Source organism: Clupea harengus, chromosome 8 (genome assembly GCF_900700415.2).
Source record: "Clupea harengus chromosome 8, Ch_v2.0.2, whole genome shotgun sequence".
In the NCBI taxonomy this organism is placed as follows: Eukaryota; Metazoa; Chordata; class Actinopteri; order Clupeiformes; family Clupeidae; genus Clupea; species Clupea harengus.
The window spans coordinates 27,785,261-27,927,760 of record NC_045159.1 but is presented as its reverse complement, the minus strand read 5'-3'; the positions used below and the strand labels follow the sequence as shown (position 1 = coordinate 27,927,760).

The following is a 142,500-nucleotide window of genomic DNA, read 5'->3' as shown; positions in this document are numbered from 1 at the left end:
CAAGCAATCCATCCATTCATCCACCATCAGTGTTAAATCACTGTCCACATGAAACTAAGTAACAGTGAAATGATGGTAACAACACATTTCACATTCGACAGGGGTGCAGGCTGTGCTTCAGGCCATTGTGATTGCTCCAACCAAATCTTTCGTTGCCTACATCTTCACCTCTGATGAGTGAGTTGTCATGTGTATTTTCATACGGGGATGGTGCCATATGTAAAAAGTACTGAGAGAGCTGTTACATTTTGGCAATGGAAGCTGACTTTCTCTTATTTTTTACCAGGAGCATTGTGGAGATCGTCTCCATGAATCTGACTGTTTTCATATTCCTGCAGTTCGTCGACGGTCTTCTGGTTAGTTGTTTTCCCTCTACTACAAAGCATATATTGTAGAAAAGTCTTGTTAAATCATTCACCAACTGTTTGTTTTCGTTTGTTTTTGTTTTCATGTAAAAAAAAAATTATAAAAAAAAACAAACAGGCATGACAGCAATGGAGGTTTTCTGTCTATAGCGTCATATAATGAAAAAAAAAAAAATGTAATCCAAATGTTGGTTTCAGGTCTGCTGTACAATTGCCTCGCCTCACCATGACCACTGCTCCACTGTCAAATGGTCGCCTGATTTAATCTCCATTTTCTCTTCCTCCCTTGTGCTGTGCACTGCAGTGCGTGAGCACTGGGATCCTGGTGGGCTCGGGGAAGCAGAAGATTGCTGCCGTGTCCAATCTCATTTGTTACTACTGCATTGGTCTGCCAGTGAGCATAGCACTCATGTTCAAAGCTGACCTCCGAGTATTAGGTATTCCAGCTGAAAGATTGTCACATAGACTGTGGTTACACATTGCACTCCTCGTCTTCATCTTCATCTTCGAGTCACAAAGTTCATCTTCATGTCCCACAATATCAATCCATAATACTGTAGATATTTTATATAAAGTGGGTGAATTTCTCTTTTTTTTCTCTTTTGCTATCCCCCCCATTCCTTGGTTTCTATCCCCAGGTCTGTGGCTCGGCATGTTTATTTGTATCATTCTGCAAACCTGCTTCTTTCTCACGGTCATCTTCAAACTCGACTGGAGGAAGGTGGCTGAGGAGGCGAGTATTCCATCGTCTCTATGGAGACTGATAGCAGGAACTGTTTCAAGGGATTAGTTTCTTCTTTGGCACACCGTTGTTACATGTTCAGAAACAGTTCTATCCTCTGATGCACAAACCTGTAAACACATTAGTCATCTATGGTGTTATAGACCCATTTGTATCAAGCCAGTCAGATAAAACCACCCATGTCCTTTGCCAATAACATTCAAATGTATAGACATTATTCTGATTTTTTTGTGTTTTGTGTTTGACTATGCCTTAAAACCACAGGAATATCATTTTAACATCAAAGACATTTAAACCTCCGTTCACCTCCCCCAGGCTCAGAAGCGTGCTGGGATGATTGGGAAGGTGACGTGTGTGGGGCCGATGCCCCCCATCGACCAGGCTGTGGTGGACGCGCTGGTGCCCGAGGCCTCGGAGTCCCCGCAGAAGAGCCCTGACACTGGGGCGACGGTGAGAGCTATGGTAGCCCTGATGGTCTATCCCAGTCAACCCACACACCCACACACAACACTCCTTAGAGTAGTTCTGTTATTTGGGATGTCTCTTGAGGCTAATTTATACTTCAATCATGAATGTAATTCTTTTAGTTTATCGTCAAAGTATTATATGTTTTGATTATTTTGTGCACACTCGACGGAGGCAAATTAGGCTTGTTAGGCAATCCCTGTTGCTAAGCTACAATGAAAGCTCATCGGGGCTACACGCTATACCCTAACGATGTCTCCCTTGTTGTCTTCGATCCCTCCCTCTGTCCCCAGGCTGCCACTGCGAGCTCCTGCTCTAAGGAGAACGGCTACACGGCGGTGAGCACTGAGGACCAGGGCCGGTTAGAGAGCGGGAAGGGTGGAGGGGAGGTGCAGACGCCACCACAACTCTCCATCAAACAGCTTGTGCTGCGCAGAGGACTGGCTCTGCTGGCAGCCATTTTGGCTCTGGCCGTCGGGGTGGTGATCCACCTGGAATACCCGCCGGAGCGGTTTCACATCCAGCCGGCTAACTGGACACTGGAGTGGGGCAACAGCACAGCTATCCCAACCGTCCACCCCGACCCCACTTCACCCTTCTGAGATACATGGATGAGCCTCATCTGAGTAACCTCTGATCCTGACCATAAAGGATCTTTTTTAGGGGGCATGTATTTCAGTTGGTTTTTTTTTGGACCTGGTACTGGATAGAAAACCAGCAGATTTTTTGATACAGAGGGTTCCATTGTAAAGCAGAGGTGAAGGTTCCACATATACCTCTACACTCCAATCCCTGTGGGCACACAACTCTTCAATGCAGGGAAGGTACAGTGCCCTCCACAATTATTGGCACCCTTAGTGAATATGAGCAAAACAGGCTATGAAAAAATATGTCTTTGCTGTTTATCTTCTTGGTCTTTCACTCAAAATATTCACAAAAGTCTTACCTTTTCATTGAAGTAAAATTATTGAAAGAAAAAAAAACTGTTGACATTAAATAAATATTTTTCTCCAAAACATGTGTGCCACAATTATTGGCACCCCTAGAAAATGTTCTAATTAAAATCTAACTGAAATATATTTCCAATCATGTTTTACATTTTTAAGTTCACCTGTTTGATTAGGAACTCTTAAGTGGTCAACCATGACTTCCTATTTCACTGGGGTATAAATATGAGTGTCACACAGGCCAAAATCCCTTAGTCACTCATCACTATGGGAAAGACCCAAGGACACAGTGACAATGTGCAACGAAAAGTTGTTGAGCTGCACAAATCAGGAAATCAGATATCAGAAAACCTCTAAACAGTTGAAAATACCCATTTCCACTATCATGGCAATAAGTAAGAAGTTTAAAGCGACAGGAGATGTAAGGAATCAGCCTGGAAGAGGACCAGTCTGTAAATTGACCCCACGCACCGTGAGGTGGATGGTTCGACTGGCAAAAGAATCTCCAAGGATCACAGCTGGAGAATTGCAGAGGTTAGTTGAGTCTTGGGGTCAGAAAGTCTCCAAAACTACCATCAGACGCCACCTACATCACCACAAGTTGTTTTTGAGGGTTGCCAGAAAAAAAAGCCTCTGCTGTCAATCAACAACAAACTAAAGCGCCTACAGTTTGCCAAATGTAAGTCAGACTTTCAATGGACCGAGTTATATGGTCAGATGAGACCAAATAAAGCTTTTTGGCAACAAAAATTAAACGTGGGTTTGGCGTAGACAGAAAGATAGCCATACAGAAGAGACCCCCATACCCAATGTGAAGTATGGTGGCGGATCTTTGATCTTTGATCTTTTACTTCAATGAAAAGGTAAGATTTTTGTGAATATTTTAAGTGAAAGACCAAGAGGATGAACAGCAAAGACATATTTTTTCATAGCCTGTTTTGCTCATATTCACTAAGGGTGCCAATAATTGTGGAGGGCACTGTACATGTGCTTCCACTACAATCCTCAAGAGGGCGCGCTGTTGACTGCTTCTTCAATTGAGTCCACAAATGTGGCGAAAGGTTGTTGATATTTGAGCTCAACAGCCAATGAAATGACACCCCTCCATTCCATGTTCCTGAAGCAGTGTGTTGATTGACTTGTTTATGGCTCGTCTGAGCCTCTATGTTTGTCTCCCATTCACAGCGCCAGGACTGTGTACGGACATCAACAAGCGCATACACACTAAACAGACAGCTAGAGCAGTGGTTCTCAACCTTTTTTTCAGTAATGTACCCCCTGTGAAATATTTTTTCAGCCAAGTACCCCCTAACCAGCGCAGAGCATTTTTGATTGAAAAAAAGATGTAATACACAGCGCTATGCCATCATTGTCTGATTTATTAAACTATCAACACTGAACATTGAACATTGTTGCATTGAACTGAGTTTTAGTGAGATTTAGTGTGAGTTTTAGTGTGCTTGTGCTTCACTGAGAAGCTTTGTCAGTCTTGGTGGCAGGGAGGCAACTGCTGTGATCAAGCTCTTCTCCAGGCACAGTCTGTATCTCTGCTTTGTTTTGATCAGTCATTGCAGAGAAGGAGGCCTCACATAAATATGTGGAGGCAAAGGTTAGCAGCTGCTCCAAAGCTTTCTGTCCCAGGTCAGGGTGCTCCTGCTTCACACACACCCAAAACTGTGTGAGTGTGGATGTGGCAAACTTCATCTGGAGGCCACGGTCAGATGACACTTCCAGGAGTGTTTCCTGATTAGTGACAGGTAGCTTGCTTCCGTTTGTTTCGGACAAGTGAAATGGGTATCTCACCCAATCCAGCTGTTTAGATTTCTCCTCCATGTCAGGAAAGTAGGAATGGAAATTTTCAATCAAGTTAGTCAAATGTCCCACGATGAGCAACTTGACTGAAGAGCCGTATAATAACTATTTTTAAAGGATTTTTGAATGGATGCTTATTTTAAATATATCTTTAAAAAATCTCACGTACCCCCTGGACTGCCTTCACGTACCCTCAGGGGAACGCGTACCCCCGGATGAAAACCACTGAGCTAGAGGATCATGAGGAGCATTTAGCTGAATTTGACAAAAAGTGCACTGGATTAGAATTGCGTACTGCACCTTTAAATATTCCTACACTCTCTCATCTCCACGCAGCTGTTCCTCTTAAAGTTCCTCACCTTAGACTTCTATGGTTTCAGGAGCACAGAGCGCCTCTCCTGACTCTCTAGATGTACGCCAGCTGAACTCCCTGACTCAGGGAAAAGCAGGAAGGATTGAAGGATTGTGTGACTAGTGTGAAAAGACACTGTTTCCTTGTTTTACTGCTCATTATTCAACCCTGATTTGGTGTGCGTGTATTTTGTTTTCATTTTTTAACAACTGCCGTTTGTAAGTTCAGACATATCAATCACCCTGTTGTGAAAAGAAAAGACTGACTTTGCTATACGAAAGTACTTTTATTTTGAGAGGGTACACTGATCACCATCATATTTTGCACATTTATTGATAATGTTAATATACTGTAAAAAATCGAATGTTTACTATTTTCACTGCCTCAACTCAACCTGACTTACTCATACATGCCTTCTATAATCCCTGTTTAGTGTATCTATTGCATGACATCAAAACTATAGTTCAATGCGAAGGACAAGTCATTTTCTTGTCAAATGTTAATATAGCTTTCTAAGTGAATGGAGGGGTGAGCCTCAGTATGCTAGACATCTCGCCTTGTGTTGTATGCACGCTCATAGGTTTGACAGTATTTCTGGATCAGACTTTTGTGCAAAGGAAACACTTGAACTGTCTCTGAGGGTAGTGGATACTGAATCAAGTGACAGTAATTGTATATTCTGAATAATCTAAAAGAACTCGGAGGAAATTCTGATTTTTTTTATAGAATAAATGATTGAGGGGAATATGAATATGAGTCCTCATATGATATTCTATTGAGAGTGGATTATTTGTTGTGAACCTGGAATGCTCTTCTCTCAGCACATAACCACTGAACCCACCCAGCTCAACTCTCCAGACCAGATCATATAATCTGGATGTCCAGAGTCTACGGCTAGTTGGGATACCTTGCATGTTACCATAGAATTACACACAAATACATAATACAACCAATTCACTTTAATGAATGATTGTCGTTAAGGCTTTGAAGGGGTATAAAGAGCATGCTTGCCACATGGTTGTTTGAGGTCAAAAATAGAAAAAAATACAAACAGCAGTGAATCAAGTGGGGTCAGTAACATTCAGTGGCGGTATCTGTTCGTAGACAGCAACACTAAAACCACGTCCCTTTGAAAAGGCATCTCCTTAAAAGGGACAACACAGTTTTCATGACTTTGGTCACAGGGTCAACTTAAGGTTCAATTTGGAAGTTGACCAAAAGCTTTTACATAAGTTGTCTTTTCCTCTTGTTCCTGAGTGCACATAGGTTTTGCACGTTTCTTTTTTTTTTGGCTTGATATTCATATTGCACAGAGTAGGCACAGTGTCAAGTACAGTGACTTCATAGGCACATATATATAGATATAGAGTCTTTGATCTCTCTCATTCTCTCTCAAAAGGAAATTAAGATGGACCTTTGGTTGAGTCAATGGTTTCCACAGCATAAACGATCCTCACAGTATACAAGTATGTTGAGGGATTTGTGTGTGTGTGTGTGTGTGTGTGTGTGTGTGTGTGAGGGTATATGATCTATGTAGGAGAGACTCAGGCTTGCAGCGTGCATGTAGCGCCATGTCCACACAGAGATTAGCTAACACAGATCATTCCAGTAGCGTTTTCAACCATTGCGCGTTAACAGGCAACACCAGTGTACTGGATATGAACATACCACACACATCTACAAAATGTAACTGGCTAAAAACAAAGTTTCTTCTACGAGGTCCTAAAATAACAGCTAGCATGTTAATGTTAACTATTACAGAAGAATGTTTCATAAACCAACTCTTTCCTCTTCGCTAAATGGTTTCCCTGTCTGATCTGCAAGGCTGTTACCATGGAACTACATTCAGTTTAGAAGCCCAGTTTTCCTCGAAGGACAGTCCAGGTGTGGGTGTGTGTGTGTGGTGTTTGTATCCGTGTGTTGCATTGTTGCCTCTCTCCTGTCTCTGTCAGTGCATGCACGTGTGTGTGTGTGTGTGTGTGTGTGTGTGTAGAGTAAACATGTCCCCATCAGATTCAGTTTCCCCTGAGGAGGCCCGTGAGAATCTCATTGATCAGGATCCCTGCAGCGAGGACGAGGAGCATGACGAAGATGGCCCCGCCACGTCTGAGGACCAGCTGTGTGTTGGAGAGCACGTCACCCACAATGACCACCTGCACTTCAGCCTCCTTTCCGCTTTCTGCCTTGCTAATGCCCTCCACATCTGTAGGGGTCTCCACCTGGGTCTGGGTTTGGTCTGGCAAGTCCTCCTCATTCTCATCTGTGTGGAGTGCACACAAGGATATTTACACTTACGTATACATTCTTTTATGTTTACATTATACATTTACTATTATTCATAAGACACTTTTATGGATCATTATGTGTGCTCCATGGCCATCACCCCTGTGACCTTTATGCTTAGTTGTGCCCCATCAGTAGAGCTACATGAAAACTACGCTCAACTACGTACAATCTATTCAAATGTTCTCAACGGCTTCTCCTTAATCTGCAGTTGCTTGGGTTGTGATCTCCCTCGCTTGTAAGTTGTATGGGATAAAAGCATCTGCCGAATGAATAAATGTGAGAGTAAATGTCCAAGAGCTTGCTGGAATTTCCAATAATGTTGCTTGGTTTGCTGCATCGTCCCCATGTAGCCTATCCAAGGGTGTAGCCTATCCAAGGGTGTAGCCTATCCAAGGGTGTAGCCTATCCAAGGGTGTAGCCTATCCAAGGGTGTAGCCTATCCAAGGGTGTAGCCTACCCAAAGGTGTAGCCTATCCAAGGGTGTAGCCTACCCAAGGGTGTAGCCTAACCTGGACACTTGGACCATACAACATACCAACCAGACCATTTCTGTTCTCAAAGAAACATAAAACATCCTGGGTTCTAGGCAATAGAATTGAGAATTGGAGAAACACTGAGGCCACTAACTAACCTCTTTGAAATACACAACTACAGAATCATGCATCGAGTTACATTCTTTGACATATGGTCCGTCAGTGGTATAATTCATGAAACTGATGTGCCCTTTAATAAACTTTTACACTTCAGAAAGAAACACATGAATAAACTCAGCAGAAATCATCTCAGCTTGCTTCAGGATGCTGCTTTGTCTTTTTGTGGGGCAACTTTATTCACTGAACAAAAATGTCATTTTGGTCACATGTTTCATGAAGTAGAATAAAAGATCCTGTAATTTCTCCAGTCTTACAAAAAGTTTATTTCTATCAACTTTCTTGCACAAATTAATACCTAGTCATAGTCATGTGGTATCCATGGTTACTGCCTAATGCACTGACTGATTTACTTACATGAACTGTAGGTCAGTAAAATCTTTGAGATGGTTCCATATTGTATTTATATTTTTGTTCAGTATCTACAGTATTATTTCATTTTCAACTGTTTGAAAACTTAAAAGGATTATAAAGAAGACCGCCAGACTGTTCAGAATGCTGTGGCAGACACTGGCCGTGTGACAAGGTGACATTTCTTTGAGGTCAGGTTGGAGACTTACTGGTATCAGAGACTGCCTTATTTTCCAGCACAACATCTTGGATCTCAACTCCTGCTCTCTCCTGGGCCTGTATATCAGAGGAAGCCCAAACATTAGCATACATTAGCCTACAAGTCAAATCTTTTTAATGACCTTTTCTTATTGAATTCATATCAAAGCGTGACACATTAGGACATTTAATTAGTCAGTGGATGGTAAAGCTTATGGAAATACAGGAAGAAATCATCAGACTCTTTAGTTGAGACTGCAGATAATTGATAAAATGTAGTACATAGCACAAATATCCCACACACACACACACATCTGCTGACTGGCTGTAGAAGCAAACCAGACAACTTGTTAGATGTGGTTATCAGATCATTCAGCATGTTGTGTAAGCCATGTAAGAAGGGAGTAGATTTGACCTCAATGGTGATTTTCTTCCAGTCTAGCTTCACCAACAGGATGATGAAGACCAGCGATGACAACAAACCACACACAAAGAGGCCTGTCCACAAGCCTGAGATGGGGTGGAAAGGGAGAGAGAAGGAGAAGGGGAGGGGAGGGGGAGAGCTGTAGGTCATGATATGAAGACAGAACTCAAAATAGGAAACGACTACTTGAATCATGATCTCCAGCACTATTTGAACCTCTATGCTCATATCTCTGCTCCACTCAAGAAAAGAAATACATCAATGCAGCTGCTCAGGACTGACAGGTGATATAATTATTACTTTTTTATTTATTTATTTTATGAAAGGTTTTTTTATGAGGTAAATGTAACCGGCAATCTGGTTTAATTATTTTTTCAAAACTGTTCCATCTCCTGTCCCACTTCCTGGTTAAGGGCAAATGAGCTTGCTTCAGATCATGACGACACCTTGACTATTAACACGGCGCAGTACCTTGCATAAAAAAAAAACACTTCAAACCCCTACTGCTAAAGAGCTCCCTGAAGCAACAAATAAAAATACACAGTAAAGAACAGGACAGTCCACCGGGGCCAAGACACCTGTTCCTTTCCGGTCCCTTCCGGAGGGTAACGCAGGGTAATGAGCACCCAATGTACAGTGACTCAGCAGTTTAGAGGCAACATCAGTTAAGCCGCAGAAAAACAATGTTTAGCTTGCTGAGGGATGTCAGTTTGTGAGTTTCATTCTCAACACCATTGTGTGGTACTTATGTTTTGGGGAGTGTCATTTTCCTGTATTTCAAAACTGGACAGGACTGCTTCTGCCACTGCTGCATCGCCGAGTGTAATTCCAACATGCAAATCGTGTGTGCTATGTAGTGCTGTCACTACGGTACAGTATGTGCTCTGACTGCCATACCGTCAAGCCTGACAAGCTGATCCACCCCAGACAGGTGCCAGACAGGTGCCAGACCTGTGCCAGACCTGTGCCACCGTCAGTTGCTCTCTGCGTCAGTTATTAAACGTCCACCATATCTGTGGGGGCACTCACCTATGATTCCCATTTTAGCAGCGAACATCAGGGAGACTCCAATGGGGAATCCCACGAAGTAGTAGCTCAGGATTATACCCAGAGCTCCAAACAACTGCTTCCCCGCGCCCCTCAAAATACCCCCACATACACCCTATGGAGAGATACGGTAGAGATTTTACACATTATTTTTTGCTGTTCAAATTCTATCAAGTAGCTTATCTATTTCAAAATGCAAAAAATGCAGTACATGTTTGCCTTGATGCATCCATGCTTACTTGCACTTACCGCCATGGCATCGAAGAGGTGGAAAAAGCCATACATGACCATTATGTCTGACACCCGATTGACGATCTCTCTGTGGTGGAGTGGGCAAGAGCACGGGGCAGAGAAATAACAGGGACATGAGGAATTAGAAGTAATAACTCAGTTTCATTGATGCCTATGGCCCCAACAGAAGTACTTTATAGTAATGTGCAAGCAATAAACTCAAGGCAAATCTGATTCCCAAGCTCTTAGAAAATGGTTCTGTGGTTTTTGTCCAATGGGTCAAATGTGGCCACAAAATCACACCCAATATTACTGAGCATTTTGTTCCTTTCCTGAAAAGTTCTATGAGAGATAAACTGACATTTACAATTTCCATTGTGCTTCTGTGAATGCAGAACAACGCTTTGGTTTAACATTGGAGAATCACTTTCACTTGAGCTCATCTTCGCCGACAAAGCCTCTGTGCTTTCTGCATTATGCAAACGTGGTGTGGCCAAACATAAGTGTGGATGGCAGGCCGGATAGTCTATTCTATTCAGTTCCCTCTTTCTCAGAACATTCCAGAACCTGTACCTTTGAGTTACTGGCTCCTAGCACCCTGCCTTTGTAGTGAAACATTGATCAGTGAAAACACTTGTCAAAAAGACATCCTGAAAAATCACACAGACATAATGACTGTGCTTTACCTTTGTGACCTCTTTGTGACCTCTTTGTGACCTCATTGTGACCTCATTGTGACCTCATTGTGACGTGTTCTAAACGTCCTGCGTGGTTCGACAGCTACAGAGTCCCCAACCTTCCCAGTCTTTGCCAGGCTTGTTAATGCATGACAAGCGTGTGTTAGTTTGGTAATCACACTGGGTGAAAGTGACTTGTGCACAAGGGGTGATGGTTCACTGTGTAGGTGAGGGTTCAGAATCTCTGCCTCGCTTTATGTGGACGAGCTGGGCATGTAAAACCTACATTAATGAACAAACGCGAGTAGCTCATGCGTGGCACTTATTACCATACGTACTGGTCTGTGGTGAACACGTAGCCAATCACGTCTTTGGAGGCCCCAATCAGAACAGCGATCACACAAGAGACAGACACTGCCTCAAAAACACAACCAAGAAAACAATACAATCATCTTAATAACTTCACACTGTAGAAATCATAAAACACAGGCAGGTAATGTCTAGACTTGAGGTTTATCATGTTTTGTTTTTTGGACAGTTTCTAGCTACAGTACTTACGTGCAGACACAACAGCCACCTTCCCCGACATGATAGCCTGCTCAGTGTTCCCGGCCCCGAGGGCAGTGCCGACCCGAACACTGGCGGCCACAGAGAAGCCCAGGGGACTCTGGAGAAGACCAAAGGGAACATGGAACAATTAGGCGTAGGGTCGCTCATAAGATGTACAGTACCAGCCAAAAGTTTGGACACACCTTTAATTTTTTTGAGAAGTTTTTTCTTTACTTTTATCATTTTCTACATTGTAGATTAATACTGAAGACATTTAAACTACGAAAGAACACATATGGAATGACGTACTAAACAAAAAAAAGTGTTATCTATCATTATCATTATTGATGACCAACTGACTTTCACGGACCACATTGCCTCTGTCTCTAGGTCCTGCCGCTTTGCGCTATTCAACATCCGCAAAATCAGGCCGTACCTAACCCAGTATGCCACCCAGCTGCTGGTGCAAACCTTGGTGAATTCACACCTTGATTACTGCAACGCCCTCCTAACGGGCCTGCCGGCTTGCGTGGTGAAACCACTACAAATGATCCAGAACGCGGCGGCGCGTCTGGTGTTCAACCAACCGAAGAGGGCACACGTCACCCCGCTACTCATTGAGCTCCACTGGCTGCCGGTAGCTGCTCGCATTAAGTTCAAGTCACTTATGCTTGCCTACAGAGTGCTCGATGGTTCTGCTCCCACCTACCTAAATGCTCTTGTAAGGGCAAATGTTACACCCAGGATGCTGCGCTCTTCTAGTGAGCGTCGTTTGGCACTGCCGTCTGTGCAAGTACGGCAGTCCAGACTATTCTCATTTGTAGTTCCACGTTGGTGGAATGAACTACCCAGCACTACCAGAGCAGGGGCGTCCCTCTCTACCTTTAAGAAGCTTTTGAAGACCCAACTCTTCAGAGAGCACTTCCCGTCCTAACTGGCACTTCGACTAGTGCGTAACTTGCAATTACAGCAGTTACACTTCTGCACTCCTTCCTTCTTTTTATTTCATTTTGTTATATTTCTAATGTAAAGTAGTATTTATTTATTGTTACACCAGGTTCTATTGCTCGTAGCTTGAATATTCTCTCCCTTGTACGTCGCTTTGGACAAAAGCGTCTGCTAAATGACTAAATGTAAATGTAAATGTAAATGTAGAAAATAATAAAAGTAAAAGAAAAAAACTTCTCAAAAAATGAGAAGGCGTGTCCAAACGTTTGACTGGTACTGTATATATGCTAGGGGGCAAACGTTTGTGGTGTAACAGTTTACCATGTATGCAATGGTTGCCACCTCATACACAATGGACTGGGCTCCGAGCTCCACCTCACTGATCAGACCTGTGGGGAACACACGAGAGATCTTTAGAGGACATTTAAAATGGCTGGACAAAGGGAATGTTTATATACGCATATACAACAAGAGCACAAAATGGGCGACATGTGAACAAGTAAAACAGCAAAACATGGGAGATGATGTTTACAGAGATATGAACATCTTCCCCAAACTGGAAAACTTGAAAAAAAAAGCTCTCTGCTTTTTCAGTGCTTACGGCCTCTGTTAAACATTAGTGTTCAAGCTCATTCTGATGACATGGCCCCACTGTAGCCAATGCAACAAGGCACTTGTCACTTCAACATTATATTCACATTAGCCATCTCACCCAGAACACTGTGTCACTTCGACAGCATAGTCACATTAGGCATCTCACCCAGAACACTGTGTGACTTCAACAGCATATTCACATTAGGCATCTCACTCAGAACACTGTGCAATGAAGACATTTCGCAAGATGATGAAAAACAAATTGGAGATTTTGTTTCTGTCAGTTTCGTCATCATGTCTTTAAAATACAGCACAGAATTGTCTTATAATCCCAAAGTCCTAAACTGAACTGAATTACAGGCGGTGGACGATGCCCTGTTATGGCCAGCCTGTACGAAGCGTAACGTAAATGGGTAGATGCACACAGGTCGGCTGTTGTTGAACACTAGGGGGTATGTTTCTTGAACAAATGGGTCAGAATAAAGAATTAGGGGTAAACGCAGGAAGACATGAAGCGGTGAAACTCTAAAGCTGGGTGGACAGGTATTCACAAAGACAGGTATTCACAAAGACTCCTATGCCTAGGAGTGTCTTGGCTGTGTGTGCCCCCCCTGTGGGATTGGACCTCATTTCATTGACGGGCAACAAGCAATGATTAAAGTCCGTCGTGCATGAACTAAAGCTATCGTGTGCCGTGTGAGAGTATTGCACTGACCCACCCACCCACCCACGCATCTTGCTCATGGTATTAAATTAGCAAAATAATGTTGCCAAGTTATTAGATTAATGTTAGTTCATGTGTGGCACACTTGGCTCGTTGCCCATCGCCCGTTGCCCATCGCCCGTTGCCCGTTGCCCGTTGCCCGTCCATGGAATTAAGACTCATTATGTCTGAATGGCCGCCAGAGCTGTGGGCCGTAACATGCCCCTTGCCCACCTGCGAGGAATCCACCGATCTCATAGGTCCACCACTCCACACACAGCATCAGCATACTGGGCAGGGCCAAGTTGATGTAGCCTCCCCACTCCTGCAAGCAGTCCTTGGACCAGCCTGGTTGGTCCACACAAGTTGCCAGGTAGATGGACAACAGATGGAAAAAAACAGGAGATGATGCAGAAGAGAGTTTTATTAATGTCCTCAAAGAAATATAACTTAAACATTGTTTATGAGTATATCAGAGTGGGGTGCCTATCTGTATTTTGATATATTCGAGTGGTTAATAATATACTCTAGAATAGTTTCAGTCCCACTATATGCTATGTACCAAATGATTAATTACAGGATAAGTACAATATACTTCCTATAAGTATTTGTCTTCCTTCGTCTGATGTATTTTGGTTAAGTATAAGGGAAGGATTAGGATTAGTAACATAGAATAATGCATACTTACATGAGAAGTATAAAGTATCATTAATTACTACCTAAGGACACTTCATATGAAGTAGGACTTTTATGTATGAATAGGGTGTCACATCCAGGTTAAACAAAGGACATATTCATGCATATATTGTCTGACTACAAACTGTCTGTACCTGACTCTCATGTAAGTTTTCTCTCAGAGATGAACTCTCCTCCACTCTGGCTTTGTTAAAGGATTACTATTTAAACTGTAGTTCTGGTCAAACATTACAGGGACAACAATTACACTGTAAAGGAGTCTTAAGTCCAGTGAACAACCAAAAAGAACAACATGATTACACATTACTCTCTCAGATGGCCGTGGGCTTACTCACCATCCCAGGTGGCTTTATGAAGGCCCTTCCAGACAATGTAGATGTACAGGAACACAGCCAAGGCATACTGGGAAATGGAGTTTGCTGCTGCTGATCCACTGTGATGAGACACATTTTCAATACCTTACTACATTAAATATCATCAGGTCTCCTTACACATCTCACTAACTGAAGCCGAAGCAAAAAAAACTGCTACAGTAAGTTGCTATATCACATTGTGTTTTGTTCCCCAAACAATAAAGAAACAAACCCTTCATCAATAACATTAATACATAAAGAGCATTTATTACTTTTTGCATACACACTTGTCATGTCATACATGAAATACATATCTGAAGCACCACAAGGAACAGACACATTAGTAGAGTAGTCATACTCACGCTACACCCAGGTCCAGCACATACAGGAAGACGTAATTTATCACAGCGTTCAAAATGTTCCCTGCTATCCCGACTCCTACTAGAGGCCATATGATTCCCTGATGGACACCATATCAAATACATTTAAGTAATGTGTCTAATTCCCTGATGGACAGCACATCAAATACATTTAAGGAATGTGTCTAATTCCCTGATGGACAGCACATCAAATACATTCAAGTAATGTGTATATAACTCCAACATCTCTGCTAATAAACATTACATAATAAGTTAGCATTTCACAAGACAAAGTTGTCGTTATGCTGTATGTAGAACATAAAGTGCAAGTGTGTGAAACTCTAACCCTAAACGTAACGGTAAACCTAGTTTTATGAACTTACAAAAATCTCTATTTTACTATTCTTTGTAACTGAATACATTACACTGCTTGTAATAATATATTTACTCTGTAACAACAGATATGTTATGTAGTGTGGGTAATAATGAAATCCCACAACTAGCCCTCCTACACATTTCATTGTATGACTGAAAAGCGTGGCTGTTGGGTTGTGTCGTGTTATGCTATGCTATCTTGTGCTTTATATCGGGTTTGTAGTGTTGTACTGTGACATGATGCCTTGCGCTGTGCAGTGTTGTGCTGCGTTGTGCTATGTCGTGCTGTGCTGCGTTGTGCTATGTCGTGCTGTGCTGCGTTGTGCTATGTCGTGCTGTGCTGCGTTGTGCTATGTCGTGCTGCGCTGCGTTGTGCTATGTCGTGCTGCGCTGCGTTGTGCTATGTCGTGCTGTGCTGCGTTGTGCTATGTCGTGCTGTGCTGCGTTGTGCTATGTCGTGCTGTGCTGCGTTGTGCTATGTCGTGCTCTGCTGCGTTGTGCTATGTCGTGTTGTGTCGTGACATGATTTGATGGAATAAATAATGCTGTTCCCCCTCACTCACCTGATTCTGGAGGTATCGGCCCAGCAGCTGATACATGAACGCTGCCTGTGTGAACCATGAAGGACAGTTAGTGAGAGGCGGACTACACAGTAAACACAAAGCCATTAAATACAGTCTCATAACATTCCAACTCACAGGCAGGGCAGGCATGAAGATCTTCACATACATCTGGGATAGGCTATGACACAGAGAAGGAGCTTTGTCAGCATGGCAAACCTCTATCAGTCATATACAGTACAACAGTAAAACATGACTGGAAATATACTTCAGTTAGATTTTAATTATAAGATTTGTCTAGGGGTGCCATTAATTGTGGCACACATGTTTTGGGGAAAAATATTTATTCAATGTCAACAGTTTTTTTTTTCTTTCAATAATTTTACTCCAATGAAAAGGTAAGATTTTTGTGAATATTTTGAGTGAAAGACCAAGAGGATAAACAGCAAAGACATATTTTTTTATAGCCTGTTTTGCTCGTATTCACTAGGGGTGCCAATAATTGTGGAGGGCACTGTATATATTTACATTTACATTTAGTCATTTAGCAGACGCTTTTATCCAAAGCGACTTACAATGTATACACATTTTACATTTACACTGATGGCACACTGCACATCAGGAGCAATTAGGGGTTCAGTGCCTTGCTCAAGGACGCTTCGACAGGGAATCGAACTAACAACCTTCTGATTACTAACCGACTTCTTTACCTTCTGTACCACTGTCGCCCAATATATCTGTCCACATGACCGGACAATTGACCAGTCCCACTCATGTTCATTTAGCAGAGAAGGGAGTTACTATAACTACACGTCCTCTTTCCTTATGGCCCATAAAATACATTTTCTACATTGGTTCTTTTTACTCGGTTAGTCTCTGCTTTCCCTTCAAGGTGTAATGAGAACAGTTGATTAGGCAGTCCCATATTATGCACCACAGACTATATACTGTCAGCTTTCTGCGTCGTCAAATAATCGAATCACCACAGTTTAACCTGATGTGTCTTGCTAGCACATGACTTATTAAAAACTAGGTGGTTAAATGAATCACAAGACACAGATATGTTACCATGCTCTGTCTATAACTTCTCTGGGAAATATATAAAAGGCCACGAAACAAAGACTCATTGTTAGTTCTGGGGCTATAATTAAACTGCACCATCTGGGCTGATGGTACCTTGTTCAGGATAGTTCGAACTAACCATGGGACACCCTGGGAAGAACACTGCATTGCAACTGAACTGGTCACTGTATGACTGGGCAGTATCACCCTAGTGACGTTATATGCCATGTTTGTCTCCCCATGAGAAAAAACAGGAGAGAAGGGAGTGAAGGGGCAGAGGTGCGCTTGTGAAGCTATGGAACTGACTGACTGTCTGTCTGTCTGTCTGTCTGTGTCTCTCTCTCTCTCTCTCTCCTCACCTGGCCACCTGTGGGCTCTGCCTGACCAGCAGCAGTATGGGCTCTGTGTTGATAAGGAGGGCCCAGCATGGGCAGCACGCCAGCAGCTGGATCAGCACGCTCCTCTGCACGATCACCCCCACTCTCTTCAGGTTATTACTGCCAAACGTCTGGAAGAGAGGAGACACACACACACACACACACACACACACACACACACACACACACACACACACACACACACACACACACACACACACACACAGAGAGAGAGAGAGAGAGAGACGCACGCACGCACACACACAGACAGAGAGAGAGTTCTGAGTTTGGGGTATTTCTACAGAGTAGAATTTATCATTCATTTATACTACACTGTTGATGATATATTTTGTAATATAAACTACCGGTACGTTAATATTTAAAAAATAATAATGGTAATGATATGGAGATGGCCATGGGGAGTTTGAGAGTTTGAGGTGTTTTCCGATAGCCTGTGTGTTTATCCTGAACCAGCCCAATGTTTACGGATCAGCCCACAGAGCTGCACGGCGGGACGCTGGTGGGTGGCTGTGAAGACTAAGCAGGGAGTAAGACTGGCTTGTTTTGCTCCAGCTGTAATAGGAAGTCTGCAATTGATATCTAATTCCACAGCTAAAGGGCAAGAATCCTCACTCACAGTCCCGCCACAGGGGAGAACACGCAGAGAGGCACAATACAGACAGTGTGGTGCAAGACGGGAGCCCCACTGAAGATGCGCTTTGGGATACGGAGCTGGGGATGACAAAAGTGTTCACACAAAACACCACCCCGCTGTGAGAGAAGCACACACCAGTAGTGACAGAGGCAATCGGATACAGAGACGCTGACGGGAAGATGAAAACAAAAAAGAAAGAAAGCAAGCTTGCAAGGTGTTCCATCCCTGATCACATTCAGTGTCGATACTAAACAAGAGATCCAATAGCACCAGTTTTCATGTTACTCACAGTCCCCATGTAACCCTAACTGTAGATTCACTCCCAGGTCGGACACAACTACATTAGATATGTACATCAGAACTTCAGGGTGCCCCTCTCTGTGACCGTACCTGTGATATAAGTGTGTCACATGCGGATGCCAGTCCGGAGCCAATGGAAATACCTGTGACGTTGATCACCTGGTAAATGATACACAGAGTTTTTGTCTTGGGAATTTTATGGAGACACCAGCAAAACATTATTTTTCAAATACTGTGTGTCATTTTTTGCACCAAAGATTTTCAGAAAAGAATGATTGCTCCCTGTGCCCTTGTGGGGAAGACATACTAATGTATAAAGAATAGATAAACAGTGAACTAGAACAGTGCTTCAGTAAAACTCATTCATAATGTGAATTTCATACACTACACAATGTGTTCTTATTGAGAATTATTAGTGTGTGTGTGTGTGTTTTACTCACAGCAATGGCCAGGGCAACTCCAGCCAGTTCTGTCTTTCCCAGGTGCCCACAAAATACTGTGCTGACGAAACTTATCAAAAAGATCATCAACTGTGAAATGACCTACACAAGCACAAGGGATTAACAGACCTATAAAGTGCACATGGTAAGGTAGTAAATGCAGCAATAAAAGGAGGCTGCTACTGTGGTAAGGCTGCGGGCATACATCTATTTTCAGGTTAAAATTTCTATTTAGAGTCATGTTTCTATCCCCATCCAATGTGAAGCCAAATTACCCAGCTAAATTAAACACTTGTTTCTCTAACCGCAAGTCCAGACTTAGTACTTACCTATAGACTACGTTATATATACCGCCTATGAGACTAATATATTATCTACATACTTCCAATTTCATGTGAGAATCTTTACAATAGGCTAAGCAGAATGACAATTACATCGTACTACTGACAAAACTGGGGGCAATCATTGTGTGAGCAACAGAGGGTCGGAAAACTCGAAGTTGTAGCCTAAATCAAACAAAGGTCATACCAAACCTCAAATGACATAATCCACCAATATCAAACCCCTCCGGTAATAACTTGACAATACAATACATAAAATGAGGCTATGACCTAACTATTCGATCATTTCTCTGGGGAAACAATCTCATGCTGTTCATTGAGAAGTGACTTTGCGTGAATATACAACGTCTGTGGTGTGACGGTCCTGCTGATCTTACCACTGGTCCAGCTAACTTCAAGAGTTGACCAAGCTCGTCCTTAAAACCTGGGGGTATCCAACTTCGTAATCGTCTCCGACAACTTCCACAAACAATCTGTGAGCTTGTGGATCCGGCGTCTGATTGTTTGTCCTCGCTTTTGGAGTCTCCATTCGCGTAAGGACTTGTTTTTGAGACCTCCATTCTCGGAGAAAAACGTAAGTGGTTAAATTCTGTCGCACTGCGCTGATCTCTGCCCACACTTCAACAGAATAAGTGCTGTCACGCTAGTGTATACACGTGGACCTGGTTGTGGCAGCGTACATAGGAAAACCGGCAACAGCTGTGACTTAGTCCTGCCCCCTCTGTCCACGAGGTTGCCTGCTAATATAATCGGAATTTTCGTTAAAACGGGTTGTTCTCAGCTCAGCCGCGGTACGGAAATGGGATAGGCTAGATGCCAAATAACGGTCCTCAGTGTAACGGTTCCATGCAAAAACAGCCCGTCAACATTTTACCCACCCTGATGTCACTTGATTGTTGTATATGGTAAGTTGACGCAATAAGACGCAGCTGGGAGTAACATATTTATCATCCAACTGCTTGTCTGTCTCTTCTTGCAATCAAGGTCAGCCTTTACAATAGCACCATCTAATTTAATCAGAAAAGCTGTGTTAGTTGGCCTTCGTCATTCTAAATATTACTACTTTAATAAAAAGAAGAAGACACGTCAAATTTACTCGGGAACAGAGCGTGGACAAAATATGTGCTCTCTTGGTCTTTCACTCTTCATGAAAGGTGAAAATTCACCCTAGTTACTGTTGTGGCTTTATGCTCTATGTATAATTACTGTAATAGTTATATACTATTCGTGGGTTATCTAAATCACTGTTAAATACAAATGCACGGAGACGAGGATGCTGGATGCAGCACAAGTTAAATATTTTACTGGCGGGCAAATCTCTCAACTGGCAGGCCTGAACAAACTATCACAGAACTCCGTAGTAGTGACAGTCAAACACAGTCGAGCACCGAGTGCTCGATCCAATATACCACAGTATCTAAGATCACCATTCAATTGGCAGCTTTCACATTGACTACTGGTTGTTTTTCATATCAGCATTCTTTACACACACATAGGTAAGGTGCATACAGTAGGCAGCTGCTAGCTTGTGATGTACTCATGTGTAAATATTATGCACTCATGAATATGAACTCCTGAATATGAACTCTTTCTTACGAAGTTGCCCAAGCACCCTGAGGGTTTCTACCTTTTCCCATTATAATTTTAAGAGTTAAATCGAGGAGACTATAACATCAGCTAGATAACCAGCTATCATGTCATGCAAATTTAGGGTGACCAGACGTCCTCTTTTACCCGGACATGTCCTCTTTTCGAGACCTAAAAAATGCGTCCGGCAGGGATTCCAAAAACGTCCGGGATTTTGCCTCGTCGGATATTTGTGTTTCTGTCTTTCACAAACTAGTTATTACCTCATTAATGGAAAGGGTATCTCCCTTACGTTCCACCTTCTTGCGCGAGCTCTGACTGTAGAGAGAACTGTCATTGGTCGACCGCCTTCCCAGTGTTGCTAGATAGGAAAATTATCCTCCAAATGCGATCATTTTGTGCCTTTGATACTGTGATGAATGTAGCGTCAATTACGTGATGGCTTGCATTTGGTTGGTGACGTGATTGAGGATGTGAGACTCCTGGACAGAAATTTTAAGAATGGCATGGTGCGTAACCAGTGGCGTATCTATCCCTAGATCAGGGGTCGGCAAGTAACTTGGGCCGCGGGCCAGTATTTTTCCTCGCCACTAGGTGGCGGGCCAAAGTCTGGGTTACTGCATATTAAGACAAGATAGATAGGTGCACTCGCAACAACTAGGCCTACATGGAGAATGGATAGGTCTACTACAAATAACTAATGATAATAAACCATGTGAATGAGCCCATTGGTTGTCTGTTTGAATAATTTAATTATTTTAACGAACTCTGTCTTATCCCCCTGTCAATATAGCCTTGCCTATTGTGAATAATAGCAATGACGAATTTTTTTCAACATTGAGCCTCCTAATTAGACCTAGGCTACCACTTAGAGTTTATCTTAGACTACTTTTATTTCGAAATAGTTGGTTGACGCACCTCCTTAAGATGTTTATTGTTTGGGAAAATAGCGTGCAGAGAGAAATTAGCATACAATGTCTTTGTCAAAAGGTCTGAAGAGGAAAGTTGACAACGACAACAGAGCCTATTAAACTTTGCCTTTATCTTACCCGGCTTCATTAATGGAAAGCCCATGTGTCTCATCTGCAACAAAGTTGTTGTGGTTTGCAAAGGGTACAATGTCAATGATCTAGCTATGTCTCTTCAATTTAAGGAGTGATGAGGCTGGTGCACTCAATAGCTCGCTGTCGACTAACATTACCTCAGACAAGGTAGCTAGCTAGCAGGTTAGCTGGCAAAATAGTCTAACAAAACGAGATGACGATACAAATTTTAAAAGACGTTTTTTCTGACTTCCACAAACAGAAAACACAGCCGATTACCCACGTTGTCATTATTGGTGCACAAAAACAGCTCTCACTGACTGACACTGGTGCTTGCTTTGTAGTAACAAAGTGACTTGTCATTTCTATGAGTGAGGTAACGTTAAAATTAGCTTTATTGAACGTCCTACAAAAGTCCCCCAATAAAAGTGTCATGGGTTTACGATCCATTTAAATTTCATTGATCTAACGATGTCAATTCAGAGATGCTAGTTATAAACCAACCGACACTTCTCTGTGACAGCCATTCGAAGACGTTACGAGAGGGTTGCCTTGCCAGAACAAACAGGAGGATGCTAGATAATATTACTATTTCTAATACGTTTTTGAAATTTGACATCAACATGGTCTGTCATCCAAACGTGGTGGCTCGTCATCGTTGGTGCACATAAATACTGTCTCATCCAGTGAGAATAGATGCGGGCGTTTAGGATTACTAGCCATAACTGTAAAACACACTGTTTCTCCTCAGGCGATCTGTCAGTAGTGAGATGTAGCGATAAAAAACTTCAGAAAAGTCAATGACAGGAAACTCAGTTTCCGGTTTCAAAATAAAAGTAAAATGTTAATCTAACCATTAGCGGTGTATTATTTCATGAATTAATGTTGTAATATAAAAACTGTCTCTTTAAAAAAAAACTGCTACGATCGGAATAATTTGACGGGCTCCAAAAATGTACTGGCGGGCCACAATTTGCCCGCGGGCCGCCTGTTGCCGACCCATGCCCTAGATAGAGCTGGAGCTGTAGCCCCCCCCCCCCCCCCCAAAAGTTTCCTTAGCCCCTTCAAAAAGAATATATATTTTTTTATTTGTATTTTGATATCGTCAAATTAAAACACCTAACAACCTATTTAGTGAACTTATTTTGTTTAATTTTTAGAGTTAGAAATAAAATAGACTCGAGTAGCACAGGAATCCCGCCTGTTTGAGACTGTGGTGGCAAGTGCACGGCTCTGTTTGGTCGTGAGTGAGCCTCGCGAGCGTGCAGACAGACGGGGTTAACGTCTAGTCAACAGACTTGGAGCGACTGTTCGACCCAAGCTGGTGAAAGCTGCCATAATCAGCTGCTGGATATAAAGGTATAGCACATGAAGTTTTAAATAGTAAAAGAAACGAAATGGTTAAATCACGAGTTAATTATAGATGTCGTGGCTCTCTTTTATCATGCCGGTTCATTGATCCTGTGGGTATGCTACCCTACTATAACTAGCTGGGGAACTCTAGCCTACAACGTTTACCTACTCACTTGAGCTGCAAATCCCTACCATGCTACAGTATAATTAGCACCTATCTCAGCAGATGTCTTCAATATGTTTATTGTTGTGCCATATTTTAAATCTAAATTGGTTAATTTCTCTTCCTAAAACCCACTAGAGGACACTATTTAAAAGGATATTTTCAAAAATGTCTTATGGGGGAGCACGCCTCCAGACCCCCCTAGTTTTACTGGGTCACAGGAAAAATCCCAAAAGTGGGAACCTAGATTTGCCCCTGTGCGTAACCTCGCTGTTACATTACAATACGCCCTTTCCAATCTGGCCATACTGAGCACCTTGCCGCCTCCACTAGTTGCATCGTTTACAATAGTACATCTGCATGTAAAAAAGATGTCAAAACTTCGTCCCGGGGAGGGAGCGGGGTCATCTGCATGTGAAAAATATGTCCAAAAACTCCATGGAGGGGGAGGGGGCGGGGTCCGCGATGAAGTGTCCTCTTTTTCACAAACTCAAATCTGGTCACCCTATATAAAGCCCGCCCTGACAATTTGATTGGTCTATCTATCTCCTCACAGATTTTTGTGAGGAGATAGTTTCTCCCCAACGGAGCGACTGTCGCTACACGATGGTTAGTGATGGGCAAATGAAGCTTTGGTGAAGCATTGAACCATTAGGCACATTGTTTCAAAAATCGGTTCATTACTTGAAGCTTCAGGAATAGTGACCTCTCCTGGTGATGTGCCAAGGCTGCAACTAAATTAGCCCAGCTAGACAGTGGCACGAAGCTTTAAAACAATGACAATCTAGTGTGCACGCACCCCCCCCCACACACACACACACACACACTCACACACACACATGCACCCGTATACAAAGATTGTGATATATTTTTTTTTTACAAATAAAGATTAATTCTTTTTTGTATATTGTGTTATTGAAGAGAGAGTGCTTGGGGAAAGGATGTGCTGGACAAATATGGCACAAGTTGGGTGTGCTTGTGTAACCATGTTGGATAGGGAACAGTCAAAGATTTTTTTAAAAACATTATTTGTTCTACACTTTTTGGACTGAGGCTGTTGATATAGTCTACATTTCCTATAGCCTAAATATTTAACAGCCAGCGCACCTTATCATGAGCGATCAGAATAAAGTGTTCCCACATGTCAGAACGACCTCTCTTCCTAGATGCTTTCATAATGATGATAAATCAATACGAACGTAATGACTGTCACAGAATGAGATAGGCTACTACGAACCAAACGCAATGTTGTGCGCGGAAGTTTTTATGCTTTGAAGGCGCTACAATTCAGACTCAAAACGAGGCAACTGACTGTTTCGTGCGTGGCGCTGTGAACCACTCAGCTGGTTCATTCAGAGAAAGAAGCAGTTGCTGTTTCGCACGTAATATGTCACGTGATTTTTCCGTACCAAAGCAACCTTCGAAGCAGTGGTTTTATGGTTGGTGTAGTTTAAGGTATGAAGCACGTTCCGGCGCTTCAGTGTCAGGCTGCCATCACTAACGATGGTAGTGTCGCTACACAATGGTAGTCCTTTGGGGGATCGTAGTCCCTCACATTGCGCATGCTCAGACACAAACGGTTTACGGCATAAGGATCAACATCAACATATCTGGCTTGTCTTATAGCATAATGTAGGTTTATTTAACGTAATATTTAATAATGTTGTAAACGGTTTAAACGTCAACATATGGGGCTTGTCTTAACGCATAATGTGGGTATATTTAATGTTATATTTAATTATGTTGTAAACGGCTAACAGCATAAGGCTCTACGTCAAAAAAAAAAACCGAATCTGTCGTTGTGACGCATGCGCGCGCGGCTTCGCTGTCGACAGCAGTCGACAGTGTCGCAAAATGACGCATGCGCAATGTGAGGGACTACGATCCCCCAAAGGACTACCGTTGTGTAGCGACAGGTAGTCCTTTGGGGGATCGTAGTCCCTCACATTGCGCATGCGTCATTTTGCGACACTGTCAACTGCTGTCGACAGCGAACCCGCGCGCGCATGCGTCACAACGACAGATCCGTTTTCAATCATGGAGAAAAGCAACGAAAGCCAGTTTTTTGAAAACATGACCATTTATTGAAAAACAAAGAAGATGTCACAGTGGACAAAACAGATGAGGTGGAGGATCAAAAAGTCTCTCCCCAGTTTCGTTTCATATATTGACGTAGAGCCTTATGCTGTTAGCCGTTTACAACATAATTAAATATACCCACATTATGCGTTAAGACAAGCCAGATATGTTGATGTTGATGTTGAGCCTTATGCCGTAAACCGTTTGTGTCTGAGCATGCGCAATGTGAGGGACTACTATCCCCCAAAGGACTACCATCGTGTAGCGACAGCGACACCAGACCGAACTTCCCAACCTAAAATTTTGTGGGCGGGGCTAAGTTCGTCTGGCATCCAGGCTAGTTCAGTGCTTCACCAAAGCTTAATTTGCCCATCACTAGTTCTCGGCCAATCACGTTTCAGTATACATGTGTTACAAACCAGGTGCTCTGATATGCAACAAATGAAGCACAAGACAGAATGGGCTCGTGTCTAGGGGGTTTTAATAAACAAAAAGGCGATATAGAACAGAGAATTTAGTTAACGAAGTAGAACGACGAGGGAGGCCCGAATAGCGTGGCAGCACGCAGTTGAAGGAGAGACCTTCTGGTCGGCGATCCCGGCCTTAAAACATATCGGGCTCCGCCCACGGCTGACAGGCAACACCTGCACACAATTAAAGTATAGGCAAAGTAACAGACACAGAAATAAGGTCAAACAGCGACCCCTAAGGCAGGAGAACGTAACAACATGATACGTTTAATTGATTGGCGCTTTGGTTGAAGAGCATTATTTTAAACAGCTGTCTGCTGTTTGTGCTTAGTTAAACGGTTTTCTTTTGCGGAAGCGAACAAATACGGCGCTTGGATACAGTTAATCAGAACTTCTTTAAAGATCCCCAATGAACTGCACCTCAGTCCAGTAGATGGCGGTAATACACGTAGCTTGTAAACCGCCATAAAACTCTACAGAAGAAGAAGAAGAAGTTAATCAGAACACTATTTTAAACAGCTGTCTGCTGTTTGTGCTTAGTTGAACGTTATCTTTTTGCGGAAGCGAACAAATACGGCGCTTGGATACAGTTGATCAGCATTCCTCCGTAAATTAACGGGACCGGGAAGCATCTGTCAGTCATCTATTTACACCACTAATTTGGGCGTACTTAGGTACCTTACAATTCCGGTGCAAGTACCGGTCTCACGAATTCACTTTTTTGTTCATTTGACACGTGAAACTGGATAATACTAGGCGCTCTTTAACAATGAGTTCGCTAGTGGGTTGTAGCAAACGGGCCGAAAAGGGCAAAAACAACCAAGTGGTTGTACGATGCAGGTAAGTTTCTCAGACTATTTATTTGGTCAAAATTATATGGGTAGCAATGCATCTACATTACCATGTTTTTACAGGCCTTTCAACGCATCGGAGCGCAAGACTGGCTCACATGGAGTTATCGATTGCGACCATAACAGAAAAGAAGTAGCTGTTCGAACTGGAGGTTTTGCAGACAAAAGTGCCAGGAAGACCTACACATTTGACATGGTAACAGTTTTAGAATACGAATGCTGAAAGACAATTTGCACATGCATATATATTTTTCTCATTTTAACCTGTTGTTCCATGTTGGTGTTTAGGTGTTTGGACCGTCGGCAAAGCAGATTGATGTTTACAGAAGTGTCGTGTGTCCTATTTTAGACGAAGTGATATTGGGCTACAATTGTACCGTTTTCGCGTAAGTCGCATTATGTTTTTTATGTCATATCTCGGTACAGACTTCCACATAGAACACTTAAGTTTCCCATGTGATTCAACCTACTTGAGTCCCCGTTTTCATTAGTCAAACCTAATAACTTGTTAATCAGACAACCCCCTCAGCAGTGAGTTGCACTCTATCTCTACATGACTGAACAGTTTGTCCATTCATTCTCAGCTATGGTCAAAAAACTGGTACAGGAAAAACCTTCACGATGGAGGGGGAGAGATCTCCTGATGAAGAGTTCACATGGGAGGAGGTAGAGAAACCTCAAACTCCGTCTGAAGACTGAAGCCAGTTCAAAGTTGTTAATACTGGAGCAAGAAGCCGATTTACAACTGACATCTTGTGATGTGTCCTTCTCTGTCAGGATCCTCTTCCTGGGATTATTCCACGTACTCTGCATCAGATCTTCGAGAAGCTGACTGCTAGTGGGATTGAGTTTTCCGTCAAGGTGTCCTTGCTCGAGATCTACAATGAAGAACTGTTTGACCTGCTCAGTTGCTCTGACATGTCGGCGCGCCTTCAGCTCTTTGACGATCCTCGAAACAAGGTCTGCTAGCGCGTTTGCCCTGTTGCTTTCCTTAAAGCATCGGTTCCCAAACTGGGGTTTGCGAGGGGTACGCAAAGTCGTTCAGGGGGTACGCGGCGAGAAATTTTGATTTGCTTTTTTTAAAGTAAAAAAAATAAATAAATAAATAAAATATATCTATATATATAATTAAAAGAAATTAAATTGACACACACAAATTGACACGGTGGTTAGCTCCCTCATCAGAATTTTACTTTGATGATGACCTGTGTAGGGAAGGGGGAGCTCGTTCCGATTGCTGCAAGATCATTGTTGTTCAAAAGGGCTGCTTCTACCAGCGACGTCCAGCTGAGCTGTGAACCCCGTTGCGCAGGCCACTCACACCTCGGGACCATATAGAGGTCACCCTATCAGTTGATCCCAGGGTTCATTGGGGGTCGTGCACAGTGGAAACTCACTGACCATTTGGCCACCCCAAGCCGGTTTCCCGGTTGCCCTATATAAGTCTGATCCACATCTGGCCAGTCGAGGGTTAAGAGAAGCTGGAGAGAAGCGTTAAGAAGTACATCGGACAATTCACATTCAGAGGAGCCATTCACTTTTGTCCTTGCCGTGCGGCATTAATGTGAGTGTGTGTGTATATATGTGTGATTTAGCGATTTAGTATCTCTGTATCATTGTAGAAAGTATCTGTTAGTTACATTTATCATTATCATCTGTAGCATTTCTGTTTCACTCTGTTACTGCTACAGTCACTGTTGATGACGGAATGTTCACCGTTACACGGCACGGTATTAAAGGGACAGATTATTCAAATCATAGCCGTAATATTCATCGTGTATATACTATATCCATTATTGTTAATATCTGTATGTCTTGTTATTCATATCATTTCACTCAGATATCCCCCTATTTTACAATGGACAAGTGGTTGAAAAGAGCTAGGCCTAATCCCCCGTCCAGAGAGACACCATCGGCTTCTACCAGTAGGCCAACAACCGAGGATGAGCCTGCCGGTGACAGCAACCCAGGTTGCTCTTACGAGTTCATGGATCAGGGTGCAAGCAGCAGTGCATCTGTTGCTAGCCAATCTACTAGTATGGCCACTGACAGTGACAGTGAGTCTGATGCAGAGATTCGACCTCCTGACATGAGAAAGCACAGAGAAACATCATCAAAAAGACGCAAATACGATGAGAACTACATTGCTTTGGGGTTCACTTGAATCGGTACTGGTTCGTCAACTCAGCCACAGTGTGTTATATGTGCAAAAGTACTATCTCACAACTCGATGAAACCTTCACTTTTGCGCAGACATTTGGAAACCAACCATTCTCACTTGAAAAATAAACCACGGGAGTTTTTTGAACAGGAATTGAGAGGACTTTCGACCAGTAAAAGTTGTTTAAGGGAAACAGATACTGTTAATAGGAAGGGGCTAGAAGCGTCCTATATGGTGAGCTACCGAGTGGCTAAGACTGGCAAGCCCCACACTATTGTGGAGGACTTAATTCTCCCTGCTGCCGCGAATATGGTTGGAGCAATGCTGGGGGAAAAGGCAAAAAATACGACACAGACAATGCCTTCATCTAACAACACGGTTTCACGGCGTATCAGTGACATGGCAGAGGACGTTTCAAAACAACTACTACTTCACACACGAGCCAGTGACGTTTATGCACTACGGCTGGATGAGTCAACAGACGTAGCCGTCCTGGCACAGCTCCTGGTATATGTCCGGTACATTCACGAAGGGTCAATTAAGGAGGACATGCTCTTCTGTAAACCACTGGAAACAAGGTCAACTGGGGAGGACATTTTCAGAATGCTGGACACCTTCGTAAGATCGAATGGACTAATTTGGTCAAACTGCGTTGGCATCTGTACAGATGGCGCAAAGGCCATGACGGGGAGACATAGTGGAGTGGTAACGCGCCTGCAAGCAGTTGCACCCAACGCCACTTGGGTACACTGCAGCATCCACCGAGAAGCTCTTGCTGCCAAGGGAAGGCCTGTCAGCTTAAAGGAAGTTTTGGACACGACAGTAAAATTGGTGAACTTTGTTAAAGCCAGGCCCCTGAACTCTCGCATATTTACTGCATTATGCAGTGAAATGGGCAGCGACCATACGACGCTCTTACTGCACACGGACGTGCGCTGGTTGTCAAGGGGCAAAGTATTGACACGTTTCTTTGAATTGAAAGATGAGCTTAAAATGTTCTTTATTGACCACAATTTTCACCTTTCACATTATTCGACTAGCTTATCTGGGTGATATTTTTTCTCGTCTGAATGATCTTAATTTCGGATTACAGGGGCTCTCCGCAACCGTATTCAATGTACGAGACAAAATTGAAGCCATGATAAAGAAGTCGAAGCTCTGGGAAGACTGCATGAACAAAAACCAAACAGAGGTCTTTCCGTCGTTGCATGATTTTTTGTCTGAAAATCACCTCGGTGTGACAGACAGTGTCAAACGCGACATTACAATGCACCTCAGTGAGCTGGCTGCACAACTACGCAGGTACTTCCCCGAAACTGACGACTCGGACAGTTGGATTCGTTATCCCTTTTCTGCTGTGCCTGCTTCCTTACCGACATCTGAACAGGAGAGCCTCAGTGAAGTGGCAACAAGTGGATCCCTTAAAATTGAATTCAACCAGAAGCCTCTGCCAGATTTCTGGATAGGATTGTGCACAGAGTAACCTGCACTTGGCCAAACGCGCTGTCAAGACTTTAATGCCCTTTGCCACGACATATTTATGTGAGTGTGGGTTCTCAGCTCTGACGAGCATGAAAACCAAATACAGGCATAGACTGTCTGTAGAAGACGATTTGAGATTAAAGCTTTCTCCAATTCAGCCAGACATTGCAAAATTATGTGCATCCTGTCAGACACACCCGTCTCATTAACCTGTGGTGATTATTTCTGGCTGAACTCCGCTCCGGCCATGCCCCCCTTTTCAAATTCAACGCACACACTTCTGCACACTGAATTTTATTTATGTTTATGTTATTTAAGTTCGTTTGTGTTCTTCCGGCGTTTGACGCTGAGTATCTTGGTTTTCATCTGTTTTGCCTGTTTTTGCCTTGTTATAGTTATTCCCGTTAAACCCCTGAGTGAGTTAGTTCGACCTCCTTGTTTGTTTATCATTTCCCTTTACCTGGTTGTATTGTTAATAAAACAGTTTGATTTGATTTAAACTTCCATCCGAGTCCTGAAATCCCTGATAATTTCACAGTTTCAAGTGTTATAGGCTGTATATGCGCGGGGGAAGGGGGCGGCGGCGGTTACAAACATGAAAAAAAAAACGAGGGGGTACGCAGATGGAGATTGAATGTCTGAAGGGGTACGCGACTGTAAAAAGTTTGGGAACCACTACCTTAAAGCATCTACTGAGGTGTCTTGGACAACCTGTGACGTCTGCATCGCTTGTATTTGTGACTTAACGAGCTCTGCTGATCTGCATGTGTCCATGGCTCTGCGCAAAGTGAGCGCATTATCACGCAACAGTTTCTCTTTCAGACAAATATCGTTTATGCTAAACACTAATTTATCCCTAATCATGTCATCTTCATTTCTGCCAAACTCACAGTCTTTGCTCTTCTGGCGTAGCTCTGTGATGAATCTGTCCACCGATATTCCTGCTAACATCGCGTGTGACCAGAATTGATGGCGTTCGAAAACCACGTTCTTTTGAGGGCTGCAGTAGTCCGTGAAGGCTTGGAGAACTTCCTCCATTGTTTCTTCATCTCCATCTGGGATGATGGTGAGTGTGTTATACACTTCTAGCGCTAGTCTATATAGTCTGGGCAGCACGGTGGCTCAGTGGTTAGCACTGTCGCCTCACAGCAAGAAGGCACTGGGTTCGCATCCCGGTCCTTCCAGGTCGTTCCAGGTCCTTTCTGTGTGGAGTTTGCATGTTCTCCCCGTGCCTGCGTGGGTTTACTCCGGGTACTCCGGTTTCCCCCACCATCATAAAGACATGCATTGCATTGTGTGAATATGAATGAATGTTGGTGGTGGTCGGAGGGGCCGTTGGCGCTGATTGGCAGCCACGCTTCTGTCAGTCTGCCCCAGGGCAGCTGTGGCTACTGAGGTAGCTTACCACCACCGGTATGACTGTGTGTGTATGACTACTGGACTCTGGACTCTGTAAAGCGACTTCGGGTATATAGAGAAGCGCTATATAAAATTGAATTGATTGATTGATAGCGCCTCCTCGCCGACAGTGTGGAGCAGAATGGCTATTTTAACCGTCTCTTCCTTATCCAACGCACCTGAAGCGGTCATATACAGCTGGAAACGCTGTTCCCATCTTCTCCAGTTTTCAGCTATATTCCCGGTAAGTATCAACGGTGGTGGTGGCTTGAACTGCTCCATGTTCGCACGTGCTAGCACTTTTTTTTTTTTTTTAACTTTTAAAATACCGTCCTCGAATTATTCCGTAACTCCGTCTTCTGACACCATGTTGTGGCTTTATGCTCTATGTATAATTACTGTTATAGTTATATACTATTCGTGGGTTATCTAAATCACTGTTAGATACAAATGCACGGAGACGAGAATGCAGCACAAGTTAAATATTTTACTGGCGGGCGAATCTCTCAACTGCCAGGCCTGACCAAACTATCACAGAACTCCGTAGTAGTGACAGTCAAACACAATCGAGCACCGAGTGCTCGATCCAATATACCACAGTTACCTCAGGACTCCGGAGCTGCATATAAGTATATTTATTAGACAGACAACAATTGCAATCGGGCTCACTCCCAGCACAAGGCTGAAAGTGAAGCAATGATAAACACATCGCACAAGGTTTATATAGACAGAAGTTGAGCGTTCAACAGGGATAACCACGTGGTGGATTTCTGACGTCCGAGGCAAGGATGGAAGTTTTGCAAGGTTGGAAGAAGCACAGTTCGACCCTTCTTATCACTTCTGGTCTAAACATGCTCTTGTACATATACAGACTAAGTGGCACCTAATATTCTAAGTTACACACACACACACAGAAAAGCCATTTCATAAGCACATGATTCATACATTCTTAAGTAATTAACAGTGTTTGCAAATTATCTCCATCACTTCATGTGACAACTTTACCAAACCCTTTTTTTCCCTTCTGCACATTTCATTGCATAGGCCACATTCTGTAATGTTTTGTCTTTTATGTTGTCAAATCTGAACTGCAATTAAAAGTGAACTGCATGTTGTTGCTACTATTGAGTATAATGTCATTCCATCTCACCTGATGAAAGTGGAATTTACAAAGTTCCTACAACTAGTCTATAATAACACACACATTAAATGTCAAACATGTTCAATTGCATATAGAAATAATATGCTGTAAAGCGTCTACAGAAGGCTGTTTTAACATAAGGTTTTCATTAGTGATTTAATGTAACTAATGAAGCAATAAACTCATTTTCTTATCCTAAATACCTATGTTCAGAAGACTAATATATTCTGAACTATCATTATGTTGATCACAACCAGATCCCCAACAACTTATTTGTGTATAGTTTTTAAACAGTGCTGCTCTAGAGATCAGCAAAAGACTGTTTTATATTAGAATTGAAGTTCCAGAGAATCAACATAGGTTGATGTCTTAAAATGTCTTCCTCACTAGTACACCAAGACCATCCTGACAGGATATACAGGTGCATCTCAATAAATTAGAATATCATCAAAAAGTTGATTTATTTCAGTAATTCGATAAAAAAAGTGAAACTCATATATTATATAGATTCATTACACACAGACTGATATATTTCAAGTGTTTATTTATTTTAATGGTTCTAAGTGACAGCTAAAGAAAACTCAAAATTCAGTATCTCAGACAATTAGAATATTACTTAAGACCAATAAAAAAAAGGATTTTTGACGCAGAAATGTTGGTCTACTGAAAAGTATGAACATGTACAGCACTCAATACTTGGTCTGGGCTCCTTTTGCATGAATTACTGCAGCAATGCGGCGTGGCATGGAGGCGATCAGTCTGTGGCACTGCTGAGGTGTTATGGAAGCCCAGGTTGCTCTGATAGCGGCCTTCAGCTCTTCTGCGTTGTTGGGTCTGGTGTCTCGCATCTTCCTCTTCACAATACCCCATAGATTCTCTATGGGTTTTAGGCCAGGCGAGTTTGCTGGCCAATCAAGCACAGGGATACCATGGTCCTTAAACCAGGTACTGGTACCTTTGGCAGTGTGTGCAGGTGCCAAGTCCTGGTGGTAAATTAAATCCGCATCTCCATAAAGCTGGTCAGCAGAGGGAAGCATGAAGTGCTCTAAAACTTCCTGGTAGACCGCTGCGCTGACCTTGGACCTGAGAAAACACAGTTGACCAACACCAGCAGATGACATGGCACCCCAAACCATCACTGACTGTGGAAACTTTACACTGGACCTCAAGCAACTTGGATTCTGTGCCTCTCCTCTCTTCCTCCAGACTCGGGGACCTTGATTTTCAAAGGAAATGCAAAATGTACTTTCATCTGAGAAGAGAACTTTGGACCACTGAGCAACAGTCCAGTCCTTTTTGTCCTTATCCCAGGTAAGATGCCTCTGATGTTGTCTCTGGTTCAAGAATGGCTTGACACAAGGAATGCGACCGTTGGGGGGCACTGTGGCGCAAGCAGTAGCCCCGACCACATTCGGGCTTGGAGGACACGGGTTCGAATCCAGCCCGATGTCATTTCTCCTGTCCACTCCCCAGCTCTTCTCCCTCTCATTTCCTGTCCCACTCTTCACTGCAATATCGATTAAAAGCACAAAAAGCCCAAAAATAAATCTAAAAAAAAAAAAAAAAAGGAATGCGACAGTTGAAGCCCGTGTCCTGGACACGTCTGTGTGTGGTGGCTCTGAAGCACTGACTCCAGCTGCAGTCCACTCCTTGTGAATCTCCCCCAAATTCTTGAATGGGCTTCGTTTCACAATCCTCTCAAGGCTGCGGTTATCCCTGTTGCTTGTGCACCTTTTTCTACCACATTTTTTCCTTCCATTCAACTTTCCAAAAGTTCTGCTTGGATACAGCACTCTGTGAACAGCCAGCTTCTTTAGCAATGACCTTTTGTGTCTTACCCTCCTTGTGCATGGTGTCAATGATCGTCTTCTGGACAACTGTCAAGTCAGCAGTCATCCCCAAGTTTGTGTAGCCTACTGAACCAGACTGAGAGACCATTTAAAGGCTCAGGACACCTTTGAAGGTGTTTTGAGTTAATTAGCTGATTAGAGTGAGACACCATGAGTCTTCAATATTGAACTTTTTCACAATATTCTAATTTTCTGAGATACTGAATTTGGGGGTTTCATTAGCTGTCAGTTATAATCATTAAAATTAAAAGAAATAAACAGTTGAAATATATCAGTCTGTGTGTAATGAATCTATATAATATATGTTTCACTTTTTTAATCAAATTACTGAAATAAATCAACTTTTTGATGATATTCTAATTTATTGAGATGCACCTGTATATGCAGTTCAATTTGGAAATGAACTAATTACAGCCCTCTATCTATACAGATGAGAATCATCTACAGTCAGCAGAGGGAGCCGTTTTTAGAGGACCCAACCGCTGAATGCCCACACCAGAGGGCAAAGACAGAACTAGCAAACCAAAATCCAACCAAGCCTACTAAAGCTAGGTATGCTAAGCTAAGTCTTCTCTCAGTGCCAGTGTAGCTCACCAGCCAGTCACTGCAGAAGTAACTCTTTGTTCCCCCTTGTATTTTTGTTCCTATCAATTGCTGTTTGTCCGTTTATGTCTCTATATACCGTCAATGGTTCCTATTTCCCTGCTGTTTTTTATCAGTGGTGAGGTTAATTAGATAGCCCAAAGAATCTGAACTAGCTGCCAAGGATCAACAAGATGAGCTGAGAGATTCCTCAGTTACATACAGTAGTTAACCCATCAGCTACGGTGATATCACTTGTTTACGTATGTTCCATTAGCATCCAGCATTTTAAGATTTTTAAAAATGTAAATTATTCAATAACAGGAGCAGTTTAAGGCACATTGATCTGATGAAAATATATTACGCTAATGGCAGGAACTGTGTTTGATTTCTAACACTATGCCAAGCTTAATGCATGTAACAATGCCACTATTGCTACATTTATTTGTTCACTTTGTTTTCAGAAATAATAAAATCTTGGAATAACATCCTGACTTATTAGGGGTTTTCTATAACATGAAAAAAAGAAAACATTCATTTGATATGCAAAATATTTTTAATAAGTTGACAAAAGTTGTTACCCCATATACTAATCATCATTAGTCAGGACATTTACACAATTACTAAAAACCTGAGGAGGGCAAACAAAATGGTGATGAAAAAAAACTACCGCCAACTGATGACTGCTTTGTTCCACGTTGGCAGACATCTTGCATACCACAAATTAACTCATCGGAGCACTTATTTCCGGGATGGGCTCTCCCATCTGGGACAAATTCCAAGATTCATCCGGAATCGGTGCACTTCACCCAGACTCTCATATTTTTAAAAGTATTTTGGTGTTGGTTGTGTACAAGATCTCATGTGGAAGAAAAAATGCACTGTGAACAATGCCACGGAAACATCTATCCACAGCGTAAGCCTCCATCCACTGTCGGAACATCCCTCGCTCTTCCGTTCTTTCCCCTTCTCTCCATTCTCTCCTTCCATGCTGGCGTTGGGGAGACTTCACATGAACATTAAGGCTAGCAAATACCATCCCGCTTGCACTGAATTTGTTTTCTCCAGGGAGTGTGTCTTCAGGAGACTGTTAGTAAGTCTGTATATCTCTTTCTCTCCCTCCCTCATTCTTCCTGTCTCTATCCCTCCATCCCCTTGCCCTGCTGGAGTAAAGGTGGGCTGTTTATCTATCTATCTATCTATCTATCGCTCTCTCTCTCTCTCTCTCATTCTTCTCTCCATCCTCCCAGGTCTTTACCACTCCCTATCCTGCTGCTGGAGTAAGGGCTGTCTCTCTCTCTCTCCTCACTTGGCCACGGCGTTGCTGTGTGGGAGCTGCTGCTGCTGGGCCTGATGCTGCTGCTCCACCAGGGCCTGCTGGAGCCGTGTGCGCTTGCGAGCGTAGTGCTGCCAGTGGAGGAGTTGCTGCTCGTCGATGAACTTGGTGCACTGTGCGTTCACCAGCTCCTTGCGGAAGTGCTCGTACTGAAGCAGCTCCAGCGTGTGCAGGCAGTGGGGGTATCTGCAGGGGGTCATGAAAAAATAAAGAAGCTTCATCAATGCAGCAATCAATTCACTAATACATTCATTTTTTTTTGCAATACAGGTGAACATAAGCCATCAAATCTGTGCACAATTTACAACAATACAGTGACCTAACCCCATCTCTGGTCCTTACTCTCTGCACTAACCTCCAAACATTCCAAATATTAACCTCATCGAAGTAAAGAAACTCCACCAAGGAAAGCATTAGTACAGTAGTCGAATCACAACACACAGCTGAATAAATGCCATCGCAGGCTTTAAATACCAATGTATCACAGAGGTTAGGCTCTCTACAAGTGTGTTGGTTGGAAACTTGATTTCAGTAATCCACAGATCTCAATTTTAAATATCTCTTAACAATAAATGACTTACTTCAGAAATTTGGCATATTCAGGTTCCTTCCAGTAGAGCAGGTACTTTAAGTAGTTCACAAAGGGTTTTTCCCTGAAGTAACCTCTCTGAGCGAGAACTGTGGCAAGAACATTCAGACAATGAGTCAGTATACAGGTCACATACAAAAACACATTGACCCAATATTATTGTGTACGTTAATTTGCTGAATTTGACAAAAGGTATATGGGATTAGAATTGCAGATAGTTCCTTTAATGATAGTAATTGATAGTGAACTGACAGTAGCTTGCTAAATGAATGACCATACCATGTCAGTCTGGCAGTAAGCCCCAAGTTGCTGACAAGTCAAGTCATCTCACAGACATAGATAAGTGCCATTTAGTTACTTACAATTAAGATAATTTGGATTTGCCAAACACTGAACGAATTCCAACTCCAACTGGAAACGGTTCCTCGCTTGCTCCTCTGTTGACCGAAAGGAAACAAGTCATCAACAACTGATTACTGCTGAAGTAGCCTTCGCTAAATCTAACAACAATAAGCAACTGTGTTTGTGATTACTACCATCACACTGATCATGATCTCCCAACATTGCAAGATGTTGGTGTCTGCTACAATAAAGTATGAACCTATTGCCTTGCCTTAAATTGAGCTTTATGCCTACTGTAAGATGGTAATGTAACTTAATAGAACTAACGTTAGCTGGCTAGAAATAGCTTTCTTATCTAAATCATCTAGCTAGATCACTTAGATAACATAACGTCACAACAGTGTCTTTCCAACAAAGGTTAACGTTACTTAGTATAGCTAAGATAATCAAGATAATGTTAGTTCAGTTCACTTTAATGTAGAGCTAACACAGGCAAGCTAGTACTATAACGTTAGCGTAGGTAATGTTAGCTTCTTCAATATTTACCTGTTTCCATCACGCCAGTTCCACTATAAACGTCAGCCAAGTAAGTTTACAATGCTTGGCATGTAGTGCTGTAACCTTTTAAGTCTAGTAAAACTATCGAGGTAACAGTAGAGCCAAAATTATGAATCCACGCGATTATCTAAACGTACTTTGTCTTCACAATAGCATGGACACTGCATTTTGTGTTTGCCGTATTTCAGTTTACATTGACGTATCCATCGACGTTAGCGTGCTCTAAGCTTGATTCAGGATCAGTTTCTACATTTTGTTCAGAGTGGCATAAAGGCCAGGACAACTTTTGTAACTGTTTCAGGATCTGCAAGGAAAAATCGAATCCCGTCAGTAGCGTGAAGCCAGCGACGATACCGAACATTTCAATATGGCCGCCATTCGTCATTTTTTCTAAATAAAAGTCAAAAGTTATTGATTAGTTTCAAATTATACACGGACGAAAAATGAAAACATGCTCATTTAACGAACTGTATGTGCTAGCAAATGTACAATAAACGTAACGGTGGGAAAATACAAACCTAAATGGAAAAAAGTTTGGAATGCCTTTTTAAGAAAACCAGTGTTGTTTAGCTGAGAAAAAAATGCCTTTCTCCTCTGGGAAATAACAAATCTAAAATGTATCTACAACAAGAGAAAAGGTGTTTGAACATCTACATGAGTCACTCCACCTGCCTGAGACTGAGAATGCATTGAATACATAGAACTGGTCTGCAATAATTGCGCTGATGAACTTCAAATTGTGTGACTGAGAAAACAACAAAGTGTGCATCCTTGATATGGGGGTGGAATGAAAAAATGGTGACAAGTACTTTAGGGAAATATATAGATATTGACACCTGAATCGCCTTTGTAGAAACCAGGGCATGGTAAGCCCCAGCCAGGTCGTTGCACTAGGCCTCCACAAATCGTTTACTGATGAACTTCAAATTGTTTGGCTGAGAAAACTAAATATTGCGCATCCTTGATTTTGGGGTGAAATTAAATCCTTATAACAAGTACTTTAAGGAAATATATTTAGGCCTGCATCTCTTTGTAGGTACCAGGGCATGGTAAGTCCCAGCATGAATTGCCTTTGTAGACAAACAAAATGATCAGGTTTTTTTTCTCTCTGACTCTTTCAGCATTACTTTATTTGTCTTTTTTACAGATACTGCCACCAATTGAGCCCAACAAAGAAGGCTTAGCAGAGTATGAATACAAAATATGACTGTCTTGTCCCCCTTTGTACATGTAACCTATTTGTACCACGCAACCAAGACAAATTCTTTGAATGTGTAAACCTACTTGGCAATAATTGTATTTATGATTCAGATTTTGAATCCCTTTTGTAGGTACAAGGGCATGTACAGTGCCCTCCCCTATGTGTTCCTAACTGATATGGAGGCAAAGGTCTCAAAGTCAAAGAGTGTTTGCTTCTATTTAATACCACGTGTGGTGCTGTATCCTGAAAAAAGGAATGTATGTATGTAATGTAATTTTAGCTTATTCATGTGTTCACCATCCGCCACTGTTGTAAATAAACATTGCACGTATGCATTTCTGTATACTATTCCGTATAATAGATTTAATGGAGAATGAATGATAAATAAGTAACGAAAAACTAAATGTTGTATCTACCATCTCATTCCAGGGTTATTTGCAAGATGAATCTGCTAAAATGACAAAATTCGCAAATGCAATATGCAGTATGTTTATGTATCTACAGTAATTTGCAGAACAACAGGCATATGCCATGTAAAACTTTGAAGCGGACTTTGACGCTTTCCGCCGAGTACTGTTGCTCATTGTCGGTATTTTCACAAAACTTCTAGAGTAAACGGGTTCTTCCTTTGTGGTTGTAACATTTATGTCTATGGTCCCAGTCGTATCCAGGTTACTTTATAACATTGCCCCCTGTTGGAGAGGAGTGCTACTGCAAAAGAGTGAGCAAATGTGGTCACGTCACATCACCAATAATTATGTTTCTTTCCATATAGCCCAGATCAGTGATTCGTATTCGGTCGGAAATCAGACTAGTAACCCTAGTCACCAAAGCATATGTGTAGGTGTTTTATTTGATATTGATAATGATGATATTTTAATCTAAGACCAGGTGCACGTTCTGCCATGACAAAAAGCAGCAAAACGTTTAACAAGCCGTAAAACAGTGGTGCATTGAACCACGCGTTGAACACCCTGCTGTGTGGCAGCTGAGAATGCTATGCTTGGCGTTCTTTTCGAATAACTTTTGGAGACTGATGAAATCGATTTATACGCGTTTAATTTTTGTAAAACTTTGTATTCTTATCCTGCATTTGTAAATTACTTTAGCTGGATCCATTGAGCACACTGCCTTTTTAATATTGTGGGGCTTTCCAAGTCTCAGAATTCCAGGGGCCTCAGAATTTTTCATATTCATAGTCACATTGGCATAACACATTTTTTTCATTCCACTAATGATAGTGATGAACGCACTGAAGGCTGCTTTACTGCAAGGAATGTTTGACATGTTTGAAAGCTCAGATAGAATGTTTAGAGAAACCTTACAAACATTAAAGATACCTTAAAAGAGTTTTTTAATTAGCATATTACTTAGATGTATTAGAGATTGGTAGCTAAAAGTCCATTCTGTAAAAGGAAAACTTTCAGTAAAGTAAAGGTATTTTAAATGAAGTCTTTCTTTTGTGTCTTATTAGTCTTACAACTGACAACACAACTTTTCACCATTCTTGCTAGGAATCTCCTGATACTTGGCTAAACTTCCATTTTTGCTGCGCTAATGTTAGGTTGCTATCGTACTGTTTTCAACAAACACTGACACATTACACACGACCAAAAAAAAAAACCTAAAAGCTGCAAAGGATTATTATTGTTAACAACAAAATGACTTTAAATAGCCTACATTGGATAGTTTAGATCATGTGAAAATGATTAAAGGCTTTATTACATGATGAGAACACGGTGTGGCCGTCTCCTATACTGTTGTTATGGGGACGGCCTCCAAAGGTGAAGTGCCTCGGGGCCTGTGCACACTGTTTTCAGATTGAACATGCCCAGCGATGGTCCAGGTGTTTTCTGTTTGCACCAGCCACCATCACTTACAAAAAATGTTCAAAGGAGTGTGGGAAAGAATAGCTGATTTCCCACCATGAATGAACATGAATAACCATATAATGGACACTATAAAGCACCAAATAAGGCACATTTTTAGATACACTTGCCCGTTGATCCCTGACTGGTCTCATTATGACCAACGAGCTGAGTTGAATATATGTGTTGAAGACCCCATATCAAATGGGAAGTTTAACTTTCCTCAGGTGTTCTTAACTTCTTAAATGTTGTTTATTGCGATAACTAAGGGTAAGACAGAAGCGTTTGGTTTGAGCCCCACACACAGCAGGTAGTTCCCATAATGAACAGTAGATGGAAGCATAGTAATTACCATTCCTGATATCATGTGTTTCCCTAACATCTGACATAGCATAGCAAAGACAGTTTTGCAGAAGTTACGCACGTTAGTAGATCATTTTAGCTCTTTGAGTAAAATGTCTAATAAGTTATTCATATTATCAACATATATTATTTAAAATTATTATCATTAACAGACCTGATATGAAATAGCTTGTTGTTGGGGTGAAGCAGTGGTTAATAATTTGATTGTTCATGTCATGCAATCTCACTCTTGTTCTGTCAGCTTAGGCTGTAGAACAGACTCTGTAAAAGCAATCTCACTCTTGTTCTGTCAGCTTAGGCTGTAGAACAGACTCTGTAAAAGCAATCTCACTCTTGTTCTGTCAGTTTAGGCTGTGGAACAGACTCTGTAAAAGCAATCTCACTCTTGTTCTGTCAGCTTAGGCTGTAGAACAGACTCTGTAAAAGCAATCTCACTCTTGTTCTGTCAGCTTAGGCTGTAGAACAGACTCTGTAAAAGCAATCTCACTCTTGTTCTGTCAGCTTAGGCTGTGGAACAGACTCTGTAAAAGCAATCTCACTCTTGTTCTGTCAGCTTAGGCTGTAGAACAGACTCTGTAAAAGCAATCTCACTCTTGTTCTGTCAGCTTAGGCTGTAGAACAGACTCTGTAAAAGCAATCTCACTCTTGTTCTGTCAGCTTAGGCTGTAGAACAGACTCTGTAAAAGCAATCTCACTCTTGTTCTGTCAGCTTAGGCTGTAGAACAGACTCTGTAAAAGCAATCTCACTCTTGTTCTGTCAGCTTAGGCTGTAGAACAGACTCTGTAAAAGCAAGTCTTTGGAATGAGATCCTTGAAGGTTCTGCAGCCAGAACCTAGACCTAAACCAGCACAGGGGACTGAGTCCCTTGCCTCTCTGTCTGCCCTGTTTCAGCATATACTGTATCTAGGCATTTCACCTCAAGGCACTGAAACTCAGCTGACCCATCATCAGACATATTGATAAGAGAATGGCTGATGGAAAACATAATGATGTAGACTCGGTGTAGTATGTGCAATCTTTAAATACTTTAAGTCATGTAAACATGTAAAAATGGAGGGAATCGAGGAAGTGAACCTGTGCACTTACTATGTGGTTTGGTAGTCATACCTTGGCACATGATAGGTAACTATATACCTACATTTCTCTCCGGACCACAGTGGAGATAACCTTTGGTCAGGTGCATACTGAATAAGATGCACTGCCAAGTTTGCTTTGTTTTGCAATGGAAAATCCACTGCCTGGCCTGGACAGCAACGTAGCACTAACTGCATATAATAAAAGATCTGCAGAGTGTTTAACAAAAAACTTGATTGAGGCACTGAAAGCACTGGTTTAATCAAAGGTCAGAACAAAATAAGATTAGACATATTTTACTGTACATAATAAAAACTGATCAAAACTAAAAAATATCAACTCATCCTAAAATGATCCTGAGCATTTCTACTTAAGGTATACACAATACAAATATTTTTCTACACTCATGTTGATAAATAGTCATTTTATAACAATTTACTTCAAGGCTTTGTACATTATGTATTATACAATGAGACTCAACAACACAAAAAGTGTGTCAAGCTACTGTCAAAAGCCACTACGGGTAGTTAACAGTGGCTGATACATTGTAAGGACACCGTTAGCCAGAATCATTGGACCACCCAGTAGCACACAGTGTATGAAGGCATTAAGCAATCCCTCATCTCCAGCAGCAATCTCAGTGAAACTCTTTAAACAGCCGTCCGCCATGTTGGCTCAAACCCTGAGCTGTGGAGCTACGAGTCACCGAAAGAGTGGGGTGATGGTGTGTTCTCTCGCTCTGTCTCTGTCTCTGTCTCTGTCTCTCTCTCTGTCTCTCTCTCTCTCTCAGACTTCAGTGCCATTAGCCCAGCTTGGAAAAGTGTCCAGGGTGAACATGGCTCGGCCCCAGGTGTTAATGGACAGGGTTATACACAGGATGCCGATGAGGTTCATCACCACCCCTGTTCTGGCCTGTTGAGTCAAAAATGCAATGCTTTTGAGCTACAACTGAAATGTGTAAGTACAAATACATGATAAAGAGCCATATCATAGGTAACTGTTTCCACGTATAAAATATTTTAAACAATTATGCCATGTGAAGTCAGAGACATTCATGTATTTCAACAGCTCATGATATAAAAACAGATGGCCTGTCTATATTGCCTTTAGTTATTCAAAATGTGATTATCCTAAGTTCATTCCTTATATTTTAGTTTACAATCAATTGGTCTGTGACTCTAGCATGAAGCAGTGCACTGGGACGTGGTGTAACCGCACTGGCTCTCACCATGTCAGACACTTTCAGATAGCCGTAGGAGAACACGATGGCGTTGGGCGGCGTGGCCACGGGCAGCATGAAGGCGAAGGATGCACTGAGGGTGCAGGGGATCATCACATACAGAGGGTTCACTCCTATGGACTGGCACTGGAGAACACAGCACACATGAAACAGCATTAGAGTCACAGCACAGTTATTACAGTCCTGAGGCAGTGAGAACACAGCATTAGAGTCACAGCACAGTTATTACAGTCGGGAGACAGTGAGAACACATCATTAGAGTCACAGCACAGTTATTACAGTCCGGAGACAGCGAGAACACAGCATTAGAGTCACAGCACAGTTATTACAGTCCGGAGGCAGTGAGAACACAGCATTAGAGTCACAGCACAGTTATTACAGTCCGGAGGCAGTGAGAACACAGCATTAGAGTCACAGCACAGTTATTACAGTCCGGAGGCAGTGAGAACATTTTAGAGGAGAGTGTTTGAACTTCAGCCAGCCTGATACTGCCTTATTAATCAATTTGACCTCAGCGGCCAGTGGCAAAGTTCTGCCACAAGCTTCTTTGACATATTTACATATTTAAGTGACAAGCATAGCTCTTCATCAGTCAAGGAATGCGAGTAGGAGCACTCAATCTTTTAACAAAAGGTTAACCATGTGAAGTCTATAAAGCTCCCCTAGAGAAGGCGCCAAATCCCCCGATATATAAATGAACTGGAACCTACAAAGCAACCAAGTCTTAAGCCTTTGAGTTTCCATTTCTTGTTGATCCAGTTTATGATTGGTCAAATAAGGTCTGTCATATCATGTCAGCATAAGATCAGATCGTTCAGGTAGCATGTACAAACACCATAGTGGACACAGATGAATATGCCAGTGGAATGACCAAACCATGGCCACAGACCTTTATATTAAAACCTATGTAAGTGCAGGATACACAAAGGAGCTATTTGTGTGTTGGAGCCAACGCAACAGTGTCAGACCCAGAGGAATATATGGAGAATAAGGGAGAAATATTCAGGCTTGGCTAGGTAACAAGGTTTCTCTTAGACCTGTCACACGTGCCAACACTCACTGCAGCAGTATGAACCATGTAATATGAGTTGCTCTGAGCTAGTTACTCTTTCTCTCTCTCTCTCTCTTAATCTCCCTCTGCGTTTGTCTATTCGTCTCTCTGTGTCTCTGTTAGTCTATCTATTATATTTCTCCCCTCCCCCTTCTCTCTGGCCCTCCACTGTCCTGCCCTGTGAAACAAAGGCATAGGCACGTCTCTCTCTTCTGGGCCACTTCAGCTTTGGCCTCCTACAAATCCCCCCATTCAAAGAGACTTTTTAGCTCGATCCAAGTTCATCAAGTGCGATGTGCTGTCTGCCAGGAGTAGGACAATACCACAGAAAAAGAGGGACAGGGGTGGGGGTAAGTGGGTGGCAGCAGAGCTTGAAAAGACACAGGATGTTCATTGGCTTGTCTGAGATGGATGGTCATCGTAATGATACTGATAGGTGACCTCGAAAGGAGATAATGGCCGCATTTGTGTGACTCAAATTCCTTTTCCAAATGGCTGGCAAAAAGCAGAGAGTGCATGAGAGGGAATGAGACAGACAGAGGAAGCAAGAGAGGGCACATGAAAGGGAGAGGGAAATAGAGGGCAGGAAGGTATCTGGAGGGAGAGAGAAGAAGAGAGGGAGAAAGAGAAAGGGAGGAGGGGGGTATATAAAGGTAGAGGAGTTAAAAGACAGATTGAGGGAAGGAGAGAGAAAAGGAGAGGGAGGGGAGAATTAAAATGCAAATCTCATTTCTCAGCCTTGACCAAAATGGCTGCAATGGATCACTCCCTTGTGGAAATGGGTATGAAAGCCTGGTCTGTGGACAAACCAGTCAGGGCACACTGAAATGCACCCTGGAAGCCCAAGCCTGTAAGGGAACCCACTAACCCTGACATTCCTGGCGTACACCCATGCGCTGCTGGGCACAGGTAGGCATCAGGTGCATCTGACTGGGTTAAAGGCACAGTCGCTAGTGTTTGTTGTGAAAAAAAAAAATGTAAATGCTTGTAGACCAACAAGAATGACATACTATATATGTGAAGGACAATAGTTGGCAACAGTTTCTGTGTCTTGTGGGCATCTCGATACCTTGTCTGAGGTGTTTTTTTTCATGGAATTGATGACAATTCAGAGGGCCCGGACAAGTAAACAAACACATAAAAAGACTAAAACATGACAAAGCGTGTAAAGTGCACAATAATATTGGGGACACTATTGGTTTATCATGCCTTCAGAGTTCCTTCATCATTATCCAGAGGCATTCTCATGCTTTGACAACACAAACTACTTACTGCATCTTTACAGAGGGGGAAATTAATATGAAAGCATTACTGAAGCATCATGTCCAAAGGGTGATCAGTTCCTAAAGCCAGATTCTTATTTGTCTGGCTTCATGGTGAGCAGGTGTACCACACATGGCACAGAGCCTTGTTCAGACGATAAAGACACCTCAAACTGCTCAAGCATTTCAGGAGCATCTGACAAGATTGACTAACCGATGGACAGTGTTGTAAATACAGGAATGTAGAGGCTACTGTGAGCATATGTGTGTGTACCATGGAGGCGAGCACAGGGAGAAACAGGGTGGCCGTGGCCACATTGCTGGTGCACTCTGTGAAGGTGGCGATGAGGAGGCAGAGGATGATGGCGATGGCCCAGGGGGGGATGGTCTGAAGTGGGGTCATCAGGTCCCCGAGCCACCGGGACAGACCCGACTCCTGGAGAGAGAGAGAGAGAGAGAGAGAGAGAGAGAGAGAGAGAGAGAGAGAGAGAGAGGGAGAGAGAGAGAGAGAGAGAGAGAGGGAGAGAGAGAGAGAGAGAGAGAGAGAGAAACATGAGCTTCAGAACACACACACACACACAAACCTCAGAGACAGTAACATACACTCTGACACATGCACACACACAGACCTGAGAGAGACACAGTCGTCACAGAGAAAGTAGATCTATACAACGGGTAGAAACACATAACCATAAATACAAACACACAAACACACACTGCATAACCCCCCCCCACACACAAACACACACTGCATAACCCCCCCCACACACACACACACACACACACACACACGTCTCTCACCTCACTGCCCTTGGCCAAGGCAAAGCCTCCTCCCAGCAGCAGCACGATGCTCCAGGGCATCTTCTTCTGCGCCACCTTCCAGGTGAGGAGAGGAGCGGAGGCCTCGCGGGAGCGCTGGGTGCCTGGGGGGAGAGATCAGAGGAACCCGCCGTCCGTCAGACCCAGTTTGTCTGGCTAGTCTGGCGAAGCCATGGGTGCTTATGGAAGTCAATCAGATAAGTAGCCAAACATTTAGAGGTTCTACGAAGTAAGTTCAGTTGCCCTTCACGGTTCAATACCTGTCATATATCTTTTTGAACATAAGTTACTACTACTTAGCCAGGCATGGATGTCATCAGTAGCTATGCACCTTAAGACCTGCCCCTATGACCTTAGCTCGGATTATGAGCTCAGGGGCTCCACAACAATTACTGAAACTTCGCACACCCATCTACTCTGTCTCCCATCCACTGTACTTGAGACAGCTTAGTGCCATAGCTGAAGTGTTTAGGAAATGACTTCATTTCAAATTGGCTTATCACTGGGAATTTTGTATGCACTTCTACTGACTACTCACTTCTAGAAGGAACTGGAGTTACATATCAGATACTGCAGATTGGATACATTCACCTTATGTAGAATGTGAGACAGTGTCTGCAGCAAAGCACACAGGTTAGGCCTAATAAATTAGCTCTTCTCAATATTAGGTCTCTCACAAACAAGTTGTGACGATGTGCCGTCACTACAGATGAGTCTGTGCTCTGGCCACCATGCCATCGAGCCTGGCTCTTTGGCGTTGCGGTCAGAGTGCGTGTTTGGCACCCTGTAGACCCGGGTTCAAGTCCGGGTGGGATGACCACACTCTCCCTTCGCTACATAAGTCCTATTTGGTTAATGATTTTATTACAGTGTATGGGTTTGATTTTATGCTTTCCACAGAAACATGGTTGGCATCACTACTCTATGGGATTCCCAAAGTGTGGTGCGTGAGCAGCCTCTAGGGGGTGCGCGAGAGGAAAAATGTAATGGTGGTCTAATGGTGTAATAATTCATATTAAATATAATTTTAAAAAATGTAAGTGGGATTTTTCACAAAATAAAAACAAGAATTATAAAAATTCCCTTTGTAAGATTTAAATGTAAAATTAAAAACTTACAATTTAATAAATAAATGCACTTCAGCTCCTGCCGCCAGACTGTCTTACGTACACACTTAACTACGTAACTAGCTAGCCTAGCGTGTGCAGCTAACGTCAGCTAACAGCTAACTTCATTCATTCAGCAACATTTATGCAAATATGCTAAACTGGCTGAAATCGGGGAAACTGTCAGGTGGGACATCTGAAGCTATCAGTCATAAAAGAGGGAGAATGAGGAATCGGAGGCGAGAGAAACGGAGGTCTGATGATCAGTCGTGATGTGTAACTTTATATTAATTTGATTCAGATTAATGTAACCGGCTATGTATGGTTAATTGTTAACTAAATGTGATGCAATCTGTCTCGGAGCCTGTGCGTGTGTCCTCGCCATCCGTATTGCTCTTTAAAAGTGACGCCTTGTGTAACTGAAATGTATTGAAACTTTGTTGCAGTGTTTCAGGGCGTTTTCACACATTTAGTTCGTTTGTTTGTTCTGATTCAGGGATTAATATGATACAATGTTGCAGTTGCCCCTTTGTTCAGTTTGTGTTCACACTGCAACATTTAACAGCGGACTAAATCTTGTAAACAAACGCCTTGCGCGAGCAAACTGTTCTCTCATAGGTCCGATTTTAATGCAGCTATAAATAGGCTCTGTTGCTTTTTTTGGGTGCGTGAACCCGGTCGGGATGTAGAAGGGGGTGCGTGGCCTAAAACATTTGGGAACCGCGAGTCTATCTGATGATTTTTTTTCCGAAGGACTTATCTTTTAGTGACTTCACATCCTTTGAGTATCTCTGTGCAGTTCTGTAATTCTGTATTACAATGCAGCTGCCAGAGTTCTCACTAGGAGTAAAAGATAGGAACACATCACCCCCATTCTTAAATCCTTACACTGGCACATTAGGACTGAGTCCGTTAGTCCTGTCTATAGTAATGACTGAACATGGAGAAGAGGGTAATTAGCTACTACGCTGCTCTTAAATGTTGACAGAGGGCATTTAAAGCACCTGACACTTTTAAATCCAGGCTGAAAACATTCCTATTTGACCAGGCTTTCAGTTCAGTTTAAGACACACTTAGCTCTACTGCATTTCTTTCCTGTAACGACACCTTATTAGATTAGATTTTAATTTGGCTTTACTTTGAATGACAGCAGTGTATGAAAGGTGCTATATAAATATACCTGCCTTGCCTTGCCTTTGCCTATACCAAATTGACATACAAGACACCCGGGAACAAGAGAGGGCCATTCACTATATACAGTTGCATGAACATTGTATACATGCTTGCAATGCATTGTGGTGCATTGGTCATTTTTTTTATTTAATCTGTGTTCCAACAAGAAGTAGGCATTTCCAATTTTCACTTGTGTAAAAACTTTGACAAGAGACTCTGATGTACACAAACACACACACACACACACACACACACACACACACACACACACACACACACACACACAGAAACACACACACAGAAACACACACACACACACAGACACACACACACACACACACACACACACACAGAAACACACACACAGAAACACACACACACACACAGAAACACACACACACACACAGAAACACACACACACACACACACACAGAAACACACACACTCTGTGTTGACACAGTTCTCGTAAGAGTGTAATTTCCGCAATACTCGCTGTTGTTCGGGCGACTCACCTATGTCAAAACTCTGTGACCCCCCGCAGAAGATACGGGGCAGTTTGGAGGGCAGGACAAACAGCAGACAGGCAACGAACACTGCCACCGTGGCATCTGTCACAAACCTGTTGAGTTACAGAGTGAAGCTCTGGTCAATCAGGTCAAAAGGGTAAAACCAAACAAGCCAAACAAGCCAGAGAACGCATGGCAAAATGTTACAAGGGTCATATAACACTCCCAAAACACATTATAGAGGCTTTTCAAAGGGTCATATAACACTCCCAAAACACATTATAGAGGCTTTTCAAAGGGTCATATAACACTCCCAAAAAACACATTATAGAGGCTTTTCAAAGGGTCATTTAACACTCCCAAAACACATTATAGAGGCTTTTAAAAGGACTCAGAATAGCAGTGACATGATATCCACCAGAAGAAGTTTGAACTAAATGTGGTCCTCATATTCAGACATGACTTACTGATCTGACAGCAACTTCAACATTAGCATTTTCGCAATATTAACAAACACAAGTTATTTAACATAACAGAATAATTCAGAAAATTCAGACACTGATCATGTGAGGAAGCATTTAGCAAACACATAAAAAGAAAGTCTTCTACTCTGTGGAAATAAGGTCCTCCCTGATCTCGGCCAGATCTATACGAGAGTCAGCCGATTTCTTTTTTGTCTTTGACGACGAGCCTCGGTCACATAATGTCAGTCGTCGAGAAAGAGCAGGTTCAATGACTCAATAACTCATCAGCTCACATTTACTGGAACTTTACCCAATCCCCACTCAATTCCCAATCACATTGAAAACCATGTATTTGTTTAAAAAGTGGTTTAATACTCATACAGCTTTCTCTTTTCTCTCTCATGTGTAAGGCTTTCCGTGAGGTTGGACAAACTTCTCTCTCCCTGCTGTTTGATATGCCCTTCACTCTCCCATTCACAAATCTGACACACGTTATAAAAAAGACCTTCACCACTCTTCCTGATAAGGGCCAACACAACGCACAGTTTGCCCCTTGGCCTAGATCAACATGATCTCCATGATGTGTTTGTGATGTCCCTTCTAAAAATGTGTTTTCCCATTTTTAAAGGACCAATTACATGGTTATTTTCTGACGCACTGATTGTTTATTATTGCTAGTCATGGCACAGTGTGTTAGGAAACCAACTCTGTTTTGCCATTGATGGATGGATGGATAGATAGATAAAATAGAATTTAACTTTAAGGCAAGCTATTAACGTGCAAATTAAATGTCAAATGGGCATTGTGCATTGTCAATCAAAGGAGGTATCTCCTCTCTGGCATATTTTGTGTATGTGTGTTTTATCCTTACTTTAGGAACACGTTTATTACTATTTTATTTTATTTTCCTAATTCATTTGTCCATAGCAAAATGTCATGTCTGCAAAACGCTAGATCAACCAATTGTGATCTTCTATCAAAAAACACTCTTCTATCAAAAAACACAGACTGATATGACTGATAGGAATTCCAACTAGACATGAAATAAATGAACCTAAGAAAGTGAATTTTGTGCCAACACACACACACACACACACACACACACACTCACACACACACCCCCACCCCTACCACAGCTTACTACTACACAACCTCACATGTCTCTGTTGCCTCCATACATACTCTTTTTCTGAGTTGAACAGGTGGGTTGCCCATCCGTCCACGAACCCGGGCTCCCGCGTGAACCACAGCACCACCAGGAGCACAAACAGGCCCAGAACGCTGAGCTCCCCGAACACCATGGGCCCCAGGCTCCGGTGCTCCTCACGGATCACGTTATAGGCAGCAATCTCCTTCTCTGACTTATCAACTCCACAGCCCCACGTCTTCCTGAAGCTGAGAGAGGAGAAGGTATATGTATATAAATGTGTGTGTGTGTGTTTGTGTCCGTGCATGTATGTGTGTGTGTATGGGGACAGTAACCAGTAATTCACAATGTCTGAAACAGGTGAAAATCACATTCCCCCAAATACCCAGGATCATACAATAACACTCCATAGTCAGGACTCTATCTTCCAACAGGGTGAAAAATACGTTTTATTTGTCACTAATATTTTGCTGTACTAGTAACCCAGCTTGGATACTGTTATTGTTGGTGATATCATGTTTGCACACACACACCTTTGGTAAATCAGGGCATCAGTGGCTGGAAGACAATTCTACTGAGCTGGGTGGAGCATGCCAACATGACAACATTCTGATGAGCTGTGCACTGCATCCGATCTGAAACTCACTTGAACCCGATGAAGACAAACTGCAACCAGAGCCAGGCGAGCGTGAGCATGATGATCATGTTGGGGAAGGCGAACCCAAACCAGGACGCAAAGTTAATGACGTCGCCGTTCTTTGGAAAGAGTCTGGGAGAGGGAGGGGGGAGGGGCGGGGGGGAGAGAACACGAGAGGTCAAACTAGTTCTGTTGGCAGAGATCCCAACATTGATAACCTCTCCCCTTTCCACGCTGAACATCGAAACTCAATGGACCCCCCACAGAGACACACACACATACACACAGACATGCATACGTACACACACACACACACACACACACACACACACACACACACTCACACAAAGTAATGATGAGTAATCAGTAATGATGCAAAAAAAGGAAGTAGACATTTCAAGACATTTCACGTAGTGAAGTCTACTCCCTATGTGTAATTACTGAGTGCTATGAATCAATCTCATGGTGGTGTCATGGTAGCCACTAACTGACTGCTATCCATTTAAATATACTACACACCCAAAATGCTGTGAGTAGCCTGTGTGAGAAACGGAGAAGTCCACCACTAAGCTAAAACCGTTTGGAATGAGAAATTATAATACGTTTGGGAGAGGCAGTGGGTAGACATGTAGTTAGTGAAAACAGAGCCCAAAGACTGATAGCTAGCTGGAAGCACAATAGACCATAACTAAACCAAAGCTAAGCTAAGTATGGAGAGTTAATGAGAGGAAATTGACATGGTTTGATGTGCTATCTATCCACTAAGGAACTGAGAAGACTATCGCTAAACTAAAACTGTGATGATCATGTTGGGAGAGTCAGTGAGAGGACATGGCTAAATGAAAGCTGATGGTGTGGTCAGTGATCAGAGGGTAAAAGTGGCGTCGTACTGATTCATCTGTCCGCTGAGCACCAGGTTGGGGCCCGTGCCTGTGAGCGTGGCGGTGCCACCGATGCTGGCCGCGTAGCACACACACAGGGTGAGGCCTTTACACATCTTCTTCCGCTCCTCTTCCTCCCTCAGGAGCTCCTCACGCTCGACCTCCACGGACATCCCATTCATCACCACTAGGGGAGACAGAGAGGGCAGGAGAGATAGACTTCGATTAACCATTACAAAAGTTAGCAAGAGGATATGAAAAGGATTACACCAGCGACACTTCACCAGTATCAGTAATGGTTGCACAAGCCATCACCAGCCAGATGTGGAAAAACTTAAACCCCAAGAAATACAGAGAGAAAGGAAGAAAGAGAGAAATAGATAGAGAGACAGACAGACAGACGAAAGCGATGAAAAACGAGAGAAAGAGAAAAAGAGAGGAATGGGGGACACCTAACCCCTCCCCATGTCACCAGTCAAAATATTATCATCCCCGCTGCCAGAGGAAGTCTGATCCGACATGAGAACACTCCTGCTGGGCAGCAGCCTACTGGACAGCGCCGGGGCACGGAGCATATTTACACTCACATAACGCCTGCTGTGAGCCCTCCATCAGCACCGCATGTTGAAATACCGCATGTTGATCTGTCGAGTTTCACAATTCATTATATTTTTGGATAGACATTATTTACCATCGCAATAATAATAAGTCTAATAGTTCTAAACGTTTCTGAGAAATAATGGTCATTATCAAAAAAACATTTGGCATGGTAGTGTGTTTGGAAGGTCATCCCATGCTCTTTTCTTTTCCTCTTTCTCTCCTGCATTTTATCCTATTTTCGTCTTGTCTCCACGTCCTCCGGGAAGCGTCTCTCACCTTGTCCATCACTCTGTTTCTCGGCTGGTTTGTCTCCGGCCTCAGGCAGGGGGATGCTCTTCTCCTCTCCCCCCTGGTCACTCTGGTGGTTGAGCTGCTGCAGCACGGCCTGCACGATGGGCACCATCATGGCCGTGGTGGCCGTGTTGCTGATCCACATGGACAGGAAGGCCGTCACTCCCATGAAGCCAAGCATTAGTCTGGGGGGGGGGAGACACATTTTACATTTTACATTTATTCATTCATATATAGGGGCGACAGCTCCTCACACACACACACACACCACTCCTCACACACACACACACACACACACACACACACACACACACACACACACACACACACACACACACACACACACACACACACACACACACACACACACACACACACACACACACACACAGTCCTGTTCCAGCATGGTGATGGGCAGAGATGAGGGGTTGTCATCGTGACACCATCAGTGACACCCCTGGCTGCACACCTCAAAAGCACTGGCATAGAATTCAAGCATGTGTCCCTTACACATACACTCCTCCTATGCCTCGCTTCCTCTTTCAGTTCCTGTTTCTCTCCATCCTCAGTGCCTCTGTTCTGTCCCTGTCCCTCTCCCTCACACACTCACACTGCTATCCCCCAGAACAGAACATTAGTCATTACTCTTCACGGGCGACAGTGGTACAGGAGGTCGAGAAGTCGTTTAGTAATCAGAAGGTTGCTAGTTCGATTCCCTGTCGAAGCGTCCTTGAGCAAGACACTGAACCCCTAATTGCTCCTGATGTGCAGTGTGCCATCAGTGTAAATGTAAAAATGTGTATACATCCTTGTAAGTCGCTTTGGATAAAAGCGTCTGCTAAATGACTAAATGTAAATGTAAATGATATATAAACCTTCAGATGGGAGATCCCTGGGTACCGAATCATCTAAGATGTGCAACTATGATGTGCCACCATGACCTTGGTGTCATTATCGTCTAGAAGAACTCAAGAGACACAGAGTGTGTGTGAGTTTGTGTATGAGGGCCTGAGAGTCCGTTCCTCCACTCTTAACACTGGTGATGCTTTCACTATTGTACTGTCGTTTTTGTGCTTGGGATACATTGGGCAATGGATAGAAATAGAAATAGCAACTAAACAACATTGCACTGAATGACAGAGAGAGAGATACAGAGAGACGACACTACTACAGAGACAAATGGAGAAATATAGAGACAGACAAAGAGTGAGTGATAAAGAGACAGAGAGAGGGAGACTGTAATGCAGGTATCATTGTTCAAAGGAAAACTACACTTGAACATTTTTGACAACACAACCCTCTATTATAGTATAACAGCCATAGGAGTGACGCTATCAGGTATTACGGTCTAATTAAAACTATTTGAACCTGAAAGGATTATCTGGCGTTCTTTAGCAGGCCTTTTGGCAGTACTTGATGTTGAACACAGGCACATTTTGTAATGTTCTAGCTGCTCACACAACTTAAGATACCCTTTTGGAACAACCTGACAGTGCGGCCGAAAAGCCGACACAGCAATTGATCCCCCTGTGCCCACAGCAAACAGATAAACCTGCTTTATCACATCTGACACACTAGTGCAAACACACACATACACACAATGTGACAGCGGTTAGGGATTTAACACACATCCAGACCTACTGACCCCAATATTTGGCTACAGATAGTAAGACAAGAAGACAGGCAGAAGAAGAAAGACACAGGTATCTAAGACCCAGAGAAAACAGACAAAATGGCTATAACACACATATATTGGCACTCTCCCTGAACAACATATCATCTCCCTATTAATATGAACGCACACATATTCAATTATCAATTATCAGATTGTTTCATCTAAAGTACTTAAAAATAGAAGTTAAATCCAACTTTGACGGCGCATTTGGTCCTGTTTAAATTTGACAGATCATGGCTGGATTAGTAAAAGTAAGTAGTAAGTAGTAGTACTACAAAAAATGAAAATGCTTCTGTGAATTGAATGATGATGTATCTCTGAAGTCAGGAGAAATAGTCAGTGTTGCCAAATATTGGTGTGTACTGTACACACTTTGTTTCTGCTCTATTTGATTATTTGTTTTTTGTTTATATGTCTGGACCATCTAAATGATCAACATATGCATGTAAAACACTACCTCAAACTAAATATCAGCACAGAAGGCAATAGAATATTCCTCAACTATATATATATATATATATATATATATACTTCCATATAGCAGGTCTAGAAGCATTTCACAACAACAACAACCACTGTCTGGCTGCTGCAATGTATAAGTCAAGATCTAAAGCCTAAGGCTTTCGGGCCATATCCAGCCCAGATCCAGCAGCTTCTGGAGAGAGCTGTGAGATCTGTGTCAGTCAGCGGAGAGAGGAGGACTCACAGTGCGGGCCTGACCCCCACCAGCAGGAGCACCCGCAGGGCGATGCGCTTGTGCAGGTTCCAGTGCTCCACGGCAACGGCCACCATGAGCCCCCCCACAAACAGCATGTTGGTGTCTTTCAGGTACTGCATGCACACCTGGAGGATCCGTACGTGAGCATGCATGGACACACACACACATGCATACATACAGAGAGAGAGAGAGAGAGAGAGAGAGAGAGAGAGAGAGATGACATGAGAACACATGTGAGAAACCAACACATGGATATGCAACACACTTGACATATACTGAAGCTATGACAAGTCAAACAGTTCCTTATCAAGTAGGCGACGTATGGAACTCGATACAGAACAGATTGAGACTGGGAGTGAATTGAGTAATGAGTAAGATAGGAAAAGAAGATTCTGTGATTTTTTTTTAACAGGGGAGAGGACAGGGAGAGGTAAGACAGGTGACGCTTACGTCTTTAGACTGCATGATGCCGAAGAGAGGGAAGAGAACAGCCGGAAGCAAGGCGGTGACGGCCAGAGGCAGGACCTCAGTGCACCAGTACACCGCCATCAGCGCAATGATGTACCCACAGCCTGCCTCCTGTATGTATACACACACACACACACACACACACACACAAACACACACAAATGAAGTTGCTACACCAGCTGTACTGTGCTTCTAAAAACTTCGACATAGTCCTTTTAACGCTAAAAGATATATATGACTTTTTATTTGCACCTGATTTTCAACCGAGTGCCTGTGTGACTCTCTTTATCTGTGCATTAGCATAGAGCTTGCCATGTGTCTGACAGTATTGCTTCCTATTGTTACACAAGTAAGGTATTTTAACACGAGGAGCTCACACAGCACATACTCTCGAACAGGGGTGTGGGGGTGTGAAGAAACCTCACTCCTCTGTGTTTTGGTTGTGTGCGTAACTCAATTTTCAAGGTAAACTACCTAGATGACGCACACAAGGTTCAACAGCTGGACCACATTAAGCATTTCAGTGAGGTGCAAAGGTCCTGTCCCTTCTGTCAGTCAATCACTCATTCACATGCCAAGGTGAAAAAAAAAACAACAACAAAGAACTGAGAAAACGTTTATCATGATGTCGAATCTTCACATTAAGCTGTGTTTCACATTTCATATCTTATCAGGAGGACCAATCTCCACAGCTTACATGGTCCTCAGGTAATGGTTATGGTGATGGTTATGTAAGAGATTTTATGCACTAAAGATAATACATTTTATGGAGTTTCAGGGTTTATTTCACTGCAGCGTCAATTGCACCTGGATAACAAAGTTCTATTTCTCAGCAAGCCCCATGTGATGTCCTGAAGATGTTTCATAAGAGAAAGGTCAGAGTAAAACAGAGTAGAGTAAAACAATCAGGCATTCATAATACAACCTTGCTTGTTATTCAGCAGTCAACGTCCAAAGATATAAACAGGAACAGGTCTGGCCTTTACTCAGTACTAAGTTGAAGCACCTTTGGCAGCGGTTACAGCCTTGAGTCTTCTTGTGTATGATGGGACAACCTTTGCACACCTGGATTTGGGGGGGGGGGGGTTCTGCCATTCTCCTCTGCAGATCCTCTCAAGCTCTCAGGTTGGATGGTGACTGTCAGTGGACAGCCATTTTCAGGTCTCTCCAGAGATTGGGTTCAAGGCAGGCCTCTGGATGGGTCTCTCAAGGACATTCACAGAGTTGTGAAGGGTTTCTTTAAGGATAACACAACTGAGCATAGGTTTTATGTTAATGTACGCCAGCGGAGTTGTGCTATGTTGTCTATTTATTTTATCTATTTATTTTATTCTTATTCAAATTTGTATTCATTTATTTTTGATGTTTATGTATATAGATACCTGATTCCTATTCCTACTACCTTGCTGCTATGACAACTGAATTTCCCTCACGGGATTAATAAAAGTTTATCTTATCTTATCTTGTCTTATATCTTTGCTCTGTTCAGCTTTCCCTCAGGCCTGACCAGTGCCCCAGTCTCTGCCGCTGAAAAACACCTCACAGCATGATGCTGCCACCACCATGCTTCACCACTACTGGACAGGTGATGAGCGGTGCCTGGTTTCCTCCAGATATGACACTAGACACTGGCCAAATTTTGGTGTCTTCAGACCAGAGAATCTTGTTTCTCACCGTTTGAGAGTCCTTTAGGTGCATTTTTGCAAACTCCAAGCGGCTGCCACAAAGCCCAGATCGGCGGAGTGTTGCAGTGTTGGTTGTCCTTCTGGAAGTTTCTCCCATCTCCACACAGGATCTCTGGAGGAGGATCAGCCAGAGTAACCGTCGGGTTCTTGATTCTCTCACCAAGGCCCGATTGCTCACTTTGGCCGGGCGGCCAGCTCTTAGAGGAGCCTTGGTTGTTCCAATCTTCTTCCATTTAAGACTTCTGGAGAACATTGAGAACACTTGGGAACCTTCAATGCAGCAGACAATGTTTGTAGCCTTCCCCAGATCTGTGCCTCGACACAATCCTGTCTCTGAGCTCTGCAGGCAGTTCTTTTAACCTTATGGCTCGGTTATTGCTCTGATATGCATTGTCAGCTGTGAGACCTCATTTAGACAGGTGTGTGCCTTTCCAAATAATGTCCAATCAATTGAATTTACTACGAGTGGATCAATCAAGGTGTAGAAACATCTCAAGATGATCAAGAGACATGGGAAGCACAAGTGTCATAGCAAAGGTCTGAATACTTATGTCAATGTGATATTTCAGAGTTACCTTGTCAAAAGATTTGCCAGAATTTCTAAAATTCAGTTTTTTGCTTTGTCATTATGGCATGTTGAATGCAGATTGATGAGGGAAAAAAATGATTGAACACCATTTTTTTGCGTTAAGCTGCATCATAACAAAATGCTACTCTGAACTCTGAGTATACACACATGGCTTATGTTTCATTTCCACATATGGATCTTTCACCAATACAAGCACCAAGCATAAGCATACTTTAAAACATCATTTTGTCATAATGTCATTGTGGGGACAGAAAAATCTATTCTGAAGTACAAAATATATCATATAAAAATGCAAACTTTTAAATGGTCTTTGCATTTATTTTATTTGATTATTTGTACGCTACGTTTTATTTGATCATCCTCATCATAAGAGACGAAGAGACGAAGTCTGATGACAAGGTTTCAATAGATGTAGAGACAACTCCGACCTCTCCTACGTTACTTACTCAGATATTAATCCTGTGACATATCAGTCTCTGACTATTGCTGACAAGAAGAAATATAGCTTGCAGTTAGTGACCACAGGTGGAAATCACGGTGATAGTTGAATTGTAAACGACCACCACATACAAAAGGATTTTAAAATGAACTCAAAGACTGATTTGGTCGGAAATCCGCAAGGACACCCGTTCCGCATAGTTTTAGCTGGGTCTTCACTAGGAGACAACCGAGAGTGGTTTGATGTTTGAGTTTAGAACGCCTGTGCAGAGCGAGAGTTCCCACGATCGAGCGCCGATTCGCCGTGTCCTCGCGGCGACAAAGGGTTAAGACAACAAGAGTGCCGTGGGGGGCATTGAGCGCCAACAGGCAAATCCTCTCTGAATGATAGAGGAATGTGTCACCCCAGTGTCACGCAAGGTCTCGACCTTATAACCTCCCTCCTGAAGACGTTTCGGGCAGAATTGTACTGATGGAGTTCTGGAAACGGAGGGACTAAAACATGAGCCTACCATATCTTTCTTGGACACTGAATGAATTGGACAGGCTATTCATTCTGTGTATGATATGACCTGTTGTGTTGCCAACCTTTCCGAATTACGTTGCACACCATTAAACACACGACAATCACTGGATTAGAGATTGGATTTGTTAAAAGTTGTAGCCTGCCCCTGGAAAAAGAGCATTTCTTTGACAAATGGCAGCATCATGATAAAAGTGTAAATAAAGACTCTTACCGTTGTCCCAATGACCAGAGGAAGAGGCAAGAAAACAATTGGAGTGAAGAAGAGGATAATTCCATTTCTCATCTCCCAGAGCACTTTTAATTTTGCTGCCAACATTTGCGCGGAGAGATGTCAAACACGCAACAGGTTCCCAAACTTTTGCTCAGCGTAGTGAGAGCAATGGTGAGAAATCCCACTTCTGACAGAGTCTAACCGATTCGCTTCTCAGATGCGCCACAATGGCACAATCTCTCTCTCTCTCTCCCCTCCCTCACACACACACACACACACACACACACACTCACACATTCACTCACACACACAGACACACGCACACACTCACGCACGCATGCACACGCACACAAAGCTAGGCAGAGACAGAGAGTGTGCGCGGGCAACTATTTGTGTGTCTAGAATGCAGGAGCACGTGCACCTCTCTCTCAAATTTAAATATGGAGCTTTGAGGCAGAAATACATCAACAATACATAGTCGCTTCTGTGTTATAGAAGTATGGAGATGTTAAGTTCCGGTAAACCTGTGATAACCTAGAAAACATGTATAGGCTACTTTTAATCCTCCTTAACTTCAATCTTAAAAATGTGTTTAGAATTATGAACTGTGATGTTTTAACGGATTTGTTTTAGGGTAACATGTTAAAGCAATCAGAGTCTGATGCGTGATTCTAAGGACTTAGACTGTCAAATTTACTTCTAGCCCCCTTATACTAGAAGTAAGGTTTTTACCATTGTAAATTAGCCTAATTCAACCTGGATTCCCGAGAGAACTGGGGACTGGTTCTTCCTGCCAAGTCAGCCTCATCCCCGTGATTGCTTCAGCTAATTATGGGTTGTCTTGATCATATTCCACCAAGGTGATCTGAAAAGCAAAACAGAAGGCAATATTTTTTATCTCATTATTTAAAAGTGACCACAAGTAACTTCCACTTACAACAAAAGTAGATTGTTTAATTTTCCTCAAACCTTTGGTGAACTTCCAACAGCTGACCTCTTGGTCCACCAGTCATTGAAAACCTAAATCCAGCAGTTTCAGTTCTTTAGTATAGATGTCATGCACTGAATAAATACTATGTTATGTTAGTGTTACATCAGGATCTGTCTTTATCTGTGTGTGAGATTGTGTGTGACAGTCTCTTTGTGTCTGTTTATGTGTTTGTCTGCATGAATATGAATGTGTATGTGCATGTCTAACACACATATAGTTGCTTTGTGGAGGCAGAAAGAAATTGGATAAACAAGGGAGTGTTCAGTAGAGACCCCACCCAACCAAACTGGACTGACAAGGGAGCAATCAGCCGGTGAGTATCCCCCTCTACTCCCCCCCCCCCCTCCCCCCCGCCCACCCCCACCAGAGAAACCCTATCCAGTGCGGGAGGGATGTCGTGCTGACATACCGGCTGAGGTGAGACAATGAGGGCCTGTGTGTGAGGCAGAGGATGAGGATAAGTATCAAACAACTCTGGGAAATCTTAAAGGACCTCACATCACATCACACCATTGGATTCAGGGGGCTTCAGCACTCATCTAGGTGTTTCACAGGTCAGCATGAAGTTTGAGTGTATGTATGTGCTGTGTGTGCGCGCTCGCGTGTGTGTGTGTGTGTTTGAGTGTATGTACAGTATGTGCTGTGTCTGCTCAATGAAGATGTTTATCTGTTTTTAGAAAACATCAGCTATATATACATAAGGTCTTTCCCGTTTCCCGTTACTGAAGTAGGAACTTCTCTTTCTTTTCCGTCTTCTTCCTTTCTTGGTATTCTTGGTAAGATTTTCATCTTCTGCTGCTGCACATTCAGTTTCACAGTATGCTGTGAATTAAAACGGTAATACGGAGTTCTGTTCCAAATCTAGCAAGCTAACTACCTAAAAAAAACCTTGCAAACACCACCAACCACCAGTTGACACTAGCTTGCCAACACACTGACTGGTGTCGTTTTGCAGTATAGCTGGCAATGTCATGCCGTCAAAGCTTTTTCCTTCCATTTTTGCAGGGTGTTCCACCCCTTAACACAGAATTACATAGGGCACATCCTGGATGGCTAGTGGTAAAAACACAGGTGTTTATCAGTCCTTCAAATGATCATATGCTACCAAAGTGAATTTGAGGATGGTACCAAAACTAGTTGCCTATAAAACTATACCTCAAATAGTGTCAAATTGTTGTATAGTGTTGCTTTAAGTGTGATGCAACACAAAGGGAGGAAGACCAGAGGTCTTTTAAGGGCGATGTTAGTACTTTGGTTCATTTTTAGAAGGGTTCACAAGCTGTGAGGATGAATGATAAGAGTCGATTTCAAAACAGATGAATAGGGAAAACATTACTTTTCAATATGAAGCAATTCCCAGTGGCAAATATTGATTTGTAAGTCATCCTAAACCTCAGCATCTGAGTAAGTCTCAAACCAGAATTTATGCTGCCAAATATGTCATGAGGCGACCACATCAGCCCCTCTTAGACTGCCACCCACTGGATCACGTCACTCCGTCCCTTAACAGTCTCAGAGCCAGAGGGAGGACAAAACGAATTAAAACATGTTTATATACCATGTGAAAGTTTAAGCTTGACAACAATATAAATATTTTAAAAAATTCAGATTAAACCACTTTTTTTTGGACGGTAATTCAATTAACTAACTATTCTATAGGAACACAATGCATTTACTGTATATGTGATACATTAGCTCCCGGCAGGATTGTATGGGACTGCTGAGGAGCTGCTGCCCCCTGCTGTTGGGTATCACACAAGTGATTTGTGAACATTCAATTGTAGTCCCCTGCTTACTTATATTCAATTCTTTATTTGATTTGATTATCACATATGCACAGTCAAAATGTACAAGACCCCAGGCATGAGCCATGTATTTCTGATCTGTGAGCTTCTTGCCTGCATGATTAATAATCTTTTCTCTTTAAAAAAATAATAATAATAATCTTATTGTTTAGGTCTTTAGATACACACATTTTAAGAACCAGAATCACCTTTGTCAAGGGAAGTGGTATCAACATTTTGAAACTAGTTTTAGTTAAATGTCATTTTGCTGCATGATTATTACTGTCCCACTAGTGGTCACTATTGAGTATCAATCCTCAAACTTAACTTCTATAAGGGCAGTGACTGGAATATCTATAGTGTATTGAATATAATATCAAATTCACATATATCCTCAGGTAAAGTATACTTACGTAATTGGATCTATTTCATCTTACTCATGTAAGTATACACAACCAACCTAACCCTGGAAGGGTAAATACATTCCGTTACATTCTTAAGATTCTTAATTATTTATTAAATTGCAACGGCTACTATAATTAAATGGGACCATAAAACACATATACGTGCATGAACACACACACACACACACACACACACACACACACACACACACACACACACACACTCACACACACACAAATGTATGTAAAACTGCATTGACATGTAGATCAAGTCCCTGCGTATTTGTACAGTGCATTTGCTCAAGGGGGCACTGAGGCATGCTGACAAATGCATTCTTGCCCAAGCTTTACCCTCCACGCTGGTACATATTCACTAAGTCCTAGTTTTCCCATCTGCCCCTGTGCCCCAGGGCTCAACCCCTGCGGGGGCCGTGGTGTGGTGGGTGGGTTGGGGACATTGGTGTTCTCATCCATCCCCCTTGGCCCCTCCGTGGGTGACGACCCGGAGGCTCGAGGGCTGAAGGTTAGGAGGCAGTGGTTTGTTCAGAGGTAGCAAACAAATGGCCGAGTGCAGAGCAAACACACGGAGTCTCCTCCTACTCGGTCAAGGATTACTAATGTCAGAGAAACCGTTACCTAACCAGACATGATCAAGTAGCTCCATGGGAAAGGCAAATCTCTCACTCTCACATGTTTATATCCTTCGAGAATGTATGTCACTAGGACCATATTGTATCAATGTAAGTGGAAGTCAGGAGCGTTAGATTGGGGAGGGCATTATCATTACAGAAGCTCTTGCATTCACAACTGTGTACTATGTAACCCACAACTTGATTTGTCAGTCAGTATCTTTATTAAAGTGATTGCATATGTATTATATATAGGCCTGAGGGAAGTCTGAACAGAGCAGAACAGAAGATATGTATTGCAAGCTCCTTATAGTCAGTGTTTCATTCGACTATATTCGTTAACTGCTTTTATCATCTGTCATTTATGAGGTTGTGACAGTTTGTCACCCCAGATGACTTTATCATTGTAGTAGCCATGAGCCTGCTGACCCAATGCATGCTGGGAATGCAACGGTTGTATGTGACCTATGGGCTGAGAGAAAGCCTCCAAGGTCTTGCGTGGGTGGCGGGTTGGAGGGATATGGTCAATATGTGTGTGAAAACACTGAGAACCTCAAGTCTGTGGTGTTGTGCTGGTTTTGTGTCGGATTGAAAAGAAAACATGGTGACGTGGACCTAAGACAGTTCACGTGGGTTTGTTAGCCTGTTTTCATTGAACTAATCTCCCTACTAACTAATTGAACTAATTACCAAACACACTCCATACCACAACCATGCCTTGAAACCCCACAAAAAAATTATTTATGAACGGTGACTCTCAGGACAAATTAGAAAAACAACAGCTCACAGTGAGCTGAAAATAAGTTGCACTAAGAGTATTCCATCAGTAAGGTATGACATTTATTACCTTATCGGCTTGGGCACCATATGACCTATACATACTCCCTACAGATATCTATACATTTAACAGTGTATTGACACTTACATTTACAACTAAGTAGTGCCTGAAATGAATCAATGGGGGGTGAAATATTAACCAGGGGTTGGGGGACTTGCAGTGTTGCACACAAAGTGAGCTGTCCAGTAGTACATTCACCGTTGCTGTCTTTTTCTCCATTATTTTTGGATATCGCGGCTTCCCTCCCTTTCCCATTTAGATTTGGTAAGTATAGGCCTTTTATTTTTAAACTCTCAGAAGCGACTACTACACCAGGTGTCGTGACTAACATGACTAGAGTGCTCTTCAGTATCATATACAAGCAAAAGTTGTGCTCAACAAAATGTGAGGGAAATAATAAAAAAAAAAAAAACTGGCATAGGTCATAGCTACTATTTTATTACCTCTACAAATAGTAAATAGTTCTCTTCTCAAGCAAGAACAAATCTAAATGCATCTACGTTATTAAAATATACATTTTAACATGAGGCCTCAGAATTCCGAGCAACTCTGCCCTTGAAAAGTGATCAGACATTTTTTAAAGTTCATTAAATGTTTTTGCTCTCCCTGATTGTCTACACACGTATTTGAATCTTCATCAACCGCTAGGCACTGTGCTAATTATTTGCACATTTTCAATTGAAACGTACTGTAAGTATACGGAGGAGCGGCAACACATAATATCTTTGCCTGTCTCTGTGTCAGCAGCACAGGTTTCTCCATTGCCATCATTAGCTCTGTTAGCATTTAGCATGCCAAGATAATGCTGCATAAGCTCAATCATTATTTGTATGTTGTAGCCCTGTTGAGATTGGATGTACGGTTGATGGTGTTCTTAGTGTTAAGCATAAAATGGCATTGTATTGACAGCCTGAAATTGGCATCAGAAAAAAAAAATCCATTCCTGTGACTTCAGCAGGTTATGTGGTTTTGTGTAAAAAAAAAGTTGTTTAAATTAAACCTTATTGCATTTGACCATACTTTGTAAAACTTTTAAAACATACTTTTATACACAAGGACATGCAATGCATGTTCAAGCAATGCACAGAGCAATCTAAACAATACAGTAGCAGTAGATAACGATGTTACGTGAATTACTCCGACCACAGACGTGTAGAGTCCACTCAGTGCACAGCCTCTAAGAATAATACTATCTTGAAGGGATATACAAAGTCTAAAGTATAAGAAAATGCTGCCATTCAGGACAAAGATAACCCATACCTAATTTGAATAGAGATTTGAATAGTGAGTCAATATCCTGGTTCCTTGAACACACCATGCTTCAGACTCACTGTTAGAGTCAGTGTGCACACCAGAGGGGGGACTCGAATGAATACCTGGTTGCCTTGAACACGCCATGCTTCAGACTCACTGTTAGAGTCAGTGTGCACACCAACTCTAATGAATACCTGGTTGCCATACTGCAGGCGGAGACCCCAAGGATGGTACTGCACTTCACACTGTTCCTGCTGCTCTCCCTCTGTAGTCAAGGAATGATGGTAAGACGTGTCTTTTACCCGTGACCTTCTGAAAGGTGCAGTCTAATGCATTCTAAGCCAATACACTTTTCTGTATGTACCACTGTCACTTTAACTTAATACTTTTAGAAATTCTTTGTGTAGAGGAAGTGAACAAGGTATCTGAAATACCAGAAGTGTCTTTCTCCTACTCACTTTCTTTCACACACATCTGCACACATTCTCTCTCTCTCTCTCTGTCAGGATGAAGCTGCACCATCTTCTCCTTCCTCAACACCCCCAGGAGGAGAGGAAGGTGAGTGTGGAGAGGTCTTCTCCCCGGAGTCCAGCCAGAGGGCAGTGGGGGCGTCTCTCACCAAACTGGGTCTCAAGCTGCTGGAGCACCTCAAGCCAAGTCCAGAGCAACCCAATGTACTCATATCCCCTCTCAGCATCGCTTTAGCACTCTCACAGCTAGCTCTGGGTAAGTGTGTGTGTGTGTGTGTGTGTGTGTGTGTGTCACTGTGTATGTGGATGTGTTTTTGGATAGATGTGCATGCCTGTGTGTGTATGTGTGTGTGTGTGTGTGTGTGTGTGTGTGTGTGTGTATAGCAATAGTCCTGGGCATTGGGTGGCTATCCCCCTTGCCTTATATGACATAAATCAATGTCTAAAATGCTTTTTGAAACCAATTCCGATCTTCTTCAATCAGCACTGAAGGTGATATATTTCAGTTTATCGAATGCTCCTGCCTTGAATCATTGGTCTCCCATCATCTCCTAGGGGCACGAAACGAAACACGAGCACGGCTCCTGGAGGCCCTCCATGCCACAGACCTGCCCTGCTACCACCAGCTCCTCAGTGGGCTCAAACAGCACCTCAACACCATGGCCATTCAAGTGGCCTCGCGGCTGTACCTGCGCCCAGGTGAGATGGTGACAACAGGGAGGCTGACTATTACATTCATAGCTACAGCCACAAACGGATCAGTGTGGAGTACACCTCTGCCAACGAATATACTTGTACATATATGTACTCTGTCTGTCTGTCTGTCTGTCTGTCTGTCTGTCTGTCTGTCTGTATTTGGTTTCCTTTTATGAACCGTCCTTTATCTCCCCTTTATTGTTCGTCCTCCAACTTCAATCTCAGGTGTGGTCGCTGATCAGCTTTCTTTGTGTCATGTCTGTGTTCAGCCAGTTGATCACGTTTTTTTTTTCCGTTCTCTCATCTGTGCGTAGGTTTCGAGGTGAAGAAGGAGTTTGTGCAGGAGTCCTTACGCCTGTACAGTTCAGAGCCTGCTCCACTGACCGGCGTGGAGGAAGTCAACCAGTGGGTGGAGAAGGTCACGCAGGGTCACATGACCAACTTCCTTCCTAGCATACCTCCAAGTGTAGTTCTGCTGCTCCTGAACGCACTCTACTTCAAAGGTGAGCCACTTGTGTTCAAAGAAGAAAACTGAAATTGAACTATTGAGAGAGCAGCTATCCAGGTCATCTACAGGGCCCGAAGTACAGGACACACACACACACACACACACACACACACACACACACACACACACACACACACACACACACACTCACTCACACACACACACACACACACACACACACACACACACACACAGAAACACACACACACACACACACACACTGGATTAATGGCACATATACTTTGGGAACACGTACATATCCTATTGTGGGCCTTTCATGCAGCTACAATCCCAATTACAAATCCACGCCCCTGTTGTCTGTTGTCAACTTGTGTTTACAGGGGAATGGGAATCCCGTTTTGACAAGGAGCTCACTGGCAAAGACCGGTTCTACATCAACAGCACCGCGTCTGTAGAGGTAGTCATGATGTTGGCCCCCAAGTACCCACTGAGTATGCTCGTCGACAATGAGCTAGGGGCCCAGGTGGGAGAATCTCTCCTAATATTTCCAGGTTTTCCTTTCTGGATCACTATCTTGCCATTTGTTTTAACATGATTTTTATAACTGTGTACTGGGATATATGTACAGTTTGTAATGTATATGTGAAAACATAGTGATCCTCAACTATGTACTGGGATATACAGTGCCCTCCACAATTATTGGCACCCCTAGTGAATATGAGCAAAACAGGCTATAAAAAAATATGTCTTTGCTGTTTATCCTCTTGGTCTTTCACTCAAAATATTCACAAAAATCGTACCTTTTCATTGAAGTAAAACTATTGAAAGAAAAAACTGTTGACATTAAATAAATATTTTTCCCCAAAACATGTGTGCCACAATTATTGGCACCCCTTAATTTAATGTTTTGTGCAGCCTCCCTTTGCCAAGATAACAGCTCTGAGTCTTTTCCTATAATGCGTGATGAGGTTGGTGAACACATGGCACGGGATCTGAGACCATTCCTACATACAGTATCTCTCCAGATCCTTCAGATTCTGAGGTCAACGTTTGTAGACTCGGCTTCAGCTCATCCCACAGATTTTCTATGGGATTTAGGTAGGGGGACTGTGATGGCCATGGCAAAACCTGTATTCTGCGGTCGGTGAACCATTTTTATGTTGATTTTGAGGTGTGCTTCGGATCATTGACCTGCTGGAAGGTCCAACCACAGCCCATTTTAAGCTTACTGGAGGGGGCTGTTAGGTTTTCATTTAACATCTGCTGGTATTTGATGGAGTCCATGATACCATGTATCCTAACAAGATGTCCAGGGCCTTTGGAAGAAAAACAGCCCCACAACATCAAAGATCCGCCACCATACTTCACATTGGGTATGGGGGTCTTTTCTGTATGGCTATCTTTCTGTCTACGCCAAACCCACCTTTGATGTTTGTTGCCAAAAAGCTTTATTTTGGTCTCATCTGACCATATAACTCGCCCCATTGAAAGTCTGACTTACATTTGGCAAACTGTAGGCGCTTTAGTTTGTAGTTGATTGACAGCAGAGGCTTTTTTCTGGCAACCCTCCAAAACAACTTGTGGTGATGTAGGTGGCGTCTGATGGTAGTTTTGGAGACTTTCTGACCCCAAGACTCAACTCACCTCTACAATTCTCCAACTGTGATCCTTAGAGATTATTTTGCCAGTCGAACCATCCTCCTCACGGTGCGTGGGGTCAATGTACACACACGTCCTCTTCCAGGCTGATTCTTAACATCTCCTGTCGCTTTAAACTTCTTAATTATTTCCATGATAGTGGAAATGGGTATTTTCAACTCTTTAGAGATTTTCTTGTGTCCATTTCTTGATTTGTGCAGCTCCACAACTTTCCGTCGCACATCGTCACTGTGTTCTTGGGTCTTTCCCATAGTGATGAATGACTAATGGAATTTGGCCTGTGTCACCTCATATTTGTACGCCAGTGGAACAGGAAGTCATGGTTGACCTCTTAAGAGTTCCTTATCAAACAGGTGAACTTAAAAATGTAAAACATGACTGGAAATATACTTCAGTTATATTTTAATTATAAGATTTTTCTAGGGGTGCCAATAATTGTGGCACACATGTTTTGGGGAAAAATATTTATTTAAGGTCAACAGTTTTTTTTTCGTTCAATAATTTTACTTCAATGAAAAGGTAAGATTTTTGTGAATATTTTGAGTGAAAGACCAAGAGGATAAACAGCAAAGACATATTTTTCTATAGCCTGTTTTGCTCATATTCACTAGGGGTGCCAATAATTGTGGAGGGCACTGTATGTAATGAATGTACGTATGATAACCTCAGAAATCATTATCTTCTCTCTATTTGATACTGTTAAGACCAGAAGATCTTTGTATAGTTTAGTCATGAATAATGACTATTATTATTAAAACTGATAATCTAGTCCTGACTGTATCAACTCCGCAATTCAACATCAGCTTTAGTCTATTGAGTGTATGCATCTATGAATCCCTTTTCACCTCCTCTCCCATATCATCCAACCAGGTGGCTCGATTCAGATTCCAGAACAACACCAGCTTCCTGGTGGTGATGCCCACGGGCACAGGGCAGGACAATGTGTCCACAGTGGCGGCGAAGCTGAACATCTCGGATCTGTACGCTCGTCTGCCGAGTGAGAGCACCATGCAGGTCAAACTGCCCAAGTTCAAGCTGGAGTACAAACAGGAACTGCAGGACCCTCTGACCAGCATCGGTGAGACCGGTGGCTTTTACATACATAACGTGGCACAAGTCAAGCTATGAATTATGGGTATGCAACTGAAGCAAAAGGGCACAGACTAAAGCCAATGGCTGACGTTGTCAGGTCAAAGAACAACAAAACATATACTTTTGTGAGTGCCGGCTTCGCCGGCATTTATATTTAACCTTCTTTGAATCTTTGATGCACCTGAGGGATTTGATAAGCTGAATCAAACTTGCAGTTATACTATATCAGAATATGGAGTACATTAAAACATTATTTTATTTCTGTCTGATTTTCTCACCTTCCTTTTCTGTCTTCCAAACCTTTGCTCACTTTGCCCCTCCCATCCCCCTCTCTCTGTTCTATCCTCACTCCTTTCACATGTCTGCTTCTCTCTTGCGGTCCCCTGGGTTAGGTCTGGGTTCGCTGTTCTCCTCTCCGGACCTGTCTGGCATCACAGAAGGGCCCCTCCAGGTGTCCAGTGTGCAGCACGCCTCGGCCATCACCCTGAGTGAGGAGGGTGCGGAGGCCTCGGCCGCCACCGCCATCCACCTCCTCCGCTCCGTGCCTATGTTCGCCGTCAACATGCCCTTCCTCTTCGCCCTGACCGACGACGCCACGCACGTGCCCCTCTTCCTGGGCGTCATCACCAACCCCAACCCCCAGAGCCCCGTTGCCCAATGATGCGGGGCGCCCACGAAGGGAAGACAGGGAGCAGGGAGGAAAAGGATAGGACATTGGCCACCCCCCAGAAAGCCAATCACCCCCTTCCCCACTCACAAACAAACAAAGGCTTCAGTCATATACAGTCCATTCGGGAAGTATTCAGACCACTGACAATTCATTTTTTTTATTTTGAATACAAAACAATTTTCAGTTTTCCCTCTCATTGTGTGGAATTTGATGTAGATTGGTGATGGGTAAAGGTTAATTCCAATGATTTAAGCACAAGGCTCCAACATAACAAAACGTAAAAAAAAAGGTGAAGTGTTCTGAATGCTTTCTGAATGTCCTGTCTGCTTTGCCCCTCTTGAAAAAGGACTGTTCTCTGTAGTCACACACACACACCCCGGTGGAAACAGATGGACCTGTTTGACAAAGACAACAAAAATCTCTTTTGAGAAACAGACTCCAAATTCTCGATCTCCCATCATGTCTGTTGTTACCTCTTTGTGCAGTGTGTGTTTGTTGAGCGCTGATATGTACCTGATTTGGCCCAGCTAATTTAATGATGCATTTTGTTCTAATGTGTATTATTTGGTTCTTTATTGCTTCAGAGAATGTGTTTTTTTAAACCTGGTGACATTTCCTTCTCTAAAATAGTGTCTCAAGGTGAATGATGAAAGGTGAATTATGTGGCTGTATTAAAAAAGAAATTAATTTTATTTTGTTGGTATTTGTATAAGTAGAGTTTAATTTGTGGCTGTATATGCTCACACAAAAAAAAAAACCTCAAGAAAGCTTATTACCAAATTCAATACTGGCTTTTATGATTTATTAATCCTTGGTTAATTTATCAATGTTTTGCTTGCTTTGGGAAATTAAACTACCACAGACATCCTTGGGTAAGCAGGCAGAGGCAACTTTAATGATGGATAGAAACCACAAGGCGATTTGTATGAAAATAAAAAGTTCACCTGTATAATTCAAAGTATACAGCCATGGGGATGGGGGAAAAGAAAACTAAATTTAAACAGACAGGCCCAACAGATACAAGCTGTTTTTTTTTTCCTCTTTTGAATACAGTGGATCTTCTATTCACAGTGATTTTATACAGCATGAAAGCATGTCAGATAACCATACATTCTGGACAGCACTTACAAAAGCTGGGACGTCAAAGACACACACGTTAGATGCTTTAAAGAAAGAAAAAAAAAGAAAGGACATGGCAAACCTTGGTATAAAACATAGTTAGCAGGTTGCTTGCAGATAATACACGGAATGTTGGCTTACAGGAAGACATTGTCCATTTTAGTGGGGTCCTCAAATCTCTTGCCCTCCATTGCTACATTCTGTCATGGTGTATAAATGGTGGGGGATTGTTAATGACAATGGCATGAGCATAGGAATGTACAAACAGAAAAAGTGACTTTTTCAGCTCCGTAACAGGAGCCCGAGATTCAACAGGTACACACCTTAAAATGACTGTCAAAGTCAAGAAATAATATTTGTTTTTATTGAAAGGAAAAAGCCAGTACTCTGTATAACTAGTACTCTGTATGAAAGCAGAGATATGTGAACGGGGGTGGAGGGATGCACCACCCATAACTACACTCCAGAGCGTTCATTTCAGTTTAACAAAACTGAGGTGCAACAAACTTTTTTTTTTGTAAGAGAATCTGGAGTTTAATTAATAGTTATGGCTTTCATTTTTCTTGTTTTTTTTTGGGGGGGGGGGGGGGGGGGGGTGTACACTGTGAAATTAGAAATTAGAAGGGTAAATGTAAATAATGCAATGTCATATGTGCCAGATTGATTGATAAGACTTGTGACCCACTGGTGTACTTGTGGTACCGTGACTGAACTTTCACTGACATGAAATGAAAACAAAACACATCAGGAAGGAGATGGTCAAAGCAGCAGTCACGTTCCATCCCCATTCTTCCCCCGGCGATCTAGCAAACTAAACAAAATTCTTTTCCTGGCCTTTTTGAAGCAGCAGTGCACCAGTTTTTAGATCCAGAAAAGTGTTCTGGGCTCCCTCTCTTTCTCTCACTTACTCACTCACCACACACACACACACACACACACACACAGTGTACTGGTGCCGTCTTGCTCGAGAGGAGGACAACGGTATGTACAGGACAATAGAGAATGCTGGTAGGGAAGTCAGCAAAAGCTGGGCCTTTATGAAATAAGCCAGAGGTGTGTGTGTGTGTGTGTGTGTGTGCGCACGCTTCCCGGGCCTGTGGTGATGGTAGAGAGGGGGATCATGAGGGATGGGATGGGGTGTCACCAGGCCGCTTCCTCTCTGGTGGTGTCTGGAGGGAGGGTGCAGAGGTTTCAGTGACAACACAAACACACTGAGCAAGTCAATTCCACACCTCATGAAAGGCATGGAGGGTAGTCATGGAGGACTAAACACATTCAAACGTCCTCCCCTGCTTGTAATGCTTAATTTATGCTACTCCGAGCCCTCTCCAACAAACCTCGTACGGGAATCTCGTACGGGAAGTTAGAAAAATGAGTAGGTGCACGACAGCCTCTCCGAGGTGCTCGGAGAGGGTTCGGAGAGAGCGGTTAATGTCGGAGAGGCGTTCCCTGTGTTCGGAGGGGCGTTCCCTATGTCCGACTCCGTGAAATCGGAGTAGCATAAATTTCGCTTAAAGGTCTGTTTGCATATGGAATTGTTGGATTTGGTTCATACCTACTATACTGGTAGAGTGACCATAACAATGCTAAAATACATGGTTTGGTTGCTATGGATGCATACAGAGTAACACAAATGAGGTGAAATGCCATGATGGCACTCTTGGAGGAAAAATGTGTTCATTTGAAAAATATTGCTTGTGATATCTACATAGTCTGAATCGCCTATCTGCACTAGGTTTAACATTGTAGAGTGCGTGATCTTCAGAGATCGATTTTGACTTTGGGGGTTAAACCAGTTTTATTTGCAGAATCACATGAAAAGAATCTCTAAATCTACATTTAACAACATGTTTCCAATTTACACCACTGCTGCCTTCACTGAAAATATCAATATCACAAAGTTCACCCTCCTGCCTCAACATATCTTACCCCAATCTGTCCAGTAGATAAGTTGTTCAGCTACATGAGGAAGTAGCTTGTCAAGTAACTATGTCAGCACTAATCGTCAACTGTAAATTGCACACTCAGCTATCTAAAAGGACAATAGGACGATGAAAGCTTTAGCTAGTTATTTGTGTGTAGCATCTTCAGTGTGTAATCACTAGGAAACATGGGTATGTTCCTCGAATAGCGACCGAAGTCCCTGCTGAAAGTTTCGTAAGGAGGTCGGCATTTCAGCCAAAGATTGTCATACCACGTAGTTCCAACTAGCTAGGTTGCAAATCTCCATTTTTGTCGTTCATAGGCCGAACAAAGTTGTTCCAGGAATAGCTAATTTTTTTTGTCATTTTCTTAGTATCCACGCCAAGTTTTACTAAAGATGGCTGTACCTAATGTGTTATCGGCCTACTCTTTTCTCTTAAAAGTAAACAAAAAAAAAATCCTGGTGTACCCGTTTGGTAAATCTTATTTTGTTTGGTTACTTCTCACTGATAATGGATGTGGATGGCTTCATGGATAGCCTGTGACATGCCATAGTATAATGACATACAATTATATAATTGGTCAAATTAGGCACTACATTTTTCACACACTGAGATGTGAATGTGAAATCTTTTTCGGGATGTATCTGTGGTTGTCCCTGGTATTGTGTATCCTAACTCATCTTGAGCATAGAGGGTGGTGGTTAGGGTGCGCCTTCTGGAAGTGTCGTGGGCCTAATTCAATGACTCACTGACAACGGATGGTGCCCACTTGACAACCCCAATGAAATGCTCTCGAAAGCAACTTTGTGGTTGTTATGTTTCGTTAAGTATTTGTATAATGGTTGTAATGCAACCTTTTGTTCGGTACATACACCCTGTTGTGCGGTTGTTGGGTATGAGTAACCTACATGCATGTGTCAGTCAGAGATTTGGCCGCTGTGGAAAGTCCCCAACCAATAGTACAAGGAATTTAACAGCTTTTCCTAAGTAGGGCTTATAACTAAAGTGAAAAATTGCAGATAAACTTTTTGTAATTGTTTACAATAATGTTAATGACTATTCATTTTAAAATGTATAAGTGAAATTCCCATTTGGTGGGTGTTCAGGTAGACGGTCAATCTTGTGAAACGCAATTAAAACGCTGACAAAAGCAAATATCCAGGAACGAAGCTTCTAACGACTGGTAGTTCCAACCACCCAACTTTGCAACCATGTTTGCGATCGATCATTGGAACTACACTTTTCGACAAACACCAAATTGTTGAACCATGGTTGTAACGACGGAGACTGCAACAGTGGTTAGACCACTAAACTTTCGAGAAACATACCCCAGATGTACACTAAGAATAAAGTGGTAAAATTAACTGTTCTCAAACGATAACAATTGCTTATTGAACTTGTAACGACCATCTGCATTAAAGAACACATCTCTGATTTACCCCATGTGCCTTTAACTACTAACCTTGTCTTCATTTTGTAAGCGAATAGAATTTGTTGCACAAACACCATTGGTATATTTGCCTTTGGCTGCACTTGCTAGATAACTAGTGGCACATTAAATTGCCTCTAGAGTCAATGGGAAGTGGTAGACTGGCTGATTTCAGTGCATGGCAGCATGTTGGGTTCTGCCCAGGAAACGGATATATCCTTTAGTAGATCCATTATGTTAGTTTCTGAAAGCCTTTTTCTTCAGGATTTTCTTCTATACTATCATTTTAACCAGCGGTTTACCTAACAGGCTTATGTGGTTCTGCATCCAACGGAGAGAAAAATAAAATTTGATAATTATAAAGAGGTTTGCTCAGCGAGACATACACAGGGTATGATGAGGCTTTGATGAGGGGGTAGACTTTGATGAGGGGGGACAACATCCCCTTCCTGAAAGGCTTTTCCCCTTTACTTGCACTTCCCTTGTACCCTTCCAAGTACATCATAGAGTAACACATTTGTAAACTAGCAGAAGGGTGAACAACCGCGGTGTAGGCATCGAAAAGCCAGAAGGGTGAACTAAATGTAGACAGAAAAACAAGGCAATCTGTTGTTCACACTTCTACTACACTATATAAGTGGTACTTTAAGGAGTACTTTAGAAATAGGCAGATGCAAGTGTGAGTTAGGATGACAAGAGGAAACAGAAGCACTGCTGGTGTGAGTGATGAGCGGCCGGCTGATGTAAAAGTGCAACTAAAAGCGTGCAATCTCATCATCATGCAATCTGGCACATTCATCGTGGCATTCGTCATTAGTGATCCTTACGGGCAAGGAGAGTGTTGGGGGACGGGGAGAGTGTTTGGGGACGGGGAGAGTTGCTAGATGGGACAAAAGTGACAGTTGAGTGGAAATGAGCAATGCAGATGCAATGCATGCTAAGCTAAACTGTTTTGTTATATTCAGATGAAGATTTCAGAATACATGCAAGGAACTGGATCACCCCACCCCATCCCATCCCACCCCACACCACCCCTTGTGATTCAGCATCTTATGAGAAACACAAATGGGAAGGAAAAAAAAAAAAACTTACTTCATTCATACCTAAGAAAAGGAGACAAAATACACAGTCATGGTGTCAAAAGGTGTTGCTCTTCATCTCAACAGCGCACGTATCATGATATAGTCAACTTTATTTACGGGGTAAATGAGTCAGGCACCCCAGAAAGACCCCAGAAGATACCAAAACAAAACACCTCTAATCATTCATAACATTTAAAAAAAGATTACATTTACAATCATTAAAAAAAAATGTTTGGCACAGTTGCTGAACACTCTTTTCAAAGTTGGCACATATTTCTGGCGTGAAGAAGAAAAAAAAGGTCATGTCTCTGCTTTGAAACATGTGAGAGGATTACACTGGCATGATGAGAAGCCATCCAACAACCCTCTGGTAGCGATGTCAACAGTATGCTTCTGCAGTGCCTCAACAGAGTGTAGGAGGGACTGTCATCATTTTGTATGCAACGGATTAGGCTTTTTGCAGGTTCCAGTTTTAAAAAGAAAATCCCTATGAGAATGAGTGGGGTTTTGGAAAAATCTATAAAACCTGTAGCAGTTTAATAACTGCTTGAGAGAACCCACATTCGTTTATGTTCATGTAAAATCATGTGTATGTCGTGTCTGTATAGACGGTAGACCCCATTACATGTCTGAAATAGGTCTGTTGCTTTCCCTCTGCTACCAGCGGAAAAAAAACAGACCACTACTACGGTGACGCCTGCCAAAAATGACAGCATTTCCGCTGGCACTTGGTGTGCTTTGGTGACATTTCGGCTGGTTGCACGCTTCCCAATTTTTGTAACCTGTCGCGCATCGCAGAATGAACGAGCAGGAGACGAAAGTCACAGCAGCAGGTTGGAAATTAAGTCAATGCTGCTTCGAGTGAAGTATAAGGTTTGGAACTAGGAGTCATGAAGACGGGTTTTAACCCGGTCCTATGCTAGCATATCTTATGGCTGAAGGAAACATTTTATAGCACCTACACAGGCCAAGTGAATGGGCAAAAGAGCATAAAATAGCCTATAATGGTATAATATGATTCACCCTCACCAGGGGGACAAAGAAAGAAATGTAGGTCATTTGTTTTCCCCTGACATATTTTTCTGGAATGGAAAACAAACTCATGTACCGCATCACAAGCCAACATGATGTATAGTAACATTTACATGCATTTGCAACATCCCTGTTTTACACAGCAGTTTCCAGTCAGAGATGAGTGGGTGCTTCCACAACACATTAACGGAAATGGCAGTAGTCTTAGGCCCTCAGTGTCGTCAAGATTTTCAGCATACCGGTTAAATACATGCACTGACTCACCACCACAGAGGAATTGTCAATCAAATATGACACACATGCAGACAAAAAGCGTCAATAATAATATATTTTTAAAAAGTCCTCCACTGCAGTAATAATTGACTGCACTCAACACAAAAGGCAGATTTGCAGAAAAGGGCAGGTAAGTTGTTCCCAAAGGAGGTGGACAAACAAACAGACAAAAACAAACAGAAAAACAAGACCAAATCAACACATCAACACATCCCTACGGCCGTACTTTTCCTGGGATGTAGTTCCGGTCAATAGTCTCGTCCTGAAGAAACATATGTAGGCAGCGCTCATTCTGGGCCAAGGGATGCCCCGCAATTCTGATAAAGAAAAACAACAACAGCAACAACAACCATGAATACAAGAGGAATGTTCAGTGCCATGTCCTCAGTGAATGTTCAACCAGACTGTGTGCATGTGTTTATGTGGTCTGCGTTGAAGGAGAAAGCAACTATCTATAGCTATCTGCAAAGACTTCTTGAAATGATGACACACATCACCTCTGACAGTGGCTTTTAATGTTCCTAGCCATTTACAACTCATTCACATGGGTCACTCACATGATGCAACAACTATATCAAAGGTTACCCCTCACCTCCAATAAAGCCAGAGTAGTTCAGGGTCGTTCAGGGTCAATATGAATAGCCAATGAAACGTTATGGGTTTTCCGCTAGTACAGCTTTCAGCTCCATAATGTCTGTCTAAGGTGTGTAATCTTGCCTCTGGTATTTTGGGCTTGGGAAGAAATGAATTAGGGATGTCGTTGGACTATCTGTGTGTCTTGGCCAAGGCAGTGCCAGAACTGCGAGCACCTCTCAAGCCCAGACATGCAAACTCTGTATATTTTTATGCTCTATGCTTGTAATAAGAAGAAGAAAAAAAAAAAAGATGGAAGGTTTAAAGCCCAACCTGTAGAGCAGCCAGCCCTGCCTCCTGCACTGTGTGTGTGTGTGTGTGTGTGTGTGTGTGTGTGTGTGTGTGTGTGTGTGTGCGTGTGTGTGTGTGTGTGAGTTTCACTTCCGGTTGCAATGAGGTTGCAAAAGTGGCCCACAAAAAACCTTGGCTACTGAATCTGCAGATTATGCCCTTCTAAACAACATGGCACCATAATCTCCCCATGTGACGCAAGCCAATTTGGTGCTGAGAGTTTTTAAGGCCAGTACAGACCTCAGATTTGCGACAAGATGAACTTGAAGACACAGATTTGCGACAAGATGAACTCGAAACCTGCAACTGCTTGCATCAAAGCGTTCTCAAACCACCAGGGGGTTGGGGGGGGGATTGTTGTTTAGACCGCTGGGACATCTTGCAACAGCACCAACGCCTTTCTTACACCACTCGTTGCAGCCAGATGTGAACTAACTAAGTGATCAGTTAGCCAGCAAAGGTACCCAACTAGCTTACTAGCCAACAGTCAGGTACAAGTGTTCTAAGCTGCAACTGCATTTTGACACAACAAATCTTTTGCTACTGCATCAGACGGCTTGCAACAATTAATTTTCACTCCTGTTTCGTCTTGTAGCAAATCTTTGGTGGAATTGGCCTTTAGGCACACACAATCTATCAACAGCCTAGCATGACTGCTGCAAAAATGATGTAAAATAAAGCTAACTAATGAAATTCAATCTTGGAGAATACATAGCAAATCTTGTGTGACATGCAAACTTCAACACTCAAAGTTTAGTTTATATTGTTAACAAAAATATCAATATAAAACATACAAAAGTTGTATATGTACAATGAGAAAGTATGTGTCTCAGTATTTTGAACGTATTCATTTGCTTGCTTATTTTCACTTGACCGTTCATTTTATCAGGAGTGCAAACCACACCTGGCCAATAAATACACATCAGTTTCTTTTTAAGAGGGTCTGACACCGACACCTACCTGTTGACGAACTGCTCAAGGCCAGATCTTCGCTCCTCAATGAAGGAATCTTCGAAAATACCCTCATCTCCACGGAAGGGCAGCTGTCTCTTCAAGGCCTTTCCTGGCAACGGAGGGACAACAATCTGCAAGAGAAGGAGTAGTCTAATTACGTATTATATTACCAAAAAGACACTTTCAGTTTAGTCTGCTCTGACAAAGAATGACTTACTTTCAGGAGGAGAAACAACAAGTGGATAAGATACTCACTAACTGATGTATCCAATAAAACAAAATGTATTCAGTGATTCGCCTGAGAATGGGCATGGACACAAGCCATATGGAAAATGATTCTAGAGTATAGGCTATTTCTCCACCGAGATCACACTTCCACATATATTTTTGGCTAGGCTCCAAGGTTAGACATTTGATGAAAGATAGCCAAGAAGAACTTTCAGCTGTGGTGACACTGCAAGTCTTCTGATGATCACAGTGGGTCTGATGCAGTAAATATTGATGCTCACATCTGTGATATATGTGACTTAAGACCTACTGCCAATTTGTTTCAACAGTCACTGATCTTCTGTGAGACTGTATCTGAAGAGATGTATCCTTGGGGTGGAATGGTGTTGTACACCTGTACAACAAGAAATGAAGGTGTTCCATTTTCCTAATTTAATATTTCTACACGCATTTCACCATGTTTTGTGGGTAATTAAAATCCACAAATGGCTGTCAATTCTGTCACTGTACAGAGTGCATGGGTTCCCTGAATAGCTTGACAGCTAACACGTTAGGACCGGCAAGACTTTCACCAACTATCATAGTTATTAAATTAAGTCAATATTGGGTGCTCTCCTAGCAGTATGCTTCCATGGTAACATCATAACATGCCAATAAATTCCACCTCAGCCATGTTTCTTTTTGGTGTCTTTATCTTCAACTGGTCAGAAGAACCCTACTTTGTGCTATAGGTAGACATTGCCAAGGAATTAGATGACCTACCCATATTGGGGTATAACTGCACCTCTCTTTATTCTTAAACAATTGCTCCTGGATACCATAGTAATTAACATTAATATTAACAACCATGTGTATGACACAAGGAGGGGCGGGGAGTAGATGTTGAATCAATGGACCATACAGACAAGGAAATGGGTCCCGAGACAGATACATCATTTAACTTCTGTTCCACCTTGAAGAAGCTAAATCCTTCCATCCATTTTACCTTCTCTGCCGAAGGATTGGCTGCAAGTGAACAGATATGCGTCTCTGAAAAATGTATTGCACGTCAAGTTCCCAGTAAAGTGTTGCAATTTAAATAAGCAGGCATCATGAACTTACTGCGTAATCACTTTTCGGGGAAATATTCTCTTAGGAAAGTTTAGACATTTCCTTTACTTAGTACACTTTTTGCGATATATAACGTTGCCTCTCGACAACTATTCGCCGCTTACCTTGCTGTCTCGCTCGAGTTCATTTTTCAGCCACTCGAAGTCACTGTATCGTCTTCGCACAGAGGAATCCTTCATCTTAAAAATTGGGAGGTTTGTCTGCAATAAAATCACAAATACGTGATATGAAGACTTGGTGTGGCATTTGTTACAAACAACTGGAAAGAATGTGTGAGTTTTACAGATAAGGGCCAGCAAAATTGGCTAGCGCAAGGCTACACTTATGTTGTTGACAATTAGCTAATGTTAACCTAGCAGGCTAACGTTAGCCTATAATCGTTGTGTCGTCGTGGCTGGGAAGCCTAATTATAAAGTGAAATTTGAGTTTTAACTTACTAACGGTCATCCCTTTGGTCCTTCGTGTCCTGACACAGTGCATAACGGGTTTGTTTTCACTTCAATTAAGTTAGCTAGCTAATATTCGCTAAGGCCCCTGTGTAAGTAGCTAGGGTCAAACTACCTTGCTAGCTAGCTATCCAAAAGGGTCACTTATAAAGTCTGTCTAACTAACGTTGACTAGCAAGACAATGGTGAAATTGCTGGCCCATTTGAACATATTCTGGGGTTCTGTTGTCTGTGTCTGGTTGTTATTTCCATTCGAACAGGATCTGTCTGACACCACTATTAACCACACCTAGGATAGTTAGCCACAGCTTGCAATTGACCATCGATGCTAGCTAGGTATAAACAGACGTCAGCGATAGAGGTGCAAAGCGCGTCTTGGCTAGATGTAACACTACATTTATATCTAATATATACGTGTATAATAACATCAGATGACACGTTGACTTTATGGATTTGTATTGCTATAAAGGTCAAGTAACTAGTTGGTCCTGCAGGGTAGCTAGATATGATTCGGGCCAGACTTCACCCAAGACCTCGATTCAAATGAAAATTGAATTCGCTTACTAAGACTGTTACGTTGGGTTAGCAACATAGCAACATATTATAACTTACCTTCATTCGGACCTCGTATGTGGTGAAACGGTTTCGTCCAACACCGACGGTTTGAGGATCATAAACGTCGATTTCAAGAAAGTTACTGGGTGGACCATAGGCGTCCGTGAGATCCTGAGGTTTTGAGTTTAACCGGCGAGTATCTGCGACCGTAGGCTCTGACATTTTTGACAGACTAACGATAGCTAAGTTAGCTGGCTTCTGAAACGTTGTCTTGAAAGCTAACGTTTCCTCCGTATACAGCTCAGGCTAGACCGCACACTACAGATACAAACTATTTAAGACATCAGATCTCTCGGAAAAGATGAATTTGCAAGCTTTGTTTAAAATAATGCGACTCAGCAATCCAACAGGAAATCCTTACTCATAGACCTAACCTGAAGTCGTGGTTGCTTCAGTGGAATGGGATGTGTGGTCCCACCCACTTCTCAGCAGCCAGTGGTGCCCGTGCCGTAATCATTCGTAAAGAATGCACTGACCAATAACATGACCATACTTTTTTTCTCTCACAGAGTAAAACTGTCTTGGAGAAACCTATGATTATAGTTATTATATATTATAAAATTTGATGTTGGAAACGTTTCTTAGTCAGCTTTCGATGCAGTCTGTCTGATATGGCTGAAATCAGACCGATGTAGATTCAGTTTCTCTGCACATTGTCAAAATTGATAATCTAGCCCACACCAGATCATCTAGTGAAACAGGCTAGCCTACCTGTCATGACGCAAGAGGAGAATAGGTTGATTCCATTAGAGTGAAAATCATTTATTTCATTGCAGAATTTACTGTCATAGTCCAGCCGTGTAGTAGCCTGGACTACATGGGCCGAAACAATTCAGTGTTCCCTCAATACATTTGAGGGAAACATTTCTTTAAAAAAATAGTAAATATATATATTTGTTGCTTATATTTGTAGCAAAGAGCTTGAGTTAAAACGAGAGGAGTGGGCTAATGAAGCAATATGACACAAACAGTGGTGTAGTGGTTAAAAACAAAAAAAGTTCTCCACTATGATATGATATGATGCATTTATGAGCCTTCATTCTAACCACTCAAAGGTTTTAAGCCCTTCTCTGTGACATAAAATGCAGGCTGTGGTTTCAACCATCAAACAAACAATTAGCTAATGAACCGCACCTCACAGAGTTACGGAAAGGGTGTGTCAATTGACAGATAGATATATTTGAATGTCAAATCTCAATAATAGAATCCCATAAGTTCTCATAAGTGCATTCCAACCACAAACAGTTACGGGCAAGACAATTTGAACAGATAATGAGAAATTCATAACTTACTTATGCCCATATCATGCAATTCCTGCCCACCTGCTTTTGCCGCCGCCTCGTTGGCGAAGTCAGAGGCGAAAGTCTTGAGCACCTCGGCCACCTGCTCGTCCACGAAGAGGCCGATGAAGTTGGAGGAGGTGTAGCACCAGGGGCAGCGGGTTTGTATGATTCTGGTAAAAGACTCAAGTCTTTTCAGTGTGTGTGCTTGAAAGTTCCAGGAGTTCCGCTCTGGTCCGGGTCTTTGTGTGTACTACCTGTCTTCCTCACAGGCAGGACTGGGGTCTGATGTTTTCGTGATTTGCAAATCAGGTTCGATCTGGATCATGCGGTTGTCCACACCGCATCCACAATCTGGGTATAGCAGTAAACTTGAACTTACTGTCATAGTCCAGCCGTGTAGTAGCCTGGACTACATGGGCCGAAACAATTCAGTGTTCCCTCAATACATTTGAGGGAAATATTTCTTTAAAAAAAATAGTAAATACATATATTTGTTGCTTATATTTGTAGCAAAGAGATCATCTAACTCTTGGCCCTGCAATGTAGGCTAGGCCTTGCCCTCTGAGCTTGAGTTAAAATAAGAGGGGTGGGCTAATGAAGCAATATGACACAAACAGTGGTGTAGTGGTTAAAAAAACACATGTTGTGCGCATCATTTCGTAATTTTCTATGAATGATGAATGGTAGACAGTAGTTTATGAAATCAATTGACAGTTTACCCTATCTTTCAAGTCACATCCATTTTTCACATGTATTTTCATCACCTCTATTTTTATTTTCATCACCTCTATTTTTACCCCCCCCCACCCCCCCTCTTCATGGGCAATGAAGAGCGTCCACTAGGTGGCAGTCTTATTTTATTCTGGCCGTGGTGTATGTAGTAGCCTAAGATACAAGGTTGTAGTATAATTCCTGAACACTGAGGACTTTCTACACAATTCCTAAGGAATTAATACAATCATTACTTTGACCTTGGAAATTATCTTTATAAACATTAACAATAGCTTTTATTTTTGGTTCCCCTCTAAAACCTTAATCTTTCTTTTTCTAGGTGTTCTGCTACCGGGTTGTTTAACAAGGGCTCTTAACTTATTTAGGCCAAAATATTTGGATGTCAGTTAGTAGCCAAAAGATGTGCCACATCAAAAAGCCGCCAGCAAGTAGAACCAGGTGAAATGTGGGTTCATTTGTGTTAAACTCATTATTAGTTGTGACTTGACCTTATACTCATTCGTACGGGACATGATGTGGAGGGATATTACTCTTTGGAGCTCCTCAGGGATCTCTTCTCTAAACCCTGGTACACTGAGGAGGACATCGTATGGCTCCAATAAACTTGATAAGTTATTGTTGTCAATTTGCGCTGAACTCCGCTCCCTCGAGATCCCGAGTGGTGATTTCCACATCACCAAAGCCTCAGTTCCATGACTCCCAGGTCGTTTTTTTTGTTCTTGTTTACCGTTCCGTTTTCCCCTGCTCCTAATTCTACTGTGCAGCACTCCGGCCTACGCGGTTCCCGCGGCTGCCATCCTGCTCCGCCGATGACGGGCACTTCCGCTCCTGCTCCGCCAATGACGGCTGCTGCCTCCGCGGTTTCCGCGGCTGCCATCCTGCTCCGCCAATGGTGGCTGCTGTTTTATCCTCTGATGTGTATGAATCCATCTGCTTGCTCCAGATGCTCTCTTCTCCTTCTCACCTCCCTTCCCTTTCTATATGTATCTCTTTACACAGCAGGCCCCAAGCAGATGAGTCCCCCCTTTGACCTGAGGTTCTGCTCAAGGTTTGTCTGGCCCCAGTCACCTTAGTGCTTGAATTGAATTGAAATGAATTTGTAAACAAATGTAATGACCATATAATTAATACATCAGTGAAAGTGAGTTTAACCAGAGAAAGTGAGCTCACTGGCCAGTGTATGCCATCGTTTCAGCTCCCCAGTAGGCTAATGACATATCACTTCTTAATATGACATACACAGGTTATACTGGATATGGACAGGGGTGAGGGAGAGATAACCCCCAAGCATGCCATCTTCAGCCATATGTATGCCCCGACAGCAGAGCAAGGTTTAGTGAATGTCCTTTGAAAATATTAGGATACCTTGGTAGTGTGAGTTGAAATGGAGAAATCGAGACTCTGATATGCATGAATGTAAAGCATTTAAGAATATTGATTTCGTTTTTCATAGTAGAGATTGTTAAACTGATGCTTAACATTAATGGTTCACCTGATATTAATTCTTGTGATCAGCCAGCTATGTGTCTCATACATGGAGGACAAACTGTTTTATTCATGCCTACTCTCCAGCTTGTAAGCATCCATTTTCATCTCAGCTATGTCAACGTTTTCTGATGCTCGTTCTAGGACTGCATGTAAGGCCAACTACCGTATGTATGACAATGAAAGGTTTGTCCGACACTTTGTTTCTGTGCTTACTGGGCCATCTGCCTCAGCATACCCACTCCATTTCTACTGCTGAAAAATACAACTTTTAGAATATAGATAATAGGTACTGTTATAACATTTAACTATTCAAATGTAAATTATTTGTATGACTAATTAGCATAAAGCAGATTATGTTGGCAATTAAAAACTAAACAGCAGCACTACTTTGAATCTAAAACAACATTGTTAAATTGTGCAGTTTCATGAAAATCGGCCTTTTTAATCTTGCAGACTGACAAAAAGGCAGACACACCCACCTGAAAATATATCCTCCATAGCGAAAGTAATTACAGTGAAATAATGTACATAAATGCTGTACATAAATCATAGTGAGCATCTGTCATGATTTGGGACTTCCTGGCCTCTAGAGGGCGCCAAGCAAGAGACTCCATCCCTGTTGTGTTTGTCCATGTGCTTCTGTTGACTTCCTTCCTTCTGTTTTCCCTTCATTGTTTCCACCTGCTAGTTAATTAGTCACATGACCAATTAAGTGTAGTATTTATACCTGGTTGTTTTTTGTGTTGTTGGCTGTGTCTTTGGTGTTTTGTATTCCGGGTTTCTTGTGTCCGAATCTCAAGTTCTCTAGTCTCCACTCGCCAGTTACCGGTCTTTGATCTTTGTAAGTCCTAGCCTCTTGTTTTGCTGTTTTTATCTGTCTTGTTTTGCAACCTGTTTTTGAATCTTCCGAGCGTTAGAACCTTTTTCTGTGTTTTCCTATTTTTGTTGGTGAGAATAAAAAGGAAAATGTATTCTAGCACATCCTGCGTTTGGGTCCAACTACCTTCACTTGCTCAGTGAGTTTGTCATCAACACACTTCCTGAGATATCCTTTCAGACAGATGAAATAGATGTGCAAAGGAATCAGCAAGCTGAGTGGGTTATGTGAGGTTGTAAAGCCATGCCAATATTGATGCTACACAACTCACTAAACCATCTACCTTCGTTTACCAATCTGTGGTCAGGTAGCTACAAACCAAGTGGTTATGGTTTGTCTTCCGTGCAGGAGACATATTGCTGGCTGATCACAAGGAAGGTTGGGAAAACCATTATATCAATATTCTTAACGCTTTACATTAAAGAGCTCCCATAGCTGTCTCCATACTCACACTAGCAAGTCTTAAGTAAAGGAAGTATAGGCCTACTGCAGCTAGCTGTAACTCAGGTAGCTGAGTTAGAAGGTGAAAGGAAAGGAGTCCAACACACTCAGATACATATTTAGTTTGTTGACTTCTGTCAGGAAGACCCTTTCAGCTGCATAGTGAGTTTGTTGACACTCGCTGTAGTATTGCCACAACCAAATGCGCTAGATTTGCATTTTTGCAGGTTCCAGTTTTAAAATGAAAATGAGACAATGAATGGGGTTTTGGAAAACCATAAGATGACATCCATTGCAGTTAAATAATTGCTTGAGACCCCGCATTCGATTCTGTTAATTAAAATGCACAGGTATGTGGTAGTCCGTAGACCCATTATATCTCTGAAATATGTTTGTGGCTATCCCTCTGCTAAAGTAACAGACTTCAAAGCAAGTCACTTAGCCTTGCGTCTTCAATTTCATAAGGTGAGCAAAAGCTAACCATAGCTAGCTTTACCGAGCAGCGATTGCATCAACCTGTAGACTATACTCCAATAACTAATATCTACTTAACTGAACAATACAGAACCACTCTGCCTATTCAACGTTTGCAACCTCCATCTTTGTCTTTTTTTGAGGATTCTGTCTGTCTGATTTCCATGCTTGTATGTCTGCAGGCAGGCTGCAGCACCTGCCGCGAGTGTGCTTGATTGTTAGCAGTTCTCACCGACAAATGACTGGAAGATGGATAGGGGAGGGAAGGACGGAGGTGGTTTGTTGTGTGCTATGCTGTTGTAGGCTTTATGCAGTTTAGACAGGGTATGAACTAAATCTATCAGTGTATTTTAGGGAAACATTCGTCTAACACTCCAGCCAGATGTCATAGATGGTTACATTTTGCCCCCTCTCTCTAATGAAAAGCACAATGCCTAGGCCTGTCTTCTTATATATAGTAATGATATTACTAAAGGCCTTAGACATGGTGCTTTATTACAAGATTTGGTAGGACAGTCTTGCACGGGACCAGTCGTGTGGGAAGGCCATTATTTATTTGAATAACTGCCGTCAATATGAGACAGTGCTTCCATGTTTAAGATAGTAATAGCATTGTCGTTACTGAAGTAAATTATGGTGACTATTATGTTGATTACTAGGATCTTAAACATTTTAAGGCGTAAACAAACATTCATTGGTGATTATTCAAATAAAGGTTGGTAATTGTTCAAATGAAGACGTGTGATAGATTATGCTAATTTTGTATGTATTGATCTTTCAGCCGGGGTATTATAAAAGTGCAATGGTGTATTTATTATGGTTACAATCGAGACCGGGAGCAAAATGTCGACGTCCATGGCCTTTAGACTGGGTGGGATGTTTCAACTCGTCAAGATTTCTCAAAATTGTGTCGATAGATTATGTTCATTCTTTCAGTTGGTAGTGTACTATAAAACTGAAACGGTGTATATGCCAACGTCGTGATAGAGTGAACTGAAGTCAGTGGGCACCGTAAATCTAGGAATAGTCGAGTCCAGAGAAAAAAGCAACGGACAGCTTGACGCCAGTCAGCCCTGACAAGAGTGACAGTGGAGTTGGTGAAGGATATCCCCACAGCTGTGATTTGACTATAGGCAACAAATATGTAACTTAAAGTTAAAGTATTTAAAACCATTATAGGAGGATCATTATATCGATCCTACGGCATGTAGTTCAGCGTGAATCTACATAGTTTATCTTATTCTCAAACATGAAAGAAAACGACTTAACACTCAGTGTTATTATTCACTAGCAAGACGTTTGACAAAGTTTGGAACTTACGGGCTTCCGTCGCCATATTTGTTCTTGCATAATCATATTTAAAATACTTTCCTTCCTGTCTTGAACAGTCTAGTCACAGCTATCAGAAGAGTCTGTCTGCACACTTGCAGACCCATGGCCACAGCGGTAGACCACCAGAAAGCGCACTGTCCACACTCTGTTTGAGTCTATTGTTTTTCATTAGTTGAATAGCTATTATCTTTGAAGATATGGAGTCAACTTAAACGTTAGCTGTCTGAAGACCTGCCCTATGTGTTGCGCTCGTATAAGAGGCAGTCTTAAATAGCTCGACGCTAGCTGAATAGCTAACATTAGCTAGCAAACAAAGCAAAATCCAGCTAATTGGAATCTCTGGCAACAAAAGGTAAATAATGGTTTTAATTGTGCACTTAAAGTAGATTTACCTGCACTATGATTATGTTTTATTGTGAAAATGTGATCTAATCACGAATCCGATCATCTTGCCTCTATATTATCAAAGTTGGTTTGCCAATTTGATTTGTAAATGTTGTTGCCAGGTATCAGATACGAATAGATAACGTTAATTGTCGAATTGCCACTGTTAAGCTACTTAACGTTAAACCTTAAAAGGCGTCCTGTCAGCTTTGAGTTTCTATCTGAAAATACAACGTTACATATCTAAGTCGTAAGTGACAGGGACATTAGCCAGCTAACAGAATAGACGCCTATAAGGACTATGTTAAGAGTAAGTTGAACGTTAGCTGTCGACTTTTCAGCTAACAATCGAAGCTAGCTAGCACAGCTATGTTTGCAAACATTTTCAACAAAGATGACGTTTAGCTAACAGACAGTGGTTTTAGCTTTTTGGTATTTTAAGCACACATCAATGCGTCAGTGGCGATGTCAGGTTGTTTTTCAGAAGTTAGAGCGATAGGTAGGATGGATACCATTAGCGTGCTAAAATTGTCTTGAGGTTGATAGCCAGCTAGCAAGTTTATGGCTATTCCTTATATAACGTTAATGGGCTAGCTAGCAAGATACATCGTACATGTTCAGCTGATAACTTTATTTATTTGTATTTTTAAACGCAGCAAGTTGTACTGCAAATTAAGCTAGCTAGCTACGACAATTAACCGTGGTCAATACGACGATATTCGCAGTCAACAGACTGTTTACCTGTTCTCAAATTTCCATCATGGGATTTCGCAAGTTGGCTAACAAGCAGCTGGCTGTCTTACACATTATGCTTTATAAAATTAACGGATTATGTGAAGAAATAAAACCACAAACGAAATGGCAACATCTCTGTACAACAGACTTGGTACTCTGGGTTCATTAAAATAGAGGAATCAACATATTTTGCTTTATCCTTGTCAGTTAAACTTTTGTGCATTATTGTAGGAACAAGACGTTACAGTAAAACATGCTAGACCTGCATTTATTATGCCGCTTATAGTAGTTGGCTTTTGTAGACTTCTGAATGCTAAGTTACTTATCAGGAAGCTTCATCACCTTCCCCTTTGGTTATGTTCCAGCTCTCATCAGGGACGAAACTTTCTGACCATGACTGCGATGCGCGTGGATGCCAAGGTGGTTATGTTGGGAAAAGAAAGTGTTGGAAAAACCAGTCTTGTGGAGCGATACGTCCACCACCGTTTTCTTGTCGGACCCTATCAAAACGTAAGGGTTGAGACTTTGTTTCCTACTTGCTTGCCGGGATGTACAGTAGCTGTAGGATGATAAAATCTGTATGTGAACTCTAATATTCTCACATGACACATGAGGGCCTCTGTCAGTGTTAAGTAATTAAGCAAAACGTGGAGGTCCCCTTTAAGCAACTTCACTGTTGAATCTGAGCGTGACCAAATTCTTGCCAGAGATGGGGAAACTCCACAGCCTGGGATGAGTTATTCTGGTGACAGAAGGACATTCCCAGTGACTAGATAACGTAATGACCGATATGTAATGTGTGTTTGTGTGGGAAAAATAACTTAATTATGTTAAAGAAAACCTAGGTAACGTGCTGACCTTCAGGCTCTACCATACAGGGGGAAATTATGAGATGAACTGAAGTCACACTAAACTGTTTTTCTTTCCTTTTCATTTCCTAGACTATTGGAGCTGCCTTTGTTGCCAAGCCAACCCATGTAGGAGATAAAGTTGTAACGCTAGGAATATGGGTGAGTGTCATATAAGCTACTTTCAGATTACAGGCAGCATTTGACCTAATTCTCATTTTTACACGTGACCCTGACTTTCTAGTCAGTTTAGATACATACAACATAGGAAACAAATCTGTTCTGCTGCTTTGCCGACTCAGTGGTTTGTTAGGAACTGCTTAGTGACAGAAATGTCTGAACATAGCTGTAGCATGTTTGTGCTCAGTTCCCTAATATGTTTGTTATGATATTAGCCACTCTAAGTGTATGAAGCAGAGGTGTACCGGTAGTTAATTAGTACTACCTTCACCTTGTTGTAAGTCCAGTTCATGGTTTTCATTGGTTTGGGAGCCCATCAGTTGGGAGGTCTTTTTACATAGGTCCAAATCCCCCTTGTAAAATGAATTAGATTCAAGGTGGTTCTAATGTTGTAAAGGGGAATCTCCTTAAAATACAGGTGGATGCCTCTGAAATGACTCTTCAACATCCCTGTCAAGCATTTTGGCAGATGCCTCTATTATGTTTTGCGGGGCTAAGCCATCACTAGGGGAGTCTAACTCCCCCCATGGATAAAAATGTGCCTCTGTGTCTGTTCACCATTAAGAGAGCACTGCATGTACAACTGGTTAAACAAACAGTTTGGCCGGTTTGGTGCACAGTAGACTCTTGGCCCTTTTGGTCTCCCAAGTGGACTCCATTTGGCCTTCTTCACAACTGGTACCCCTTTCCCCACAAGAATCTTCACACATCCAACATGCAACGACATCAAGACGCAACCAAATGTTGCTCCCCCCCCTTTTCCCACAAGAATCTTCACACATCCGACATGCAACGACATCAACACACATAATCAAAGACACAACCTTAAAACAGTTTTCCAAATATAAACGTCCTTCCTTTTGATAGGGCACATATTGTCAATGTGTGCTGCTATCAACATCATTTGGAATTCCAATTTCTCGGCTGCTTGTGTCTGAGGTACAGTCATTCTCCAGGCCAGGCTAGCTTCCTCTTTGGGTCTTTTGTCTTGAGGCAATACCAATTGTGTTTGTAGATTATGTACATTCGGAACTTCTGTACTTTTTCTTCTTGTCTGTGAAGAGTTACACCTTCTGGCTTTGTGTCCCCTCTTTCCACATGAAAAACAAAGTTCTGCTTTTCTGATCTGTTGTCTTTGCAGTTCCTTGCACCTTACATGTTACCTGTGACCCTTCTTTTCACATGGATGACAGACTATGCCTTGATGACTGCCCCCTCTGTCTTGGCAATGTCTTGCGATGTGACCCTCTTCTCCACATGCATAGCAAACAAAGTCTTCATACCTTGCTACTGCTTCATATCTTGCTACTTCATACCACTACCTGGGCAGTGTCTCACAATGTGCCCGTCCTCTCAACATGTACAGCATATGATAACCCCCAATGGATTGCTTCTCCTTAAGTTTTACCGCTCTTGTGTTGCCAATTAGGAGAACTAGAGGATTCCGGCCCTCTTTGTTTCCTGTTCTGTTGGGAACGATTACTTCCTATAGCTGCAGCAGTGTGTTATTTTTTTTTTTTAGAAATGGCCTGATTATTGTAAACCTGTGTCATTTTAGCAATAATTTCATCATAGTCCGCGAACAAAGCAAATTTATAGCGAACATCCTCAGTCGTGATGCCACTGTATGTCTTAAAAGCTTCCAGTAACCTTTCTGTAAAGCCTGCTGGCTGTTCCCCTTTCCTCATTGTAACTTCGGCTAACTTTTCTGGATTGACAAATACAATCCCCAAGACCTCTAGTAGTGCTTTTGTTTTAGTCCTGGTTATTTCTCATCCTATTCTTTACTTTATCTGCCAAGGCTCTAGCTAATGTAGACGGAAGGCACATGCTCAGCACAACACAAGCATCAAAATCTGTCAGTCTGTAAATGTTCACACAGGTCTCCAGACTGGTGAGGAATTGTAGAGGATCATGTCTGCCAGGTTCAAATTTTCCCACACTCTTTAACACTGTGATGTATTTAACAATTAGATCTTCCATTCTAAAGTTCTAAAAAAAAAAAACACCACCAACAAGCTTGCTTTATTTGTCAGTCTACTACTCTCTGTTATCCAGCCAACTTATTTTAATACTATGCCACAATTCGTTGGGCTGACCGCACTTCTTCGGGTCTTATGTCACAATGTCACACTCGCCTACACGTCCTAAACGTCGGCTTATGAAAAATTCTGCCACTGTCCGTTGGCACAACCACAAAACTTCAGGGGGGTTTTCCTGGGCCACAGTACTTCAAGCACAAACCTCATACTCGTTTCAGTTACTTTAGAAACGTTTCACGGTCTGGGCCTCTTTGTTTCAGCTCCTTTAGTAACTTATTCTGACACAATTCTGTCACCTCACTACTTTGGGTCGATTTCAGTTACTTTAGAATCGCTAACAAAACTGCCCCGAGCTGATCCACAGCAGAACACCTCCTGCTTATTAATGGAACAAAGACAAGAAGCAGATGATTCCTATCCTTAAACCTCTTTTCTAGATTGTTTTAAACGTGCAGATTTCCTGAAACAGAAGAATAGTAGAATACTCACCAATTCCCCTCTTTTTTCCAGAAATTGCAGGATGGGTGGCTCGCCAATTGTAAGAAAGTTTCTTTGGTGGTTGATGCAGCAAGCTGTCTTTATTCCAGTAAAGTGCAGTAACGAAGCACGTGGAACATACTCCACATTCAGCGGTGCAGATCTGAACCACAAGCATCTCCAACTCTAGCCATATATACTGTTCAAGACACCTCCTATATTTTAATTGTCAATGAGTTAGGCTTCTAATGCAAACAGGTCTGGCAACCTTTTGTTGTTCTGTATGATAATCAGGTTTCTCTGACCCGCTGTCTGAGATGGTTCTCAATGGCCTACCCCCATTTCCATACTATGATTAGTTGCAGTCACTTACACCTCAGTTTGCTTCCTGACCCCAAGTGTCTGAGCAATACCAGTGTGGGGACCTTTCCTTTGTTACCATAAGATGACCATTTTGGATATTATGCTGACCAACTTTTGGTGGTCACAGCAGCTGCTTGATCATGAATCTCATGTTCACTCACAGGATATACTGTCATTTCTTACTACAGGTCTTGGCTACGCCCTGGTGCTGTGCCATATCAGCTTAGTTACACAAAGATTCTATGGTAGTTTTGATGACATGTAAAATAAATAAATAAATAAATACTAAACCTTTGCCCTTTTGAATGACAGGACACCGCAGGATCAGAGCGCTATGAAGCCATGAGTAGGATCTACTACCGAGGAGCCCGTGGAGCCGTCGTGTGCTATGGTGAGTTGGCTTGCCCATGTGGCTACCAAACAAGAGTTCTTATCTCTCTTGATGTGATATGCTAGTTTGCCCTTGTGAAATATGAAATTGTTATCACATTCATTTCTATGTGCTCTTTTACATGTACTTTTTACCTGGACAGTCTTTATGGTAGTAAAGATGTGATGACTTCGAAAGTCATCACACACAACCTGTTTCAGGACTTTATTCTCTAAAACAATGTCTGCTCCTTGTCTGATCTGTAAAGTTTCATTTCTGATGGCTCACATATTTCCACACGATCTAGAACCTTCCATGTTACCTGTGACGTCATTTTCGTTTTCCCCTCTAGACCTTACAGACAGCAGTAGTTTTCAGCGGGCCAGGTTTTGGGTGAAGGAATTACAAAATTGTGAAGAGGTATTGTCACTTTTTCTTGGTCATTTATTCTCTTACTCTGTCTGATTGTGGAGTTTCTTCAATAGATTTGTACACTTAGTTAATGTTTGAAAATGAAGTCTATTAAAAAAGGATTCCAAAAGCCCTTGGTTCATTTGCTGCTACAACATTGACTTAGTCTTTGCCAATGTGTTTTGTCTTTTTTAAGCACTGCAAAATCTACTTGTGTGGCACTAAAAATGACCTTATTGAGGCGGACAGAGGGCTGCGACAGGTGGACTATCACGACGTGCAGGACTTCGCTGATGGTAAACCTGCTGCTTTATGTGTGTGATACTTAAAGGTGCAGTCCTTGAATATAATCACGTGTAGTCTTAATAGTAAATGGGGGCTTGGGCCCAGCCATACACTATAGGGGGCGCTCGTGCTCCAACCTTGCTTCAGGAGCACAGAAGGGAGGGTTGTATTGTCTGCTGAGCTCAAATATTAACAACCTTTCGCCATGATCAAGGACTGCACCTTTGACGTTATGTGTGTGATATCTGCTTAGTGATGTGGATGTGTGAATCACTCGGTGTCATTACAGAGTCAACTCTGTTTCCTTGCAGAAATCGGGGCACAGCATTTTGAGACATCTAGCAAAACTGGAAGTAACGTGGGTGAGTAATGCCAGCATGTGGTGTTTCTGCTTTTCAATGTTCTTGTTCAGTGTTATACTAGTTTTTGGCAGGGATGTCTGCTAGCTTCCGGTAAGAATTCGGTGTGTTCAAGTGTTTGTGAGGACACTGCGCAAGATAGAAACGGATCTGAACCAGACTTGCTCACAAACAATTCACAAACATCCATTCATCAGTGGTTCCCAATCTGGGGGTCCTGATTCCTCTGGGGGTTGCTAAGCCCTCTTTAGTTCATTGAATTCATTTCTGTTAAGAAGACAACTATATTATACTAAAATGGCTCTTTCAGAAGTTTTTTTTATGTATGAAAAAAGGAAAATAATGAAAACTTTCAGTTTGACTTCATAGTGGCAATGGGCAACATTAGAGCTGAATGTATCATTTGCAGTGAGAAATTTAAGTACGAAACCCTGTAAACTGAAGTGGCATAAGACTGCTAGACACACTGAGACTGAGGTGAGTTAAACCAGGGAATTGTTCCTCAGAAAATAGGAACTCGTGGTGACTAAGAGCAGAGGCGTTAAAAGGGAGGAGACAAATCACGGGGGAAATGAATGGGGGAAATAGAACGGGATCTGTAGCGCAACATGGCGGATTCGTAACTGGAAGTCCTACCCTCTGTTATAAAGAGCCAATCGCATTGTTGGAAACGGTCTAACTGACGTTTCTCCTCCCTGCACGTTCTGTTAGCCACACCGCAAAATATTGGTGCATGCACAGTGAGCAAGTCAACTGGACGTGCATTCAATTGGTTGAAGTGATGTGTGGACCTCGGGTGGCCAACATATTTAAGACTGTACCCACTGTCCAAAAAAAGGTTGAGAACCACAGCATCACATGTTGGGACCACGCTTTCTCTCCTCAGTCCAGTCTTGATTGAGAGAATCTGTTCATTAGGCTCTGTCTCCCCAAACAGATTTGTTACAGTCCCTTGTGTGTTTTGTTGGTCTACAGATGAGCTGTTCCAAAAGGTTGCTGAAGACTATAACAGCTCGTCGTTTGAGGTCATGCCTGGTGAGACACCCTTTTTCTCTCAGACGCTGCAAGGTTACCAAGGTTACCAAGTTTAGGAATCCTATATATTTAAACTCTGAAATTTGCACCTACGTTGTCTGATTAAATTGGAGAGATGAATCTGACACACACACACACACACACACACAAAACAGATTCAAATTGCTATGACAAATGATGTATACTAAACCCTGACATAACATCAAACATTAAAGGAGACGTTGACTGAGAACTTTGAACAGAGATTAATAAGACGTGTTCTTTGTGACAACTGTCACGGTCCAGTGGTCTTAGAGCTGCTGACCGAGTGAGTTACTGATCAAGCGTTTGCTCTTCAACTGAGGATACTCTGCAAGATAGGGCCAGATTTTGCTGATGCATTTACTTTTTTAGTAACTTTTTAAAACGTTTTTCTTTACTATTCACCTAATAATATTAATATTTTGACTTCTGCTTCAGCTACGACTCTACTGAGACTGGCGTTTGACCCTTTTCTCATTTCCCTCTTTGCAGAGGAGCAAGGGGTAGACCTTGGTCAGAAGAAGGACTCTTATTTTTATGCCTGCTGCCACTGACTGATGCTCTTACGCCTGTGGCCAGCCAACTACTTCAGAGCCTTATGCTCCCAAAGGGGAACTCTGTTCCCAGGTCTTACAATCTGGGCATCTTTTTAACGACACCATCCAACACCATCAACAACAAAAATGCTGCCATTTATCGTTTTTGTGCCAAGCGGTACAGGGTGTCGTTCTGCCTTCTGTTTTAGTTTTTTTCTTCTTCTCCCTGATCCATTTTTTTTTTGGCAGGACAGGAACTCGGTGATGGGGAAGAATTTTGTATTGTGCTGTGAGACATCACCTCAGTGTTTTTTTTTTTGTTCTCCCTTCTTCTCCACCTCCTTCTTGGGGGCAAAGGTATGGTGGAAGAAGGGCACTGGGGCAGAAGACGGCCCAGTGATCCCAGTTGGAACACTGACCCTGTGTACTCTGACACCCTCTCCGGAGCCCTGCGCTTGTTACAGTGTGAGCACCTTCTGTCTGCTAAAGACTGTTCACTTCGCTCCTATGGCCTTCGTTCTGCAGTTAGAAATGCCTTCTGCTTCAGATACAGATAGTACCATTTTTTTTTGCTATTTTTGGTTTAAAAATAATTTCTTTTTGCAGTCTGTTTGGTTTCGTCGATTGTTTGAACACTATTTATACATTTTTTTTGTTGTTGTTTGTTCTGACCCTTGGAGGATGACCAGTCCGAGAGTCATTACATGTGGAGTCTAGGTTACCGCTCGATCACCTTAGCAACACCTGCTACTTCAGTGTTTTATCAACTCAAGCTGTCTCAAATACTACACCCACACAAAGAGAACCGTGAGCAGGAATGTTCCCATCCCAGAGAAATGAGGAGACAACCCGATCTCTCACCAAAAAAAAGGCTGTGTAGCTTTTATTGAGTTATACAATGTCTTGTCAAGTGTACACATTTTGCACACAGACCCTCTACCAAATTGATCTTGCACAGCAAAACACAGAACTAAATGAGTGCTGAATTTACGAAGAATGTCGTGTTTAATGTTTACAATGTTTTTAGTGGTCTGTTTTTATTTAATTATACTTTAAGTGTACATTTGGAAGAGCCTCTCTAGTATCTCTTTGTCTGAACATGTTGGGTAGAGTTCTGTTATGCTCTCTCCGCATGGGGGGGGGGGGGGGTCTGAGTTTGTGTTTTAACTGCTATGTCTGCCTCTACAGGACATGGAGAAGAGCATCATCTACTAAGTTATTCTAAACAAATCACTCCACATTCGAAACTATGTTTACAGAGCACCTTTTTAAGACTAGATTGGCATGACCGAGAGGATGTAGTCGACGTCGAGATGCAACTTGTGAAAGGTGTCCATTATGCTGATTTATCACTTGATTTTGCACAAAAACCATCTAGCCCTACTACTCCTGAATGTGTAGCACAAACAGAATTACACTGATGATTGATGGAGACGTTTCAGCTGGTAGAGACATTGATCTGAATAATTCAACAGCAGTGGGTCAACCAGGAGAGTGGTGATGGTTAAAATTGGCCATACATACAAGATTGACAAAGGGCTGACATTGAAGTCGGCCTCCCATGAAGACAAATCAAGTACCCAACCAGATTATGCATCACTCAACCTCTGGAGTAGCAGGATGTTTTTGAGGCCTATATGATGTACGGAAGTGGGAAGCCTTGGGGCAGTGCACGCATGTCTCTCTGTCTCTCTCTCTCTCTCTTCCAATCTAAATGGAGTGTATCGGGCAAACTACTGCTTTGGTCCCAGGCTGGTGTGCAGTTTGCGTGGTTTTTGTCGGATCAATCCAAATACTGAACTTCATAGTTTATTGCCTCTGTGTTTCACACACATATCTGCGTGTAACAGATCTGTAAACAGGTTTGGGACTACCTGGGCAAGCTGTAATAGAAATGTGAAGGACGTCGTGCCACACAAGCACAAAACGAGAGGCTCATTTTGATTCTCTGTAGTCTGCTTTTCTCTTTTCCTTTTTCCCGGTGGATCTGGCTGGTGTGTGTGAAGCTCTCGCAGTGCTGAGTCTGAAAGGGACCAGAGACTATAGGACGATGCCGCTCCAACGATTCCTATTTTTTTTGCAGGGGCCTGGATTCTCTTTACGACTATGTAGCACTTCAAAATAAGCATTAACCTGCATTGCACATCACATTGCATGTCTGTACACCGTGTCCTTAAACATAGGATGGACTCGGCGTGTTTCGACTGACACAGGTGCCACATGGATGGTTGAGAATCCAGCCCCTGGAATAAAAAAAAGCATGTTTTCGAAACAAACTTCCCAGGTCTAATGTGAGACACTAACTGGTTTGAGCTGATAGATCGACATGTATACTGGATGAACTGGAAATTGTGTGAGGCATCTCAAATAAAACAAAAAAAAACCTTAAGTGCAAGTTTGTTTTTGTGCCATGATGATTTTACCTAATAATTTTTACTTTAAGTTGAAGTACCGGCACATAAGTTTGCATTGTTACTCATCAATGGATGCGATTGCTTTGTTTAGTCACTCTGAAAATCCCTTAGTACATGAGTGTAAAATATACCAGATATATACTCAAATATTACTACCGGTATGTTACTAGTGTCCAAGCTGACACTTCCCTTTAAAAACAGACCTTATGTAGAGAACCTCTGTATCAGTAATGGAGGCGGTCATTCAGCAAATCAGACCAAGACTGACCCAATGTCCCTTCACCCTAAGAACGAGCAGAGACCTCTCTGATGGCATCCTTTATTATGTACAGTGAGTTTCCAACACTCCAACCTTCTCATGTGCAGCTCTCATAGAAAAAAGCAAGTGCTTCACAGATCATCACACATCAACCAAACTGTTACAGAGCAAGAAACAGCAAGGTGGCCACATGATGTCTTGGGAAAAGGCAGTCGAGAATGAAATGCAGTCGAAATCTTCTGCAGCGACGAGAGACCATGAAACTGTGCGTGTACATACACTGAAGACAAATGGGGGGATGCTTGCAATTTAAGATCAAGCCAGAGAGGTGATCATTTTTGACTGGCTAAGTTTCAGTAGTTCAGTTTCAGTAAACCTCTATGGTATGTTAAAAGTAGTTCAGTTTCAGTAAACCTCTATGGTATGTTAAAAGTATGGTTTCAATTTTGGGGGAGCACTGTTCTGTTAACCGAGTCATGGACACCTTTCTTTCTTTGACATTGCACAAAACAACTAGTAAATAAATAGAAACTAAACATACATACTAAGTAAATATGATACAACATAATCATGCTCCTAGTCGTGTCTTAGTCCCATATTCTGCTTCCACTCCATGTCTAATGGCAGTAGGTAGGGAAAAGTGAGAAAATATACTGATGTGTCAATGTCAAGAGACACGATGAGCTCTGCCATTTGGCCATCGGTCTTGTTTGAACTTTCATGAAGACAAAGTCTAACAGCAGAGGGAGCCAAACTACAGAGCGTCACATAGAGCTTCGCTCCTGACTGTGAACACATCCCCTGTCCTCATCTTTTTTTGCTCTACTTTGCTCTATCATAATTTCACCATCATTTTTTTACCAGCACAAACCTATGGTACTTAAGGGGATTCTTGTATTCTACTTGTTGTTCTTAAAATGGATGACAGTGGGAACTGGAATGCAAGTACTCCATCTGTGATACAAAAGCAACCTGTTGCAATGGAAAAGAATAACAAGAGTTGTGATCCTATCTGTCAGGCCAACATACAGCATATACATCACTAGATGTCTTTCATAAAAACACAGTGCAACTAGATCATGAGATGAACAACTGTTCTTTGAGCTCATTGACATTCCAACAACAATTATTGACAATATCTTCTGGTATGATTGGAAGGGAGAATTGGTCAAGGTAGCAGTCCACTGTCAGAACATTATGAATTGGGCCATTTTTGGACCTAAACTAGGTCAAATATATTGAATTGAACCTAAGCATTTGATATACAATTAACACTCACTGATGCAAATATCTTTGTTTTTCGCACAAGCACCGAGGTCATAGCATTGTGGAAACTAAGAATGATTCTAATTGGTCCAGCTAGTGCAAAGGTGGATGGACCCAAGATGTTTAACAAAAAACACCATTGCTGACTGTCATAGTGCATTTATGATTGAAATGTAGCTTTCCACACTAGAGTTCCCAGTTACAGGAGAACCTCATGACAAATTCACACTTTTGAATTACAAGAAAAATGGCAACAAGTCAAGTCAAAAATGTGGGTAGGACTTTTACATTCTGGAAGTAATGGGGACTTTAATTTTGAACTGCTGAGTAAAACATTACCTCCATTTAATACATGGATGCCACCTTGTCAGTCAAACGATCCTGGTAACATCTCTAATTCTCCATCTGTGTGTATGATTTTGGGGAGAAAAACAGATTTGACCAGCAATTACATCACACACACACACACACACACACACACAATCATGTACAAACTCAACTAAGCAGGGAAGGGCCAAGAGCATCCCCTTGACATTAAGGTGCTGCTCACAGTATAACAGTCTGTCCTTTGTGCGTAGCAACATTATTATAATATAAATATGACACAGATAATACACTTATGATTCCCTTAGTGCTAAAATGACCATGAACCAAAACAGCAACATGGCAACTCAGTCTGGCACTTTAAAACTAAGGTTAACAACAATGTTTAGGGGTTGGGGGAATGCTCCCATTCATCTTACAGACTACAAATGTAATAACAGACCCAAGCCAAGCCAAGGTTTTCATTCAGTAAATCATAATTTATCCACAACAGACCCTCAATTCTGCAACTGTATCTTTATTTCATGTCTGTCTCCCCATAACCTTATTGTGGCTTAAAAAAAGATCATTTGTGGCAAGACAATGGGCAGAGATGACCTCAAAATGGGTGAACTGCTTGATCATTGCACATATTGATTTGCATGTCAACTCTTGGAATAGTCAGTGTAACATCATTTGCAGTCATCATGGGTAGAGGTGTGTATGGTGTGTGTAGATGTATGTATGTATGTATGTGTGTCTGTCTGTGTGTCTGTCTGTGTGTGTGTAGATGTACAGTATGTATGTGTGTGTGTGTGTGTGTGTGTGTGTGTGTGTGTGAATGTTTTCGGGGGAGGACAGTTCAATGCTTTCCCTGCCTGGCTGGTGTCCACAGTCCATTCTGGGGATCCGCCTCTCCGACGCATCCCTTGATCTCATCCTCAAGAACACAACATTTCCTCCCCAATAAACATGACTGAGAAGAATTAAGGATTAAGGAATCATTGAGTCTTAAGTGAATGAATGAGTGGGAGACTGAGCTGCTATTACAAAAGGCTGATAGTTACCTCTCCTAAACCACTGGGATAACGGTTCGAAGGACCCATGCTATGAAACAGAATCGATAGAAAGAAGTGAGACGCCCCTTTGTCAGTCTGGTTAGACTGTATGTTTAGAGCACCTTCTATTGAAATAATCAGTCTGATTCGCCCAGCACCCCGTCCGTCGTCTTCTCTTCTCCGCTATGACCAGCGTCTCCCTCTTCTCTCTCCTGTGGCTCCTCTGTCTCTCCCCTTGGCGCCTCACATGGTGAGACCGGGGTGTGAGACTCGGTGTGGGGGCTGTCTTCGGTGGGCTTGGGTGGCGCAGCAGGATGGCATTGCCGTGAGGGAGACTTTGCCGTGAGGGGAGCAAGAGACGAGGACGCAGGTGCAGACGGCAGTGGTGGCCCTCTCGTGGGATGCAAAGCGGCATCATCGGTGTCGCTGCAGGGAAGGGAGGAAGACGGAGGGGCCGGGCAAGAGGGAGCGCGCTGGTACTCACGTATCTCACCAGGTTCTAGCGGCTCGGGTCCACACGGGTCGTGCTCACTGCAGGAGAGACGGCCGTCCAGCTTGGAGATGAAGAGCGTGCCGTCCCGGTGCTGGGCGCAGAATGAGCTGGGGCACATCTCACAGAAGGAGGCGGCCTCCTGACCGCACACGTCACACTGGTGCCACGGGCACTCCCAGCGACCTTCACACACACACACACAAACACATTACACAAAACCAAACAAATACGCTCTTATCCAAAAACTTTTGTACAAGTTATAAACACAAACAACACACATGCGTTAAATACTGGATATCACAACATTTTAATAATATACAAATGATGCAAAAAAAAATGGACATATCAACTAGCTGAATTTGAACCACCTGATAGATCCATAAAAAAGAAGGACCACAGCAGCCTGTTGCTGTGGGGTCTGGTCACCTGCTGGTCTCTTGGTGAGGCTGAGACAGTCTGCGTGGTACACCTTTGGACAGCCAGGCTTCTTACAGGACACCAGCTGGCCGGAGTCTCCGCAGCTGAAGCACTCGTCCTCCCGTTCTTTGGTCACCTCCACCTTGGCCGGCTTGCGTTTCATCTGAGCCTTTCGCTTCTGCCTGCCCCCCTTGTCATCCTCACGGGGCTGGTTCTTCACAATGTCCACAGCAAGAAACCATCATTGAAAATTGGATTCAGGTTTTGCATACATATACAAAAGAAATGTATGTTGAAGTGTTTAAGCAATCCATTTTACTTAAGGATGGCAAATAAGCATCAGCAGAACTAGTTCTACAGAAAGCTTTGATGCAGAGGTCTTAAGTTGTTTCCCTTAACACAAAGAATGCTATTAGACTGCTCCTCTTGTGTATTATAATTCAACATTGTTTTCACATTACAGATGGCATTCTTACCTTTGGCCGTACGCCAAGGAAACCACTACAGTTGGATGCCCCGCATTTACACACAGTCTTCCCATTGCCCAGACACTCTAGGTTGTAGTTGAATGTGAGCTCTGTGCCTGAAAGAAAAGGTTAATTACTTTTCAATAGGTCTGGTAAGGGGACAAATGCTGTACTTGAAACAACTGAATAATGATTTCTAACTGGTTCATTTGGAAATCTGAGCTTTTCAGAATGTTGATCCTCTGCTCGTGGAGTGTGTGTGCGTGCGAGCACACACACACCCACACATACACCCACACACACACACACACACACACACACACACACACACACACACACACACACACACACACACACACACACACATACAAAACACAGAGACACAAAACACACACACACACATTCATACGGCATGTGGTCTGCAGGTTCAGGTTCAGTGTGTTCTTCAACACTATGCTGCGTTGGACTGGAATCTTGGGTCTGTCTAACCTTTGGTGATAATCCTTCATCTTGTGTGCTTGACACTCACCAGCAGTTACGTCTTTAAGAGCAAAGAGTCCTACACGGGTGTCTCCGTTCACTGTCCACTTCTGGGTCTCACAGTTAGGCTGGCAGCAGTGATTCATGAAACGAGCCTCATTTCCCTTGGGCCCGGCATCGATGAGACGGTCCTGTTGGGGGAGGAAACAGACAGATAGAGAGAGGGAGACAGAGAGAAAGAGAGAGAGAGATAGAGAGAGATAGATAGAGAGAGGGAGACAGATAGAGAAAGAGAGACAAAAAGGATGGGATGTACTTCTATGAAACCCACCAGAGAAAGAAACAAAGGTATGATTTGGCATGATTTTTTTTTCTTTGTTGAGACGTTTCATGCAGAGCTGGAAGTCCTAACTTGTAACTGCCTATTTAGGATTAATGGTGTTGTCGATAGTATGCACACCTAAATCAAACACAATGGTTTCAATGTTATTTATGTGTGTAGCCTCTGCCAGATAGGACATCATCAAATAGTAACACAAAACTTGAGACGGAGAAATACGGCCCTGTCATGTGACCCTACCATGAGGCTTCAAGGAAGTGAAGTTCTCTTTAATCACAAGTTTGTTTCTCAAGTTGGAGTGTAGGCGGTTACCATGACAATGAATGTATTTACTGTAGGTAACAGGCTGCTTACTGACCTTGTCCAGTGTCAGCATGTAGAAATTGCAGATGTCGTTCTCTTGAGCGTGCTTTATTCGAGCACGACACTCTTCCTCATCAATCACTTCTCCAACATACTCACTCACAAAGGCCCCCTAAAAAAAAAAAAAATTTAAGTTTTAAAACTACGACATGGAAATAGTACCAAATCTTTAGAGGCTCTTTTTTTTTGTTTGATTCATCCAGAGAATACAAAATGAATAATTCATTTGTACCCATGTTTAATTTCCAGTATAGTCTTCCTATAGTCCAATAGTCTAGTTTCAATAGTATTCCTTTCACCGTGCTTGTTCCCAAATCCAAGCGCTAACATATGCTATTAAAATGCAGGACTCTGCTAAGGTCTGCTGAAAGAATATGCAACCTTTCAGCTTACCACTACTTCCTTAATGGGTAGCTGAAAGAATATGTAACTTCTCTCAGTTTCCCACTACTTCCTTAAGGTGAAGCTGAAAGAATATGTAACTTCTCTCAGCTTCCCACTTCTTCCTTAAGGTGAAGCTGAAAGAATATGTAACTTCTCTCAGCTTCCCACTTCTTCCTTAAGGTGAAGCTGAAAGAATATGTAACTTCTCTCAGCTTCCCACTTCTTCCTTAAGGTGAAGCTGAAAGAATATGTAACTTCCCTCAGCTTCCCACTTCTTCCTTAAGGTGAAGCTGAAAGAATATGTAACTTCCCTCAGCTTCCCACTTCTTCCTTAAGGTGGAGCTGAAAGTTCTCACTGTACCTTCTTAGCGTCCGAGCAGCAGCGCAGACCCCAGCCTCGCGTCAGCGTACGGAAGATTTCCACCGGTGAGTACTGGCGCTTGGCGAAGCTCTGGTTCTGGCAGCGTTGGCCAGCCGGGCACACCTGAGGGTGGCACTCATACAGCAGCATGCGGTTGATGCACTCGGAGTCAATGCCACACGGGTTCTCGTCTGACGCCTTGCAGTTGCACCGAGGGACTTCTGACAGGTCTGCCACGATGATCTGCACTTTGCCGATTGGCCTGTTCACCTATTATGGTCAAATGAATGACATGCTGTGGTAAGTGTGTAAAACCAACTCTAGATCCAGAGAAGAGTAGGCAGATAGGCCTACATCGTCCTTGGATTTGAGAGGCTAGTCAGATTTCTGCTAATTGAAGACGTTTATCCCTGCATAATGCATTCAGCGGGATGGAAATTGCATTGGTCGATTTCCCTGCGTGTTCACAAATTCAATGCCATACCTTTATATGTCTGTAGGGCGGTGGCTTCTTGTCATTCCGCCTGTCCTCCTGAAGTTGCCTCAGCTCTTTTTCCGCCTGCAGTTCTTGAAACCGTTTGGCAGCTTCTTCAAGAGCTGGAGGTGTTGATTAACGAGAGAGGTGTACAGTAACATACTGTTATTGGCATATTGTTATTGGCTCTATACAAAATTGAGTTGAATACTCATCTGAGCTAGTTCTGTGACCAAATCAACTGCTAAAATCTAGCTACAAGCAGCGATGATGGGGCCAAGTGTTGCCATGGAAACTTGATAACACCATGTCAAGGGGATGGCTGTAAGATTCATGTTAATTGACCAAAGACTGCCCAAGATATCAGCTCACCACCTGTGTGGCATTTTTTTTTGTGCCTCCTTAAAATTGGGTCCCGAGTCCTGGGAGTTTGGTTCTGATACATCAACGCATTGCTGAGATATGATCTCACTTCCTGTTTGGCAGCTTCGTCACAGATTTTGATTGGCTGTGACATGCAAATGCTTTAAAAAATCAACATAGAAAACCTTTGTGAGACTTGGTCTGCAGATCATCTGTGACAATTGTGGTGAGGAATAATAATTGTGGCCTGTGAGAATTTTGAAAAACTTTTCTAGTTCTAGGGTCTGCCATAGACTCCAATGGCAGAAGACAGAGGAAGATGAAGATGAAGAAGAAAAGGCAGAAACACAGTCGGTGTCTACGCAGCTTCGCTGCTTGGCCCCCCGAATAAGTGGCTCTATCGCTCTCAGAGAATTCTGACGGTACCTTTTTTGTAAGTCGAGTCGACACCTTTCCCCATTTTTTCCTTGCCGGTGGCGTCTGCCTCCATGTATGGAAACACCCTGGCCTGGTAGGTCCACAGGTAGTCGTTGGACCCGAAGAAGTGCACAGGGAACTCGCCCACATCATGCCTCATCCGCAGAATGTTGCCCGGGATGTCTCTGGGATGGCTGACCTCAGCTGGCCACCACCTGCTGGGATCGAGATGCATCCGGCTGAGGGAGGACCGTCTCAGCAGAGGCGCGTGTGTGTGTGTGTGTGTGTGTGTGTGTGTGTGTGTGTGTGTGTGTGTGTGTGTGTAGGATGTTACCTCATCAAAATGCAGAATGCTGTATACTGTATACTCCTCTTGCCTTCCACTGCCTACTTTCGAAAATAACTACATTTCCCACAACCTCTTTTCCTTTGTATTCGTTGTCTTATCAGAGCAGAAACAGAACATTGTACAAAACCTGTGTGCCACTATAATTAAGAGTGGTTGTTTTTCAAAAAGACGTTTTTTGATGGTAGCATTATAAAATATTGTCTAAACTGACCTGTATCTGCCTACTTTGACCCAGACCACCTCCTGATAGTGAGGTCGCTTCCCAGCGCGGCAGTCATTGCAGAACCAGCTTCCCTCTGGCATGCTGATGTTCAGGCATTCTCTGTGGAAGGCTGCAGGGCACGACTCACAACACAGAAGACTGCCCCCTAGAGGTGAGGGAGAGAACACAGGTAAGACAACTTCCCCGAGGATATGCAGCAACTGCACACCGTAAGTATTTTGTGTCCCTTAAGTTGCTTAAAGGCACAGTGTGTATTTTTTGTGAAATGTATTAGTAGACATCGTTGTGAGTTAGGTTGCATTCATATTGCTGTGGACTTGGTCACAGACATGTTGAACTGCATGTAAAGCAGCATTAAGGAGTTTTGGTCCAAAACTAGGAATTGAACTACTGAAAAAGCACGCAAACACCTTACAAACACCAAGGAACACAGCACGGTTGGCACTGATAAAAGGGTCGCTAGCATGCTAACTCATTTAACTCCAAACAATTCCCTAATTAGCACACAAGCACACTCTGACAGATTGTGGTTACAGGATTTAAAGTTAGACCCATCAAATGTTGAACTGCATGCTGCAGACTTATCACTTTATAGCACCAATGAACTACCAACTGACCCTCTGAGCAGACGAAGCACCAGCTGACATTAACGTGCTCGTGGTTGCGGCAGCCCTTGCGGGGCACAAAGTGGTTGGGACACAGGAAGCTGTTGGCCGTCAAGGGGATGCTTCCAGCGGCCATGCAGAAGTCGTTGGCATGATAAGCAACCGGGCACCTCACACAGCGGGTCAAATGACCTAAACACACACATAATGATAAGCAACCGGGCACCTCACACAGCGGGTCAAATGACCTAAACACACACATTATGATAAGCAACCGGGCACCTCACACAGCGGGTCAAATGACCTAAACACACACATTATGATAAGCAACCGGGCACCTCACCCAGCGGGTCAAATTACCTAAACACACACATTATGATAAGCAACCGGGCACCTCACACAGCGGGTCAAATGACCTAAACAGACACATTTGTAAACAACAAAACACACACACACACACACACACAACACACAGAATATGTGGATTTGGTTTTTAAGTTGTATTTGTTTCTACTTGGCATGAGTTGACAAGCAAGCGCTCAGATATTATTGGGCGCATGCTCTTTTCCATTCTCTCATTCTATCCCTTCAATCCTTATCTCCTTAAAGGTTAGGTTGCACAAAAGGTTTTATTCAGCTTTTGTGTTTGAAAGCAGACATTTAGAGTACTTGTCAAATGCTGCTCATAGGACTTGTCTTAGCCCACTGTGGTACTGGGAAGGAGTGGATCACTGTTGAGCCTTTCGGAGATGTCGGCCTAATTTAAGAAAACACGGATGAAGGAAGATGGCCACTTCACAAAGTGCTCACAAGGGTGACTCTATGTCATTGTTGTTAAATATGGTTTAGTATCAGTATGGTGGTTGTGGTTAAGTGTCAGTATGGTGGTTGTGGTTTAGTATCAGTATGGTGGTTGTGGTTTAGTGTCAGTATGGTGGTTGTGGTTTAGTATCAGTATGGTGGTTGTGGTTAAGTATCAGTATGGTGGTTGTGGTTTAGTGTCAGTATGGTGGTTGTGGTTAAGTGTCAGTATGTTGGTTGTGGTTTAGTGTCAGTATGTTGGTTGTGGTTAAGTGTCAGTATGTTGGTTGTGGTTTAGTGTCAGTATGGTGGTTGTGGTTAAGTGTCAGTATGGTGGTTGTGGTTTAGTATCAGTATGGTGGTTGTGGTTAGGGTTAGGGTTAGGTAAGTGTCAGTATGGTGGTTGTGGTTTAGTATCAGTATGGTGGTTGTGGTTTAGTATCAGTATGGTGGTTGTGGTTAAGTGTCAGTATGGTGGTTGTGGTTTAGTATCAGTATGGTGGTTGTGGTTTAGTGTCAGTATGGTGGTTGTGGTTTAGTATCAGTATGGTGGTTGTGGTTAAGTGTCAGTATGGTGGTTGTGGTTTAGTATCAGTATGGTGGTTGTGGTTTAGTATCAGTATGGTGGTTGTGGTTTAGTGTCAGTATGGTGGTTGTGGTTTAGTGTCAGTATGGTGGTTGTGGTTTAGTATCAGTATGGTGGTTGTGGTTTAGTATCAGTATGGTGGTTGTGGTTTAGTGTCAGTATGGTGGTTGTGGTTTAGTGTCAGTATGGTGGTTGTGGTTTAGTGTCAGTATGGTGGTTGTGGTTAAGTGTCAGTATGGTGGTTGTGGTTTAGTATCAGTATGGTGGTTGTGGTTAGGGTTAGGGTTAGGTAAGTGTCGGTATGGTGGTTGTTGTATAGTATCAGTATGGTGGTTGTGGTTTAGTATCAGTATGGTGGTTGTGGTTTAGTATCAGTATGGTGGTTGTGGTTAAGTGTCAGTATGGTGGTTGTGGTTTAGTGTCAGTATGGTGGTTGTGGTTAAGTGTCAGTATGGTGGTTGTGGTTTAGTATCAGTATGGTGGTTGTGGTTTAGTATCAGTATGGTGGTTGTGGTTTAGTATCAGTATGGTGGTTGTGGTTAGGGTTAGGGTTAGGTAAGTGTCGGTATGGTGGTTGTTGTATAGTATCAGTATGGTGGTTGTGGTTTAGTGTCAGTATGGTGGTTGTGGTTTAGTATCAGTATGGTGGTTGTGGTTAGGGTTAGGGTTAGGTAAGTGTCAGTATGGTGGTTGTGGTTTAGTATCAGTATGGTGGTTGTGGTTTAGTATCAGTATGGTGGTTGTGGTTTAGTATCAGTATGGTGGTTGTGGTTAAGTGTCAGTATGGTGGTTGTGGTTTAGTATCAGTATGGTGGTTGTGGTTAGGGTTAGGGTTAGGTAAGTGTCGGTATGGTGGTTGTTGTATAGTATCAGTATGGTGGTTGTGGTTTAGTGTCAGTATGGTGGTTGTTGTATAGTATCAGTATGGTGGTTGTGGTTAAGTGTCAGTATGGTGGTTGTGGTTAAGTATCAGTATGGTGGTTGTGGTTTAGTATCAGTATGGTGGTTGTGGTTTAGTATCAGTATGGTGGTTGCGGTGTATCATGATGTGTTACGATACATAGTTTAGGTTCATTTGGTATCACGTGCACTTCATGTTGAGAGGTCTGGCCATTGTGAGAAATCCCCAATCAATAGCAGAAGGAATGTATCATCTTGCCCTGTGTATATAGCAGCACTATACTCACCACTGGAAGCAGAGGGGCTGGAGGGGTTGGTGATGAAACAGGAGAGGCAGACATGCAGTGAGCAGCGGAAGCCACATGCGAGGGGGACGGTGGGGGAGTGCTCGATGATGCACTTCTCATGGTAGAACTTGCCGCAGGTCGTTTCCACACAGTTCTGCACGGCATCCCCCGACTTCCTGCACACGAAACAGGTGTGCACACCTGCGGGAGTGGACAAAAGGATGAGAGTAGACGACCCTGGGGCAACAACCCCGGCAGTGGACCTCTGGCTAGCGAAGCAGAGACAGGCTGAAGTTACAGCTGGTTTGGTAAGAATGAAAACATCAAAAGAGCTAACGTGTTTTCAAGCACATTTGGTAAGATATAAATACTGCAGAAAAAGGCATCCTCACCAAGCATTCCATCAATCCAATACTGACTGAAATAAAGCTGTAGAAACACAACACAGCCATGCGGCTAGCCAAATGGCTGTGTAGGTGTGTAGACTGCATATCACTAAGAACACAAATCAAGTTGAAAGCCACTGGGTCCTATTGCGTTCAAACCATACTTAACAAAGGCATTCTGAATAAGAGAGAAGGGCACAGCCTTACCAGAACTACACTCCTGACAGACAAACCTCCGCTGCAGAGGCTCTGAGAGACCAGCGCAGCGTGGATGGAAGGATCCGCAACACTGTCCCTCACACAGGATCAGATCACCAGTGTTCTCACACACCTGTCCAGGAACAGACAGAATAGAACAGACATCTCAATGATGGATCTACATGACCAGAGGATATTTGGTTACGAGCACATCAATACTGATTACAAAAAGCATACATGAATGAGAACTATTTACATATTGTGATATAGATTTGTGTGTCGTCATTTATGTCGTTAGGACATGTTAACTCTACGAGGTGGGGTCAGTACCTAAAGGCTAAAGAAAAATCTGCATTGTCTAGATGTTTCCCTACTGTTCTAGAATATAATAGAATAGAATAGAATAGAATATCTTTATTGTCATTGCTCAAGTACAATGCAATTGAGGTAGCAGCTCTCAGACTCAGTGCAGTTGAAAAGTATAAAACAAAAACAATTAAAATATAGACTGAACTATACAGATTTACACTATACAAATACTCATCTTAGATATAAACAAGTAAAAACACAAGACATATTGCACAACAGAGAGACAAATACACGTCAGGTTTGTGCAGTGTTGAGTGTGATGACAGCTCTGGGATAGAAGCTCTTGTTTCTAACTTTTAAATTTGCTTTTTCATTAAGTGATTTTAAGATAATTTCACTGTAATCTCACCATAATACAAACCTGACTCACCTGACAAACATTCTCCCTAAGCATAGCTGTGCAACTTCTCTCTTCCAAAACCCTCTCATGAGGGGCAAGACTCTCAGCAGTGGCAGAGGACTCAGTCATCACCAGAGAACAGTCATTGCTGGATGAAATCGCCTAAGAGATGTACATAATGATGATGAAATTGAGCAAAATTATGATTTCTATACCACTGACAGCCTTAGGGTGATGCAAGGAGACGAAGATACTGACCTCTGAGTTAAAGCCATTCCCATCATCTTCAAGGAAGTCCAACAAGCTGCCACTCTCTGAGGTAGCAGGTGAACGGTCTTGCTCCTTTCCCAAATTCAGAGGGAGTGGGGAGTTGTTGAGTCCATGCACCATCGCTGTCTTACCCTTCGTTTTAACAGAAGGCTGACCTGAGTCTTTAAAAAAAGAGTCATATAGTAACACATCTTATTGTAGTTGACCTCTGAATAGGACAATGCAAAAAAAAGCTATTAACCATAAATAATACATTTATACATTTAATAATAGTTTCAAACCTGGTAATACAATCTTTATAACTTCTCAAATTCTAGGCATACAAACCTAAAGAGATGTTATGACCTGAACTATTCTTCAGAGCTTTAACCTGTGAAAGAGAGTGAGCAGTTAAACACATTACTGAAACAGTGGCCCTCAAACTGGAATGTGGAAAAAGCAAATCCAAAAAGGGAGCTTCCCCCTGCCTACACCTCTTTCTCAGGGGATTGATCTCAGGTGTTTGATCATTATTTAATATAGGATCAAGTAACATAGAATATGTGTTCAAGAAAAGTACAAAAGTACTATGCTGACCAGCCTAATACCTTTTTCTTCAGCGTTAAAATGGGCTCTGCCTCCATTGAACTTTCCAGAAACTTCAGGGTGGGCTTCCTTTGTCTCTTTCTATTCAAGAGCTGACCATCAGCTGGAAGATGATAACAGGATTAATGAGGGCTGCATTTTAATTTGGTGGAGACCAAGAGTACTTGAAGAACACCTGAATGTTATCACTCCCGTCAGTTAGCTATAATGATGAGATATGAAAATGATCAATGAGGGTTACAGGGAGTTCCTTACCAGACTCTGAACACCTCTGGATATGCTCTTGATTCAGTGCACATCCTTCGTCACAGCCAGGAGGTGCAGCCTCTGGGGGCGGCGTTAGTGTGCTAATCGGTAAGGCCTGGCAGGCAGTGTTCTCTGCTGTGATTGGTGGAGTGACTTCTTCATTGGTCTTCGACTCTTCTGGGGGTGGGGTTTGCATTTCAGGAAGTGACCTTGAGAGTCCCTCCATTGCGTTGTCTGGTGTAAACCCTTCTTGATTAGGGCAGCTTGACTGGACAATATGACAGCATAAGTAGGACAATATGACAGCAACTGAACCCCCACAATATTTAAAAATCCCTTCCTATATATGTATTTAATACATCATATATGTTGTACCTGAGCTACCTTTGCAGAGGACTCAAGTTTTTTCTTCGCTTTCTTCCTTGTGGAAAAGATCTTATCATATTCCTCTGTCCATTCAATAAGTCTTTTGCTGGGTTTTCTAAGGCGTTTGGATTGTGTATATGCTATGGATAAAAAGAATTCAGAGCAACTTTGAGCAGCTAGAAATTCAAGTACATTCAATGATTTTCAGTTCTGTTCTTCTACACTTCTAAACACCAACATAAGGAAGACCGTGATGTATGTTCCATGTAAATGCTCATAATCGTTTACGCAGCCTCCTTACCTTCTGTGGAGTTAGTTTGACTAACAAAGGTACCATCATTTGAGCTGGAAGCTCTGCCTTGGTTGAGGCTGTTCTCTGGCACAGAGACCGTATTCCCCTGGGAGGAAGTGTTCTGTGCTCGTTCTTTCTCCCGACTGCAGTTGTCTGTCTCTCTGCTGTCCTGTTCAAACTTCTGCCAGCGCTTTTTGGGGGCACTGTCCAAGAAATGTACCCCAGTAGCGTCCTCTGCCAGCAGAGACTGCTCCTGCACGTGCTCATTCAGAGGAACTCCATCGGAGGCACACTCAAAAGGCACAGTGACAAATTCTGGTTTCTTCTTTGATCCAAGTCGTCCACTCTTTGGCCATCTTTGATTCACATTTGTGAAAGAGTCCTTGTCATGTGCTGAAGCCCTGTTAGTCTGACTGTGCTGAGGCTTTTCTGCTTTCTGTCGGGAAGCCGTCTTTCGCTTTGTCTTCGCCTGCTTCGACTTGGACGTCAATACCCTCTTTTGTGGACAACTTTTGCCATTGGCTCGGGAAGCCTGACCTAGCCAGGTAAGTAGGTCCTCCTCCGGAAGAAGCGATGGTTCCTCTTTGATGAGTGCACTTGGCTTCTCAGGCTCCAGAAGAAGAGGTTTACCTTGTTGTTCCCGACTATCATGCATGTCCTTGAGAAGCATTAAGAAGGTGCTGAACTTGTAGTTTGTATTGGGTTGAAAAGACACAGGCTGGCCACTGTCCTCATCTGTGAACGATTTGAATGTGACTTCTTTCATGTCCGCAAGATCGTCAACCGTTAAGACTAATGGTTGTGGAGAGGCACCTGGAGATTCCTCCGACTCACCTGCTTCTCTTTCTGTCTTCACAGAATTAGGTGGGGAGGAGATGGTTACTGGTTTTGTAGATATCAATGAAGCTTCATCTTCAGATTTGATCACAGCCTCAGTGTGTTCCCCTGTAGACCATCTGGGAGATGATCTGCGGTTTGCCTGTGAAGTCATTGGTTCAATGAAGTCTTTGTTTGAAGCCGGAGAGGTGGCAACCTGTAATTTGCGATTGGGTTCTGCAATTGGCTTTCTTTTTGGAGTGAGTTTGGTAGAAAGCTTTTCAGCTTCACTCTTTATGGGCAAGCTTGCATGTTGGTCCGAGAGAAATGTCTGGATTAGTTTATCTTCCTCCAAGGCTTTGAGGGCTTTAATCATTAGGCGACTACTTGCTGGGAGGCACTTTAGTCGACCCTTTAAGGCCTGTATTGACTCATCAGAGAGATGTTCCAGACCTGATGTTTTGTTTCCCCTCCATTTTGGGCTGGACCCTTCAAGACTCTTTTTCCTGCAGGTTCCCTTCACAAAGGAACTTTGCAGGAGTTTTAAACCTGGCCGACTGGTGCATCCAAGGGTATGAGCCTTCCCTGGTCTGCTGAACCAATGACCACTCTTCTCACCCAGGGCTTTCTCCTCCTTTTTCACGATTGGTGGCTGAGTTGTTTGGAGTTTGGATGCTCGTTCATTGGCTTTAGGACATAAAATCCTTGGTACAGAGTCAATATCTGAATAAGGATTATCTACAATCCCATCTGGCTTTCCATCAGTAGGAACAGTTTTTAAACTAGTGACTTGATTTTTTGTGATCAGACTGTTGTTGTTAGGACTTGGCTTCTTTTTAATTTGACGTTTGTTTTTACAACAAATCGTGTCTTTTGACATCAATGGCTGGCTTAGGTGCAATTCATCACCACCAGAATGGATACTGATAGTTGTTGACAAAGAAGAGGATGACTGGCACATGGGAGTTGTTGAGACCTTGTCTCGTTGAAGTTTTCTGGTAAAACTCCTAAAGGTCTCATCTGAAACATCAGACTGAGACATGGCATTTTCTGCTTCTGCCACACTGGTTTTCCAGGATTCAAGAAACCTCTTGGGTATCTGAAACAACAACAATTACAGGGATTATAAACACAAAAGTGTTCACCGTCCCTGACTACATCCCCGCTCCATAATCCATGCCCTATGTTATTTGATAAACAAAACAATTACAGTGTATTTGTAGTTTTTGTCTCTTTGTCTCCCTCTCCTCCTTAAGACAGGAAGATGTTCAAACTGGTGACCACCCTCAAAAGTGTGTGTGGCTTTTCCGGGCACCCAGGCCATCTCCACTGGCTCCCCAAATGTGCAGACAAAGTACTGACGACAAGGTCTGTCACCTGACTCTGAAAGTCCAGAGTACAGAAACTTCATACAAGACCGTTTATCACATTTGGTCATTTCATCGACACATTCAATGTGTCATGTAAAACCAGAAAATTAAAAAAAAATACTTAAATTGTGTGTTTTATTTCCAAGGACTTCAGCACATACCTTTTATTTTGTGGTAGGCTCCCTGTGTTGGATTCAGAATCACCTGACAAGGCCACCATGGTCTGCGGTTGAACTTTGCCCATATTACCTCCCTCTCCAGATACTTCACTGGAAGCTTCTGCTGCTTTGGGCTGCTGGTCTACCAGTAGACACCACAGAAAATGACGTTATATGACATCAAAGCATTTCAATGTGTCCAGTGAGACCTTTCAATTATTCATACCCAACCTGTTAATGAATTATATAATATGTAAACATGTGTGTGATTAGCATGGATGTATACTCAAGAAGTATGATTGTCCACTCTAAGTCATGAGTGTACAACTGGTAGTTTAGACATTACGTTAGTATTTTACATATAATTCCATTTTAAAACCGTTCTCATGGTATAAACCCGAGCCACAATATATGTAATGTAAAGTTGCACTTACATGGTAAGCACATCTTCGGACCAAGACATTTCCATTTTCAGATTGTCACACATTTTAATCCAAATGAACTCACAATACAGGGAGTACCTACAAATGTGTTTCCATGACGGCCCTTGCTAGCAAACGGTTTTGGCAGCTCAGAGGTCAGTAGCGGCAGACATAAAATATCCACATTGACCCAAAATAAAACTAGCTTTTAAATAAAATAAACTCGTCTCTGTGTAGTACTGGAAACTATGTTTCATACATTGATTTTGCATTATGGAGTTGATTTCATGTCCATTTTACATAATCATACTGGACATTCTTTGAAGAAAAATGTTGCCAAAAGTCAGGGCATAAAATGTAGTCAGTTTCTTAATCTATTATGCATATAAAGTATTTTCAACATTTTCAAACACCAGATGACCAAAACAGCCATAGACTAATGGGCTATGTTATTTCAGTGGTTCATTTTACCTGTTGAAAAAAAAAAAAAGAATAAAAAAACCAGGACTTGCCATAGCTGGCCGTGTTGGACTGGTTGGCCCACAGTCGCTGTCCGCATCATCACATAGACCATCTACACATTCCATGGCTGGTGTTTCTGTAACACTATCTTTGGTGGCAGAAGGCACCCTCTGTGAGGCCGAGATCTGCTTTGTGTCTGGATCTGTGTCAACCATGTGACCTCTTGTGACCCCAACTGCTCCTGCTGTGCCACAGGTTACGATGGAGTCATCTGACCCTTGACCTTTCCCTTTCAAAAGTGCTTCAGTGTCTTCCTCTGCCTCTGGGCTTCCATCTCCATCGTCTAATAAAGTGGACTCAAAGTGCAGGCAGCCTTTGTCTCCGAGGCCCATGGTGTGCTGTCCAGTGTCTGCATCTGATGGAGCTGACCGGTCATCCTTCTTCTCAGTGCTGGCACCGGCAGCCGCCGATCTGGCATCGTTTGAAGTGGGTTGGTGTGTGTGCTTAGCATACCTGCTCCTGCTCACTCGTTTTCTTGTGTGTGTGAGATCCGTCACCTTCTGAACGTTCCTCTCAGGTAGAGGCAAGTCGGTGTCGCTCACCATAGATGTCAGGTCCCGCAGCCTCTTCAGGGGGCTGTAAGACAGAGAGGGGTACTGCTGATTGTATTTGGGGACTGACGAGCACTTAGGTGCAGGGTGCGGGGGTTCAGACACTGCTTCACACTCCTCTCCACTGGGGTTGGTGGAAAAATGATGGGCGTCAGATGCTGAGTATTTTCCTGTATTTGAACTGCTGTCCAAGGCATCCTTGATTTCTGCTTCATTAGGCTCAGTCATGTTGTCATGGCATCAACATCTGATCAATAAGAAAAGGAAGGAGTTATATTTTACTGTAATTATCCATAAAGGAATGTAATTATAAATGTCAAGTCATAATAATAACTGACATGATCATTTACTTTCATTTGTGTCATAATATCATATCCCACTCGCGAAATCTGAAATGACAGATAAAATATCCAAATGCCCCCAGTGTTGTACAATCAAACTCTGTTACTGTGCAAGATCACACACTGAGAAATAATCTATTGCTGCAAGTTGATAAAACGTTAAAAACATTCCGTGTCGAGGGCCATCTTACTTAATGCATAAAACACCTTGACGGTCCAGTCCCTGACAGGTCGAAAATGTGCGCTATTTGTAGGCTAGTCTAAAATATGCGCTCCGCTCGTGGATTAAACCCGTCTACGGGCAAACTGCGATTCGCTGCTCAGCCATTCATGTTAAACTAACATAACCTCCAGTGTTTCCCAAATCAGCCCGAGATGAATGGCTGCCCACGATATCCTTGTTTTATATCTTGATGACACACGTTTCTAATAAGCTCTTTCTTGCCGCAGCTGTGCAAGAGGGTGAGCAAACGATAACGCTAGAGTACATCACCAAGGCACTGAATGGCTCACGAGTCGCTGCCTAACGTATACCTGATGACAAGTGTAACTCGCAGGCTAACACGCAAGCACTCTTTCTTACATACATGCTCTTTCCCTGAACTCAATGGCTGTCTACATAGGTTATACATTTGTGTGAAATAATCGCATATACAATGTGATGATGAGAGAAATTTCAGCGAAATCTTACCATTTAAACGTTTTCCATAACAACAACACTTTGAATTTCTTCAGTTTGAGACTGGAAATGCACTTAATTCCAAATTTGTGAAAGTGGATCAGCAAAATCCCAGTATTACTAGGCCAAGGACCTCACCACATATCCCTGGCTCTTGAGCTAGCTATCACTTACCGCCCGCCCCTTTCTATATAAATAGACTTGTGAATAAAGAATGACCAAAACAATTGACTGCTAGACACCTTTCATCTCCACAATGTGCGTTATCCATCTTGAACTATCATAGCATCAATACTACTTTTCGAATAATTGTTTCCTTGCAGCCGACCTGCCCCTGTATCTGGTTGAAGCCGTGGCTGTCCGTGGCTGTCTTCAAACAACCAATCCGCTCCTGTACCCAGCCCCCAGCGAGTGAGAGAGAGAGAAGTACAGTGGTTGCGGTGCATAGTTAACAATCCATGTCAGTTTAGTGTCTATTGACATGTTTTATCTACCTGTGATTGACAGGCTTTCGGAGACTGCTGTTATATGATTTAATCTTTATAGAAAAGCAAACAAGAACACATTTGAATGCCCATGCCAAACGCACAAGTATTCTAACCATATTGACATGAGAGATACAAAGGTTAAAGAAATGTACACGGAGGGGTTTTTCAAATGCAGTATAACATTATGGAATAATCTCGGTTAATAACAGACTACATCTACTCTTCGTTTAGGCGAGTATCAAAGTCAGTTCCCTGCTTCAAAATGGAGTCTGTTGCTCTGAACAGGCCACAAAGTGTTAACATTTCGATTGCAACTGCACATAAAACGCATAAGATATTCACACTCAGTTTCATACGAGATTTTCATAATGTGGTGGAATTTGTCCAGTTCGATCCTTTTCATACCTCAACTTGTAGCATATTAAACAACCAAACAGCTAAACAAACGAAACAAAGTAGATATTCATGATCATTTGTGTCACAACATAACTGCCCACAGGAAATGTGAGCTGCCTGCAGGCAGAGAAGGCGCAGCTCGTGTGCGTTCAACTGTGCCTCATCAAAATAAAAAACAGTGGAGAGAGAGTTGTGGAATGCTGTGTCATATTTTCTTATGTTCGCACTAAAATTGTGATTTGATCTGCTCATTGTCGTTGCTGTCTCAGATAGAAAAGAGGAGGGCTGTATCTGGTGACATCGTTTGCTTCCACTCACTGTCTATGGCTGTTGCGGCTAAAATTAGATAATTGGTGACGCAGTTACAGAAAAAAAAGCGCAATTATAGGTCTTTTCGTCATGTTTGTGGGTGGAAATCGTGGTGGTTATTTGGGAATAAAGTTTACATAAAAGAAAACAGATGAGTAAGCCTGCGCGCCTATTTTTAAAGGAGCCACACCAAGGTGCGCTCTGGCTGCCTTTCTGTCTTTCTTTTTTTTTATTGAGACAGAGGCTGTCCAGTCGAAAACGTGTTTAAATGACGTAAATGACATGAACCGATTGCTGTGTACAGTCAATGTCACTTCGACCGGCGACTTGCTGCCACGCACATCCGAGGCAATGGCGACCGAGGCCTGCGAAATGAAGCTGAAACAGCGCCCCGCAGCACCTACGGGCTGAACGTAGTTACTTCCAACATCAGACCACAAGGACTCATCTCGTTATACATATTTACGTGTCATCATAGATGACATTAAGCTAATTTACAAGCGCAGAGCTGAAACCAAAATGACCCGGAATGTGCGTTAAAAGAAACTGCAGGAGTGTACACAAATGTGTTAGCCTATTAGACGCATTAAGGCCTGCTTCCGCAGTGCGTTGGTGTTTTCTGATGCACAGCCTGTAGTCCATCACATTTCAAGCTACACGACCAATATCAGTCGTAGTTAAAACGAACCCATCCCTTTGAACAGGTAAAGCAATAGGATAATTCCTATTGTACTTCATACCAAAGGGTGCAAAATCTTTTGATGTCGGTAAAGACATCGGTACATGTTTGGCAATTAGACAGTCGACCGCTTGTCATGAATAGCCTAAAATGATCAGGACACGGGGAGAGTAAGTCGAAGTGGCTCTAGGATAAGCTAAGCAAAGATGTGATGTTTTTTTTGTCAGCATCTTCTCTGGAAATTAAAGCGATTTTGTAATTTGGTAACAACAAGTAGTAATACCTAGACTTGATTAAAATGAGTTTCACCACACATTAGTTAACTAACGTAGCGTGACATACAGTCCAATAGTCCTTTCAATTTCAACTCTCTGATGCTCTCTGTTTCGCCATATCATGGCCAAATTCCAAAGTAGCAGAACTTTTACGAGCTTCATGGTGACATTTATAAGGTCACAGTTGTTGCTTATGCAAATTATCGTATGTGCTTGTGGGTAGAGACCTACATCTGGGAGAGCTCACCCAGACACATAACCTGTCGACATCATATCAGCGATGGAGATGGTGCCTATCCTCCATCTGATGGCCAGATGTCCGATGCAAGTGGAGACCCTCAGTGCCATTTGTGGATACATACACCATCTAGTGGTCAAAACATGTATCTGACCTCTCAGCTTTGAACAGACACGTTCTGACTCCTTGACTTTTTGTGTGTGTGCCTAATCTTCAATTAATGTCGACAGAAGAATGGCACTGTAGTGAGTCAAGACACGTCGTTATAAAACAATTAAAAGTCAAACTTCAGTAATTAAATGCACAAACAAATTCTACAAACAGAAGTTTTCGCTTAGTTTTGCATTAATTAATTGGTGTCAGAATTACAATGTCTTTGACAATCTTTACCAGCAGGGGGCAGAATGGATCTGCATAATACATCCATTGAACCAGCGACTCTATATACAATCATTGCATTGAACCAAGAAGCATGTGTGTAGTTGTTTCAACTCGACTCCAAAGAGGTTCCGCATAGTAGCCTACATGGAATTACTACGAGCTTTACAGTTTCGTATGGTTGTAAACGTTTACATTTTCTTCCTTAGAGAAAAACTATTTTGTCAAATTTCGTCAATTTAGATTATTGTAAGCCTGTAATGGCCCAAGTGTACTATGGAGTCTGCGTTCGCGTTCCAAAGCATACTAGTTTTGCTGTTGCGGACAAGTCTCTCAGCGCACAAGCTCAACGACAGTGTTTGGAATTATATCTCTTACGTCGTGTGAATCTACAGCAAAGACTTTTATTTTGTATTGGTCTAATATTGTCTCTGCCCCTTCATAAACGTTTAATCCTCTACCTAAATGGCAATAGCTACCTTAAAATAGGTGATAATCGAATCAGCTGTGATTCGCTGAAGCATGGAATAAACGAAGCTCATTTTATCAGTGGGTCACCGGTAGATTTTGTCCAGGGAGCAAATATACTAATGAGAATATGCTGTGATAATCCTGTGAAAAAATCAATACAACAACAAAAAGCAACATTTAAGAGTTGCTCGCCAGATTCAGTGTCCTATTATCTGAATATTTAGAGTAAGAGAAGTGCATAGCCTACTTGATTGTCCCTTTCCTAATTATAACCACTTGCTGTAACAACTAAATGTGTTTACCCCAAATGATTGCATACATCTTAGATGTCTTATGATCACAGTGGTGCTAGACATTGGCACTTGAGTGTTCAATAACATTAGTCCTGAAGTTCCAAGCCCTGAAAATCATTTGAAATCCTTTCTATTTCCTGTACACTTTCTATTCTGCCTCCCGACACCTTCCCGCCAACTGCCCTGCTGCTGATTCTGCTTTCCTGATCTGTTATCCTCTCTTTGCCTTGACCTTTGCCATGGCAACTGGCAATCTGGCGACCTCACTGACCAGCTCCAGCTGTGCCCTGCTGGTGCCTTCCGCCCCCCAAAAGACTTCACACCTCCGTGAAAAAGATTTGTTATCTCTCTAGCCCCTTCCTCTCTCTCCTCTGCGTCTCCAGCCACCACCGTCCGGTCTCACATATCTCCGGGTCTGTAGGCCTAGCCCAGAGGCACATGCCCACTCCTCTCCGGGAGTCAGGTTAAGTCAGTCAGGCTTTTTGTCAGGAATGTTTTCATCTCCAGCCAGGGTGAAGATGTGAAAGGCAGGAGAAACACACTGCTACAAAACCTGAACTCAACCACAGTGCGAGTGGATGATGGACAGAGCCATTTCTCTCCGTCACTGACAAGCAGACTCTTCTCCCGTGGAATGTGTGTGTGCACTGGGTCTTGATCCTGAGCAGATGGAGCAGCATGCCTGTTTCAGATGTGTACCTTAGTCTATGTTTACTAGTTAGTAGAAGAAAGGCTTCTGCATGGCCATATATTCTGTCCTAGTTCAAATCTAGCAGGGGTTGTGCTTGGACTTAGCCCATACACAGTATATTCAACAATGAAGCAATAAAGCATTTTGAATGTAATGTGTCAATACAGGAATATAAGTTGTTCTAGATAGGGAACAGGGAGAGGAATCCATTAAACATGACATCAGTATATATATATATATAAATAGAAAAGCCTCTTGGCCTCTTTTGGGTGTGGAGACCTGGATGGCCATCAGATCTCAGGCATGTAGGGTGTTAATGTGTGTGTGTAAGAGTGTGTGCTTCCTCTCCAGAGCAACCGGACACGCTACTCTGTGTCACACACTTTCACTTCAGATAGTTCCGGAGCCCCAAGTCTTCTGTTGACAGTCCTTGAACCTTGTTTGTGTGTGTGTGTGTGTGTGTGTGTGTGTGTGTGTGTGTGTGTGTGTGTGTGTGTGTGTGTGTGTGTGTGTGTGTGTGTGTGTGTGTGTGTGAGTGACAGAGAGCTTGTGGATGTGTGAGACAGAGAGCTTGTGGATGTGTGTGTGTGTGTGTGTGTGTGAAGTGGGGGGGCACGCGTGAATGAAAACGTGTGTGTATGCAGAAGATTCTCTTCCTGTTGTTTGAGATTCCGCTGCCCCCCGCCCCCTGCCTCCACAGCCTGTTCTCTGACCCCTCTCCTCCCAGCTGTCAGCTGTCCGAGCTTGTGACAGCTCTCTCCTTTTCAGCCTCTTCCTCCTAGTCACTCTGTCCTTCTCTCTCTCTTTCTTCATTGTAGTCTCTCTTACACATGATATGACCAGAATAAATGGTTAGCACAGGTTAAATGTCTTTATATTGAAAGTTATTCACTGGTCAGGGTTGTGTAGACATTTCATTTTTATTACTGAGGCTATTTTTGACCAATAATATCTATTTCAGATATTGCCTGGTACAAACCAGATCATTTGATGTTACACAAAACAAGCCTTGGTACATTTTGAGATGCTTTTGTTCCATAATGTCCATGTGTGTAGGCTAGTCTTTAAAAAGTCATGAAATCATTTAGAAGATAAATACCCTTTATTAAATTCATGTCCTGGTTCCACATGAGTTATACTTTCTATAAAGGTCCATATCCTGATTCATTTGTTTTCTATCTAATATTGTGATTTTTGATTTAACGTTAGTCACCAACATACATCCACTATGTGTCACCACATTCACCACTAGATGGAGTAGAGCACATTGGGAAAGACTGTGCTTCAGAGGCCTGGCCGTTAATGTGTAACTCATCACGACAGGCAAGTAGCACTGATCAACTCTGTATGCACTGACCAACAATGAGGAAACCATTTTTGTATGTGACTTGCATTGTAGTCTGATGTGTAATATTACCTTAACACCCATGGCAGTAATACCATAAAGTGTTTTATTTTGCAGGACAAACAAAGACACATGTAGAACATTCCATTCATTATTTTGAAATGGTGAATTATTCATTATTATTTGATGCTGAATTTAGGAAATTAGAAAGTTCCTCGTAGTCATACATGCAAGAAAATGTGATGGAAGATCTAGATATGAAACATACTTAAAGGTGTAGTACGTAGGATTTAGTATGGCATTTAGCGTTTAGTGAGGTTGCAGGTTGCAACCAACTGAATACCCCTCCCTCACCCCTTTCTTTGTAGAATAATGTGCAGTGTCCATCAGGTCCCAGTAGCTGCTTCCAAAATGACGTCATCATCTACGACCGCATCGAGACGCCATAATGTGTCAAGTCAAGAGGTTACTTAAATACAAATATTTAGAAATTGTGTTTAGTTATTTAGCCTGTAAAACTATAGGTCTTAGCTTCCATGGACCGATTCAATGGATTGTATTTAGTTATTTAGCCTGTAAAACTATAGGTCTTAGCTTCCATGGACCGATTTAATGGATTGTATTTAGTTATTTAGCCCGTAAAACTATAGGTCATAGCTTCTATGGACTGATTCAATGGATTGTATTTAGTTATTTAGCCTGTAAAACTATAGGTCTTAGCTTCCATGGACCGATTCAATGGATTGTGAAGTCTGGCAATGTAAGTTGTTGGCTGACACGAGCTCCAAAGCATTTTTGTTCAACGTTACACTTTTATTGGCAATAATTTTCAGCAGCTGTGGGTTGATCTTGGTTAACGTCACTGGGTCTAAATAACATAGATAAACTCTAGTTTTGGCACATGAATGTAAAAATATAATCCTGTGAAGAGTTTAGGCAGTTGTTACAATTCCACATTGAGTGACCAAGGACAGGTTTCAGAGCTTAGACAATTAATTGTTAAGGCTATCAGTACTTTTGATAAGACCTTCTTGTCTGGTAAACTGAAATTGTGGTGCATGCAGTTTGAGCTTTTTCCATGCATAAGGTGGCCTTTGACTGTGTATGAAGTTGCTATTTCAGAGTTGAAGACATTTTGAGAGAGTCATGAATAAGGCAGTTATAGGAAATGGCTTGGGGTGCCACGTTGTCTAAATACTGTAACGACCGACTTGGTAAGGGTCCAACTGTAAAAACAGGGAAGAAGTGGAATCCATTAGAAGCGGTTCAACATGCACAAGTTGCACAATTACAGCATAGGGATGTCATTGGCAGGTACAGAGTGGACAAGCAGGGTTCGGGGCTAGCTGACTGTTGGAAAGCATGGGGTAAGGCTACATTGCTGGAGTGCAGGCGGATGGATTCTAGCTTTGTTCATCAGCAAGAAGAGGAAATTAGATGAGCAGCAGCGGCTCCTCAAGCAAGGTGAAGGCAATGGATGAACAGGCACGGTGTTGAGACGAGGAAGATCAGCTGGAGACAGCTTTGGGCTATGGACGCTACCCGCATTAAATTCATCATTGGAGCCACCTATGATGTCCTCATAAATAAAAGAGTCGAGGTTAATTCTTTGGCGGTTAATGATGACAGGGGCCGTAGGATTTCTTTTCTGCAAATTGGGCAGAAAAGTGGACAACAGACATGTACAGACAACACTGGTAAATGGGGCAAAGTGCAGGATTGGAGATTGCTGGCTGATGTCAGTAGATATCCTCGAGTTCCACAGTGTATTGTATTGTGACTGCTATGAGACCAGACATGCTGTTTTTATTCTGAGTGTGAGCGCATTGTTTACTGTATTGAGTTTAGACTTACCTTTGAGGATGTGATTGAGGACGCATTTCAAAGGAAGTAGCTAGTATGTGAAACTGGCAGTGGAAGCGAGACAACGAGATTGGCAAGCACACACAAGACCAGTGGAGATGGGTGTTAGAGGCCTTGTAGCTAAATCAACTACAATACTTCTGTTGGATTTTGGTTGTTGAGGACAGTCAAAGGAGCTTGTCTGAGGCTTCTAAAAAAGTGAGCCGTTGGTTGTGTCTGAGGTGCTCAAAGAATACTAGGGCTTGTGAAATAACCTGAACTAAAACTGAGACATGAAGTCTTGTTGAGGTGTATTTTGAGGTGTATCTGTTGTTGTCTCTGGTAGTGGCATGTGTTCTGACCCCTTGTGGGTCTGAGACGCCAGACACCGCTTCTGAGCCTGTTGGAGGTGTTGTGGCCCGAAACACTAAAGAAGAAAGGTGCCTGCTTGAAAACCCCATTGAAATTGTCACGAAGGCAACTTTGTTGTTGTTGTGGTTGTTGTTGTTATTGTTGTTGTTGTTGTTGTATCCTGCTGCTCTGGGGGGTATTCGTCGTAGCGAGCTAGGCGGTTTAGCGAGCTAATTTTCAGGCTAAGATAAAAAAAATGCCCCTCTTTTTGGTTCGTGGAAGCAACTTTTGATAAATCACCATAGTAACATAACAATTAGCACTAACCTGCTCCTTAAGTGTAGCTGGATAAGCTTGCCACACCCCCGGAAAAAGGAGGGATCCCATTGACCAAGGACTGATATTAGATAGTTAGATTAGCTTAAGGAGAGAGTTCTTTGCGATCGCTAAGATCCAACCAGGCCATAATACCGTTAGAAAATCATTGTTTTGGTGATCGACCTTTCCTGCCTTTTGAAGTAGGACGTGCACGCGCAATAGCCCTGATAAGTTTAGCCTGGTTGAAATTAACCACATGATTTGGAGGCGGATGAGCCGTTGACGAACCGATATTTGCTGTTCTCAATCAGCGCGCTAATGTTAACGGGCTAAAAGGACAATTGATTAACTTAGCTTCAACCCTTACGACGAATGGGGCCCTGGTTCTATGGTTGGGCCATCATGTTGTTGTGCTATTACTTGTGGGCTATGGACAGCACATGTTGTACTTTGAAGGAGAGCCTTTATGAATCCCGGGTACAACATTGCAGAGCATGTTGCGGCTGTCTCCAGCCAGTTGTGCGTTGTTGTAGTATCCTGCTGCGCATTCTATGAGTGGGCAGTTGTTCTATTGGTTAGATTAGGTTGCTGCCTATGAGCACTAGCATGTGACAGAGAGAGGATTGGCCACTGAGGGAAGTCCCTAACCAATAGCACAAGGAATATAACCTCTTTTACTGTGTATAACTAAAACTGGTAGCATTTAGATATTTTTCAACATTGACATGGGGGGACAAGGTTACTTGTGTTGGTAACTATGCCCATGGTAACGTTCTAGCTAAACAAAACAAAACTATGAATACTATAGTCCATTTCTGCTCATAGATTCCCCTAAATCCTACACACTGTACCTGTAATTGCATTGATGCACAGTCATCTTCTGTCTGTCTACTTGACAAGATGACAGGGGACAATTCTCTCCGAAAATGTGTGAGATCAGATGGATTTTCCTCTAAATATAGTGTACAAATAAGATAATATTTTTGGAATTTTGAGATAAACGTTCTGGTCTGTGTGCTCTTCCTAAGCGCCTAAATCATATCCCCCTACTGGAGTGTCCAGAATGGAGTTACCCATCCAAAAAATACAAAAATCACAAAAATTTCCTTTCAATTATTCCTCTTACCGCCTATACAGAGCTTTCATAGCTCCCTCATGCACACACACACACACACACACACACACACACACACACTCAAACTGGACCATAAAAAGCAGGGAGATAAAAGAAGAGGAACTCTTGAGGGCTTTTCAAAAGCGTGATTAATTTGGGGGGAGACTCTAATGGAGCGAGGTACATAATGGATCAGAAAGAAAAGGGGGAGGGGCCTGGAAGGACAGTTGAGTGCCATGGACATTCTACCAGGATGGGGTGGGGTGGGGTGGGGTGTGTGTTTGAGTCTTAGGTAGAGCTCGGGATGGAGGGGCTTTGGGTGTGTGTTTGGGGGAGTGGGGGGAGTAGTGTCAGGAGGTTGGCTCCTCAGGAGCTGGAGACCTGCGTTTAATGAGAAATTCCTGGGGATTTAGAGGGTACCAGAGGTCTTCACTTTCTCACTGTGCCCACGGGGGCCCCCATGCATACGGGGCCCTCGCGCCTCACTCTCGCTTCTCTTCTCTTCTCTAAAGTGGACTCACGAAGGGGAGCCCCCATTCAAAGAAAGGATGGGGGAGAGGGGGGAGAGGAAGGGGTGGAGGGTGGTTAAAAGACGGGGGATAGGAGTATAGAGTATGGGGTTTAGGTGGGGTGTGTATATGAGTTTGTGTCTTGAGATGGGGGGTAGGAGTATGGAGTATGGGGTTTAGGTGGGGTGTGTACGTATATGAGTTTGTGTTTGCTTGGGGCAAGTGCTGGTGCGAGGTGTGCTACCATGGGGGCTCATTCTCTGAGTCTAATTAGATGGGCGAGGAGGAGGAGGAGGAGGAGGAGGAGGAGGTGAAGGTGCCTGGTGTGCAGCTGGCTCCCTCCAATTTCAGTTTGGAAAGAAAATGAGAGAAGAGTAACAATGTGTGTGTGTGAGAGAGAGAGAGAGAGAGAAGAGAGATGAAGGACGAAGGAAGAGAGGCAGTGAGAGAGACCAAGAAAGCGACAGATAGACAGAGACAGAGAGAAAGAAAGGAAGAGAAAGACGGAGCCAAGTATGGGTACCCCCTTTCACACTTTTGGGGTCCCCTATCCCCAGATGCCCCCTCTCTCTCTCTCTCTCTCTCTCTCTCTCTGGGCCGCTCAGAACCAACAGGGAGCAGCTAGCAGGAGCGCACTCACCCCAGGGAGGTGAAGGCTTACCCAGGATCACGTTGAAGGCTGGAGGGTAGGGGTCCCCTTCTTCAGCCCGGCTCTTTACTGTCAGGAGCCCCGCTTTGAGCCCCGCGTTGAGCCCCGCTTTGAGAGGCGTCTCTTGCCATGTCGGGCGGATCGGTGGGGGGGCTCTTCAGATCCTTGAAAAGTACACACACAAACACACACACACACACTCACTCTCTCTCTCTCTCTCTCTCTCTCTCACACACACAAACACACATACACAAACACACACTCACTCTCTGTCTGTCTGTCTGTCTGTCTGTCTCTCTCTCTCTCTCTCTCTCTCTCACACACACAAACACACATACACAAACACACACTCACTCTCTGTCTGTCTGTCTGTCTCTCTCTCTCTCTCTCTCTCTCTCTCTCTCTCTCTCTCTCTCTCTCTCACACACACACACACACACACACACACACAATCACTCTCTGTCTGTCTCTCTCTCTCTCTCTCACACACACACACACAAACACACACTCACTCTCTGTCTGTCTATATCTCTATCACACACACACACACACAAACACACACTCACTCTCTGTCTCTCTCTCTCTCACAAACACCCACTCACTCTCTGTCTGTCTGTCTCTCTCTCTCTCTCTCTCTCTCTCTCTTTCACTCTCACACACACACACACACACACAAACACACACTCACTCTCTGTATGTCTCTCTCTCTCTCTCTCTCTCTCACAAACACACACTCACTCTCTGTCTGAGATGAATTGAGATGAATAGAGTATTGGCTTGTATTCTAAGATATTTGTGGGATATATGGCATACTGTACACATAACACATTTGCAGTTTATGGGACACCATTTAATGACAACCTAATTAAATATATTTAACAAACAGCAAATGTGAAGTCACTGTATACACCTGTGTTAATATTCTCAGTAAAATGAACTCACTGGAGCCTAATTTCATTGATGGTCAATGACCAAAGTCCGTCACACTGAATGACCTAAAGCTATCGTGTGGCGTGTGGAAGCATTGCACTGAGCCACTCATGTTAGGATCTTTCAGGGTATTACATTAATAAAATGATTTTGCCAAGTTATTAAATTAGTTTAGTTTAGTTCATGCACGGCAAACAACTGTCATATTCAAGCAACAAACATTTCATGAATGGGACAACGTTTAAAGAATCAAATGCATTGATACCACCAGCGAAACAAGGAAACATCATCACACACATATAGCAACTACATGTTACCCCATCAAAACTATTCCCCTAAGAAAACTCCCTCTGTCCTCTCTCTCCGGTGGAACAATATCAGACCCATTAGAGAGTTTTTGTGAAATACCCCACGGAACGTAAATACCCCACTAAAAAAGTCAGCACCTTCAACAAGTCTATTTACACCCTGTCTGGCATCGGGGGGGGGGGGGGGGGGGGATCTCTATTTGGACAATGGCCAAATTGGGGGACGGCACAGGCTGGTTTATAACTCACTTAGCAAAACCATAAACATCCTATTGCCCACCAGCCCAATGGAGGATGCTGGCTCCATTTTGTGACAGAGGAACAGCATAGGCACTTAGGCAGGCTCCCTTGCTCCTAAATCTCCCTAGCCCTAATTAATTAGTTTATTAGTCGTTGGTTGACGGGGGGAAACAGGGGGTGGTGGTGGTCGTGGGGGGTTGGGGTAAAGTGAAGTGGGGGGAGGGGGGGGGGGGGGGGGTGGAAGGTGTCACCTCTTTGGGATTTTTTCAGACAGGTTTAATATGCATTTGGGGCCAAACAATGGCGGGTGTATTCATATGCAAAGCCGAGGTATATGGAGCACGCCAGTTTAGCGTCCAGCAACTCAGACACCAATTGAGGAGCACTGAGGCATGACGAGCTGATGGGCTCCTGCACTCCCCAGCCGGGTCCCTTCAAAAAACCACAGACCAGAGAGAGAGAGGGGGAGAGAGTGATATCCAGAGACACAAAGCAAGGCAATGAGAGAAAGAAGGAGAGGTAGAGAGAAAGAAGGAAAGAGAGAGAGAGAGGGATAGAGGGATAGAGGGAGAGAGACATCCAGAGAGACAACGAAAGGCAGTGAGAGAGAGAAGAGGCTGAGGGAGATGAAAGAGAACGAGAGACAGACAGAGAGAGAGGGGGATACTGACAGACAGACAGACACAGACAACAGAGAGAGCCTGATGTAAGAGAGAGAGAAAGATACAGACAGACAGACAGACAGACAAACAGACAGTCAGGAAGAGAGAGAGAGAGAGAGAGAGAGAGAGAGAGAGAGAGAGAGAGAGTGAACAGAGGCGGTTGGCAGTGGACAAAGGGAGGCCGTAGGCACGAAGCAGCGTTCGCAAAAAGAAAGAAAGAATGAAAGAATGAAAGAATGAAAAAAACAAAGAAAAGCCCCGGCGCTAGTCGGCTCTCATTGAGTTGTCAATCTGACCGGCGGCCTACTGGCCCGGCGAGCCGAGGCCGCTCTATCCCCCCAGAGACGCGGCGGTCGTGCCGACAGACTCCCCTTCTCGACTGGCACCAGGCAGCTTAGAGAGAGGGCAGGGTCACGACCCGACACTGTGGAGCCACTCTCACTCGCTTACAGTCCCACGGACCGAGACGGCTGACCGTCTCTCGCTCCCTCAGCTCGACATGAGAAACGCCTGACCGACGAGCATCCCAGACCCTTGTCTGGTGGCGTACAGTCAGGCATTCAGCAGAGAGCAGAAGAGGTGGGACTGTGAGAACAATTGTGGGGAATTGTGGGGGGAAAAGAAGGCCCCCAACAAACAATAATATTAAAAAGGATTCTCTGAATGGATTCGGTCATTGTGGGGCATAGGCCCACGAAACATTACGCTTATTGAAACACAACATTTGAAGTTGCTTTGAAATATAGTTTTGAAAACATCATAACTCTTAAAGATTAACCCATATCTGGCCAAAAAAAAAAAGAAACGAGAGAAATCAGACATTTAATTTTTTTTTTTTTTGCATGCCAAAATGCTTGGCTCCAACTAAAAAGGCTTCTGTGAAGGAGGGCCAGGGAAGAGGGCTAATATTGTGAATGGCCGTCTTTATCGTTAATTGTCAGTTAATTGCTTCTATCCCATGCTCGGGTCATGATTCTGGTGGCTGTCAGCTGTGTCACACCATGGCAGTGATTAAGGGCCCTGATTGATAGAGAAACTCTCAAAGGAAGTCGCCCTCGCAGCCAAAGCTTTTTAGGCTCAGCCGACTGTGACAGGAGGACAGGGTGTATGGGGAGTGTGTGTGTGTGTCTGTTTGTCTGTGTGTGGGTGTGTGTGAGAGAGATGTCAAAATCGCTCAACTGTCCTGACAAGAGACGCCGGATCCAAGTTGAATGTGATAGTCACACAAAAACAAAAGGAGAGTGCGGCGGAGGAGTGAGAGAAAGAGAGAAAGAGAGCTCACAATAAAGATATCCCATAGACAGACAGACAGACAGACAGAGAGACAGAGAGAGAGAGAGAGGCTCTGAAACGGAAGCTACAAGACAAGAGACGGTGAGAAAAATGAGAATTGCGCAAAAAGAAATGCGGGAGGCCAGGGGGAAGAAGGAGACTGAATGAGAGAAACAAAAAAAAGAACGAGAGAGCATTTGACAGAAAAAATGAAAGAAAAAAGCCTGAAAGAGAAAGAGAGAGGGAGAGAGAATGTTTATGGTATTGAGATAATGGGAAACGTCTCTATTTGGCTAATGTAAAGGGCTCACTTTGGCATGCAAATGTGTTGTTTTTGAATTGCACAGGAGCTGAACGGATGTGTAGAACGGAAGAGGCACCTGTGAATGACAGAGAAAGAGTGACCATTTGAATGAATCATTTGAATGAATCATTTGAAAAGCGCCGTGGTAATGTTGAATGATCAAAAACAGTCATCGAGGGAGTTCAGTAACTGTTTTAACAACTCTCTGTGTCAATTCTTAACAAGAACTTAATGACAATGTGAAAAAATGTATTTATACATTTATTTATAACCAACCACCCAATCAGTAAGAGCTACTTCTTGTTATAGCACTAACATTGCAAACTGTCATAGCTCCATTTGTTTCTGGATGGACTTCTTTGGTCTTGTACGGCTTTTTTTTTGTAGGGGCAAAATGTATATGATTGACATGCATATGCACACAACTAAATTCAGGATGACAGGAGAAGACTAAAGAGGACAACAACAAAGAGAGAAAGAAAGAGGAGAGGGAGTAAATGATTGGATCTCAGGATGATAGAGAGCTCCTTCTCTCTTTCTTTCTTTCTCTCTGTTCAGGAGTTTGAATAGGAGCACAGAGGGGCCTATGGATGGACCTCTCACCTCAGTCATACCCCACCCCACCCCCCCCCCCCTCCAAAAAACTAAAAGACACATACCCCCTCCACCCCCACCCAGTGTGCCCCACCCCACCACCTCCCACCTAATAACTCCAACAATGGGCCTAAGACAAGTGGCTGACCCAGCTCCATGTCTCCATCAAGTGCACAAGATGAGACGCCTCCGCTGAAGCTGCGTCCCCCCTCTTTCTCTTTTGTCCGTGTGACAGCTAACTTTGACCAGTGCCAGAGAAGTTTCTAGAGCACAGCGGTTGTGGATATGAGGTGATTGGTTGCTTGGTCACTCGTTGTTTGTCTGTTCCTCTCTATCTGGGCACAAGTGACACAACCTCTCTTTTCCCCAAGGCATGGGCATTCACAAACAGGCAAAAAAAACAAGTTTCACCGGCACATCTCACAGCATGCAATTTGTTTTACTCAATTAATTACGGATATTTAGTATACGTTAAGTGCAGCTTAAATATGTGAATTTCTTTTGAGCATGTCTAATGTTAAACAAGCAAGTTGAAAGGGAATTTATTTATTACACAAATTCGCTTGGCTTTTCAGAGCCTGTGGACACAAAGTTGATGAGGGAATTGGAGTACTTGAGAGGGAGAGGAAACAGTTCATAAACTTTTAACTGTGCATCAGAATACTGCAGTCTTGGGGCTCTGGATTTGTGATTTTAATGTCCTTGGCATTTGGATCATCACTTCACTTCACTAACTGGGTAGGAGAAGCTTCCTGATGTCTCAGTTTGCACAATCCTGACAGGAGCTGAACATGTTGGGCGGCTGGAGTGTCTGCGTCTGGCGTCAGCGACATATGGAACAACTTTTGGTCTGGAGGGGGCTGGCGGGCGCACACACACACACACACACACACACACACACACGGACACACACACACACACACACACACACACAATGTGGTTGTGTTCCCCTCGCCTGTCCCCCGCTTTTGAAAATGGAACGTCTGTATTTTTGGCTCAAGCTGCAAGAGTCACAAGGCCTTCAGGGACTGGGCTTGTTTGTTTAGACTGGAGACTGCGCTGTGGTTCTTGGGGCTGGTGGTGTGTGCGTGTGTATGTGTGTGTGTGTGTGTGTGTGTGTGTGTATGTGTGTGCGTGTGTGTCTGTGTGTGTGTGTGTGTGTGTGTGTGTGTGTGTGTGTTAGTGTGTGGAGGGAACCGCGCAGACACGTACGGAATGCAGCCTAAAGCCCATCAAAGCTCACTGGACAGTACTTTCCTGTGCTGGATTCACCGCGCCACTCGTCCTGGGCTGGCCTCAGCCGCCGCCGGTGGCTCCTGGTAAGGGGATGCACAATGAGAGACAGTGTGGGAGGAGGATCAGCACCTTCATTAACATCACTGCGCTCCGCTCCGCTCCCAGCCCAAGCTCCAACCATACTACCTGAAATTCATCAAACGCCACCATATCAAGAGGTCCTCTGTTTGTGTAGCTCGCTGCGGCCGTACCTCTCCCTGAGAGAAGCCCTTTAATAGCTGAAAGATCAGTTACGTGTGTACTGCCTACCTTTAGCGCTGCAGAAACTGTTTTTAGCTTGGTTTTATTGACAAAGCATTCATCTTGGGATTTGTGTGCAGCGAATGTGGCTTTCCAGTGTGAGCGAGTCCCTCTGCTGCTCTGATGACTATATAGGGATCTCGGTTCGGTGGTGCTCGGCCCACTTTAAAGCTCATATTCTGCTGATGTGTGCAAACAGCAACTTGGCTACCGTGGCTCGGTTCGGGGGTGTTTGTAAGTGAGCTACAATGGGCGGTGTTGAAGATGGGTCGGCGCCTGTCCACTGGTCCATCTTCAAGCAGGGTGCCACACTCTGATCTTTACCTCTTTTGTGGCCCTTATGTTAAAAAGGCCCTCTCTGTCAATCTGTCGATCTGGATATGAAGCTAATATACTTGGGGCAACCCTCACTCACCTTCCTAAGCTGTCCACAAGTGCAAATTAGTCCATCCATTAGTAACTATTTTCAAAGGTTAAGCTTTCACAAAGACATGTAACTCCTTTAATGCCCCTTGAGAGGGAAGTTTTTGTTTTTTGTTTCAAATATTGCATATAATAGTATATCTCTACGTGGAGACACTGCCTGAAAGGTTTTAGTGTTGAAGCAACTAGAAGCTGCCTCTAAGATGACAGCCAAAGAGGACAAAGCCATTGATGAGCTAAGTGGAACAGAGAGAATGATAGGAGATGGAGGAAAGAAGAGGTCTGGGTTTCTTGAATTTAATGAGTTATCAGGTCTTGCATAATGTAGCCATGATATTGTTCTGAGGGAACCTTGCCAATACATCCCACTGGAGTGTGCGTAGCCAGAGCAGAAGCTGCTATAAGATGGTGTTGGGAGCAGCGGACAACAGAGAGTTTGTGAGTTTGTTATTATTTAAACATGATTCATATCCAGTTCATGCTGGGCCTCATCCCTCTTTTGCCAATATGTGGAAATAACAGTCGTATCTACAACTGCGAGTGCGTATATTTATTTATATGTACCAAAGCAGTGCTCTTCTTCTGTGTGAGAGAAAGAGGGATACAAAGACATGAGTCGGAGTGAGAGAGTGAGAGAGTGAGAGAGTGAGAGAGGGAGAGAGAGAGAGAGAGAGAGAGAGAGAGAGAGGGAGGGTGAGGGAGAGAGAGAGAGAGAGAGAGAGAGAGGGAGAGAGGGAGAGAGAGAGAGAGAGAGAGAGAGAGAGAGCTGGGTCAAGACACAAAGAAAAGAGAGGAGCAAATAAGTGGCCTAAGCAAACTCTCATGGAGATGGAGTGACCAGATGGCAGCACAAAAGCTGTCTAGTGTGTGTGTGTGTGTGTGTGTGTGTGTGTGTGTGTGTGTGTGCAGGGGATTCCACAACACACTCCAGTTGACTGTAAATACTTCAGTAATACACGTCCTGATTTGAAGAAAAGACCTCTAAGAATGCCAAAAGTGCTTTAAAAAATGAGACATTCCTATTGTGCAAAAGACTTTCCTTTTCTGCCCTCTCTGTGTCCCTCTTTTCTTTCCTTTTTCTTTCTTCCTTTTTTTCTGTCTGTCTGTCTCCTCTCCTTTCATCTCTCCCCCTGCCCTGCTTATGTATGCTCTGACTGTGTTGGAGGTAGAAAGGTGGAATAAGGTACAAGAGGCATCAGCTTACCTGCCTGCTGCACAGGTGCGACGCGGACCCCCCTGCAGGATCTTATCAGGGTCCCCCAAAATGTCAGGTCTCGCTCCTGCTGAGGAAAACGACACTACACCCCCTTCACAGCACCACCACCACCACCACCCAGCCCCCTGGACCACACTCAAGTAGTTCCATTCAAACGCTGAACGCCCCCCCCCACACACACACACACACACTCATCCTCTTCTCTCCTCGTTCTTAATACCCCCCCCCCCCCCTTCTACCTTATCTGTTTGGCCAGGTTAGGGGGGAGAGATGAGCACAGTTTGTTTTAATTAGCCCCCTGCTGGGTCACCCTCTCTGCCTCCGTATGGCAGAGCTGGCGTTCGCCCATCACTCATTGAAGGGACAGGGCTGGGCAGGTGAGAGCATGTTGGAGGATGTTTGCAATTACGTTTCCCTTTATTCATTTACCAGATGGTTATATCCAAACCTTCTGTGAAAATAATAACTAATAGAGAATGTCATAAAATAAATGTTGTATAAAGTCCAATAATTATAATACTATTCATATTTCTTGGTACATCTACCTATATTGGGTAAATTGGCCTTATTGGGTATATATATATATATATATATATATATATATTAAATCAAAACGGGTCAAGTCAACTCACTTGTACCAAAGTTGTACCAAAGTGCTTTCTAGTTGAGCTAAATCAATTGACAATAAAAATAAACAAGAATAAAATAACAGAATAAGAGTCAAAAGGACAAAAACATAAAACACATAAATTCAATAAAAGTGAAAAACAAAATAAAAACTAATAGAGAGAGAGAGAGCGATAAATGGACAAAAGCTGAAAAATTAAGCCAAAATAAATTATTTTAAAAGGAATTAGAATTAGAAGACTTATTTAGAAGAATAAAAAGAAAGCGGTTAAAACAAATAATGAGGAGAAAAAAAATGGGATATCTGAGGAGCTGTATGAGAGCGAGAGTTTTATTCACAGACAAAGCAGGTTACAGGCAGATGGGAATCAGACAGGATGCAAACAGGTCGAATTCAATCAGTCTGATCAGTCCAAGGATTAGTAGTAGGGGATAATGGACTTCACAGTGTTTGGGGAGCGACTTAATGCCCGTGCGAGGTGGTAATACAGCCACAATGCAAAACAGAGTGGCTGTTACACCTCAAAGTGTCTGCTATCCGAAGTCCATTATCCCGCTTATACCATGTTTGCCATTATGTTAAGTTATGGATATAATTTTCATGTTTTGATCGATAAAACGAACTTGTTTGTAGAACTAGGCCTATTTCTTTCCACGGCACACAGTCTTTTCTTAACTCGCAGGACAAAGTGCTGTTACTAGTTCTAAATGGATGGTTGCTATGGCCAAAAGCCTAGTCGTTAGTTCTCAATGGATGGTTGCTATGGCCAAATCCCAGGTCTTAGTACCTGATATGGTGTGGGTGGACCAAGCACACTGTCAGAGGAACAAAAGCGTACACAGCATAGCAGTGACTGGAGATCCCATGCTTTCTGAATATATGGCCAAGAGGCAATAACAGAAGGGGGCCAAGCATTGAACCTTGTGGAACACTTTAAAAAGATGCCATTCGTATTGACCATAAAGGTTCTGTTACATAAATAAGAGGCAAAAATCTTTGGAATATAATCTGTAGGGCAGGTTTTGGGTTTCATAGGCTATAAAACCAGGGCCTCTATTCAGAGGACGATAACAGCTGGCAGAAACGGGCGATTACGTCCAGGTAGGTTATCTAAACTCCAGCAATAAACAAAATTCTCTGCTGAGGATTTTGAATATGGGCGTGACACATTTTTGACAGGGAACGCTAGGATGCATCAACTGCAAACCATCATTGCCCAAATGTGATTTATCTATCTGCCAAAAAAATCACATTCCTTTTTTGGAAGAGTGGGGCATTATGCCAGGTAAAAGGGGCATTATGCCAGGTAAAAGGGGCATTACATATATATTATAAAGGGGCTACATATTTCTGTAATAAGCTAGGGAGCAGGAGCAAACCTGTGTTATTAGTTTTTTTAAAGGTTAACCCCATTGAAAGACATCTGGGAAGAGGTAGGCCTAGTCTAATTTGTCCGACTTGAATTAAATTCTCAGCAGTAAACAAATGTGATCCATGATGTAAATATGCAACAGCGATCTTGTTATTTCTATTCATAAACTGTTGTCTAATTAGAATAAGGCAACAGTCCTCTCAGAGATTGCATATCTCTTTCAAGGTAATCATCCAAATGTCAGCACCATAGTTCAAACCATTTTGCGCCGAAAGTTCTCCCTCAGACCCTTGGACACGTCTGAATGTTCCAGTAAAACTTGTACTTCTACTAAGTAAAAAAGCCAAGTAAAGGATACAATTTCAATCTAATTAACGTTGAACACCATAGTTATCTGAGACGAACCTAATATGCGGTTGCAGTAGCCTAAAAGCTTAAGGTCATTCTCTCACATCACCACACAGTACGTAGTCTATGCTATAGGAGTGAAAGGAGTGAAAGTTGCACACTTAGTCAGTTTCGAAAGGGATGTGGTAAGGTATTTTCAAACAGTTCTGACCAGCTACAGCTATGTTTGTAATGCATTTATTAGTTTGGAACAGCAGAAGAAGCACCACTACGGTTTTATTCTTTGTAATAGCGATATTGCCATCTTCTTACATTGTAATCTCTCCTTACGCATTCTAGTTTAAAGAGACTGATCGACAATGCTATTGGTCAGCCTCAACCAAACCCTTCATTAATTATCTTTGGCCTGGCTCTGCCCACTTAGTGCCTTTCATCACACCTTTACTGCTCGCTTTATCGCCTTAGCAACAGTGCGCATGCGCTCCCTCCCTTTTCTGCCAGCTGTTATCATCCACAAAATGGCGGCAGGAAGGTGACATTACGTTACCATGACAGTCAGTGACTGCTGCTCATATCAATGATCTGATCTTGTTCATTTCTTCAATCAAAAAAATTGAAAAAGTCATCACCAGAGTGTGAAGAGGAAGTCGTACAATGAGAAGAAAGGGTTGAGGATGATTATGAATGGTGTTGAACAGGAACCTGGGCCTATATGGTGGCTCTGTAATACAATGTCTGCTAGATAGTTGATTCTGGAAGCACTGGTGGATGCTGTGCTACACTACACTGTGGAGAGGCTGGAAACTCCTGCGTGGCTGCTGGTCTCACCTCGGCACCTAGCTGGATCTGGGCCTAAGTGCCATGACTAAGAGTGGGGACATTAGAATGGAAGTATTTTTGTCTAATGAAGGTATTTCCATCTCCCGGTGGTTGTGCCAGTGTGTCGCGCAGTCAGGCAAAGGCAGACAGAAGGAGCACTGTGCTTTGTACTTATTTTGTGCAAAATAAGTGAAATGAATTTTGATCAATTGAGATATTTTGCCATAATAAAAGGTTAAAACAATGAATTCCAATGACTGTTAATGTTACTATAATGGTATTTTGATGGTTTATGACAACTTATACCACATGTTTAATTAATTAAGAATAATGTATCTACCTATAAAGCGTTATAGATGTGTATTAGCATTGTCCAATATTAATTTCAAAGAATACTTTAACCTTGTTTTTTGGCCCCTGAATGTCCTCCAGTTACTCTGTCTTCAGTACATTCTATCCCTCAGTATTTCAAACATGGGCAGCCTGGAACCCTGAATGGCCCCTGTGTTCCGCCAGGAGGCCTGAGTTTAGCCAGGGACTGTGTTCTGATGCTATTTTCTCCCCTCTCCACCGTGGTCCTTAAATGCCTCTACATCTTGCCATAGTAGCCTGTCACATGACCTCCTGTAAACCCCAGGGTAAATACACGGAGCCGAGGCTGCGGTGGCATAATTAGTGAAAAAGGGGACGCATTCCTGTCCTGTAATTACACCCTGATCTGCCGTTCGCCGACGCAAGCTGTCCGTCATAGTGGCTTCCAAATCCAGAGAAGCATCCGGAAAGAACAAGAGGAAGAATGAAGTAGAGAGCGAGAAAGAGAGGGAGAGTGTGCGTGAGCCAGTAGGGATGAAATTGTGAAAAGACTAAGAAAGAATGTTGACGGCAACAGATCAAGGTTCATTCTGGTTCTGTGTTCTGTTATGTGATTATATTATTTTTATGAAAAAAAAACGCCTTTGAAAACATTTGATTTAAACAGTCATGGTCATAAAGCAACTCTGAATGGAACTAAATTGAATTGAGAAGGAGAAGAGAAGGCATGAGTGAGAGTGAGAGAGGGGGAGAAGGAGGTTGAGAGAGAGAGAGAGAGAGAGAGAGACAGAGAGAGAGAGAGAGAGAAAAAAAAAAAGAGCTAGCCTGGCGCTTCCTGGCCTTGGCGCGGCGGCGCGGCGGCGGCAGCGGTGGTGGCGGCGGAGGAGGTGGCGGCAGCAGCAGCAGGAACACATGTGAGCGCCGCATGATGGGCCACTTTACTGTACGCGGGGCTCATTAAGGGTCCGAGGGCGCGCTCACAGGAAGCAGCTCACAGAGAGCCTCCACGCGTTTCACAATATCCTGTTTGTATAGCTCCGGCCTCATGAGCCTCAGCCACTCACCCAGAGAGAGAGAGAGGGAGGGAGCGAGAGAGGGAGAGGAGGAGAGAAGAAGAGGAGGGGAGAATGAGAGAGAGAGAGAGAGAGAGAGAGAGAGAGGGAGAGAGAGAGAGGCATAAACACATGGAGAGGGAGAGAGAACAAGGAGAAAAAACACACTTCCTGGTTTTGAAGTGAATGTGACTATTACCAAGGTATTAATGTCTTCAGATTGCATGCTTGTTCCTGCCCCCGCATCCGCCCACAAACTCCTCCATCCTCGGCTGTGAAATTGGGACCATGTGTTGGGGCCGCTGCTGCCGCTGCTGTTTTTAAGGCCTCTGCTCCATTCACACACACACACACACACACACACGCACACACACACACACAGAGAGAGAGAGAGAGAGACAGAGAAAGAGAGGCTGTTTTCTCCTTACTCTCCTCTAGGGAGACACAGACCAGTGAGAAATTTCACCCTTTCAATGAAATGTCTCCCATTTGGCCTATTCCTGGGGAGAACTGCTGGCGTGAGACTGATCAATTCAATTTGACATTTGAACATGCACATGCTGCCACATCAGCTGATGATGAAATAGACTTATTTGGTGTTTTCTCTGTTGAACATGTGTGTGACATACAAGTACCTCCGACTTCTTCAGGCTGTCCCCATGACCCTATGAGTACTTGAAGGTACATAGTTCCTGCATCTGAAACACTCTGTGTGAATATGTTCTCCCTATGTGTATGTATATGTGATTTATGTATGTATGTCGGTGAGGTGTATAAGTGTATATGTGTATTTGTGTATGTGTATAAGCTACTGGATGACCTAAATTTCCCTCGGGATTAATAAAGTATCCATCTATCTATCTATCTATCTATCTATCTAGTTGCATGTAGACCCACATGGAACCTGAACATGCCTTCTTGTTGCTCAGCCTCTGAGAATGGGATCATAGGATATGGGGTTGTGTTGAGGTCATCTGAATTTTTCTAGTTTTCCAGGCTTGATGTTAAATGTGTGGTTGTTTGACCGCTACCTACGGGCTCCATTTCTGTCACCATATGCTGTTCCTGTGGCCCTTCCTGCATACGCACGCACACCACACTGAAGCCACTTCCACTGGTCAGGTCGTTGATACAAACTCTTGTTATTGTATATCTCTATATTTATGTCCACATGTTAGGGATGAAAATGCAAAGCTTCTCAGCAAAATGTGTTCTCCGAATTTAAATGGTGGTTAAGGGTATATTTCACTTTCAAATACTTACTGGGGGCCTCTTTCCCTTAAAATGGCTGGCTGGTTTGTTTTTGAATGGTTTTGCATGAAAGGTGCTATATAAATAAAGTTTTATTATTATTATTATTATTATTACTAAGTAAAAAAGCCAAGTAAAGGATACAATTTCAATCTAATTAACGTTGAACACCATAGTTATCTGAGACGAACCCAATATGCGGTTACAGTAGCCTAAAAACTTAAGGTGATTCTTTCTTTTTGAATGGTGAATATTAATATGTATTGAAATACAAGATATGAATCTAACAACAGAGAGTAAATGATGTGCTCTTTAAATGCTCTCTACGTGGGGTCCATCATCTCATAAATGTCAAATTACATGCTACTCTTGTCTTACATCACTGTATTCATTTATTGATATTTTCCCTTATTTGTTGTGTGAACGATCGGTTTTTATCAAGCCTTAGTGCTGTGGATTTGATTTTAGTTTTTTCATATATTTTTTCAAACATAGTGTTCAATATCAGCAAACAAGGTAAATACACATACACAAAAGTTTTTTGACCCATAAAACAGTTGAACACATTTGATCTAGTCATCCTTATTGATCTGTTCATTGATCAAACGTTTTCCGAATGACCATGTATGGTTCCTCCATTGCCACTCACCAGCTGCTAGTGCTACTCAGAGAAACACCATTTTTTTTTTCTCAATTTGTAAAAAATAAACCTGAATAAACCCAAATCAGAACCCTTTCTTCCCGCACTGAAACTCGCCCTG

General features: G+C 42.8%; 9 protein-coding genes across 16 annotated transcripts in view; 4 read left to right on the top strand and 5 right to left on the bottom strand.

Annotated features, from left to right (window-relative positions):
* The window catches only part of slc47a1 (solute carrier family 47 member 1), a 9,842-nt gene extending 7,327 nt beyond the window's left edge, over positions 1–2,515 (top strand). The window contains exons 12-17 of the mRNA XM_012825132.3: positions 102–177; positions 287–356; positions 670–802; positions 1,004–1,098; positions 1,423–1,557; positions 1,866–2,515. Coding sequence (XP_012680586.2) covers positions 102–177; positions 287–356; positions 670–802; positions 1,004–1,098; positions 1,423–1,557; positions 1,866–2,174 — 818 coding nt within the window. The 3' untranslated portion in view covers positions 2,175–2,515. The remainder of the gene's footprint in view (positions 1–101; positions 178–286; positions 357–669; positions 803–1,003; positions 1,099–1,422; positions 1,558–1,865) is intronic.
* A 3,112-nt stretch (positions 2,516–5,627) lies between these two features.
* Positions 5,628–19,722, bottom strand: slc47a2.1 (solute carrier family 47 member 2, tandem duplicate 1). Of its 2 annotated transcripts, XR_004164182.2 has the most exons (18): positions 19,237–19,722; positions 18,519–18,620; positions 18,169–18,237; positions 17,106–17,254; positions 15,823–15,865; positions 15,688–15,732; positions 14,753–14,850; positions 14,373–14,470; positions 13,576–13,689; positions 12,366–12,433; positions 11,106–11,214; positions 10,886–10,961; positions 9,889–9,958; positions 9,622–9,754; positions 8,584–8,678; positions 8,180–8,246; positions 6,646–6,943; positions 5,628–6,200 (listed from the first exon to the last, which is right to left on the bottom strand). XR_004164182.2 is itself a non-coding variant. In XM_031572609.2 (17 exons), the coding sequence occupies exons 1-17, from the start codon at positions 19,417–19,419 to the stop codon at positions 6,699–6,701; spliced, it is 1,764 nt and encodes a 587-aa protein (XP_031428469.1). In that variant the 5' UTR covers positions 19,420–19,721; the 3' UTR covers positions 5,628–6,698. The 2 variants fall into 2 exon arrangements, 1 of the variants encoding a protein (XP_031428469.1); XM_031572609.2 differs by having other exon boundaries at positions 5,628–6,943; positions 19,237–19,721.
* Positions 19,723–25,439: 5,717 nt separating this feature from the next.
* Positions 25,440–27,117, top strand: LOC116221571 (kinesin-like protein KIF11). The gene is made up of 3 exons (XM_031572758.2): positions 25,440–26,601; positions 26,694–26,791; positions 26,990–27,117. Exons 1-3 carry the CDS (start codon positions 26,389–26,391, stop codon positions 27,102–27,104), a joined length of 426 nt encoding a protein of 141 aa, XP_031428618.2. The 5' UTR covers positions 25,440–26,388; the 3' UTR covers positions 27,105–27,117.
* Positions 27,118–35,556: 8,439 nt separating this feature from the next.
* On the bottom strand, positions 35,557–38,148 carry med31 (mediator complex subunit 31). Its single transcript, XM_012820778.3, has 4 exons — positions 37,833–38,148; positions 37,307–37,381; positions 36,937–37,033; positions 35,557–36,541 (listed from the first exon to the last, which is right to left on the bottom strand). The coding sequence occupies exons 1-4, from the start codon at positions 37,840–37,842 to the stop codon at positions 36,325–36,327; spliced, it is 399 nt and encodes a 132-aa protein (XP_012676232.1). The 5' UTR covers positions 37,843–38,148; the 3' UTR covers positions 35,557–36,324.
* A 4,439-nt stretch (positions 38,149–42,587) lies between these two features.
* On the bottom strand, positions 42,588–60,066 carry slc13a5a (solute carrier family 13 member 5a). The gene is made up of 12 exons (XM_031572608.2): positions 59,839–60,066; positions 56,372–56,500; positions 55,910–56,046; positions 53,514–53,713; positions 52,647–52,824; positions 51,766–51,888; positions 51,155–51,367; positions 49,515–49,621; positions 46,706–46,827; positions 46,179–46,340; positions 43,580–43,717; positions 42,588–43,263 (listed from the first exon to the last, which is right to left on the bottom strand). Exons 1-12 carry the CDS (start codon positions 59,941–59,943, stop codon positions 43,138–43,140), a joined length of 1,740 nt encoding a protein of 579 aa, XP_031428468.1. The 5' UTR covers positions 59,944–60,066; the 3' UTR covers positions 42,588–43,137.
* Positions 60,067–64,614: 4,548 nt separating this feature from the next.
* On the top strand, positions 64,615–71,486 carry serpinf2a (serpin peptidase inhibitor, clade F (alpha-2 antiplasmin, pigment epithelium derived factor), member 2a). Its single transcript, XM_031572607.2, has 8 exons — positions 64,615–64,748; positions 65,951–66,022; positions 66,245–66,464; positions 66,764–66,907; positions 67,219–67,407; positions 67,754–67,896; positions 69,903–70,110; positions 70,517–71,486. The coding sequence occupies exons 2-8, from the start codon at positions 65,966–65,968 to the stop codon at positions 70,783–70,785; spliced, it is 1,230 nt and encodes a 409-aa protein (XP_031428467.1). The 5' UTR covers positions 64,615–64,748; positions 65,951–65,965; the 3' UTR covers positions 70,786–71,486.
* LOC105896689 (sorting nexin-12) lies at positions 70,936–82,350 on the bottom strand. 3 transcript variants are annotated; one of them, XM_012823592.3, is made up of 6 exons: positions 81,929–82,350; positions 80,975–81,070; positions 79,539–79,663; positions 77,881–77,971; positions 76,360–76,370; positions 70,936–71,189 (listed from the first exon to the last, which is right to left on the bottom strand). In XM_012823592.3, exons 1-5 carry the CDS (start codon positions 82,091–82,093, stop codon positions 76,365–76,367), a joined length of 483 nt encoding a protein of 160 aa, XP_012679046.1. In that variant the 5' UTR covers positions 82,094–82,350; the 3' UTR covers positions 70,936–71,189; positions 76,360–76,364. The 3 variants fall into 3 exon arrangements, with proteins under 3 accessions (XP_012679046.1, XP_042564534.1, XP_012679108.1); XM_042708600.1 differs by lacking the exon at positions 70,936–71,189 and adding an exon at positions 71,663–72,113; XM_012823654.3 differs by lacking the exon at positions 70,936–71,189 and adding an exon at positions 72,493–73,082 and having other exon boundaries at positions 81,929–82,348.
* A 5,958-nt stretch (positions 82,351–88,308) lies between these two features.
* On the top strand, positions 88,309–97,674 carry rab24 (RAB24, member RAS oncogene family). Its single transcript, XM_012823331.3, has 9 exons — positions 88,309–88,910; positions 90,043–90,187; positions 90,619–90,687; positions 93,900–93,978; positions 94,310–94,377; positions 94,565–94,664; positions 94,965–95,015; positions 95,988–96,047; positions 96,561–97,674. The coding sequence occupies exons 2-9, from the start codon at positions 90,071–90,073 to the stop codon at positions 96,620–96,622; spliced, it is 606 nt and encodes a 201-aa protein (XP_012678785.1). The 5' UTR covers positions 88,309–88,910; positions 90,043–90,070; the 3' UTR covers positions 96,623–97,674.
* Positions 97,675–99,323: 1,649 nt separating this feature from the next.
* nsd1b (nuclear receptor binding SET domain protein 1b) lies at positions 99,324–118,543 on the bottom strand. 5 transcript variants are annotated; one of them, XM_031572606.1, is made up of 25 exons: positions 118,139–118,543; positions 116,546–117,353; positions 115,615–115,753; positions 115,294–115,466; positions 113,277–115,182; positions 112,985–113,115; positions 112,619–112,877; positions 112,366–112,466; positions 112,106–112,148; positions 111,767–111,939; positions 111,539–111,670; positions 110,809–110,932; positions 110,216–110,416; positions 107,654–107,833; positions 107,025–107,181; positions 106,474–106,682; positions 105,694–105,806; positions 105,210–105,479; positions 104,460–104,576; positions 103,811–103,952; positions 103,291–103,397; positions 102,824–103,028; positions 102,389–102,580; positions 100,883–100,948; positions 99,324–100,249 (listed from the first exon to the last, which is right to left on the bottom strand). In XM_031572606.1, the coding sequence occupies exons 2-24, from the start codon at positions 117,332–117,334 to the stop codon at positions 100,911–100,913; spliced, it is 5,901 nt and encodes a 1,966-aa protein (XP_031428466.1). In that variant the 5' UTR covers positions 117,335–117,353; positions 118,139–118,543; the 3' UTR covers positions 99,324–100,249; positions 100,883–100,910. The 5 variants fall into 5 exon arrangements, with proteins under 5 accessions (XP_031428466.1, XP_031428462.1, XP_031428464.1 ...); XM_031572602.2 differs by lacking the exon at positions 99,324–100,249 and having other exon boundaries at positions 100,887–102,580; XM_031572604.2 differs by lacking the exon at positions 99,324–100,249 and having other exon boundaries at positions 100,887–102,580; positions 106,474–106,679.
* Between the last annotated feature and the right edge of the window lie 23,957 nt (positions 118,544–142,500).

What these genes read in the sequence shown, in the direction of transcription:
- slc47a2.1 (XM_031572609.2), bottom strand. Translation starts at nt 19,419, where the DNA reads ATGGAGGTCTCAAAAACAAGTCCTTACGCGAATGGAGACTCCAAAAGC. An exon ending in GGAAGAAAATCACCATTGAG is followed by an intron (nt 8,247 to 8,583) that starts GTCAAATCTACT and finishes TCTGATATACAG; the next exon opens with GCCCAGGAGAGAGCAGGAGT. An exon ending in TAAGGCAGTCTCTGATACCA is followed by an intron (nt 6,944 to 8,179) that starts GTAAGTCTCCAA and finishes CACTCCACACAG; the next exon opens with ATGAGAATGAGGAGGACTTG.
- serpinf2a (XM_031572607.2), top strand. Translation starts at nt 65,966, where the DNA reads ATGGTACTGCACTTCACACTGTTCCTGCTGCTCTCCCTCTGTAGTCAA. An exon ending in TCTGTAGTCAAGGAATGATG is followed by an intron (nt 66,023 to 66,244) that starts GTAAGACGTGTC and finishes TCTCTCTGTCAG; the next exon opens with GATGAAGCTGCACCATCTTC. An exon ending in GCGGCTGTACCTGCGCCCAG is followed by an intron (nt 66,908 to 67,218) that starts GTGAGATGGTGA and finishes ATCTGTGCGTAG; the next exon opens with GTTTCGAGGTGAAGAAGGAG.
- LOC116221571 (XM_031572758.2), top strand. Translation starts at nt 26,389, where the DNA reads ATGCAGGTAAGTTTCTCAGACTATTTATTTGGTCAAAATTATATGGGT. An exon ending in AGACCTACACATTTGACATG is followed by an intron (nt 26,602 to 26,693) that starts GTAACAGTTTTA and finishes GTTGGTGTTTAG; the next exon opens with GTGTTTGGACCGTCGGCAAA. An exon ending in TACAATTGTACCGTTTTCGC is followed by an intron (nt 26,792 to 26,989) that starts GTAAGTCGCATT and finishes ATTCATTCTCAG; the next exon opens with CTATGGTCAAAAAACTGGTA.
- nsd1b (XM_031572602.2), bottom strand. Translation starts at nt 117,334, where the DNA reads ATGACTGAGCCTAATGAAGCAGAAATCAAGGATGCCTTGGACAGCAGT. An exon ending in GTCAAAGTAGGCAGATACAG is followed by an intron (nt 106,683 to 107,024) that starts GTCAGTTTAGAC and finishes TCTCGATCCCAG; the next exon opens with CAGGTGGTGGCCAGCTGAGG. An exon ending in TCCTTGGCGTACGGCCAAAG is followed by an intron (nt 103,029 to 103,290) that starts GTAAGAATGCCA and finishes GACATTGTGAAG; the next exon opens with AACCAGCCCCGTGAGGATGA.
- LOC105896689 (XM_012823592.3), bottom strand. Translation starts at nt 82,093, where the DNA reads ATGTCAGAGCCTACGGTCGCAGATACTCGCCGGTTAAACTCAAAACCT. An exon ending in AACTCGAGCGAGACAGCAAG is followed by an intron (nt 79,664 to 80,974) that starts GTAAGCGGCGAA and finishes CTTCTCTTGCAG; the next exon opens with ATTGTTGTCCCTCCGTTGCC. An exon ending in CTTGAGCAGTTCGTCAACAG is followed by an intron (nt 77,972 to 79,538) that starts GTAGGTGTCGGT and finishes TTTCTTTATCAG; the next exon opens with AATTGCGGGGCATCCCTTGG.
- rab24 (XM_012823331.3), top strand. Translation starts at nt 90,071, where the DNA reads ATGACTGCGATGCGCGTGGATGCCAAGGTGGTTATGTTGGGAAAAGAA. An exon ending in AATTACAAAATTGTGAAGAG is followed by an intron (nt 94,378 to 94,564) that starts GTATTGTCACTT and finishes GTCTTTTTTAAG; the next exon opens with CACTGCAAAATCTACTTGTG. An exon ending in CAAAACTGGAAGTAACGTGG is followed by an intron (nt 95,016 to 95,987) that starts GTGAGTAATGCC and finishes GTTGGTCTACAG; the next exon opens with ATGAGCTGTTCCAAAAGGTT.
- med31 (XM_012820778.3), bottom strand. An exon ending in AAATCCAAATTATCTTAATT is followed by an intron (nt 37,034 to 37,306) that starts GTAAGTAACTAA and finishes TTCTTGCCACAG; the next exon opens with TTCTCGCTCAGAGAGGTTAC. An exon ending in GAATATGCCAAATTTCTGAA is followed by an intron (nt 36,542 to 36,936) that starts GTAAGTCATTTA and finishes GACCCCCTGCAG; the next exon opens with ATACCCCCACTGCCTGCACA.
- slc13a5a (XM_031572608.2), bottom strand. Translation starts at nt 59,943, where the DNA reads ATGTTGGCAGCAAAATTAAAAGTGCTCTGGGAGATGAGAAATGGAATT. An exon ending in GCATCATGCAGTCTAAAGAC is followed by an intron (nt 56,047 to 56,371) that starts GTAAGCGTCACC and finishes CGGATCCTCCAG; the next exon opens with GTGTGCATGCAGTACCTGAA. An exon ending in TTTGTCTTCATCGGGTTCAA is followed by an intron (nt 51,368 to 51,765) that starts GTGAGTTTCAGA and finishes CTCCTCTCTCAG; the next exon opens with CTTCAGGAAGACGTGGGGCT.